Source organism: Oreochromis niloticus, linkage group LG4 (assembly GCF_001858045.2).
Source record: "Oreochromis niloticus isolate F11D_XX linkage group LG4, O_niloticus_UMD_NMBU, whole genome shotgun sequence".
Classification (NCBI taxonomy): domain Eukaryota; kingdom Metazoa; phylum Chordata; class Actinopteri; order Cichliformes; family Cichlidae; genus Oreochromis; species Oreochromis niloticus.
In genome coordinates, this window is record NC_031969.2 from 10,471,112 (window position 1) to 10,614,603 (window position 143,492).

General features: G+C 44.1%; 4 protein-coding genes and 1 long non-coding RNA gene across 8 annotated transcripts; 2 read left to right on the forward strand and 3 right to left on the reverse strand.

The window, feature by feature from the left end:
* Positions 1–13,870: 13,870 nt before the first annotated feature.
* tnrc18 (trinucleotide repeat containing 18) lies at positions 13,871–60,795 on the reverse strand. 3 transcript variants are annotated; one of them, XM_005468366.4, is made up of 30 exons: positions 60,631–60,795; positions 58,531–58,880; positions 43,452–43,592; positions 40,325–40,432; positions 38,094–39,893; positions 35,901–35,988; positions 34,844–35,073; positions 33,592–33,738; positions 32,819–33,003; positions 32,063–32,474; positions 30,885–31,862; positions 30,655–30,800; positions 30,439–30,572; positions 30,186–30,299; positions 29,898–30,078; positions 29,493–29,808; positions 28,625–28,837; positions 25,835–26,005; positions 24,919–25,397; positions 24,361–24,495; positions 23,616–23,757; positions 23,407–23,524; positions 22,679–22,754; positions 22,435–22,543; positions 22,046–22,162; positions 21,356–21,508; positions 19,070–20,823; positions 18,743–18,979; positions 18,518–18,592; positions 13,871–17,942 (listed from the first exon to the last, which is right to left on the reverse strand). In XM_005468366.4, exons 2-30 carry the CDS (start codon positions 58,742–58,744, stop codon positions 17,736–17,738), a joined length of 9,180 nt encoding a protein of 3,059 aa, XP_005468423.1. In that variant the 5' UTR covers positions 58,745–58,880; positions 60,631–60,795; the 3' UTR covers positions 13,871–17,735. The 3 variants fall into 3 exon arrangements, with proteins under 3 accessions (XP_005468423.1, XP_005468422.1, XP_019211033.1); XM_005468365.4 differs by having other exon boundaries at positions 22,387–22,543; XM_019355488.2 differs by lacking the exon at positions 60,631–60,795 and adding an exon at positions 60,503–60,619 and having other exon boundaries at positions 22,387–22,543.
* An 8,268-nt stretch (positions 60,796–69,063) lies between these two features.
* actb2 (actin, beta 2) lies at positions 69,064–73,233 on the reverse strand. The gene is made up of 6 exons (XM_003443127.5): positions 73,085–73,233; positions 71,549–71,678; positions 71,107–71,346; positions 70,277–70,715; positions 69,988–70,169; positions 69,064–69,882 (listed from the first exon to the last, which is right to left on the reverse strand). The coding sequence occupies exons 2-6, from the start codon at positions 71,669–71,671 to the stop codon at positions 69,739–69,741; spliced, it is 1,128 nt and encodes a 375-aa protein (XP_003443175.1). The 5' UTR covers positions 71,672–71,678; positions 73,085–73,233; the 3' UTR covers positions 69,064–69,738.
* An 80-nt stretch (positions 73,234–73,313) lies between these two features.
* LOC112846763 (uncharacterized) lies at positions 73,314–76,449 on the forward strand. Its single transcript, XR_003219908.1, has 3 exons — positions 73,314–73,411; positions 73,664–73,889; positions 76,338–76,449. It is a non-coding gene; the product is annotated as an uncharacterized LOC112846763 (long non-coding RNA).
* A 20,518-nt stretch (positions 76,450–96,967) lies between these two features.
* fscn1a (fascin actin-bundling protein 1a) lies at positions 96,968–114,840 on the forward strand. Its single transcript, XM_003443221.5, has 5 exons — positions 96,968–98,030; positions 108,603–108,759; positions 109,853–109,974; positions 111,904–112,071; positions 112,375–114,840. The coding sequence occupies exons 1-5, from the start codon at positions 97,190–97,192 to the stop codon at positions 112,581–112,583; spliced, it is 1,497 nt and encodes a 498-aa protein (XP_003443269.3). The 5' UTR covers positions 96,968–97,189; the 3' UTR covers positions 112,584–114,840.
* A 6,512-nt stretch (positions 114,841–121,352) lies between these two features.
* rnf216 (ring finger protein 216) lies at positions 121,353–142,249 on the reverse strand. 2 transcript variants are annotated; one of them, XM_005468364.4, is made up of 17 exons: positions 142,097–142,249; positions 140,929–141,062; positions 140,035–140,165; positions 138,577–139,926; positions 138,346–138,422; positions 137,154–137,262; positions 136,021–136,182; positions 135,823–135,931; positions 135,565–135,698; positions 134,198–134,248; positions 132,338–132,475; positions 131,773–131,921; positions 130,103–130,181; positions 124,133–124,230; positions 122,961–123,183; positions 122,483–122,552; positions 121,353–122,063 (listed from the first exon to the last, which is right to left on the reverse strand). In XM_005468364.4, the coding sequence occupies exons 2-17, from the start codon at positions 140,993–140,995 to the stop codon at positions 121,867–121,869; spliced, it is 3,144 nt and encodes a 1,047-aa protein (XP_005468421.2). In that variant the 5' UTR covers positions 140,996–141,062; positions 142,097–142,249; the 3' UTR covers positions 121,353–121,866. The 2 variants fall into 2 exon arrangements, with proteins under 2 accessions (XP_005468421.2, XP_025762580.1); XM_025906795.1 differs by lacking the exon at positions 142,097–142,249 and adding an exon at positions 141,667–142,053.
* Positions 142,250–143,492: the final 1,243 nt, after the last annotated feature.

The window sequence follows — 143,492 nt, forward strand, 5'->3', positions numbered from 1 at the left end:
AACTCCCCACTTTTACGAGCTTTAATGATGGGGTGGTTTTTAAATTATTTTTTTCTAAATGTTGATTTCTCTCTTTTTTGTCTCACCACTGCAAAATCTGGTCCTCAAGACGCCCATTGTGGAAGAAACGACCTCAAAGGACGTCATACTTGTACATATTTAAATCTCAGGAAGAGTGAATACTTAGAGACCATGTGGTATACGATCACATCCCACACCTAAACTCTTAATAATGATTTCATTTGCACCAGCGAAGTAAGACCACAAAAGATGACTAAAGAGAGCGAATTAATTCCATGGTTAGGAAAAACTACTTTAAGAAAGCATCTAAAGGAGCCTGCACAGTTCTGGAAAAATATTTTTGACTGATGAAACCAAGATAAACTTGATGAAACCGCTCGTGATCTAAAGCGTACTCCATCATCTGTCAAACATGGTGAAGGATGTTATGGACATGTGTGGCTGATAATGGTTCACCAGTGTTTGCTGATGATGTGACTGCAAAGAAGCAGCAGGATGACAGGGTTATAGTCTCTGCTCAGATTCAGATTGTCCAAAACTCTTTGGACAATGATTCAAAGTGCAAATGGACAATAAACCAAAGCAAACTGCAAAACTTTTAGAAATTTGAGGATTTTGTGTAAAAATGTCTGATATTCCTAAACAGTTCATGCAATACCTGTCTGAATGAATCCATGGAGGGAGTATGAAGAGGCAACACTATAAAAATTATGAAATATTCTGTCTTGTCCGGCATTTAGGGACCTAACTGTAACCACGTGGCAAAAAATGAAAAATAAAAGTTGTCTCCAGGATCAGAACAGGATGAAGACAGCCATGCTGTCACAGCTGGTGGGAGCAGCTGAGAAAATGAATCCAGCAAATTAATATTAATAATCTACTACAAGAAGAACTGCATGTACACTCCGGGAATTTTTCCACTGGTGATGTTGGACTTTCATCATGTCGTAGACTTTTCTCGGATTAGCCGACACCTTTATCCAAAGTGACACATGATGGGTTTCACAGAAGAATGAGCTTCATGAAAAAATGAATCTCTGAAAATTTCAGACAGCTCTGACAAAACCACACATGACAGCAGAAAGATCCTCAAAGAGAAAGAGTGTCAAGAAATCACATAAAAAGGGGGAAAAGAGGCAGAAGGAATAGTTGGATGACAATTAGAGTGAGCCTAGGAGCAGTGGGCAAAAGATCCCCAAGGGGGAGGTTTGTGCCTGTGATGGAAAGTGAAGGAGTTTGAAGGTTACTCCACAGTTTTGCAACGACTTTCACTTTCAGCCTCATGAAAAAAAAGAGGGACCTGGTTAAAACAGAAACCGAAGCACGGGAACTCTTTTCATTCTACATTTTATCTCACCTATCAGGGCCAATATCTTCCACCCAGCATGTGACTTCCTGTTTCTGTTTATAAATTCAGCTACACTGTTCCATAACACTTTTTTTTAACAATGATACAAATATATATATATTTTAGAGATACGTCATACTGACTATCTTAGGCTTTAACATGTGACTGCACGCTGTGAAACACTGAGATGGTGTAAAAGGATGGAGCATCCACAGATATGCATGCACACACTGTAACGTGATGATATTTCACAGTTGATTTGTGAAACAGAAGAAACAAAGAAGAGTTTAAGGGCTTTGCACGTCCTCTGTAAAGACCTGTCCTGCAAAGAGGTGCTGCGAGCTACTTTTGGCTAAATTATTGTGTGAGCTTTGGGTCTCTCATCAGCTTTTTGATGCAAAATCCTTTTGTATTAGCGAAGGATTCAACAGAGATGATTCTCCTGAATACAATTTACAGATAGTAGAAGTAAATCAGGACTGGATACCCTTTAAAAATGATATCTAGTACTTCACCTGTCAAAACATGACTGACATTATTGTAGGAACTGAGCAGATTGGTGAGCAAATGTGCAAAAATTAAAAATAAAATAAAATGGCTCAAACTAAAAGTGCTTTTATATGAACTGTTCTCATTTTGGTTTAGGATCCATCTGCCCGTACCCTCAGCAAACATCTGCTGTTTGTGTGTTGTTGCTATTTTTGCAGTCATGGAAAAGGAGATAAGACTCTTTCGCATGTTATGGTTTAGATCAGAGATAATTTGTGTCTGTGAAAACAAGAAGAACATTGCAACCACATTCAGTCACTAGGATTTGGCTCTTTTCCCCCCTTTTTTCTCATGTTTAAACAGCTGTGAGCAGCACCGATCTGCACCACAAAAGCTCGAATCTCACAAAATCTTTTTTTTTTCCTTTCGTTTGAGCTCGTACAAATCCAGCCACGATTACAAGTGTTTGAACACTGAATTATCTGGGCTTGTGCACAACACAAAACACTAGAGGGAGGTTTGCTGCCGGAGCTGCTCTGTTCTTCAGGTGTGGGTTGGCTGCTGTGTGATCTGGGGTCAGTTAGCAGCCTGCTGCAGGAAAGAAACTGAGGAGACAAGAAACAGATTGTGGTTTTCTTCATTCCAGCAAGTGCAATACTCTTAAAGTGCTCCTGAAAAGAAAACAGCGTTTGAAAGCTGATTTGTATTTGCTGCTTGCATCCAGCAGAGAGAGCTGCAGATCAGAGCACAGCATTTAGTCCCGTCCAGTAGCAGGACTTCCCAGGACTTCACTCTCTACAGCAGATCAGGGGCTGCAAACAATCAATCTCATTCTCTGCAAGGAAAGAAAAAGATCTCCTTTTGGCACAGAAATGTTTCACTGAGACAAATGACACCTCCGTCTGTGTGCTGTGTTACAGAGGTCAGAGCGCTCTGGTGGAGCTGCTCATCTGCAAGTGCGTGCATGCACCTTGCTGGTTTTGGGTTGTAAATGTCTGCACGCAAACTTGTGTGCGCCTGTGTTCTCATAGGTGTCTGTGTGTGCTAATTTTGGATGTGGCTGCAGGGAAAGAAAGTCTCCTGTGTGTGACAGAGCTGCTGATCATTAGTCACTCTGCTCCACATACCGTAGCGAGGAAGAGTGGAAGAGAGGGAGGAAGATGGAGGAGATACAGAAAGGTGGAAAGAGAGTGAAAGTGTTGTTGTGTGGATGCTGCAATTTAAAGTTTGAAGTTAAACACATAATGAGAAGCCTTGCATCAGCTCATTTGTTTCTCTAAACATGTGCATCATCAGCCCACTGCTTCCTTTGAAACGTTATCTATCACATCTGTCACATGTTGCAGGAAACTTGCAAGAAAGTGTGTGATTCTGTGCCACGGGGTGCTTATTTTTGCATCCTTTATTTTTACTGATGTGAAATTGCAACAAGCGCTGTTTTCGCATCGTTAAAAATTGTTCTTCTTTACTCTCTCTGTGGTGCGAATCAAACCCCAAACAGAGAAGGAGGAAGCAGCACTAGACATGCAAAACTGCTGAGCTGACCACTCACTTTTGTGCAACTTACATCTATTCCCTGTAACCAGAATCAGAATCACTTTTATTGCCAGGGTTGTACATAAATGAGGAATAGGAGAATAATGTTTTTTAATTACAATAAAATCTGATTGTAAATGACCACGGCAGACCCAGTGACATCAACATGCTTTGCATCCTTTTATTGACACACACAGTTGCTGTTCACAATGCACACAGAGCTGCAGCTGCCCGCTCAGCATTACCACAACAACCCCAACCACAGGACCCAGTACAATATTTAAGTCGGCGGGGCGTGATTGCAGATGCCGTGCAGGTGCGTCCGCCTGCCCTGCACGGCACCGCAGGCCACTCCCCGCCACACTGATATGATACAAAACAAAACTGTTCTGGGAGTTGGTTTCTGTGTGAGTCCACAGAAACTAAGCCCTACCCCAGTATTTCAGTAACATATGGTGCAATTTATCACCTTTGTCAACTACAAATTAGGTCCTCAAACTTAAACTTTGTCAGCATCTGTTTTATCCAATAAGATGAAGTCATGCCACGTTGGGTATTTATTAGCTTAAAAATGAGACTGTCAAGAAAACCAACAGGTCAGAGAAGACTATCATAAATGTTGCCATAAGTTGGAGTCAGTCTGTCTGTTTCTGGTAACACAGCAAATAAATGTGGAAAATTGTAAAATATCAGTGCAGTCAAGTTCAGTGATGGATTTTATTTGTGGTGTTGTAATTTCAGATTTTTCAGAGACACAGTTGAAAGTCTAAATAATGACCCTTGTATCACGGTTTTTCCCCACGTCCCACAAACCTGGTCAGGTGACTGTTCTTGGTTAGGTAAGCCAACAGGCTGTTGTGGAATCTGGATTTCCATTAAGCTTTCAAAGTGCTTTCGTATTCAAGAGACAGAAACAGCTGATTTGTGAAGATGTTGAACTCTGAAGCAGCCTCGGCGACTCAAACAGGCTGCTCGCTGAACTCCAGGAGTAAATGTCCCGGTGGCTCCCCTGTCCACTGGGTGGAAGTCTACACTCCATATGTTCAAGCAAGAAAAGGTTAATCACTGCAGTGAGGACACAGATGGATTTAAGGGGTTCATTAGTAAGCTAGCAGTAGTGCACAGTGGAGGCCGGAGTACAGACTGTGCAGTCTGTGGGGCTCATTTATTTCTGTTTATGTGTGTGCAGGTTCTCAAAGCTTTACTGTTGGACACCTTTAGGTCAAATAAAGTAGTAGAAACATGTGTTCACAGTAGCTGTCCATATGTGGTCAAAATATCTGACCAGTCCTTGATGGTACCCAAGTCACTTCTCAGGGACCTGAAAATGGATGTTTTGTTTTTTCCTGACTCGACCGAGCCGTCTGGAGAACCTGCTGCTTCCAGGAATCTGTGTAAACCTAACTCGCACGCACACTGAGATGTTGTTCTTTTTTTTCTGATCTCATCTTTATTGCCATTTGAACAAATATTGTCACACATTCAGTAAAACCACAGAGAAAGATTAAACAAATGACAAACCCGCAGGAACCAGAAATAGAGGAATGGAGCGAGAAAGAAGGAGATACATAGACGAGGAGAGTGATAAGCAACATCGATAAAAGTCAGCAGCCACTGATGATGATTAAGCAAACCATCTTTGAAGCAGCTGTCACGTCGCATACCTCTGGGTTTTGTGCAATGGCAGCTGATGCAAATAATTTAAAGCCAGGATAGACGGAGACAGCGGATAAGTAATACCTCAAACCACTCTCCAAAAAGTAGAGACTCCAGTGCATTCACATAGTACACCATATAAGGTGCCAGTGGTGTCTATAGGGCATGATCGCATACATCCTGTGTATGAAAGTTAAGTGTATTTGCTGATAAGCAGAGGACTGTTTGACCTCGTCCCAAACACCAGTCCAATTAAACTAGGGCTGAAGTCAGGGACACAAATAGCTGACCTGCCTTGTACCAAACATATCATCAGACACTATTTGTCACAGCAGGATGTGTTTGTCACAGCAGCTGGGTTTCACCGAATACAACTTGGGGAAGTTTGGAGTAACTGCTGATGTTTTAGCACACGTCTCGTGTGCTTTTTCAGTTTCGTCATTAAAATGAGATTAAAGTTCAAGAAAAAAGAAAAATAGACCAAAACAGTACCTGATTTTCATTTTGAATGACAAACTAAACACTTGATTCTTAAGGCTTCTCTATTTCAACTAACCAACCAGTGTGGCATGAAGCACTGTGCATGTGTGCAAAACAGAATCCTTCACTTTATAAAGCAATGAAAATAACACAGTCACATCTTCTTTTTGTCTTTCTATAACTTTCCATTAACTCCACGCAGTTTCCTGAAAAACCCTTTGATTCCATTATGCTGGACATATGATCTTTGCGATGTACGAATCTTGTATTCTAACTGATGAATTGCAGTAATCACATCAGGACAATATAACACAACCATCTGTGGAAGATCAGAACTCCCTGCAGGGTCTCAGTAAACATCATGGACTCCTGACAGATCCATGAACTTGTGTACTTTTGGATCTTTCACACATCCTTTCTCTACAAAACATCCATAAAAGTATCTCTGATAGATCAGAAAATCCAGTATTTCCTCCATAAACCTCTTGGATACTTGACACATACGTTTTTTCACCTTTGGCTTGAAGGGTGTGGTGGTTGTGGGGTTCAGGCAGTTTTTAAAACTTTGGTTTTAAAAAAACATGAGACGGAGAGATATGAAATATTAAATACAGTAACTGATACAGTACTACAGACATTTCATCATTACTGGATGCTGGTATATAAAGTACAACAATTGCATTCCAGAAAACATTATATGAAGACATAAAAGATCAACCTCTTCCAGTCGTCTGTTCTCGTTTTTCTGGCTGAACAGATACACAGAGAGATAATGATGTCTCTGTATGCACCTCTAGTAACGAGCTATTTGCATGTGACTGTTGATGTCCTACTTTTAGTCTTTCTGTTGTTGTTCGGCATTTCATGGTCACAGCTAAATTTAAAATGTTGCAAGAACATTATCAGAAGCTATGAGAGGAATGTAGAAAATAAGCACTCTGATCGCGCTGTATGCAATTATCTGTAACAATCTGCAGCATCCTATCTGAGCATCAGAACATGTAAACTATGCTCGTTCATACGCCTGCTTGCTCCTTGCACATCTGCTGTATCTCCATGCCTCCCTGAGGAGGGATCACTCGTCTTTTTCTCTATGCTGCAGTTCATCCTTCATTTCCATTCTAGGGTTGCTTATTAATGGACCACAGATTTGACTGAACAAACTCAATGCTTAAAGCAAGGAAGACAAACACAAACTAATATGTGCTATCTATGCTGATAAAGAGACAGCAGGGGTTCGAAATAATTGCCATACAGCAAATGTCCAACACCAGGCTGCTATTTGCTATCAAGTCTTTTTTTAAATTGTTGTTCAGCCAAAGGAAAAATGGCAGAAAAAGTAACATCATGACTTCTGACTTAATGAAGATGAAAGAACTAGAAGAGAGCAAAAGAGAAAAACAAGATAAAGAACAATGGCTACAGCGTGAAGGTATGGAGGAATGAGGAGGAGGAGGAAGGAGAGGCGATGGCTGAGTGGTGGTGGACTGGTTACAGGGACAGATGGCGGCCTCCTGGTAAGAGACACAGTGCTCTGAATTGTCTCATATGCGAGATGGATAGAAGACAATAATACAAATCTGTCATATAAAAGATGAAATATGACAGTAAAGTTTTCAGGATATGAATGTTAGCTCTGGCCTACAGGTGGCAGCATTGAGCTGGCGAACGCTTCAGCCCTCTGCTACTTTAAATAATAAAATTCAAATTTAATGTCATGACTATGAAGTTTAATTAATCCAAACAGGTTGTAAGACTTAAAAAGCAAGTTATTTATAACAAACAAGCGTGAGATTGTAATCCCAAAGGGACTTTAAGATATTTAAGCATTATTTTCTGACATTCTCCTGTAGATTTTTTATTCAGATACCAACCTCTAGGATATCGATAATCAACTCTGAATTAATATAATAAATGTAATAATCTCACCACAGACTGTAAATAAAAGACAGAAGCACCCAATGTCTCTCCATCCATTGGTTTGCCTTTTTTGTGGCTATATTTGTAGGGCTGAGCGGAGCTGGGAGTTGTCAGTCAGCAAGGGCTGGCTAGTTCAGTAGCATGGTCCATAGCTAATTTACTGTGATATTCACCGGGATGCTAATTTTAGTTTGCGAAAAAAAAACAAAAAACCAAGCTTTAAATATAAGGTACTTTCCACAAAAGCTGAAAAGATATCTTTTTAAAGCATCTTTTAGTGCAATTCAACACTGAGCCATAAATACAGCTTAAGTAGGTGAGTCATGCCCACAGTTATCCTGAAAACAAATTCAGCTCTTGAGACCACAACATGTTTTTTTTCATTACATGTTGCAGCCAAAGCTAGCTTGGGCTTCTCAAACTTCTGGAACCTTCTAGATTTTGTTTAGCTGTGTATAAAATTATTTTTCTTTAAATATATTTAAAGATATTTAATTGTCAGAACAGAGAAGACAAATGTTGGATATACTGAAAATCCATCTGGGTTTCTTTCTGACTAATCTTTGCGTCTTGTTTCATTTTCCTCTGATTTTTAACACCGTGTCCTTAAACAGTCAACAGAGCAAACAAAAATCAAGTCAGAGAAATTGGTTTTCACTCTCAGTCCTCCCTTCCTGTGATCCTGCTTTTCATTATGCCACAGTTATACCAGAGCTGTTTCAACATGAAATCTAAATAAAAGAGAAATTAAAATCCTTCAGAACATCAGATTTTTTTGTACATATTCATTTCATTTATTTTAAAACTACATATAATGTTATTGAACTTGATGAGATAGACCTTATAAACATTAAAATAATAGTAGTATTAAATACCCTAACACGCTTCAGTGAATCTATAGGACCACTGTGGTTCCTCAGTTATTTTATTAAAAATAATATAATAAATAGTAAAAAAAATGACTAATTTCTGGCTCTCTTCCACACCGTGTCTTTGTCCTGTCCTGAGCCTGGTTCTGCTGGAGGTTTCTTCCTATTTAAAGGGAGTTCTTCCTTCCCACTGTCGCCAAGTGCTTGCTTAATATAAAGCCTCAATATATGATTCCTGTTATGATTTGGTGGAATATAAACAAAACTAATTTGAACTTGAAATTAAATTGGCCATAGGTGTGAGTGTGAGTTGTTGTGTACTCTCTGTGTGAGCTCTCCAACAGATTGGAGATTTGTCCAGGGTGTACCCCACCTCTCGCCCTATGGCAGCTGGGACAGGCACTAGCCATCCTGCAACCCTGAACAGGGTAAATGGAAAAAAATCGATTCAGTTAATTATTTCTATTTGCTTTATTTTAATTAAACCTTTATTTAAAAAGGAAATCCGTTGAGATTAAAATGATTTTTTCAAGGGAAACATGGCGAAGAAGGCACGTCATTACATAAATAAATATAATAATGAACACACATAATACAAAACACGCTCTCTTCACTAGAAAAATACACTTCTTTATTTAGAAATAAGTAATTACAGTGTACTTATTTGTGTTGCCTGGTAATAAAAACAAACAAAGAAAAGGAAGAGCTTGACACCAAGTAAACATACATTATTAATGTCACTCAAAACCACACGTAAATTTTTTGTTAGGCAACTTCTGGTCTTGCCAAGAATGTGTCATGCCTCTTTGTTTTTAAATCATCCTCGTGGCTTCCTACGTAAAAACAAACTGCACGTTGAGTTTTTTCCCCCTTTAAAACTGACATTTCTGTGTCTCTACGACCTCTCACGTGGGTCCTAACAACCTCCACCAATCATGAGGGTGAGGGCAGCCTGAACAGAATGTCGCCTCAGAGGCAAAACCCGGGGGGGGAAACGCCCAGAGAGCAGATACTTTGAGCCCACGATAACAAATGAGGGCAGACCAGCACATGGACATTTTTATGAACTCAACTCTTCTCTGGATTTTGGCACCTGGACCAGTTTGAGGACGCTGCTGAGTGAAATTCTGCAAACTAAATCATCCCTCCCTCATTCTCAGTCCAAATTATGTCCTTCCCTCTTAATTACGAGGAGCTGGTTGTCTTTGGCTGGATTCAGCTGTCACATCATCAGCGGGCGCCACCTCGCCCTCGCGGCTACAATGGGGCTGAGCTCACACTGCTTCTCCTGTCTAAATACGCACAACGGCAGCTGCGTGTGTGTGCGGGAGAGTGAGAGACAAGTAAACATGCCTGAAATACAAAGCCTGTGATGTTTCATTCATTACACTGTCAGCATGAATAATAGATAGCTAATTGATATGCAGTAGACCACGCACGTGCACGCACGGCGCGCACACAGGCACTCTGCTACGTGGCTTCGCGCTCTGAACTAATATTTGTCTTTTCAAATTCAGATTTATCACAAGAGGGAGAAGAACGAGAGACGCAGTGAGAGGAGATCAAACGCCAGAGAAAGCAAAGAATGCGCACTCACAGGCAAGTCAGGTAAATCTGCACCATCCTGCATCTGCAGCTCAGCAGGACTTCCACGCTGTTGGATCTCTGCAGCTTTGCAAAAGGGTGAAACACGGAGTCACCTGGAGCAGGATGAATCTGATCGGGAGTAATATATACATGTTTAATCAAGTCGTTACATATTTGGTGAACACGACGAGCTGATATGAGGGAAACATTGTGATTCAGGAGGGTTTGGGACCACCTGATGACTGCACAGAAGTCAGAGATTTTCTCTGCTTTCATCTGTTTTTAGTCTCCACAAACTCCTGAGATTAATACCAGATTTATTTATTTATTTAAGTGGCTAAAACCAGCTGGCTGACTGTATCTGTCAGCTGTGCAGAGCTGAAATTATACGTAGTGGATCTTGGGAGATTTTCTGCAGCTAGAAGCGGTGAGAGCGAGGCTGACGAACCAAAGCAGGCACGTGATAGCGCTCTACAGGTCCATCCCTACAGGTGGCGTTTACGTGTGTGGCTATTTCATGCGCTGCCTTGATGAAAATGATTATTGAAGCCACTTTAATACAAATGTAAGAAACTCAGTGGCAGGTGTTAAAAAAAAGTGAAGCTGTTCCTTTTAGGTTTGTGGCCATGAAGCAGAGCGACGATGGCACACAGACGCAGGACATTTTGAGATGGAAGGGGGAAAAGCACAACTAAGAGAGGGATGGAGGTAAGGAGGGGAAGCGCTTTGTTAGAGCTGGAACTGAATGCAGAAAAGTCCTTTTCTCTTTCACTAAAGAGAGCTGAAGGACAAATACAGAGTTCTGAAAGTCTGTGGGCAGACTCCAGTCTGAATAACAAGCCTTTCAAACTGTTGTGCTCAGCGTGCATTTGAACGCCCCCTCACTCAGATACCTGTCTCCTGGGAAACTGTGCGACACACGCGCGCGCGCGCACACACGTATACATGCAAGGCTGCCTGGAGAAGCTGAGGGAGGTGGGTGAGAGGGGGCAGGTTCAGAAGTAATGAGTTCAAAACGCTCACATATACAGATACACGCACACGCTTCTGCCCCCTGCACAAGCTGCAATGAAGCCTCGGCCAATAGAATGTTTCCATTTGTATGCTGTTGTCCAATCAGAGCGCTACATGCTGACACACCCACAGGAAGGTGTGTATGGCAATGCAGTGTGTGTTTAAGGATGCCTGGTACCTCTCTGTCTTGCTGTGTGTGTGTGTGTGTGTGTGTGTGTGTGTGTGTTATGCTGATGCTGATGGCGGTCCTTAAGGGAAAGCAGAGAGGCGTCTGAACCCGTCTGACTGCTGCTCTCACCATGAAGCAGGGACACACACTCGCTTCATGTCAGCAAAGATTTAATTACACGCTGACACACAGGAATTCAAAACACACACACACCTTTACCAGCGCTTTAAAAGCACAGTCATGAACGGTCAGCGGTGGAAAATGTGTCTCCTGTGGTCGGCTCTGCAGCTCAGCAGAGGAAGCTGGACTTTTCCTCCATTTTATCACAACCAACAGCTTCATTACTGAGCTGCCAAAATGGAGCCCTGATTGAGTCCACTATTGACTAAAGGAGCAGCGTGCACAGTCACACACACTAAACAGGCACAGGAAAAAAGAACAACAAAAAGAGAAAAGAAGAAAAAAGAAAACACAGCATGTATAAAGATCCTTGCTGATTGAGATACAACTGGAGATAGGGTGAAGGCAGAGTAGGACTTAAGCATACATGCAGACCTTCAGCCATCTCTATCTTAACCTACAGTCTGAAAAACCAGAAAAGAACTCATATATACTGTCACCAGCCACTTACTAGCTACACCTGTTCACCTGCTTGTTAACACAAATATCTAATCAGCCAGTCACATGGCAGCAAATTGGTGCAAAGCAGAATGGGGAAGAAAGGTGATTTTGTTGACTTTGAATGTGGCATGGTTGTTGGTGCCAGAGAAGTTGGTCTGAGTATCTCAGAAACTGCTGATCTACTGAGATCTACAGATAATGGTCTAAAAAACAGGAAATATCCCCTGAGGGGCAATTCTCTGGTTGAGGTCAGAGATCAGAGGAGACCAGCCAGACTGCTTTGAGCTCATAGGAAAGAACAGTAACTCAAATAACTATTTGTCACAACCACGGTTTGCAGAAGAGCATCTCTGAACACACAACACATCAAACGTTGAAGCTGATTAACTACAACCGCAGAAAACCAACAATGGATGATGCTCCTGCAAGCCAAGAACAGCAGACTGAGGCTATAGTTCATAAAGGCTCATAAAGTTGGAGAGTAGAAGATTGGCTGGTCTGCTGAGACTCCATTTCTACTGCGACATTCAGATGGCCGGGCCAGAATTTAGAGTAAAGGACATGAAAGCATGGATCTCTCCTGGTATCAACAGTTCAGCCAACACATGCTGACTTCATTTTTAAGCTGCCACTGTCTGCTACAAACCACAGAATCTTATATCCGTACCTCGATGGGTCAGAGCGTTTTTGTCAGCATGAGGGCAACCAAAGTGAGCTCTACATGCATCCATTCTCTGACAGTTCTTCTTCTTCCATTTTTCAAATTGAACAAAAGAGAATGGTTTCCACAGAACTCCACAGAGCAATCGAATTGCACCAGCACAAGTATAAATGCTGTCAGCACCATCAGACTCTTGCATGGATTCGTTGCAGAAGTATAAATCATGCATTACTCAGTGTCAAGGTGTGTGCAAGAGATTAAAAGCAACAAGAGGGAGGTTTTGTGACTTGCAGCAGTGATATGCAAACTAACCACTGGTAACATGTGGGCAAGTACTGAGCTAACTCGATCTCATCTTCTTCGAGGCAGACAATACAAACAATGGCCAATGGAAGTGAAGAATATAGGTGGGAAACCCATATAAGGTACCTTGGCAACTAACCACCCTGCCAGCATGTGATGGGCAGCAAGTGGATCATGAATGAGTTTATTTTGTTTTTAATGCGGTTTCCAAATATGTGCAATCAAAAAGCAGCAGAATTAGAGGAAGAAAATGTTAAAGGTACAATGTAATAAATCTCACCACTAGATGTCAGTAGATTGCAGACTGCTATCAACTAAGTTGCTTTCTTACCCGTCTATTTTAAGAGCATAATCCTAGCTAAGGTGGCCACTGTAGGACAAACATGGTTTAGTCAGTTAACAGAAATCAAAATACTACATTTAGATTGTCTCCCATAATTGCCTCGGGTTCCCGTCGTGTTTCTATTACTGTTTGTGTAAAAAAAATATTTTTTGTACACACAGTATTTCAATAATATCAGCACTCAGCAGAAAACCAGGAATAAAAAAACAAAACTCTGATATGTAAATTAAATATTTTGCAGTATTTTTGTTAAAAACTCTGGCCACTGTTTATCTGTAAGGAGTGTACTCTGGAGAAACGTGACTCTGGACAGATCTGTCCTGGATTCTTTTGCTATCTGGGTAGGCCATCAGTCCACTGTTTAAAAAGCATTCATGTCTATTTACCATGGAGAAGGCTGTAAAACTATGTGAAAGGACTCCAATACTGATACTCAACTGGTATCGATGACGGCGATACAGAGGTGAGTTGTTGAGGAAATCCTGAACGTTTCCTTGAGTAAGTGCTGCTGTTAGTAAAACTTTCTTTAAAGTGGATGTTAGCAAAAAAAATACTGGATGTGAGAATATAATCAAATCATTTATCAGAAGGAAAGTCTGATTTTTAGGACACTTGAGCCTAACGTGAACTGTGATGTCCCTTTTGGCCACTGTATTCAAGATAGCGGGACAACATGGCAGCTTCCACAAACCAGTGCCCGTTGCTATGCATTGTAAATGAATTAATTATACGTTTCTAAGAATGAATCAATTTGTTGGAAAACATCATTAAACAGCTCCAGCACACGTGTGTCTGCACCTTTAGTAAAATGAAAAACATTGTTTTCAAATCAGAGACTCCGAGACGAGAGACATACAGTTCCATCTGTTTATTGATTACCTATAAAATATTGAGTTACTAAAACAATTTCAAAGAAACACTGATAAACGTGGTTGCTGTCTGTAAAAAAAGAGAAAAAAAAGAACAGTTCCTTACACATACAGTATAGGGTGACAGAATATATCAGGTTTCAGATTTCTCTCTAAAATGTATTCTTTTTGCATTTTTTACAAGATTAGACATGTGTACAAAGTATATTCTGATAGCTTTTTCTCCCCCCGACAGTGAAGGATCATTTACAAAACTTAGATGATTTTTCTATTTATTTTCAAAATAATCTTTTTTCTGTAACAGGACGATAACGATACTGAAGGAACAGCAGACGAAGAACCAGCCTCCAGTCCACCTCTCTCTCTCTCTCTCATTCTCTCTTTTGCTCTCTCTCCCATTCCTCTCTCTCTCTAGCAGCTAGCTCCCAGTGCCTGTCAGCAGTATTGCTTGAGAGGCGTGGACGATTGTTCAGAGAGGGGAAGCAGGGGGGACAGAAACATGCAAAAAAAAAAAAAGGGTGGGGTAGGGAGGGGGATGCAAAAAAGCAATCACAGCAAATAATCGAATACAAAGCCGAAATAAGACACAAACAATGATTAACAGAACATATAGAAAGTCAGACCCTTAAAATGTATGACCAAAAAAAATAAAAACAAAACACATTGAAGGCGAAATGGGGAATAAGTGTGTGTCTGTGTTTGTGTTGGACCCTGTATGAAGGCCTAAGGCTGGGCTTTGGATGGAGATGGGGGGGCAAATAGAGATTGGAAGGCAATAAAACACACCTTTAAGGGTTACAAGGGTGTGTAAGAGTGTGTGTGTGTGTGTGTGTGTGTGGTGACAGCAGGAGATAAGAGCTTGATGTCTTATCAGTCTCCTTACCTCTGTCCTTCACACACACATACACACACACAGACAGAAAAAAAGTGCTTGAGCAGCTCCAGGGGTAAACAAACATTCATAACGGGCACTTTAATACGGAGCTTGTTCACTCTGCAAACACCGGTGCGACCTGTGTATCCACGATGCTCCCACACATCCAAACACCAACGAGCCGAGACACTTTCGGCCTGCCTGTCATTTAAAAACGTTTATCTGCAGAAATGCATCGAGTTTTAGTCTGAAATGAACCGACAGGAGCAGGTGGGGCTTTAGCAGATAAGATTTGAGCAATCTCAGAAAGTGGCACATGGACTCACTCTGTACCTGATTCAGTTTTTTTTAAATACTAATAAACTAGCAGCACATTATCAAACTTTCTCTTTTACTCTGTGGCTATCACATCTGGATTATATATAAATGCATATGCAATTGTTACTGTGCTGGCAGACGTCTTGTTGCTGCTGCCACATTAACAACAGGGACGTGTGGTTGTCCTCCAGAGTGACTTTAAAAACATGATATATAGGGTATGATACAAATCAGACAAATCTAGACATAAGAGCTCAACAAGAGTAGAAAATATTAAACCTATTGAATATCAACAAGACAATTTTTAAACTCTGCAGCAAAGCAGAGAGGGCAACATGTTTAAAACCTACATGTTTATACAGCATACAGCTACCATACACTGCATGTATACATACACTGATATACTGTATGCAGAAGATACGGTTATATCCAATACAAACTATACACAACAAAGTAAGTAAAGTTGGTTAAGAGCTCCGGGTCGGTTGGATAGGTTGCAAAACCAAAACATTATCATAAAGAAGGCGTTTTCCCAGCAGACTGGGAGCATATCTGATTATTCCTCCTGAAGGTGCGGGACTTAGGGCGGGCAGGAGTGGTGTAAAAGATTTGGCGAATCATCATAATCATCATCATAAGGCCTGGGAGAGTAAGGCCTCTCAAAATGCTCACAATCCTGAGCACGACATTCAACAGTCTCCCACTAAAAAACGGTGAAACGAGGCACACAGAATTAACAACAACAACAAAAAAACCAACAACGTCAAAACGAGACGAATGTGTCGCTGCTTGTTTCTGACGGAGGAACGGTGGCGTGCAGAGAAGAGACGGTCACAGCAGCGGGAGTTTTTTTTTTTTTTTTGGAGGCGGCGGGGTTAGTAAATACTTTAGGAAGACATACAAGAGCCCCGGTCACAGAGTCTCCTCTGCAGCGGAGCTCATTCAAAGTGCACTCTTGTTACAGATGATTGCTTGGAGGGCAAAATGTGATTAAAGAGGCTAAAACGATGAACATCCATAAAACAGCAGAAGCAAAAGAAAAAAATAAAATAAAATGCATCCAAGCGCAGGACATTTGGAGGTTGCAAACGCTGCAGACTGCGGAAGAGGAGTGTTAAAACTGAATTATGTTGATCTAACGAGTGCTGGCAGCTTCGTGGCGAATATCAGAGCCACGACCTTGATGCTTCTCAGACCGGCTGCAGCGTTCACAACCCTAAATAAAAAAGCAAAAACAAAAACAAAAAAACAAAGGAGGAGGAGGAGGAGGGAAAAAAATCCACCCATTGGGAATCCTGCACTGCTGATACATTAGCTTATATCATTCAGTGCATTCACAGATCTCATTTTTCATCAAGTGTTGTGGTTTATTTTTTTCTTGGTTACCCATTTTGTTTGTAAAGTAAAAAGAGAGATGGCCTACATTTCCCAGGATGCTTTTATTTTAAAAAAAATATCCAGACAGGCCTTTAAGGCACCACATCTCGTGTCTGCGCCTCCTGTGGGATCCACTTCTCCAAGCGTTGAAACAAAATGGGCAAACAACAAAATGCAGCACACTTCCACAGCAGCCGCTTTTGTTTTCTAGTGTTTGCGTGTTTTCGGGGTGGATTTTTCATCTACCCCCCTCTTTAAAAACAAGGAGCTCAAAGATGAAAATGAGAAGTGCTTTTAATAGTACAAGATCCTCCCTCTCTCTTTAGCCTGAGTCTCTGAGGGAGCAGGAAGTTTTAAGAAGCGCACGGGCAGTTTTGTCTGCCCAAGTTAGGATTGTCAAGGGGGATTGTGTGGGAGGAGGAGGGGCGTTTAAATTAAAGACGGATAGATTTTTAAGTGTTTTTTTCAAGTGCTCTCTGGTAAGGAGGAGTCTACCTCTCTCTTTCTGTGCATCTCCTTCTCTCTTTGTCTGTCGCTCCTGCTGTTCTGTAGATACATTTATATAACTGTAACATGACTGTAACATCACCACGGCAACATATTCACAACATCACACCAGCGGGGTCCGTCTGTCCGTTTAGCCGCGTGTGTGGGTGGGGGGCAGGTTTGGGGGTGGACAGACTGACACAGGCCTCTCTCTCCTGCATCTCCATTCACAGTTCATTAAAGCTTCTTGACTGTTTACCTCTTTAGAAAAAAGTACTCGGACATAAATCTATTAGATGAAAATAAAAACACTCATTATTGTCCTCTATATAACTGTGTGTCACATGGCGTCTGTATTTACATTGTGTTTGTGCACGTGTGAGCGTACGTGTGTCTCTTTAGACAGGGTGCATTTACTTGTAAAAGGAGACTGAAGTGTTCATGCGTGTTCGAAAAGCTTTCCCATGAACACAGCAAGCAAAACAGAAGCGTGTTCATGACGTTCGTGTGTGCAAATGTTTCAAGAGACGCGTTTCTTCTAATACTGTCTATATAGCGTCTCCCGTTTCTGTAGTAGTAGCTGTTCATGACTGTCGTCTTCTTAATTTTTTGCTTTTTTTGTTTTACTTAAAGTGTTTCAGAGCAGTTCTGTTCATAGTCTGTGAAAAGATCCACCGCCAGTGAAAATCAGTGATTCGACAGGTTGGGTACTGACTCCTTCCCAGTGAGGTCCAAAGTAAGCCGGGTCACAATTTGGTTTTACCAACTCGTAGTGAGTTTCTCTTTTCTTTGTTTTAGCAGATGACTGGAACTCCATCGGTGTTGAAGATCATCCCCGTGGTGGGTTCGTAGGTGCCGGCCAAGTAGTAGAGGTCCTCGCTGTCGGCGTAGCGGCGAGTGTGGGTCATCTGCTCGTACTCCTCCACGCTCACCACCAGGCACTTGTGGCTGACCGTCTGCACGTCGTTCTCGTCGCTGTGAGACGACTGGTAGAGGGCGCGCTGCGACACAGACACAGGCTTTTTACTGCTTTTGTAGCCCACATCCATTAGACAAGTCAACACTAACACATAGATGGTAAATAACAACAAATGCTAATCACCCTAACTGAAGAAAACAAGCCACTACCTCTACAGCTAAGAGCCCAAGAATCAAATACTTGTCTGTTATTGAGTTCGGCAGTGGCTCATGCTAGACTTGAGGGTTAAGACTCTACAATAATAGAGAGAAAACCCTAACAAGCAGACCGTTTGAGCAAGTATTTTGTGACAGCTGATGTTCAACATTATGTTCTGGCTAATAGAGATCGGCAGTGGCTCAAGACAAGCATGCAAAACATGTAGCAAGACCAAATAGTAGTGAAATTTTTTTTTATAGAAAGCTATTTTATTACAAATAAGAAAGAACCCTGTATGAAGTTTTCCTTTTCCAACCAACAGAATTATTTGTGGCTGTATTCAGTTGTATTTTTCCTGGTTGTGAATCCATTTAAGTGCACTTTGTCAGTTTTTCTATACTAGAATAAGCAGCAGTAGAATATGAAGTCTGAAGTTCAGAGATAAAAATTTTTCCTCACCTCCATAAAGTCTTTCCTCTGGATGGAAGAGTGCAGAGCTGCTGGTAAAGACTGACCGCATATCTGATCCCAGTTCTGCAGAGGAAGCAATCTTACATTTAGGACACAAAGCTGGAAGCTCCTCAAACACTTACACATTTTTATAAACCTCTGTAAAAAAAGTGTAATACATTAATGCTGTCTTTCTTTATAAACCTTTGATCAGTGTTAAGCACAAACTTCTACCTTCTTGTCTGTGAGTTTCTTGCCGGGGTTCGTCTCCTCTGGATGATAGAACCAGTTGACCCTGACCACCATGTTGCTGCCCCAGGACTCCCACATGCTCTGGATGCGACCGATGAAGGGCAGGTTGGGGCGGCCGGCGGACAGGAACACTGCACAGTCCCCGATGCGGATCATTTCTCTGCCACGCACAATGGCTTTGTAGAAGAGCTTCTTAGCCTTGCCTTTCATACCGCGTCTCTGGAGGGGCCACAAAGGACACGTTGGTCACAGACTGAAAAGCACGATTGATTTTTTTTCCTAATGATAGAAAAAGATTTTTCTCCTCACCTGAGTGGGTTTCCCAAACCACTTCCAGAGCTGTCGTGCAGGAAGGAAAGCTGAAATTTTGGGCCTGTTCTCCACACTTGGAAGCCTCTGACGTTTAGCCAGCTCCTTAGTCGTGGGAAGGTGGACCCCCTCTCTCCTCTTTGGCCTCCCCGCTTTCCCCTCTCCTCCACTGGGCTTTGGTTTTGGAGGGCGACCCCTTTGTCCAGAGCCCTTTCCGGTGGCTGGCTTAGCCGGTTTAGAGGGAGCAGGAGCAGCAGCTGTTGGAGAGGTTGAGGGGGAGGGAGACTGTGGTGGTGGAGACAGTTCTTCCTCCTCCATTTTCACCTCAACCTCCTTCTTCACCTCCTCTTCCTCCTCTTCTTCTTTTGCTTCTTCTTTAGGTTTATCTTGTTCTGGAGGCTTCTGGACCGGGGCTGGTGGAGGTGTAGGAGTCCTCTCTTCATCTGAGCTGCAGGAGGAGTCGTCAGTTGACGAAGATGATGATGAAGATGATGACGAGGAAGAAGATGAGGAAGAACCAGAGCAGGATGAAGACGATGAAGAGCAGCTTGAGGTGCATTTCTTCTTCTTCTTGATTTTCCCTTTCTCTCCTTCTTCCTCCGAGTCTGAGCTGCTGCTGCTCTGCGATTCCTCTTTCATCTTTCTCCCCTCCCTCTTCTCCACCTCCTTTTTCTCCTCCTTTTTACCTTTCTCCTCTCTTGTGTCCACCTCCTGTCCTCTACCTCCACGACTGTCTGGCTTCTCTTTAGCCATCATTGGGGCTTTGTAGGTTGAGTCCTTGTCTGGCACACCAGTCTCACTACCCGGAGCTCTCACTTTAGGCTTTAGTAGCTTTTGATTGGCTGTGGCTGTGCTAATGGGGGTGTGGTCTCGCCTAACTTCACGACCTTCTAGCAACATCAGAGCCTTCGTCTTCTTAGTTTTAGGGGAAGTGACTCCTTCGTGGTCGAGCTTCACGAGGGGCTCTGCGGAGAGAGACTTCCGCCTCACGTCACCCTGCCCGGAGGTGGTCTTAGGCCTGGAGACGGAGCTCGGCCTGGACGACAGCTGGTCGGACGGCATCTTGATTTTAGGTCTGGGAGCCGAGGATGACGATATTGAAGATGATGATGAAGGTCTTGGAGTCAGAGAAGAGCTGGTTTTGCATGCTGAGAGCCTAGAAATGGGGCTGGGCATGAGTCCCGAGCTTAGGCTGGGTCTAGAGCTGCTGTGATGGTCTGAGGAGGGTTTGGTTTTAGGCGAGGAACTAGAAGTAGGTCTGGGTGTGGATGATGCAGCAGGCTTGGATGCAGTAGATGAAGCAGTTATACTGGGCCTAGACATTGGCCTGTTGGCAGTAGGACTGACATTGCTGTTATTCTCCCTCTCTCTGCGCTGGCTGTTGTACGAGCTGAGGTTTGGCTCGCTGTACAGATCCACAGTCAGGACCTTACCGTAGGTGGAGGGGTAGAGCGAGGGAGGGAGAGAACGAGCTGCTTTAGAAGCTGGAGGCTGCGCCGGACTGCTCTTCCTGGGCACTGGACTGGAAAGCGTAGGGCTGCTTGTTGGGGATGTAGCGGAGCTCTTTCGGCCTGGTTTTGTTTGGGTTCCCAGTGTTGGCCGGGATGCAGGGCGGGGTTTCTCCTGAGCTGGTTTCTGCACAGAGGAGGGTCGCTCCTGGGCGGGCTTGGCTGGAGCCTGGGGTCTTTCAACAGGCTGGGTGGAGGAAGGTGGAGGATCAGCTTTCTCCCGACCGTCTGAGTTCATGGAGCTCTCTGTGGGGAAAAGAGGAAAAACAATACAAATGTAATTTTATTTCCTGCTTTACTCCGCATTTGCTGACATTTCCATTGTGTGGCTTCATGACTTTTGTGGTCTGCAGCTCGTCATGCTGAGCAGGGTAGACAGATCAGCAAGCAAACGCTTCTAAAATGAAAATATTACATCTAAGAACTGCTTACCCAGTTAAAACGCAGGCAGCGTCAGCAAATCGGACAAGCGGTGTGCTTTTTATTACAGTTAAAGCTACAGGCTGCGAGCTTCACAGAACAGCACAGCAGCAGTTTGAGTAAATTCATTAAACTGACATCAGAGATGACACACATGGTCAAACTAGAGATGTCTGACACTTCTGAACCTCAAGCTATTTTTGCTGGTTCTGTTGTTTTAAAAATGTGACTCATCGAAACTGGTCTCTCTCATAAGTGCAGAAGGAAACCACACAGAAGTGTTTCTGTTATTATCCCTGATAAACAGTGTTCGTGAGTTCATGACAATGTGATGGTATTAGTACTTTGTTTGGCTCACCTGGTTTGGGTTTTGGTTTGCGACCAGGTTTTCCCTTGATCTTGGGTGTGGTCTCCTCTGGCTTTGCTCCCGCCTCTTTACCCTCTTTGCTGCATTTGCGGACCCTCCTCCTGGAACAGCTGGCCACGAGCAGAGCCGGGGACGGTTCGGCACCTTTACAGAAGAAGACAAGGGTTTAAAGTTTACGTTTTCCACACTTTTAATAATGAATGCAAGAGATTTCAGGGGGGTGGGGGCTCATGTTGGTTGTCTGCAATGTGCAAACTGGGCTAAGATGTTTAGGGTACTGTTATGTAAGAGCATACACTCTACTGTCTTCATCCCCTCAGGAAGTGTTGGAAGCACCTTGTTTATTACAAGTTCCCACAGAGAAACACGGGGATTAGGACTCAGTGATCATTAAATATGTTCAGTTTTTTAAGGAAGCAATGTGCTTCATGGTCCCTGTTTTTCTCACTGCTTTTGACGCCTGAATCTGGCTTCACACACGGCAGTTTAAAAAGGCCAGCGTAGCGTATGAGAGCACTTTATGGGAAAAAAAAACAAAAAAAACAGACAAAATTCAAATGTAAAAGTGCAATGAGAGCCAGAGAGAGCGTGCAGACTCCCCCTTCTCTTTCTCCAAGAGTAATCTGAGTGTCTCTGGTGCTAAACCTTTCACACTGTGTTGTGTGCATATTTCGTGCTCACAGTGGATCTTGTAGTCTGGCGGCAGCAGTCTGATGTGTGAGAGAGGGATGCGGCCCGTGTCGCCATCGTCAAACTCCACCGTGATGAGATCATCATTCTCGTCGATGTCTGAACTTCCTGTTTGGAAGAAACGAAAATGCGCAGGTCAGCAGGAACGATTGGATCTGGTTAGATTAGATTAAAAGGGCTGATGCAGCATGTTTCCATCTGAAGTCAAGAACAGAATCCAGACCAGTTACGTTTCCTTTACAATCTCCAAGACAGTAAAATCTCTACAATGAAAGTGCGCTCTGCTAAGATCGTTTGCATTTGTTTGTGCTGCTGGCAACAATGTAACTTGCTTATGAATCCTATCATTGAAGTGGTGGCTGTTTGTGCTCTTGTCGCACCGTTGACAACAGTGCCGGGGTAAAGACAGCGGTACTGCTGGCTCCAGTAGGCAGCGATGCGGGTGCCCTCAGGGAGATAGCGCACGGATGGAGGCTTCACATCAATGATCTGTACACACAGAAGTAGGAAGTCTTATATGGCAAGCTAAAGCATCAAACTATTTCATATTTCCCTTTGCACATGAACACAATACTTTCATTTTTGCTACTCTTTACACCTCACATATTTCACATAGATACTCACAGCCTCCTGGAGGAGTTGTTCCAAGCAGTAGATGTGCGGTCGGTTTCCTCGCTCCCCCTCCACGACCACGCTGTATCTGTGGGAAAAGGGGAGGGGTCAAAAGCTTGGGGTCATCAAGCAAAGGTCATTGCTTTTAACAACACTGTCAGACAGTCTCCTGAGCCACAGCAGCGTTCTTGGAAGTGTAAGTGGTCTCTTTGTCAGAGCCAGAGCGTAGTCCATATCTTGATAGAGCTTGAAGTGTAGCAGATTGAGGAACGCACTCCCTTTACTATTGTTTTCACTTTGTGTGAGTGTCATCATGGCAAAATGTGGTTTTGGTGGTACTTCCTTGTAGCAAGAACAACCACAGGGTCAAAAATATCTGTCTAACATAACCACACGAGATCCAAATTAACACAGAGATATGAAATTTCATGGTGACAGTGGGAGTCGGTCAAAAACTCAGAAGTGAAATGTCATGTTTAATGTTTTCATTTTTCCATGTTTGTGTGAATGAATGTGTGTGCTTAAAGGAGGGGCTGTCAAACATAAGACCCGAGGGCAAAAATTGGCCTGGTAAAGATCCCAATTCGGGCCACGGGACGGCTTTGGAAAATATGAAGGACAGCATAAACCTTTGGACTTTTGTGTTTACAACTTCTACTACTTTTATGCTAAGCTAAGAAGCTGCTCAAACGCCTCACATGTTTTTCCCTCTACTTACAAGTCTGCTAATGTGTACTCACATGTCAGGGGAGTGTACAGTGTTCACATGTCCTGCGTACAGTAGCTGGTCATCCATCGGGATCAATACTCTGAGTCCGTCCACCAGAGAGTCCTTATCCAGCACACACTGAACTGGAGCTGAACACAACACCACCCCAAACAGCAATAAATATGCATGTTATCATTTTAGCATGTGTGACAATCTGAGGTCGAGTCTGCGGGCACTGACCGGGAGTCGAGGCTCTCTCTGACACGCTGCTGCTTCGTGCTGGGAGGAGTTCGTCCTCGCTGAAGCTGCTGTCTTGGTTGTGTTCGAAGTCTTCGTCTGCCGCCATGCTCTCCATCAGCCTGCTCACCGCACCCCTGGAAGGCTGCAACACAAACAAGCAGATTTGATTATATTCCAAAAAAATGTGATGATGTTATTTTTCTTACAATCAAATTATTCTGGAACATGAGTGATTCCCCTCGCGACACAGTGGCTTTTCTACTTAATGTTGATTTGTGCCACTCCACCAAATCACCAGGCTGACACACCACAAATGAACTTTTCACACACAAACAGTAGCATATTACAACGCTTATGCTGTCGAATAAACCATCTCCACCAGCACGAAGAGCCCTGCACACACTTCTGCTTCCTTTTCCAAAACAAACTCAAGTTTTGTCTGGCGGCAGATGGTGAGAAATACAACACTTTGGCAGAAATCACACAATTAGGTTTACTTTTTTCCCCTCAGTAACGAAACAAAAGTGTTAAATCCAACACAAGCTATTAGTTTGTTTCTGAAGACCTTTTCATACTGTGTATAAACACACACACACACACACACACGCACACACACACACACAAAGCCTCAAAGTAGTTTTTGCACTATTAGGTCCAATAACTTTAAAGCTTTGGCTTTGTCCTCGTCAGCATAATTAAGTTCGAATCCACAATGATTTTGCAGCAAATTCATCATCATACTGACCTCTCTGGCTTTGGTCTTGGGTTTTGGTTGGCTCTTGCGTGCCAGGCTGAGGCTCAGCGGTGCAGGACTGTCTGTGATTGGACTGCACAGAGTGGACGGGCTCACGGGCAGAGGAGAGTCCTTCAGCTTCTTTTTCTGTTTTTACAACACAGTTAAAAACATGCATATGAATAAATTATGTCACTGAGGCTCTGTTGGGCAGAATCACATTGTGTACACACACACACACACACACACACACACGCACACACACACACACACACGGGGGGGATGCTTCCAAGCCGCCTGCAGTTGTCCTTTCTTGTCAGCAACACGCCGCAGACAGCAGGGGAGTGCTGCACTGACTGAAGTAACGGAAACCCTGCTGGCACTCTGACATACACTCCTAAACACACACACTTGCAAACATTTCAAAAGAGAAAAGGATGCGAGGGAGCAGGAGTCTGAACAAGGAGGCGAAAAGGTAGTAGAAAAGATGTGGAGCGAGAGGAGAGGGGAAAAGGTGTGATTTTGTTGTTCAGTCTGAGCCGGTAACAGCTCAGTGACTTCTTGACATACTTTCATCACGTCTTTCCCGTCTCTGCTGGGCTGAGTGGGCTTCGGTCTGGAGACGGCCTTCGGTGTGAGCGGTGGGGCCGAGCTGGTGGAGGAGGAAGAGGAGGAGCTCTGACTGGTGGAAGGGGTGGAGGCTGACACCGACATCTGATTTGCTGAAACGGTGGCATCGTGGAGAAAAATCCTCTCGCTGCGTCGGCGGTTCCAGCCCTCATCCTCGCTGAAACCTCCGAACCCAGAGCTGCTGGTGAGGTCGAAGCTAAATCTCCGGGGTGAGCGAGGCATGGGGCGCGATTTGGGCAGAGGCTTGCATTTGACTGGCAGCGCCTCGTCTCGCTTGGTGGGGCTACTCTGGTCAACGCGGCGGGTCGCCGGCGGCAAAAGGGGGAGCTCGGGGGCGGAGCGTTTTCCGTGCAGCAGAGAAGGGAACTTCCTTAACCGCACGTCCGAGCCGGAGTCTGACCACTCGCACTCTGGTGAACCTGTAGGAGGTGAGGAGAGGGTCATATGATGGTAAAAACTCTTCCTATGTATCTCTCACACATGCATAAAACTATACTCCTCCCATAAATATCCAGTCATTAATGAACTGAAGTGGTAGATTGCCTGAAATCAATAACTCTGTGAAAAGGACTATTGATCAGTTTGAAACTAATACATAATTCAAGGGTGAATCATTACACACACCCTTGCTGTGACAATTAGAATGAATTAAAATTTAACCATCAATCAATAAGAAAATCCTGAACGAATGCTCAGGTGGTGAATCTGCTCAACCACAAAAAAACACAATGGAGTTAAAGGCCATCGGGGGAATGTGTGAAATCAGAAGCAGAGTGAACTGGGTCTGTCTGCATTAAAACAAAAGGAGAGAGAAGCCAGATCAGTTCACAGCTCATTTGTGTGTAAGATCTTTTACCCAGAGTGCTTTGCCTGCTGCAGTGTTTGCTGTCGTGGTGGAGGCTCAAAGAGGCCGAGCTGACAGGGAGCGCACTCGCCGCAAACCTGGCCAGCAGACCCAGCCCGCTCTCCTCACAACCGGGGTCGTCGTCTGAATCCGACTCTTCCTCCTCCTCGTCCTCGGAGGTTTCTGCGTCAGAGAAAAAAATTTCCAGCTCAGAGACAAATGTGTTCACGGCAGGAGGTCTGGACCAAAGGTCAGATCACTTCCTACTGTTGCAGAGAGAGTGCACCACAGAGAGGGCTAATTAACAAAAGAAATAACACCGCTATTGCAGCAGCCCGGATCTTTAACTATGTGTCTACACAGGTACACATAAACAGACATTAACATGTAGGCGGGCGAGAAACAACAGTGGAGAGAGAGGAGATCCACTGTCTGAACCGCCGCAGCCCGCCTTTACAATGTAAAGCTGCACGAGAAAGCGACAGCAAGAAAAATCAACCATAAACATGCATCTGAGCCACACACACACCCACCACAGCTGATTTCTGAGGACATTATATTGACTTACACTGGAAGTTTCATATAACCTTAGCTGTAGCTTGCCTGACCCTAATCCCAACCTAAACCTAGCCTGGAAACATCACTTTACCTTCAAATGTATTGATTTGCATCATGGGGACCCATAAAGTAGTTATGACCCCATAATGTCAGTGGTGAAACAGATTAAGGTCCCCACAAGGTCAGTAAAACCCGAGTGAGCTGACTGGGATATTATTTATTATTGGAAAAATAAAAACGCTTAAAAACATCATGAAAATAAAATAAAAGCTGCTCCTCCTCCTCTGACAAGCCAGAAGAGCACACAAAGAGACACACACACTCAGAGTGTAGCATAGCGGCGGTTAGCTGCATGTAGCTGGCAGTTAGCAGTTCATGAACAGAGGGGGTTAGTGTTAACATGGAGGGTGGATACACAGTACATTTAAGAGCTGTAAAATTATTAAAAGGCTATAACTTTGGGATTTAAGTGATACTAAAGCACAGAACTATAAAAAAAAAAATTGGGGGGGAAAGGAAACTCATCACTAGGCTGAAAATCAAGTGGTTCTGGATTTTTGTTTTCAAAGCCTCAGTTCTAAGAAGAATCAGAGGCGACTGATGTCAGGTTGCCCTGGAGTATAGCTGCGGGTCACTGCAGGGTTTTTAGGAAGCTTTAACCCTAATTAACAGTTTACTTTCACTGCAGCTCGAGACAAGAACGAAAACATTTAAAGACTTGTTTCGAGGTTCTAACAGTTACTTTTAGGAACTAAATCTGGTGCACATGTTGTACTGTGAATCCACTGTGTGTTAACAGTAAGCAGACAGACGTTAGGACAAGCAGGCACTGAGAGGACAGCCCTGTGAGGCCCCTTATGTGGTTTAATTATCCATGGTTACATCCTCTGTTCCCACCCAACACCAAATGTGTCTCTTTAAACTTTTACAAGCCATCAGTAGACATTAACTTGGTAGGTGAGGGTAACCATGGCTACCGTCAGAGCTCCAAATTGTGTGAACAATAAAAAAAACAAAACAAACCCCTCCCCCCCAAAAAAGTTAATATTCTCTGTAGGCATTTCAATTTCAGCATAGTCCATGTTAGTCAATAATAAAATTGAGGGAGGGGCACATCCTACTTACAGAGCAGGTGACAGGGGTGTGGCCTCAGACAGGGTGGGGCGGGGCAGCGCAGCGGCGAGAGCCTAGCCGTAACGTAGCCTGGCCTTAGCCCAGTCTAGCTTAAGCAAAGCCACAGCGCAGAATGGCCGTGGCGCGGTAGTGTAGGCTCAAGGCTGCGCTAGTCCTCGCCAAGCTTCTGTAATGTCGCAGTAGCAGCAGCACAAGCACATGGAACAGGCTGAGACACTTAAAAGCATCATGAGTAGGGCAGGAAGGGGATGGGGGTGGGGGTCAAAGGTGAGAGGACAGAGCAAGGTGTCGGAGACAGCAACGTAAAGGGAAAAGGGTTATTTGAAGGTTTAGTAGACACACAGGAGGAGCTCTATTGTCCAAATATCCCAAAATCACTCTTGGGTCATTTTCCCCCCCAAAAACGTCAAACACCAGGCCACATGCTCAAGAAGCGTTGGGTCTAAAAACAAAAGTGAAGCACGACGACTAACACTAGCATTACACATCTATTTTATGACCGTTTAAAAGCGCAGCAAGGAAATTATCTGTCCAAACAGATTGGGCTCTGTGTGCTCTGAATTCATCTTCTAGCTTTCCAAGTGTGAACCCTTAAGCAGAACAGCCATTTTCCAGCTATCCACAGGGATATTTGACGAACAGAGCACTTCAAAGGATGTGTGAGGTGCACTTGGGCAGCTGGACGTACTGACAGAGACGGACAGACAGATGAAGCAGACACAAGGACCACGGCGCTTTGCCTTCTGTAGCAATCAAATCAACACCTTTAATAAAGCTTATAGATGTCAAACTGCAATACAATTTTATGAGGGGGCGAAAAATTCACAATTCACAAAATGTTCAATGTACAAATGCTACAAAACAGTTTGCAATCCAGGCATTAAAAAACACCGTAGAAATAGGTAAACATTTTTTTAAAAAAATATGGCAACTCTGCAGAGAGGCCAGCAGCGAGAGAGGTAGAGATCGTCAAGCAAAAGCACAGTCTTAAACAAACAAAAAAACAAAAAAGCTGCCTTAGTGAAGACCAAACTAAGACACAAGCTCTAAGACACAGTGATGTCTGACTCGACAGCAAGCGGCGAATAGCTCTAAGATTTGGTCAGTAACCTTGGTCGAAGGAGTCGTCAGAGGAGCTGAGGCCCGCTTCCTCCAGCAGTAGGGATAAGTGCTTGTGTTTCTTCTTCTGAGATTTCTCACTGGATAGCAGGGATGTTGGCGATGAAGTGGACCGCCTCTTCCTGGGCAGGCTGCCGTGGGAGCGCGTCCCTGAGAGAGGGGGCCAGCCCCCTCGAGCAGAAGTGTGCTCCTCTGAATCGGAGTCTGGTGTGGAGAGAGTGCGGTTAATCATTCATGAGGTCATGAGGATGGAAACAAAGACTCAGACACAAAGAGTTTCCGCTTGGTTTCAATATCACAGCCTCGCAGAGATTAATGTTTTATTTTCTAAACTAATGCAGCAAAAGCCCAGCATATCTGGAACCAGTCAGCCGCAGATAATCTAACTTTCTACACCATCTAACCAACAAGCATGTGTCAAGAAAATGGGGAAAAATGCAAGAAAGCAAATCATTGCCAGACAAGAAAAAGACGAGATTGGTGAGTGATCAAGCAGGTCACCCAGAAACTGATCCACCTGTGCAGCTTTAAATTGCTCTCAGTGGTTCTGATGCACTTTATCTGTGGAAGTCTTGCACATGCAAATCTAATTCCCACCACTTCAGACCCAACTCCCACCTCTACAGCACTCTTCTGTGTGCTGAAGCCAGTGACTGACAAATGTAAAATGACATAAGTGGCATAAAACATGAGTATGTGCTGCACTTTTAATTTTTCAAGTCTAACCATGAATTATATTTTTTTTTAAAAAGTGACACTGTATCAGCATTAGCTAAAAGCAGGCCACTCTATACCTCAGGCTGTGTTGACAGTTGGGGAAAAGACACATGAAGCTACTTTTTTGTCTCCAGGTACTCACTGTTAGAGCAGCTGCTGAGCTCTGATCTCATGGGAGAGAACAAAGCGGTCTTCTTCTGACCTTTCACTTTCCGGGCAGCGTCTGAAGCAGAAGCCTTGGTAGCCATCTTGTGTTTTCCTGCTTTGACCGAGGAGTGGATTCCTCTCTCCTTGAGTCGACTTTCCACAGACTTGCTCTTCGACTTCTCCGATTTCGTGCTGGAGGTGAATTTGCGTGATGCGCCGAGAGAGCCGAGCTGCGAGAGAGAGAGCGCTCTGTCGAGGTCTGACGCCAGCTGCTCCTGCTCACATACGAGGCCACGCTTTGCCTTTAGCACCTAAGACCATCACCATAGACTCATCATTAATTATACGAGAACAGTCGCATTACCCTGCTGCCAAAAAAATGCACTTCCAGGTAGCCTACCTCCAGCGGATGACTAGTAGATGGCTCCGTGTCATTCCAGCTCTTCTTCTTTTTCTTCTTTTTCACTTTCAAGCCTCCACTTCCTGCCTCCGTCTCCTCTTCTTCTCTGGACACCCGGAACTTCTTCCTTTGTCCCTCCCCTGCTTCAGAATCCTCCGAGTATTGCACCGCCCTACCCACCCTGGGACAGAAATATCCACCTTTGCTGAATATGCATACAGAAAAGCATGCATAAAGGAGAACAAACGGCAAAAGTAAACCGCAGATTACATTCGTGGGGTCACTCACTTTCCAGGCCTGCTGTCCAGTTTGGTAGGTGTGGCCAAGTGTTTCCTCTTTCTAGGTCGCCCTCTACCCCGTCTGGTCAGACTGCGCCTCTCATCTTCCTGCAGCTGGCGCTCACTGACCCAACAGAAAACAATTTTAAGTGTGTGTTCGTCCTGGAGCGGAGGAATGGGAGCATTTTTTGCAGCTTTGTGATTATTTTGCGTAGTAGTGGCTCTTACAGCAAGTGTGCAAGCAGTGTTAAAAAAAAACTTACCGCTTGTCTCTGCGTCTCTGGAGCTTGCTGAGCTCTCTCTGCTTCTCTTTATACGTCTTCTGCAGCTCAGCCAAGCGGACACGGAGTTCCACTTCCATTGTGTCCAACACATCCAGAGGCAGTTTACTGTACAGCTGCAAAGAGCGGCAACGAGGTGAGAAACACTTCCTAAACAGACTCATTTTCAATTGTGGGCCACACGTTTCTTGATCTTACCGGCTCCTCCTTCCTCTGCCGCCAGCTGTACTTCTTGTTGGGGTCCAGCGTTCTGGGCAGATCAATGTGGGATTGTTTCTCTATGGCCTCCAGAAGGACTTGTTTGCTTGCTTCAAGAAGACAGTCTAGATCCTCTAATGTCACATCTGGATGGGATGCAGAAAAAACTAAAATTAGAGGAGTTGATAAATATAAATAGCTGTTTATTACATCTGTTAGAAACTGCTTACCTTGCTCCTTGTGGCTGTTTTCTAACTCTTGCTGAGCCATTTGGCTAAGCAGGGCCATCCCCTCCAGCGCCACCATCTCCATGGGTCCTGCAGTGCTGCAGCTTTCTATCTGTGGTATGAGTGTTGGGGCAGGTGGGGTGATGGATAGAGGATGGACCATCTCACTAGCTGTCAGCAAGGCGAGCATCCCTGCCATGGGATCTTCTGAACTGATGACAAGTGGAAGTGGAGAGGTAGGGGCAGGAAGTGGATAGAGAGGAGGCTCAACAAGACTTTCTTTTGGACTGGGAGCATCTAATATGACTGGACTGTCTGGCTGTTCCTGTTCACATGAAGCGCTGGTGGTTTGATCTAGTGACGCACATGTCTGAGACAGTTCCTGTCTGTCTGAATCTGTGCTGATGCACTCTGCATAATGTGTTTGGTCTGGATCCTTTATGACCTTGGATTTAGGTTCAGCTTCTGTGAGTGTAGGAGGCTCAGAATATGCTGTCTGACATGAGTAAGCTGAAACTTCTATTTTGATTTGACCTTCTTCCTTCTCTTCCTCCCTGACTTCCAGCCCTCTGGCTCGTTGTGGTGGAGGACTAGGGACATGCAGAGGTAACGGTTGAGGCTGTGGCTTTGAGGGTTCCCTGTCTTCTTCATTGTCCTGGGTGACTTGGGCAGGACTACAGCTTTGCCGAAGAGGTCCGAGTGGCTCTGGTGTTATGTCAAGCTTTCCCTGCTCCACATCAGGTTCCTGTTTGAGGAAAGATCCCGTCTTTGACTGCTCTAGCTTTTGAGGCTTGATATCTGTGTCCAAAAGCCTTGAATGGAGATGTGCTGAGGGCAAAGGGGCAGCTAAAGCAGGAGAGCAAACACGACGGGGTGGGACAGCTTCTGCATTTTCCCCTGTGGGTGTTGGGATGTGATAAGGAGGAAAAGGTGAGCCAAACGGGGCCGTGATGGACTGGTAAGGATAACCTGGAGGGAGATCTGTCACAAAGGCAAACAAAAACATCAGTTAGAAAGCAAATTTGTCCGAAATCAGGAGGTAGGTCAGATTAATTCATTGCTTAAGACACTTTGTTTTCATGGTAGTGCAAACATAAAGTCTTATGTATCCACTCTAGCTGACATGATGATGAAAAGCAAAGATGGCTGCATTTTCACTTGTGAGGTTGCTGCAGACTCACCGGAGTACATGCTTTGAAAGGGTGCAGAGGTCGGCTTCTGACCCTCTCTCCGTTCCCTCTGTCCCATCTCCCCCTCCTCAGTAATCTCTCGTTTAGGCCGCCGTGGCGAGGAAGGGGGCGGAGACGCTGAACGGGGTGAAGGCGGGTGAGGCAGGGGCTTTGGCGGAGACAGTATTCTCTGCCCACCTTCCTCAGACTTCAGTGTGGTCACTGGAGAGGGGAGCCGAGGCAGTGGGGTTAGGGACGATGTCGATGGGGTTGGAGATCGAGAGGAAGGAGGAGGTTTGCGGGGATGCAGCACTGGTGAGGGAGACGGGGATGAAATTGAGGAGGGTCTGGGCTTTGAGTCAGTGTTACGCTTGTCTGCTTTGTCTTCCATCTCTGGCCGGTGCTCACTGGCCTTTAGGCGCTCCTACAACACAGAAGAGGAGATATTTTTGACAGATGCACGCACCGTGTGTGTATGATGTGACAGACTCAGGATATGAATTGTGGGATGTGCTTTGTTTAGACTTCCCTGGCTGTATTCTTTTGCAGCTGCAGGATATGGCTGTTTACTGATCTTCACTTTTTGGAAGCGCAATCAAAGCAGGGAACTAAAATCCTACTGCAAGCCAATCTAACACATTGTTTTGCTGTGTTTATGCCTTTATGTCTACATGCAGCTGGATTGGACAATGTCTAATATTCATGGAAATGTCTTTAAATATGTTGTTTGTTGACATGAAGGTGCTTAACAGCACAAAGTGCACTCACAGCTATCTGTGCATTCCTCTGTAGCTCCAGGACCTGCGCCGTGTGCTGCTGAATCATGAGTAGCTCGTGTTGTCGGAGGATTTGCTGCTGAGAGAGGAGCTGCAGCTGGGCCGCATGCTGCAAAGTGCTGGTTGTACCGTACACACCCGACCACACTGGGGCTCCACGCTCCAGTACATCACCACCTGCAGAACAGCAGCCAGAGCCATGAGAAGAAAGTAAAATTAAATGTCCATTTAAAGTGGCTGCTTTTTACAAAGCAGTTTTTTCCCCACTTACAAAAAGATTTTGGGGTTATTTTGAATTTGATAGAGAAATATTGGAACATGTTTACTACTGTGATACTTCACATCCTTTTTGTAGCTTTTGGGCACTTAGGAAACCAGCTGATCTAGTTTTAATATAAAAATGTTTGTACACTGTTGCCTTGTTGCATTGCTATAACTACCCCATGCACATTAGGTGGTACTCAACTGTAAAGGAAAACGACTGAAACCGAGTTGGGTATGTACAAGGGGAAAGGAAGTACAATGCACTGCTACAGGATCACAGATACAGGGTTTAGGATGGCTTATGGTCACAGAATAGAGTCAGCTGATGGCAAATTATAAAATGAAGCCAGAGAAACATGAGTGGTTTTCCATTTTCATTTGTTTACAGAAAGTACAAACAGTAACATCTGTCTGTATAAAAGTGGTACTCCTTTGTTTTTGCTTGAGCAAAACAGAAGCCAACTTGCACTGATACTTTTACAAAGACAACAGCTTTCCTACCATAGTGTGGCAGGTGTTCGGATGGGATGACGATTAGCTGTCCAGACTGCGGATCTCTGGCAAACTGGTAGGGAGGGGGCATCGAGCCTGGCAGAGAGGGTGGGTAGCCTGGGGGGAGGGTCTGGTGGAGTGAAGAGGGACCCAGGCCTGAATAGGAGGGAAGGAGAATAAAAGGGTGAAAAATTGAGGCAGAAGTGTGAAAAACGTCGGATGAAAAGAAGAGAAAGTCAACAGAAGCCAAACCGAATCCAACATTTACCCAGTGCTATTCTTCATTCAGTATTTATACTCACAGTGAAAGCATAATGGAATCACATGTGGGAGCGTGCACTGAATTTAGCTGCTTGAGAGAGGATTTTGTTTTTGGGGTTTTTTTTGTCCTCCGTGTCTAGACAGAGAAGGCCCTTGGGGAGCTCTGCATGACCATGTGTCTCAGTGTTGCATGTTTTCAAACCTTACGTGTACGCTTGCATAAGCATGCGAGTGAGTGAGTTTGCGTCTCCGTGCTGTTATTTCTGGACAGTGTGCGTTGGAAGAAGCAGGTCTGGAATGTCCTGCAGAGACCAGGAATGTCTGCGGCACTTGACTCAACGGGGCTGCTGCTGGTTGAACCGCTCGACGGACGGACAACACCAATCAGGAAAAGCCACGTGTGTGAAGCTAGACAAAGCATGTTGTGTGTTGCTCTGCATTTAGCACCAGGTGTTATAACGCTGACAGACAGTAAGATAGAAATGCTTCTGAAAGTGCAAAAGCATACAGAGTTAAAACCGCTAATTCCTTTAGTGGCGTGCTGTGCTATCTGTCCCACATCTGGGCGTCTCCTTCAGTGCTCAAGGAGCTTATTTAAACTCCAACATGTAAAGTTTCCATCAAACAAACCAACTGTAACACACGTAATATGTGTTTACCACTTTGTTTTAATGCAAACAGTAAGTAAACTAGGGCTGTCTGTATGATTACTTCTAAATAATCCATTAAATAATTGTTTACTCTAAAAAAAAAATAAAATAAAATAAAAAAAAATGTTGAAACAACAGTCAAAATAAAAGCAGCACAATCAACAATGTGTCTTTATTAATTTTCTGCTGCTTGAATAAAAGATTCATTATTTCAGCTTCTGTTGACTTTTCTCTTCACATAAAGCACAAAATTATTAAAATCACCAGTTACACAACTGAGTTCCTCAACAATGTTATGAGAAGTTTGGGGAAAAATCTAAAGTGTCTGAGACAAAAGCACATCTACATACTGTATGGAGAGCCAGAGAGCCAGACTGGGGGAGCTCCAGGCCGGGGCATCCATGGGTGAGAGGTCAAAGTTGAGGGGTCGGGAGGCCATCGTCCAGCCCCTGCCAGAGCGGGACCTCCTGTGACCACAAGGTTTGGGGTCATGAGGCTGGACGTCATCATACCGGGTGTCAAGCCGCTAGATAGTGGGGCAGGGTGCATCTGAGTAAACTCTGCCAGTTCCTTGGACTCTCTAAAAGGAAACAAGACCCGTTTAATAAAGGGACAACCCCTGGGGCTGAGAAATGAAGGCAGAGTGGAAGTGCCAAAAACTGCAGTTTAAAGGACGGCTCCAAAAGCGAGTCAATCCCAGTGGACTCCCACGTTAAAATGCATTCAACTTTACAGCAGAAATAAACCAGTTTACAGTGTGCTACATAAACATTTTTGACCACGTTCATAACAACTGTACACAGGATGTTTTGTAAGATTTAGATTTTGCTCAGGCTTAAAATTTTGCATTAACAGGAACATGACTGCTTTGACAGACAGGTGGATGGAAACTAGCTACCTGCTCTGTGCCGTACCAGCAAATCTGAGTGGCTGAACTGGACCTCTTTACTAGCATTTTTAGTGGAATTAACACAGCAACAAAGAAATCTGTGCTCCAGTTTTGGTGAGTAAAAATTCTAGTACCTCATTTGTTTCTTCACAGGAATTAGCAGGACTCTGTGTCGACTGCACCCGCACAGTTTCGGGATACAGCTCGTTAGCTGAGCTTGCTAAGAAGTTTGAACTCTGCACTGCAAATATGGTCACATGTAGCACCAAACTCACAAAGTGGTGAAAACCCCAGAGTTTAAGTCACAAAGCAACAGGTGACACAGTTGCTTCTTCCATCCTTTATATACAGGCTATGATTTTAATTTAATATTGTTTAAAGAAGAGGTGATAAAAGAGACCTGCAGTTTTCCCAATACTAGACTTGTTTAACCACGATTCATGACTAAGAAGTAACTGAGTTACTAACAATAAAAAAATTTTTTTTAAAAAAAATCAATAGATGATTTACTTCCTCACCTGAGCACTTTCTCCTGCTCACGTTCCAGCCGGCCAGCCAGCAGTCTGTCATCGTGGTGGCGAGCACGGTCCTCTCCACGTTCTTCATCTACACATTCAGGAAGACGGGAAGAGAGAAAAGGATTCATTATCACATTTTCTTCTATTATACACCATAGAAGAAAATATGATGGGCTATAACAGCCATATTATGCTACCTACTACAGTGCACTCTACTCTTGGACATCTCTCTGGTCTATAGTAGGGATGAAAAAAGGAAACTTTGGCAGAAGTTCATAAAGTCGAGCACGATGGGTGACAACAGAGAACAGAAGGGGGAAAATACAAGGTGACAGCGACTAAAGGTGGCACAGCATGTCATAATGAGCAGAGAGGCTAAAAAGAAATTAGCTTCATTCTCCAAACAGAGTGTGTGTGCACACAAACTGTACAAATACACACAGAAATGGAGTGACGGCTCTCACTCCAGCTGCCAGCTCGCATCAATTATTAGTCTAGTGCCACAGGAGACACGTGAACCTGCCATCGCTGCCTTACTACTGCATACACAGGGCCTTAAACCCATCCTGCTTACTATGAGAGCCAACGGCAAAAGACTGAGGAGGAAGAAAAGAGGAGGAAGGGGAGCAGCACTCAAGCGGGGAACCCAGAATAAACATGAGGGTCTCCTCCTCTCTCCCATTAACCCTTTTCCATCTCATCAACGCTGACTGAGGGTCCCCGAGCAGCAGAAGGTTTTATACATGTGTGCCAAACCCTTCAGTCATGAGTCCGTCAGTGTGTGTGTGTGTGTGTGTAGCCTATAAAAGGACAAGAGACTTTAACAATCCCTGACATGCTCCACAGGAAAGGGTTCTAGACTGTTACCAAGGTTACAAGGAGCCTGTCCCACATGCTATCCTTTCTGTATCAGGGATAAACACTGCGTGCCCCCTCTTCTTCCCCCACATTCCTCATTGCTGTGCTTCCATCTGTCTCATACTCTTCTTACTTTCCTGACACACTTTTCTCCTCCGGTCCATCAACCTATTGATAGATGGTCTCTCCTATCATTAGACCACTTCGCGCTTCCTTCCATTTACACATCCATCTATTTCCAGTGTAATTCTTCTGCTGTTTATTTAGAGCTCCTCCTAGCATGAGGGACTGAGGCTATTAGCAAATCAATCTGCTCAAGGAAGGAAATGACTAACCCCCCACCCCTCCAATCGCAAACAGGGATGCACTGCATGTGCATCTACAGTAGCTCATAAATACACACAATTCCTAATATACACACAGTCACTCAAGACTGATCCATTGCTTAGCAACGCAGCCATGGTCTTATTGTAATTCAAGGCTTGTTTGTAGCTTTTAGCTGCGCTCTGTAATGACATGTTTAATGCAGAGAGGGGGGGGAGTGGAGAAAGAGTAGAGGGCCCAGAGGTGGGACAAGGAGGGAGTGCCTCTACAAAACCCTTTTCTGAAAGGAAAGAAGGGTGGAGAGGCAGAGAGATATTCAACTCAATGAAAAGAGCAAGAGAGAGAGAGAGGCCGAGCTGTGGGAAGACAGAAAGAGCTCAATGACACACGGTGCTGAGAAAGAAACAGAAACAAGGAGATGGAGCAGGAGCACTGGAGCTGAATGACCTTGACGTCCAAGAATGGAGTGTAGTGTGGCAGGAATTGCTATGCAGCCAGCAGAGAGCCATTCAACAAAATACACCCTATGACATAATTAGTCAAATTGTGGGGGGGGGGAAAGTTGTTTTTAACCATTCAAATCACGTTACACGCATGAACACCTCAGTGTCAAACAGGGGGCTGAGGAAATATGACTTTGAGGCGCGAGAAAATGAATCGTCTATTATTCATAGAAACCAAAATGAGGAATCATTTGCTCTTGGTTCATTTAACTGAAGGGATCTATGTTCCCTGCAGAACAATTCGGAGAGAAGCCACAGTGGAGAGTTGAAAGCAGAAGCACGAGCAAATACATTTGAACAATGTTCTAAGTACACTTGATTTAACTTGCCAGTAACTTTAAAATATTGTGCAATCAGTTCAGTGAATGTGACTCCTGGAAGTATTTTAAAACCTACACTGAGTGCAAATAGAAAATTTGCACTCAGATTTGTACATCTATCAGTCACCAGGAAAAAAATTTTTTATAAAAAGGAGTTTTTAGCAGAAGAAGACCAAAGAAGTACTGACCTTTAATAGCGGTTTGCAGCAGGGGTCTCTGTGTGTCTGAGCTTCCACTCGTCTGTTTACTGGTGGTCCCGCTGTCCCTCTGCCGAGCCACAGCAACAGCGATCCCAACCGGAGGGTGGCGCACCTCGCCCTCACCCTCCCGACCAAAGGAGCGGGCGCTGTCGGGTCGCTCCTGTTCTCTCTTCAGCTGAGGCATCCTTAACGTTCCTGAACCACCGGAGCCAACTGCTATCCTATCCCTATCCCTCTCTCTTTCTCGCTCTCTCTCTTTCTCCCTCTCCTTTTCCCTCTCGACGTCCATCCCAATGTTCCCCAATCCACCAAAGGGCCCTCTGCCGTCCGTGATGTGCCTGGAGGAACCAGGACCTTCAGCAGCAAAGTTTCCACTGTATTTGATCAGGCTCTGCATGGCCGAAACCTCTTTAGAATCCGAACCCAATCCCCCACCACGCTCTCCACCGCTGGAACCCCCTGGTCGGTAGAGCGCTGATGGGTCCAGGTAGCGTCTCTGACTGCCCTCCTCGCTTGCACGCCCGTGTCCGTGCTGGGAGGAGTGTGTTTGGGGAGAATGGCTGTGGGTCGATTGTGTGTTGCTGTTGTGTCGATGGGATGTGTGAGGCGACTGTGACATTCGTGTGTGTGTCTGCTGGCTGTGGGGAGAAGAAAGCGTGTGTTGGGCTGCCAGAGCAGCCATGTGACTTGTAGCGTAGTTGGTCAACGGACTGATAGTATTCCACTTGGGCTCTGCCGCAGATCGCTCTATGCCTAATCTGTTTGAGTGTTTAGAGATGTCCCTGGTTTCTGGGCTGAACCTTGATTGAATGGAGGAGAGGGATGCGTCCTGGCTTCGTTTACCAACGGAACCATTGGAACAAATCACAGAACCTTCCTCTCTTTGATTGCTTAAATCGCCTGAGTGGGAGAGCCGAGGATGCTCCATGAGGATCTTCTCATGAAACCTGTAGCTCTCCCTCTCTCTGTCTCTGTCCCGCTCATGCTCCACGTCTCTGTCTCTGTCACGCTCCCGTTCTCTGTCTCTGTGTTTGTTGTCGCGCGCTTGTGATGCTATCTGGATCGGCCCCGTCTGCTCATCATAAACCTCCACAGAAGGCACATACGTAGGTGCGCTTATTCGTTGCTCCCTGACAGACTCTCTGGCTGTGGAAAGGTGGGGCGCACCAGCTGTTGAGGACTGGAGAGCAGGAGGGAGGACATAGGATATGTGGAGGGTTCCAGCTGACGTGGCTACAGAGTCATTCCTCCTATGTCTCTCTGAATGAGGGTTTGAGTTATTCGAATTAGCATTAGAGTTATGGTGGAGTCGAGAGCTGCTCTCCTCGTCCCGACTCCCTCTGTCCGGTTCTGGTCCATGAAACCTCCCGGTTCCTCCACCCCCACCAGGAGGGAAGGAGGTCTGTGGAGATGACAGCCTGGATCTGGGCTCCACTGTGGAAGGCTGGGAGTGTGACTTTTGCTGGTGTAGATGGAAGGACCAACCATCTCTGTCTCTTTCTGTGTCCCGGTCCTTTTCCTTCTCTCGTTCCCGTTCCCTGCCCACCCTGCGGTCCTCCTCACCTCTCCCGTCCTGTGTCAGGTCCACCACGCTCTGCGGCCGCTGCTCCTCTCTTGAACGCTCCCTCTCCCTCTCTCTGTCTCTATCCCTCTCTCCCCGATAAGACCTTTCCCTCACCCCTTCCCGGGATGTCCTCTGTGGGGGTGTGGAGCTGGACGGGGTATTGGAGGCAGCAGACGGGGGGTGGAGAGGTGACTGCCTCAGGGAGGATGGCAGGTAATATCCCTCTAGAAACACAACATAACACACAAGTCAGACAACACAAACAACCACACTGCATGCAGACAGATGATGAAACAGATGATGAAGGCAGAGCACAGCAGCATCCTGCAGCACTCAAGCAGAGGTGAAAAATAATAATAAATATTTATGTGTCAACTTGCCAAGAAAACGTAACAATGCAACAGGCTTATAGTAGATCGGCAACAGCAGAATGACAGAAGAGACATACATTATGGTGTGAAAATGACAAAGGAATCAGGGCTAAATCTGGTGTTGTATTTCTGGCCAGGGCCCACAACTAAATAGGCTTTCACACTATAATAAAGAGGCTTAGCACAAAACCTACTGCTGCTGATGTATCACAGGATAAGACAGAATATGTACAATAAATTCAGGCAACTGGTCTTTGTGAATGTTGTCGGTGACAGATACTGACCTTTATGAGAATCATAGAGAGGGTGCTGGGAGAGCGAGGGAGGCTCAAGGTGCCCCAGGTGCCCCAGGTAAGGGCTGGAGTACAAGCTGCTTGGAAGAGGGGGGTAGCCTGAAGAGACAGAATGCAGGTTATAGAAATGACACTGAAAACACCAGAAAAGTTCAGTAAATTAGTCGTATAGATATAAAAGGTAATTTTGTTAGCTTATCCTCTGAACGTCAGTCCTGTTGACTCATGGCAGAGGCTGATATTTATCTGTTGTGTCACTTCCACTTTGCACTGGCTAAATGTTCAGTAATGGCATGCATCTTCTTTACAATGAAGATTTTTAGGGTCACTGATTGGCCAAATTCTCATCCTAACCCATCAAGTAGAAATTTCTCACCACTTGCATGCTGACTGCTCTGATTAGTCAACTTTGAATCTGTTAGTTGACCTGCAGATAATCAGTCTTTGACTGTTTGATAATTCGTTAACAGTTACAGTCATTTTATTGTAAAATCTGAGACCTTTGGGTTTTGGACTGTCACCCTGGACTCTGAGACGTTACAGTCAGCTGGTCTGAAGCAATGCCATGTATGAGGAAATCAAAAGGAGGCATTTCAGATCATTACATCATTCTTTCTTCCTCTTAGTCATGCATTCAATGACTCTTGCTTTGATGTTTAAACATTTCAGACCGTTTAAACTGGTGTTTGTTTAACTCGTAATGATGGAGTTACTGTATAATGAGAGCAGTTTCTAATATTTTATCCACTTAACTTATAATCAGTAATCAGCTGACATCAGGACTGTAGCTACCTTCATTTTCTAATGCTCCAACTTTTCAAAGTGATTCCTTTAATATCTGTCTACTTTTAGAGAAAATGAAATCAGAACGTACATATGAGAGGGTGAAATTAAACTACACATACGTGTATTTATTTGGACACTCAGTTAAGTGGCTGATCCGTTTTCTTTTTGTCCACTGAATTAAATAATCAACTTCAGCTCCAAGAGATTTAACCACACTATCAATTGTGACTCTGTTTCTTTTTTTTTCTTGATAAAACATTTACAGCTGACCTCATGTCACAAATCACTCTGTTTGTGGGTCAGCCTGGGTTGCTGGGCAAGAGTCTCCCGACAGCCAACTGCTGCTCTCAGAGACCAGCTCTTAATATAGACGAAGGTTTGTGTTTGGATTTCTGTGTTAGGACTGAGCTGGCTGGTGTCACCACGTTAGGCCACAAGCGGAGGAGAAAGAAGAAGAAAAAAAAAGGAGGGTGAGACATTCCTTGTTCCCACACTCCAGCCATTCCAAGAAGTATTAAAGACGCAGTTGCCATTCCAGCACAAAAGCACCGGCAGCAGCGCCGAGGTATAAATGGGTCTCCCCTCGTTCTGAGATGCAGAAATGGAGAAGCTAAGGAAGTGGGTGTTAAGGGGTGTCAGCATTAGAAGAAGGCACTGGGAGACAGAAATATAAGAGGCGTGATGGAATGAGGGTAACAGCATGCAGGATGGGTTTCTTGCAAAGCTCCCTTTAACCACAGTTAACAGCTAGCCTTGATCTTTAACAGCTTTGATTTGGGGTTCGGGTGCAGCAGTACGGTGCATCCCAGGCATATCCAAAGTCTGCCTCTTAGCTGCTGCCCAGAGACGTCTCCAGCTTAGAGTAGCGTTAGCTGCTATCAAAGCCAGCCACCAGGTATTAGGAATCTCTCTTAGCCCGTGAAGGATTCTGTTCATGAGGCTTCTTTACCAAGCAGGGGGTTTAGCTTTTTTAGCTTTAGAGACTTCAACCTTAAATCCAGTCAAACCTAAGTCAAATGTCAAAGTTTATCCACCCTTTATATTTGCTTCTCTGGCTGAATATAAAATGAAACAGGTTACATCTTTTAAATTTAGATTTAGAATTAGAATTTTACAATGAGCAATTAGTGGCACCATTCCCACACAGGAGATCTAATCACAACCCTAAAGGAACAGTTTCACATACAGCCAGCAGCCAGTTAGCTCCATATTACCTCACATTTCCACACTGAGCACCTCTAAGACTACCCATATTAGTGCTCTCATATCCACTCTCACTGACATCATACAGTGTTTAGTCTAAAGCCTGAGTTTTTGACCCACAAGGATTACTTGCACATACACTAACCTCATTATTTGAAACTGTGGCCATGTTTAATGTGAGCATCCTCTACTGTAATAGCATATGGAAAAAGGAAAAGCACAAGAGGTCTACTGTAAAAACAGCTTTTTTCCATTTGTTTTTTAAGGAAATGATTATTACACTTGGCCATTAACAGGAAACAAGCAGAGTCTCCAAAAAGCTAAGGGTCAGATTATGAGCTACAATCATGTCAGTGCCTGACCGACAGTCCCCGAACTGAGAAACAAAGACAAAAATCTTAAAATAAATAAACTAACCACATAATTTGATTTACGATGTTTGAAAAGCACTGAGCAAGCCGTGCGTCACACAGGCAACGCAATCACTTTTAAAAGGCATCTTAAATGAAATCCATTTGTCCTTCTCCCTTACCTTGCTGAAATGCACTGTGGGATTTGTTTTCTACCCTATCTGACCTACTCCAGTGAGATTTGATAAGGAGTTGCAAAAGGACACAAGGGAATGAGGAGGGGACCGAGATTCAATCACTTAATGAACAAGCCTTGAGGAAAGGCACAGGCAAGTTAAGGAAATGAGGAGTCCAAGGAGACAATCCTCCGTGTGTCTAAAAGTGTGTTCGGGCAGGAGAGAGATGGTGTATGAAAAGTAGGGCAGGAGAACTAGAGAGACGCCGACAGAGACAAAGTGTGTACTGGACAGAAGGCTCAAAAAAGAACAAGAGAGAGGAAGACAGATTACAGAAACAGATGACAGGTGAAAGTAAAGGACTGGTCGAGGACAGAGGAACCAAGGCACATTCAGGACAGAGCCAGGAGCAGAGCTACCAGTCGTGAGACAGAAATGGAACAGGATCCCAGTGGAGTAAGCAATGAGGAACAGGCCTCCTGGGCATTGGTCAGGACAGGATTGTGAAAAATGCCATGAAAATATGATGCCACTCTGCCTTTGAATTATGTACTGGGACAGAAAAGGAGGATAGAAACAGAAATGCAAATGTAGGTGATTTACCATCATGAGCATGCGATGCCCACAGCTGAGCCATCTGCAGACTGCTGGGATTTGCGGATCTGTATGCAGGGTCAGAGGTCAGAGAGGAGTGGCCTGGATAGCCTGACAGGAAGGGGCTGGAGCCTGCCGGGAAGGCATCGCCTATAGGAAAAAGAATGAAGACTGTCAGTCACCCTCGTAACCGCGAGGCCAAACAACACAAACAGTCAATCTTTTTTTATTCTGTACGTGATGTCATTCCTTCCTGTGTGCGTTTTTGGGTGAGGGGAGCTAAATCAATATGTGCTGATGTTACTGTTCCCGAGCAGTCTGCTGTAATCACATTATTACTGAGCAGCCATGCACTCCATTTCAACAAGACAGACCACAGACAGACTTCACTCAGAAAGGAGGAAAGTTAATGTAACCACCAACCAAAAGCCACAATCGTCACAAGAGGAATGCAGCCGTGTGGGGCACGAGGAGGAGTGCGTCTCTGTTCAGGATGGGACCGGGATTTACCTCAAACTCAACTGTCTGTCTCTGTCAGATAGAGCTCTGGATTACATGTTGACAGCTTTTATAAGACAAATCTGACCAAGTAAAAATGTACTCAACCTTATAAATAACTCACTGACAAAATCTTCTTCCATTATTTAAAAAATATAATCAAAAACAAATGTATTTCAGCGTTAGGCCAAAGATGTATATGTAATATAAATTACACACACACAAAAAAAACCAAAAAACAAAACAAAAACAAAAATCACAGTGTACAAAAATACCCGACACCTTAACAAATGTTTGTTACAGCTTGAGCTCAACCTGTTAATCACAATAACGATTCATGGAAATTAACAGTTAACTTAATTATACGATGCTATAAATATAAAAAAAAACAAGGTTTGCAACACATAACAACAGTGAAATATTTTTAGAAATATTCTGATTATTACTGGAACCTGAAACATGTTTTCAGAAACAAATATAGAAGAAAAAAAAAAGCACACATATTCAGTTTTTCTTGCCGTATTTTCTTTTAAATTTGCTGTAGCTTTGCACCCGACACACCGTTCCTGGTAACAAGTCACATTTTGCGTCATCACAAAACTGAAAGCGCTTCAATTTACAAAGAGAAGGCAGCAAAATCTGATGTTGGAAAGAATCAAACTGATAATGTCTACCTTTTTTTTTTTTTTTTTAAATCTTTGCTTCACTATGAGACATAACATAATAAAAATAGCTGAAGATGACTTTTTAGCTGACCAGATTATTCCTGCACTGGCCACTGTGCATTAGACTTTTTGACATAAATCAAGAGGTCAGAGGAGCGTTTATCAGAGAAATGCCTGCTGCATAATATAATATATAACAGTTTATGTTTAGAGTTTCCCATACATTTATAAATGTGTTATTAATAAAACCACAATTTAAGTAATATACAGAGTGTTTGGGTCGTACAAGGAGTCAGAGGGAACACTCTTGACTACACACCACTGAATTCAGTTCCATGGAGCGCGTGAATCCCCTCTAAATCACTTCATATCTTAATACGATACGGTTATCGATCGTTTTTATTAGACTCCACCCTCATCACATGTGCAATCTGACCACCGGCAAACTTTGAACCATTACAGCTTCTTCCAAGTGCAACCTTCTGAAGAGCTGGAAAAGGTTTCATGTTTAGCCGAGGACCCCCAGACTCTGCCCCTCCCCGAACCATTACTGAACACACTGCACGGCCATTACCCTGATAAAACTAACCATGTGTGTAGGGGAAAGGGTGCTGCCTGTATATGGGCAGGAGGGGGGAGGGAATGAATGCGTGTGTTTCTGTATTAGTCCTGTGGGAATCCAAGAGACATGCTGTGCTTGCTGAGTTTCCCCTGCATCTAAATCAGTACATTAAAACTGCAGTCCGTCAGCAGCCACACACACACACCATTTTAAATCAATACCAAATGCAGCTTTCCAATCTATCGCAAAGGCGTGCATGCAAACACATACAGAAGTAATGCACTGTGCCTTTATTCTCTCACTGTGATAACACTGTGTAGGTGGATTCTTCCACACTGTGCCTTATTAGACACAGTTTTTATTAACGCTCGCACGTAAACGTGTGTGTGTGCACGTGTGCTTAGAGTCCCTGCACTTCTTTGCCGTATGATCACCGACATGTGCAAACAGTTCTGTGTGGGTTTGCAGTGAATGCGCTTTTGAGTCAAAAACACTGCGCAAGCCGTACACACACGCACACACAAAAAGACTGCCGTAAACCTGCATTTACAAATTCACACATGCACACCACACCCACCCACGCATACACACACGTTAACTCTGAAAAGCAGCAATGAGGTTTTACCCAGAAAATGGCACAATTTTCCATCTGTGCAGTTTTGCAGTCTCATCTATGCACTGATGTCAATATTAATATTAAACAACAACACAAGCCTCACTTTCCTTCTGCTTTCAACTGTGTTTATAATTCACAATATTTTAGGTGTGTGCTTTCATTCCTTGAAGTTGTGATGTTCACAATTAAAGCCCTGCTTTCCCTGTGGTAACTGGTGGCAAAGGCAACTGCAGTTTAACACTACAGCAAACATGCCACCAACTTTTTTATGAAATACTATAGAGGAGAAACTGCTGCATGTTTGTAAAGTGGTGCCAAGCCTTCCTTAAATAACACGGCCTTTATTCAGCAAGTCATGAACAGAAGGGACCTGAAATGCTGTAAATAATGCGAGTACTTTTATAATCTTTACCCACGACATTGATTTGATTTGGGTTTACTCACTTATGACCAAATGCATAAATCAAATTTTTGGGGTCAACACTGACATTAATAGTATTAAAACATGATTATTCATCGACTTTGGAAACAGCACAAATTATATACTCATACTCGTTTTGTTTTTGGACTGGTCCAGTGGAGCTTTACATGATTTACAATTTAAAATAATTCTTAATAATCTTAAACCGGGGATTAAGAAAGGGATGAGTGCTAGCTTTTAAGGAGGGGAAGTCACTGCTTTCTTGGAAAGGTGTGGCTTGGATTTATAACAAAACAAGAGCATCCCTGGAATGGAAACCAGCACCAGCATCATTTTATCTTGATTATGTTGTTTTCAAAGACTGCTGAAAGACAAAATCGCACCACTGACTGATTCAGTGGTGCTCCATTCATTCTCTACAAACTTCAAAACTGATCTGCTGGAATAAAACAAAACAAAAACAACAAAAATAAAAAGGACCGCATCTTGCTTTGTAAACTCAAATTGGATGAGTCGTCACAGTCCGTGCTCTGCGACTGGTTTATATATAAAGAACGCTTCAGTACGTACTGTGAGCACGTCTACATTAGCAGTAACACAATGAAGGTGCGATACAGTATTTTTTTAAAAACAACTGTTAGCTGCAATGTTTCCTGTGAATCATATTACACAAAAGGTGAGCTGAAATGCTGTTGCTAAATTCACCACTGTAAATCAAAAACGGCAAAGTCGTTCATCTATGAACCATAAAGCATATTTTGCAACATTTCCTGACGTGGCCATTTTACAGTTCCTACTTTTTAGGAACGACCGCACTGTTTCGATGAAATTATCTGCCATTAGTTCAACTCTTGACACAAAGCCCGAATTGTTTCTAGAAAATGTCACTTTCACTATTTTTTTTTTTTTTTAAATTACTGCCATTTTCGAACACATCACATCGGCCAGTGTCCATGTGTGTCGCACTAGGTGCCAGCAGTGTTGTTTTAACAAATTATCCTCACCTTTAAGCCACTTTCTAATCATTACCTCATGTGTGTAAGACGTGCAAAACATAGATGTACCCTCGATGAACACACACACACACACACACACACACACACAATACATTTCCAACCACCACCACCACCACCACCACCTGTCAAGGTTGTTGAAGTCCTGGTAGGATGTCAGCAGTTTCCATTTCTTCAGGCCAAACACCAGGGTCTCTCTAATGCACATACACAGACACGTCAAGAGGCACAGATGCCTCACTGGAGTATGGATCAATCTCGGCATTGTAGCCGCCTACAGGCCATTTATTCCATGTGTCTGAGTACACACGCACACACGCACACACACAGTCTACAGTTTTGCTTTGTGCCAGTGAGCAGGGAAAAAGAATACAATCCCAAAGTCCCTTTGCCCCTCCTGAACAGTCAAAAGCAGGAAAAAATGGGAGGGGTAGAAAGAGGAAAAACATTTGCACTCCTTGTTCCAGAAACAACATCCAAATGGTAGCTGAGAGGGAAATGTTTCTTTAAATGTTTTGGAATTACTCTTTCATTAGCTCACCCCCTCTCCCTCTCTCTTTTAACCTTTTCCTTCCTCTCTCCCTCTCTCTCCCTTCACAACTCCACCCCCCACCACACACACAGCATTTGGCTCTCAGTTCACAAGACAGTTAGTTTGCCATATTGGGAGAAACGAGTTGCCAAGAAACGCGCTCTCTGACTCCCAACGCGTTCTGAGCCTCCATTTTCAGATCAGTATAAGAAATATATCTTGATATCAGAGATAGGAAGGAGATCAATTCTGTCAGACTCCACTGCAAATCCGACACAAAGGCGCACACATCCAAAGAAAAAAAATAAAATAAAAAAATCAGAGAAACTAGCAAGTCAGTGTTGATCGCAAATTGATCCAAATTCACTGAAACACACACACACACACACACACACACACACACACACACACAAAATTCAACAATACTGGAAAATGTGCAAAAGAAAAAAAAAGAAGAAATGAAAGAAAATCTCTGGTATAAAAGCCTGAGACACAGACACACACAGACACACACACACACACACACACACACACACACAGAGAACCCATCTGTTATCCATCAGTGGTACTCAGAGCAGGGTTAGCTGGGGGAGATCTCTATTGATCTCTGGTTTTTATTCCCTGCAAGAAAAACACTGAAACAGTAAAACTCTGCAGTGCTATACATCCCACAGCTAACTGGCACACTGACACACTGGTAACCATTAACCCCAACTGTAAAGAAACCCTCATTCACACTCACACTCACACACAGGCAAGGGATGTGCGGGAATTTGCATGTGCGTCCGTGAATTCATTCAGCCATGCGGTTTAAAGTGTGTTAATTATTTCAAAATGGAGATGTCTGGTTCTCCTCTGCTGGGAGTCGTTTACAGGAAACAGGTTTTGTTTGTGTTGTTTGCGCAGCCGAGCTGAATACAAACCGTTTCTCAACTTTAATTAAAAATGTCAAGTTCGAGTTCTGACACGTCAGCTCTCGGTGTGGCAGACCGCGCTGCAACAAGGTGGCATCTGACTGGTTCCTCTCTTTGTCGTTTGATTGAATAAAGAAAAATGAAATAAGTTTGCAAAAAGAAATTCATTTTTAAACAAACAGAATTACTTGCACAGCTGCTTCCTCTGCTCAACTCCAAAAAGATCTCCTTCCATCTGATGATACTCTGAATACACATGCGGGGAAGGGTTGGAGTAGTTTGTTTACCACACAGCAGAAGAAGAAGAAAAATGAAAGACAGAATGTTAATTATTTATCTTAGATCATGCATTTATTCTGGGCTAAAATTTCACATCTGAAAATAACTGTTGTGCTACAACAAATTTTAGGAAACAAGGAGATGAGCTGCACAGTATTAGTGAGATTACGGGTGTTTATCACTATACGTTTTGTTTTGGGGGCCTTTTGTCTTTATCAAATACTGAAACTTTAAAGAAACAGGCAGTGTGCAGTGAGGACTAATGTGTCTCTGGTGTACTAGACGCGAGTACCAGATGAGCCACCCCAAAGAGACAGACATCTGATTAAAAAAATAATATTATTTATTAAGTTAAAAAGCAAGTGAGAGGAAATGGTGGGAGGTGGAACGCACAACAAAAGAATGCAGACTCGTAATTTTTTTTTTCTTTTTAAAGGAAAATCTCTAAGCGGAAGAAAAATGAAGGGAAAATTACATTACATGAGCTCTGAAATGTCAAATCAGATGGAGACCCAAACTGAGCTGCCATCTGGACTCTGTGAACAATAGATAATAGATTGATAAACGGATTTGTTGCGGTTCTTGGTTGTAAAACACATCAATCACTGACCAAGTCTTCCATTATTTATTTAATAGGTTGGAATTAAATTTTAGTTTATAATGACTTTAACTAAAACCACATTATACAAAAAAATTAGCATAGTTGTATTTGGAGAATTGTAGATTGTAGTTCATATTTTCTTTATTTACTGAGGTTTAAACCCCAGTTTATGGCTTTTAATCAGACATTAAAGGCAGATTACTTTTGCATTATTTAGCACTAAAAAGTACATTAAATACAGTATGAATAATAAGAATTTAGATTTTAGTGCTCATTTATTAAGAAAAGGTTGGGAACAATATGGATGTATTAAAACATACAGAAATTTGCTGAATAAAAATGAAGATATTGGATATATAGTTGTACATAGTGTATATATAGTAGTAGTAGAAAGTAGTTAAAGTACATCACAATGGTGTGAAAGGTCACCAGTATGCACAACACCAGAGGGAGATCAGTGGGACTGAGAAATCTCAATTGAAACCACATACAGGATAATTAAGTCTCCCTGATTAAACAATTTATTTTAAAAAAGTTGATGTTTTACTCCATGTTACTCAAATTTAAAAAGAAAACAACAAAAAAAAGCAAACATTAATCGAGTACACCAACATCCACACCGTCCCACGCAGTTGCACTCAACACGATGGCAGGTGTTACTTTGACGCACACCTCAAAAATCGGCAAATGTGAGTCCAACATGTGTCACAGACAGGCAGACGAAATGGCAAGGATGGTAGTGTGTGCACAGAAACACACACACGTGTTTAAGATCATGCAACACCACAAGGCTGTATTCACAGCTGCAGACCAGAGAGTCAGAAACTACAAAGTGGTGTAATCACAAAACCACATATGTAGTGACAGGAAACAACCCGATTTTCAAAAACACTCTCTCGTTTAATGCAAATTAAAGTACCTTTAAGTCAATCTAAGGATGACTGCAAACTCGAGAGCTGATTTCCAGCTCCATATTTTTATCCTTGCAGTCTAGTAGAGTGGCTTGGCATGAGTCACATTTCAAAAACGATCCTTATTTATGTTACACTGGGCCCATAAATTAAGAACTCCTCTATAGATTAAGCCAGTTTAGCCCCTTTCATATTAAGATAGTTGTGTGTGTGTGTCTGGCTGCCCCTTACAAACAGGATTCAAACGGTATTCAGGTGCCCGAGATGACCATAAAGATCTCTCACTGACATCACAGAAATCCAAGGGTAGAAAAACAGTCAGAAATTGAGCTCACGGGGATTACGTGTACATATACTGACTGTTTAATAGGAACAACTACTAGTAACACTAAATAATAAAATAATAAAAGGTTTGGCTCAGCTTTAATAGCATTTCTAAGCCAAACCTTGAAACATGCTGCAGGTATAGGCGTCTCCACTGGTTAAAACATATTCCACATAACTAACAAGCAGCTAGAACTGACTATTCTCATGTCAAACTTGCTGTGTGCATCTCCTTCGTGTTGTTACACATTTTGAGCTTTTACCTAAGTGCCTTGGGAAGAATATTATCAGGCTTATGTAATGGGACACGTAGAGACTCAACACGCAGCCAAACAGACAGACACAGCGCAGTGTGTGACCTTTGTGTGCTGGAGGCTGTTGTTTGTGTTAAAGGGAGGGATCTGGCACAGAGAACGACTTAGCTAATGCTTTGGGTATTTCAACATGCCACAGCATGCTTATGCACACACACACACGCACACACACACACAGGCCTATCACTCTCATGTTTGACAGCTGTGTGTGAGTGTTGTATATGTGTGTGTGTGTGTGTGTGTGTGTGTCTCTCTCGTTTTTTTCTGCCACTGACAGGTTTATTGTAGCAGGGCAGCAGAGCCTTGTGCTTTCTCTTAAGGAGCCCGTTTTCTCTCCTGAAGGATTCAATTAATCTGAGAGGGGGATGTGTCCGAGCCACATCTTCTCACACATACTTAGGTGTCTGTGTCTTGAATATATATTTATACACACACACACACACACACACACACACTCACCACATTAATTTAAGTGCAAACAGACACACTAGCCAAGCGGCACGGAAGACAAATTGGTATCAGCCAAGACATCCCTGGCCTGCCCCTGCAAGCTGCATGAATTATTAGCCTTCCACTCGTGTGCCCTGTGAGTGTGTGCGAGACTGAAAGAGACAGAACAACTGAAGGGCGAGCACATTTATCTAACCGTGTATGAATGTGTTGTGGTCAGTATAAATCTCTTCTCTGTGCAGAGTCTCGGGGGGGAAGCCCCAGCCCTAACTGTACTAAGCACAATCACATGCTCCCATTCTTATACACCAGACTTCAATCCTCTCATCTACACAGACACTCTCACATACACACACAACCAGCAAAACCTCAGCTCTTATCCTCTGAAAATAAAATACTGATTTCCACTCATTTAGTTCTCCTTTTCCATTCATCTCAGGCTGTTTGTGTCAACAGCTATTGGCCTTTCTTCGAATGGGGGAGGCTGAAATGTGTGTACCGAGACAGTTAAAAGTAATGCTGTTTTACCTCAAGTCTCACAAAATGAGCAATACCACCGCGAGCAGCAGTTTCATCTCATTAAACAAGCATTTGTGACATTTGCTAGCAAATATCACAACACAGCAAATTAACCTACATCTGGTTTTGGTAAAAATGTGGGAAAGGACGGGGGATGAGCTGCTGTGACTTTTGTTCTATTTGTTAGGAGGAAAACAGAAGTTAAATGCTCAAAATCCAGTGAAATCCAGTCTGTCACAGTGTGTTAGACCACCATGTGATCTCTGAGAAATACGGTGGGAACAGAAGAACTGAAGAACTTGGGACCAAAAGTGACACTAAAAAAGAAGAAGAAGAAAGAAAAAGAAAATAGTTTACATTTCACCTCAACCACTAACTGCATAACTGAGTTCCTGATACACACCACTGAATGTGCAGCCTGGGTTTTTGCTCACGTGCAGAGGTGATCCACATTAAGCTTAATGAATGAAAAAAGGCATGACAGGTGACACAATAGAAAGAATATGAACAATGACAAGAAAAAAAGGAGAGCTGCTTGATCACAGCCATCAGCAGGAACGAGCTGCCAATCTTGTAAACGGTGTTTGTGTTTGAGGTGTGACAGGAGCTTCAAATTCTGCAGGGCAACAGATTTCTGAGTCTACCTCTGCAGCCCTGCAGTGGACGGAGACCTCTGCTGCTAAGCACAGCATCTTTACAGGTAGCTGGTAATTAACCTTTGCTGTGCAGAGTGAAGAGTAAAGAGGAGACTGCTGTATCACTGTACGAACTGTTAAACTCAAGGTTTGGTCTTTCTGGAAACATTGCGGTGCATTATATTAACCCGATCAGTCCCAGAAATAAATAAGCACAACACAGCAGGCATGAGTACACCAAATAAGGCAAAAACCACTAATTACATTTTTATTCATTGGATAATAGTCTCTCTGTCTCTGAGCATTATCCCCCTTTAATCTTAATAATGTGTCCGTGTAATCATTAACTGTCTAATTTGCCTTTTCTTCCCTGTATGTCATTTCCCCTTGCAGTTTCTTCTTCTGCAAGTTCTGCAAGTTCTACAAGTTCTACTTCTGCAAATGAGTGAACTTCTGTTTAGCCTCGATGATTTCATAAGCAACAGCACAAAAGTCATGAAGAAGTGACTCTGGCAAGTAAAACTAGCACCAGGCTCCATTAGAGCTGGGCGATAGAACGATAACGATATGTATTGCGAAATAACTTTTTCTCGATAGAAAAATGAAACTATTGCGATAGACCTCATCTCTCTCTCTTCCTGTCTTAAAAGAAAAAAAAAGAACAGCCAATCCAAATTAAGTAGCGCATAGCCGAACCAATCACAGCCGCAGCGTCACGTCACGTGACTTGTTACGTACAGCACAAGTGCCCAGCCGCACATGTGTATTTGTTTGGGAAGCAGCCAGCCGCCGTGCCGGTCGGTTAATGGAGAAAATGAGTTTGCCCGCTAGAGAAAAATCAACCGAGAGCTTGGGTGACCAGGTTACCGAAGAGAACACAGATGACAGTTCCAATGCTGGAGAGATTGTCGAAAGGAAGGGCCAGAGAAGTTCCGTAGACTAAAAGCGCTAATTCGTCATCGAAAACAACCAGGAGAATCCCTGCGAAGCAACAACAGTCAATTGAGTCGGCTTTCTTCAGCGTCTTACCATATGACAAAAAAGCTAAGAGACATAGCGACATAACGAATGCCATAGCCTACCGTCTTGCTAAAGACATGCTACCAATAAACACGGTCGAAAATGAAGGATTCAAGCAGCTAATTGAGGTAATAGCTAAGCTATACAACAAGGAGAGATTGAGAATTTCCTTTTAGTTCTCAGTTTATTTGATACTGACAAAAGTTAGTTTGTTTTACAGAAGAACAGACAAAATTGACTAAGATTTATTTTTAGAATTAATATTTGGTTTCTAAGTGGAACTGACAATTTAGTAGTTTGTTTTGTTTGTTCTATTTTGAAACTTAAACGCTTTAGCGGCTGCCTTTTGTGTAGTTTGCAATATTTGCCTTTATTTATCTGAAACTGAAGTCTCATGTTCTTTAAGTACATCTGTCCTGTTGAACTTATTATGGAAAATAAATATTTAAATCAAAACAAGCTGCTGATTATTTCACATTTTACTTGTGAGCAACAGCACATTTAAATCTTACAAATATAGTTATTTGGCTTATATCGTGATATATATATCGTTATCGCCTGAAATGAAAAAAACATATCGTGATATGAAAAAATCTTATATCGCCCAGCTCTAGGCTCCATGTAGAGTGCATACAAGTTGCAATAAAAACAACACTGAATGACAACAATAAAGATCAAGTGATATAGTATGCCATATTCTACCATTTCTTGGCACGTACTTAACATGAGCTGTGGCTACGTGTCAGCAATGTTACTTCTTTCTCTCTCACACACCTGAGAGTCACTCACTGCCCACAACAAAAGCCCGTTGGCCCCATCTAACACACAGGTTACCCACAAGGCCAAAGGTGGAAGGCTTGGCCACATAACTTGGGTAACAAGCTGGATTTACTGTCTAGTGAAATAAAGACAAAACTACAGCAGATAAAGGAAGTTTTACTTTTACTGGTGATACAAGTTCATTCTTTCAAGTGTGCTAAATATATTTCAAACATGTAAGATGTAATTAGTTAAAAGCAAAGTGAAATTACCTTTAAACCCCTCCTATGACATCCACTTATGCCACTCCAACCTTTTTACAGTTTGCAGATATAAAAAGCATTGGTGTGCTTGTCTCCTCAGTGCAGTTACATTTCAGCAGGTCCTACCTCTGCAGCACTCAGGCACAAAAGTGAGGGACGTAGAAGGAGAGGACAGATGGCCTCAATCATGTGATGGAGGCACCGGCAGACCTCCAGCAGACTGCGGACCTTTTACAGCCATTTTACATCTATAAACAGTGACTGAACCTGATCTTGTTTAGATACAACCTGGGTGAATAGTGGGCCGACAGAGGAGCTGCTGCATAGAAAGGATTTGCTGATGGAAAACGATGTCTTTACAGATGCCCTTTTTGCTGCACCAACAGCACAAATGTCAACAAACTATTTGCAGTTTCACAACGCATTGCAAACTAAGTGTTAAGCTGCTTTCCACATTTGGCAGCCCAGAATTGTTAAAATAAGGGAGGACACTCTACTCTATTAAGTCAGGTGGAAACCCTATTAAAGCTGAACTTAAAAAAAAAAAAAAACTAATAAGGCAGACTCCTGGGAAATAAGGCTGCACTGGCAGCTATAAACAGTCAACCCTGCTATCAAGAGCTCAGCCAAAAACAACTGTGCAAAAAAAACAAAAAAACAAAACGCTTTGAATTCCTTGAAACATGTGTAAACAGAAACGGTAGCAGGGCGACCCTGGCTCCTCTGACTGCACAGCAGGTCCTTGAGAACTGGATTCATGCTGTTTATTGCAATTAAAGAGGAACATTATGAACATTAACAATTACTGGGTAATTATTATGTAATAGGGTTGTATAGTGTTATTACAAGCACAGGACTGCAATCTCATTCGGGGTTGGTTAAATGTAATGTGTGGGGATTTGATATGGAGGAGTGCCATAAAGCTAAATGACCTGTGTCGCACTGTGGTGGGCTTTGGTGGGCAGAGGCTGTGAGAGTGTTCAACAGGGGAGATGAGTCACACAGAGTTTTGGAAGGTCAGGGTAAAATGTATCCTGTTTTAAAAGGAGCCTTTCAACTGCCAATCTGGGCTGGGACAGCAGCTGGGTCAATTCTGCTTCACAACAACACAACCACACCCGTCCCACCACCCCTCTGGCTAAACGTCAAGTTTGCGCCGCACAAACCCGTCTGCACACAAGCAGTTTTCGGCTCGTTTCTGAGCCACGGAGGGGAGATGCAGCGGCGTCACGTCATCCTAACCAAAGTTATTACTGTTAAACAATTTTCCCCTCTCAGTTGAGCTGGGTTTCACTTAGTTTCCTGGGAAAGTTTGCTCATTTCAGTTCAGTTTCTATAGAGCAGAAATGTCTTGTTTTAGTTTAGCTATTATTAGTTTCTGTTATGATATGAGTGGCATTCTTTAAGAAGCTCAAAGCAAAACAACAGAGCAAGAACTTCACACACAGTCGCCTGACACAAACACAGGCTCCTTGTGTTGACAAATCTGACCAAACTGAAACTAAAACCAAAGAAAATTGCTTTAATTTGTCTACTCTCCCGCTTTTATTTCACTTAACTTGAATGTTTTGTCACACTTAGTTTTAGTTAACCGTCATAAACGGGAACGAATGAGCCAGAATGGTATTTTGGAAGAGTAAAAACTAGTAAAAACCACACGTCCATTAACTCCAAAGGGAAAATATTCCATGGTATTTGGGACACTGGTTTTGTCAACAAGAATATTTTGCAATACCACCATGACCGAGAAAAACGTGTGGCTTTAGCATATACACGAGGTATATAAAGTTCAGCTCAAGGGCACTTTGATACGTGGGCTTTACAGTCAGAGATCAAACCACCAGTGCACAAACCGCTCCACTTCCAGAGAATTTAACAACACACGATAACCCACCTCATTCCCACGGGCTAACTACAGGCTACTTTCAGTGAAGTAAAAGAAACATGATTTAGAAATACTCTTAGATGTCCTGGGAATTTCCCAGGCTGGCTGGTAGATTTGTGATGTGGCCGATCTTAATTAATGTGGCGACTTTGTTTCAAAACATATGAAAAAACAGCACACTTTCCTCCAAATCCTCATATAGTATTTATGTCTTTAAGAAATGCAGTTTACTAACAGAGTTTACATGAATCCCATCACAGCCTACGTACATACAACTCTTTCCCTAAACACACGGAAAGCATCCTTTTAATTATTATTAATCTGCAAGATATATTAATTGACATCGCCAGTAGTGTGAAGAGAGGTGGGATCAAGTTGTGAGTGGGTTGTGCTTTTAATTTTGTAAGCTGGTAATAAAAATATTGTCCTCATATATCTATCTATCTATCTATATATATATAAATTTTAGGTCGGAACGCCCACAGCTGTCAGGAGGCGCAAAATTGGTTCAATAAACTGTGCCCTAGTACATTTCTTTGCCACAATGCACCCATCAATCATCCCAACACTCCCTGCTGTGCACTGATTTCATCTCTGACACCTTTTCATGTTTGTGTGTGAGAGTTGAATGTGCGGGTTCTGCCAGGGTGTCAAATTAACGCTTCATCGGAGCCCCTGACTTCACTTTACTGGACCCCTAAGTACTGCAATGAACTCGCGCTCACAGATAAGGAAGAAGGGAATATTTTAACCTTTTGGGTTAAAAGAAACCAGAAAACCTGTAATTGTATCTCTGTCCACAGCTACATGACTTCAGAGTAACTCAGTGAGAGCATTTGTCAGACTTTCCATTTTCCCGAAAGAATCAGCAGACAACCCTTTTCACACACACACACACACACACACACACAGAACATATGGTTTGAACATAGATGACTCCAACTTCCTCTGTGACCGACCACAAAACCATATGCAAACATGCAATGTTATCTCCTTTTCTTGTTATTTCAAGGCTCTCTATGCCAATAATAAGCGCAAGACATTACTGTGCAGGCACTGAATGTAAATGGAAAAAAATCATCATCTCAACAGGGAATAACATATACTGCATATTTGATTCTGCTTATAATGCACAAACACACACGATGTAAACAAACACATGGGCGTTCACTTGTAGGAGAATGGTTGTGTAATACCCCAGCAGTTTGCCCCCAATACACAGTTTCTCTCCATTATACAGATCCTCCAGTGTACTTGCAGCAGAACAAGGGCTGTTTAACAGAACTGCTACAAATTCATGAAAAAAAAAGAAAAGAAAAAAGAAAACGAAACATCAGCCATTTGCCAAATGCTACAGCGGAGTGACTTTTACTCCAAATACACAACCACTCTATTTCTCTCAACGCGGCGAGAACGGGTCTGTAATACCTTTAAGGTGAAAACTTTGCCACCCCCGCCGTGTCAAACACAGATAAACACACTGCATCGGCCTCGAGCAGCAATGACAGTGTAATGGTCCGCATGCAATCCTAGACCGCTGCACCCTGACCTGCAAGCTGCTGCATGAACATCTACACCGCAGCCCTGTTTGTCCCTTCAATCCGAAGAAATGCGTGTGTCGGAAACTGCCAAGTAATTTTCCGCTAATGCGCTGCACATTACAGGGGCCGAGGATCCTGAAAACGATCTGTTACATCTGAAACTTGTCATAGCCTTATAACAGCCGCCTTTCTTTACCCACATCACACCGCACATCCAGGCGGTGACCGCGCAGGCTGCCACGGATAGCCACAAACCGTGCGCAGTTTTTATTTCAAGTTAATATTTAATCATCTTCTTCTTGTTTTTGGGTGGGGGGACACTCATATTACAGAATCAAGCAGAGCAGTGAAGCGTGGCTCACTTACTGTGGTGTGGATGTAGGTTAATGGCCGATGGCAAGAATTTTCCGGAGTGGAGAGGCTGCGGCTGACTCCCCAGCAAGTGACCGGAGGAGGGAGGGATCCTCCCGGCTGCAGCAGCTGCTCCGATCCGGATGGAGTGAGACTCCATCGCGAGCCCCGCCAACAACGAAGGTGGTACGTGGACGGATCGGGGAGGACCAAAATCTCTGCCATCCATTATCCACAGCGGGGAAAGTTGTTAAAGGAAATAGTCCGTTCGGATAGGCCCTCTATTCCGAAAAAGCCAGTTCTGGCTATAATAATGTCTTTAGTTTTCCAGGCGATTCGAGCTCCTTTTCAGCCATTCTTCTAACCTATAAAATACATGAAAAATTAAAATAAATGAAAACAAAAAAAGAATAAAATAACAGCTTGGCATATAATCTACTGCAGACTGCAATGTCGGAGCAAACTGTTGGGAACTGGTAGTTTTAGGATTTCTCTTCTTTCCAGCGAACAGGCGGCCCATATGTGCAATGACGCAGTTTGGAAAAGCACTTCAAAAACTAAACCTCGAATAGCAGCTAATCGCCGATGAGACCGTGTGAGGCACTGCCGTCGTACCCTAAATGAAGATCTTAATGCGATTTTAACTTATCTACAATATTATGATGTGACATCTGACCGGTACTACACCCACACTGCACAGCGAGCAGGCAGCGGCTCCGCTTCCCAGGGAAACGAGCAGGAGGAGCGGCCAGCGGCTGCTGCTCTTCCCCCGACCATGAAAGCATCTCGCGATCCCGCTCTGGAAACCCAGAACCCGTCGGATTTTAGAAACCTATCCCACCTTTTTCTTTTCCTCCTCTCGATTAACAGAATTTTTTCTCCCCCAATCCGTAAACCTTGCACTCTTGGCTACGGGCCGAATCGCAATGTAAACCAATACACCATAAATACTAGAGGCGCATCAAATATAAATTTCAAACGGGTTAAAAATAAATAAGCTCGCAAAAGCCTGCATCATTAATCAGCGGGGTGAGCGGTGTTTTGTTGCCTGCACATGCAGATTTAGTCCGGGTTACTTCGCAACTGGACGTGGGTGCTGCCCAAGGAGCGAAATCTGAACCCAAGCCGCAAACACTGTGTAAAAACTTAGAATGATATCCACTTTATCGACGCTTTGCTGCAAGTTTGAACTCGTTTAAACACATAATAGTGGGTTTTACAGCACAGACTATAAACCAACGGACAGCCAGCAAAGTATGCGTCTTGATTCTGGACAAGAAAAGAAGAGAGGGGAAAAAAAGGTCGATTCAAATGAATTTGGAGCACCTCTTTATTAAAACCTCGCAGGTATCTGTGTGATGTTTAAATTCCAAAGAAATACAGAACAAAGTTTAGGGGAAAATAACAAGCAAATGCGACTTTTACAAACGGCATCCAAGACGGTAAAAACACGGTAGCTTGTAGCTTCAATATCCTATTTTTTATTTATTTACAGATTGCCCCCCAAATTAAACACGACTTACAGTATTAGTTATGAATTTAAGCTTAAAAAGAAAAAGGCTAAAGCCGAGTTAACCTTCAAAGGCTGCAAACAAACACATCACAGCAATGACTCGTGATATCCAAGCGGGCGGGCTCTGAAAAGAAGGGCTCGCTTAGAAATCACAATAACGCCTTTTTACCCTTTAGAGAAACACGGGAGCCAACGAGAAAGTGCCTGTATTTTTTTCTTTTTTAATAAAAAAGACTCCAGGACAGTTAAATTAGAAGATAAGCTAGACCGAAAGCTTTTTCCCCTCTCGGTGTGACCCATGCGGCACGGCAGCGCAGGAGGCTCGGCATTTCAGCCACGTTTCAAACTTTTTCACGGTTCCACTAAAAGCCACGCAAAACTCTGTCGGAAGAAACGTCTCGAAAGTTGCTTTTTAACACCGACGACAACCCGATAAAAAAAAAAAAACAACAACAACATGTCGCGTGCACTAACCTCCGCGCCCTTTTCAAATCGCAGTCGCGTACCAAAATAGCTTTTAAAACAACGAAAAACACGACTATTTTATTTAGAAAAAGCCATGGTACGCAGAGAAGACGGGGGAAAACATGCCCAGCGCTTACTTGAAAGGGTAAAATGTCGTGAAGGGGGCTTAAAAAATGCCAGCGCTTCTTAAAATCCGTCCAGGTTGCTGGGAGAACTGGAGTAGTCCATTGCAGGCTGGTCCGAAGGTAAACTGGGGAATAACTGGGGGGGGCGAGAGAAAGCCCGTGACGCGTCTAGCAATGAAACACGGCATTGTTTTGCAAGCCCCACCCACCTCCTTTACCACCACCCAACCCAGGACTTTGCACACTGCTCCTCTCTGATTGGCTGTAAGGAATGTCGATCAAAGCTCCCGAGTGTATTAAAAAAACACACACCGTGGCCTCTCGCCAGCACTATAAAACCAATTATGGAGCGAGGAAAGGTTGAGCAGTTTCAAGGTCCCCTCTTCCATCAAGACCGAGTGATCAAAACAAGCAGTGGGTTTTCTCTTTTTTTTCTCCAGCGTGTGTGCTCGAGAAAGAGAGAGAGAGGGGAAGGGGGTCAAAGCGATGCCCCCCCACTTATTCACCCACCCACCAGTTTCCACACTGATTATAATAGACGCTAAAAAGAATCACTGGAGATTGAGGAGTGGAAAGTATCCCAGGCGTTTGGGGGCGTAGTGAAGTTTTTTTTTTTTTTAGGTAGTGTGGCACTCAAGTTTACTTTTTTCTCACCAGGAAGCAGTGAATAAGCCTCAATTAAGTCACAGAATTATCCCACTCTCCACTATTTGCTACAAAGGGGAGCAAAACCGAGAATTCGAGCATAAAAACTCGCGATAGCGATTAATTACTTCATTTCATTTGGGCTAGGGCTTTACAAACAGTAGATCAGGTATATGGTTTCATGAAAAGACATGAGTGGAAATGGGAAACGTGTCACAAGCCAGAAACACAGACTATTTTATGTTTTAGGCCTGACAACTGACGATATGGGAGCCATCAAAAGCCTTGTTTAAGACCGCATCGTTGGGCCACGATAGGCCATATCTCTGGTCTACCATCGGCTTGGCGCTGTGATCTACAGCACTATTTCACTGGTCAGAGACCTCCTGAAGACCCACTGAGGACTTGTCGTTGTTGGCATCGTGAGGGCTGTGGCTCGAATGCACCGCTTTCGGTATGCAAATCGGGCTGTAAGTGAAAACAAGGCTGGGGTGTCCGCTTGTGCATAATCTCTACAGACTGAACAGGAGGAGGGACACACATATGCATTAAAAGGGGGAGAAAAAGTGGCGTACTCATTTAGTACCATTGTGTTAAGACTCATAAAGGGGGGGCGGGGGGGTCGACCTTTGGTGTCATCTGTGGCTGTAGAAGTCCCTCCCCACACACAGACACACACACGCCTCCCCTTCCTCCTCCCCGATGTGACCCCCCTGTTCTTCCTTGCTGACAGCACTGTCGGACCCTCGCGGATTTTTATTATCCATAAGTTTCCTTTGAAGTACACCGCCCCGCGTTACACAGTTGCAAAAATGTTGATTAAAAAAATTAGAGGCGGTTTCAAGCTGCCCGTTCCCCCCTCCTTCCTCCTCCCTCCATTCCTCCAGCCCCTCCCTCCTTAGTGCGCCGGTTTCAAGGCGACCCTTCGGTGTAGGGGCACAGCGAGCGCTTCAACAGACCGAATCGCCAAAGGAGAAGGAGGAGAGCAGCGAGGGCTCATCCGAACAGCAGACGTGGACGTTATGTACCCGCTTGTGGGGACATTCGGTCCCCGACTTTCCCGGTGGTCACGGCTCGGTGGCTTCTTTGTTTTTGTCCAATCGGACCACCACACCGTCAGCGAACTGAGCAAAAACACCAGGCAGCTCAGCGGCGGATTTCACCCCGCTGACCTGTCTGCTACGATGCGCCTGACATCCTTGACGGGACTCGGGGAGGGAATTACCAGGCGGAGATCAGAGTCATGTCCCGGACTGTCCGAGGGGACCGAGTCGGCCCTTTGTTCTCCAAATCGCTCCCGACTGGGAATTCAGACAATGCTTTCTAATTAGTGTCCTATTGTTGACCTCTTTTCAAACTGCGAGCGAGAGGCAGGTTTCACCTTCACTGTGTTGGTTTTGTCTTGTCAAAAACACCGCGGCTTCCGTGGGAGTTATCCCCACTTTGAGGTGGGTATGGATGATTCGTGGCAATTTTACCAAACAGCTTAGTCATGATTCCCGCGCATAATCAAGAGCACAGCTTATTACTTGCAGCATTTTAAGCCTGTTTGTTTGTTTGTTTTTGAGTTTTTTACGCACGGGTTTAATCCACATCCACAACATAATGTGTGTTTATTCACTGTAATAAAATGATAATAATAAGGTGACTTCTTTTTATACAAACATCACACTGAATTTCTATGTAATGAAACCCTCCAGTTCAGCCAAATAACCCAATAAAGGCTAATTCAGCATTCCTCATTGCACTCTCCACCTACAGCACAACAAGCAGCTAATGTGCAGAATAATGTGTCCAGGTTCAGAGACATATCTGTTTATTTCTAGGTTAGGCTTGTCACATGGACAGGAACAGATGGGACCATTTGGTAGATTATGGTTTTTTTTGTTTTTTTATAGCATATACACCAACTGTGTTCTTTGAGGATGATCCAACTGCATGTTCCAGGCTTTTGGAGCTGCTGTGGAAAAAGTACAGGAAAATATGATTTATAACCTAAAACGGCTGCTGAGTCAATAACAATACCACAGCAGTTTTTTTTTTTATCTTACTAACACTGTTTTTTTTGTTGTTGTTGTTTTTTTTATTCCACCCAGCAGATATTATAGATGTAGAACATTTGTTATCCTTGACTCTCATCCAGGCTGCTAGTGTTTTTCTTCTTGTTGTTGGCCCCTTATCTTCCCCCCTCAGCACCGTATCTCACATCAACCTCTAGCTGTGTGACTGTCCAAATACTATCTTTTCTAAGGCTTGGGTTAATTCTGTCCTATCAGCTGAAGGATCAGGTAAATGATTTGATTTGCTGGACAGACTATCTGATTTTCTCCAAGGCCTGTGGCTGCATTAACCCACGGGGGACAGAGTGAGGAGGCGGCATTGATTCATTCAGCTAGGGGTTCACACATCTGTGGAGAGGAGACGCATAAACCTACATAAATACAGAAGGATGTCCTCCTGCATAACCATAAAAACACACAGTAATGGGCTAATAAAACCATGAAGCATGGTTGTATTCTCAGTTAAGTATATTTTCTACTGTTTTCCATAAAACAAAACAATAAGTCCAAATACTAACCCCCACTCTCAAAATCCTCCCTCACACACAGAGCAGTGAGCCTGCATGCCCAGAGGGCTAAATCATTCATCAAACCACATCTCATGCTCGACAGAAGCTCTGTATTGTTACTGAAGCTGGTGCTACTGCACTGCAGCAAGATACATGCAGAAATATGTTTATGAAGAAACCTAATAGCAGTGTCATGTTTCCTGCTGGAGCGAAACAAATGTACATGCACAGACAACGCACACACGCGTGCAATAAAAATGCCACCGAGGCTTAGATGACTGACATCACCCCCCCCCACACACACACACACCAACCCCCCTCCACTTCAGAGCTGCAGGCCCATACAGACCCAAAGCTCTCATGGGGTGACTGCCAATCATCAGACAGAGCCTTGAAGGGTTTTGTTTTTTTTGTTTTGTTTTTGATTTTTTTTTTTTTTATGATGGACCACTTGAGAATACACAGCTGGCCACTTACTTCACATCAGAAGACATGTGTGCACAAGAGAGAGTAGAAAGTAGGTCCACCAATTTCCAGGATGTCGCAGTGAAGTGATTTCTGGTTTGTCTCTTTTTGCATTTTTCTTTCTTTTATTTTTTGGGGCGGTGTGTTCAGGGTTAGGAAATAGCCAAATGCACACAGCAAAAACAACACACACATACAACAAACCAGCTGGAAGAAGTACATGAGATGGTGCGAGGAGATACTTTTACATACAACACATCTCAATACAGAAAGAAAGAAAGGAAATAGTAAATATCAAAACAAGCATTAGCATTTGTTCCAGTGCTCCCAGAAAGATGAGGAATATTTTGCGTCACTTAGAGCACGATCATTTGCGATCAGCATAACTCCATTTTTACACTCACAGCGTGAAAGGTGGGAACATTACTAGCTGCAAACATTTGGCTTGAGCTTGTGTAAGTTGGAAGCTTGAGCAAAATCCTGAATGTGTTATCATGTGCCACCTGAAGCTTTTTTTTTCTATGTGCGTGTTTGTTTTTCCTCTACAAATGTGCCGCATGCATTGGAGTACAGTAGCTTGTGAAAGGTACTGTTTTGACATCGTCTGTGCACATTGCGCAGTTTGCATTCCGGTTTATTTGCCTGGGCGACCACAGTGATCATTCCTGATGATGTGACCCAGATATGCTATGGGATACAGCACATTTGCTTGTCGGTCTGCTGCGTGCAATGAGGGACAAATTTGCTTTTGATTGTCCATAGTTGTAGGTAAAAGTAATGTCAGGGTGTACACCGTGACATGAGCCAGCAGGCAAATTAGTCAGCTTAAGCATACATCAGATGACTAATAAGGCACCAAAGAGCCAGTGTTATTTGGATTTTTAAAAAAGAAAGAAAGCAGGTGACAGTCTTCTACCAAGAAGAAAACCCTGACTGACTTATAGTCTGAGCTTGTAATCAGATGTGAAGGTGCTAAAAAAAGTCAGTCTACCATAACTGAGATGGCCAAAAGCTTGTGGTGTTGCTTTCTTGTCTTAATCTTTCAGGTTCTTTCTTTTCTCTCCTGGAAATAGAACCATGACAAAGACACGGAGCGGTCACAGCAGAGAAATTTCCATCTGCCTCTCCTGCTTTAAACCAATGTGGGGGATGGCAAATGAGGAGGCAGTGGTTGTGTCTGTCAGCTGTGCTCTGTACAGTGCTCGAGCAAGCTTGCAGCTTGCAGGGTTGTATATTTTTGGTACTTGTTCCTCTTCCTGACTTGTGTGGTCAGATCTCTGAGAAATCATGTTTTTTTTTTCTTTCTCTAGAAATAAAAAAAAAACAAAAAACATCCACAGGCTTGCCACAAATGTAAGGAAACAGTGATGCAACAGACTCATATATCCTGCTGAGTAAATGCTCAGTGGTGATGTGTCAGGGTCACTGAGTCCTCCGAAGGCTTGCTGCTCCTGCTGCTGCACACACTGCTACCGATCATGCATCCTTATTCGGTTACTGTAGAACAGAGGGATGGTCTGCACTGCAGAGTATGTGAAACAGACACAAAACATCACTTTACAGCTGCTGTCAGTCAATCTGACAAGATACTGTAATGTCCTTTGAGGGATGGGGGGCACCCATGCAGAGATGAATTAACCCGCATGTCATCCACTGTAGCATTGAAATCACTCCAAACCCTGCAAATGGAGGATCTAGTGTATTTGAGTTGATTATTCCCCTCTGGCCTCCTCCTGTCAGCAGCTGTAGCCCTCTGTTTCTCCTGTTTGCCTTTCACCCAGTTCACAGACTGAAGAAGACTCATGTAGTACAGCAGCCCCACCTCTTGGACAGAGGTGAGAACTGCAGGTGAAAGAGGTCCCTGACCAGTGGATTTGCTTGCTCTTAGAGCCTCACGCCTGTAACAGAAAAAGAAAGAAGAAAAAAAAAAGAGGAAGGACACACTAAGCCTCTTTTTTTATGACAAATGCCCCCCCACCCTCCGCCCCACTGTGTCGTTTCTCACGGACACTTTTGATCTAGGAGTGCTTCATTCACAAACACCTGCAGTGCACAAACACACACACACACAACCCCGACAAAGACCGGGAAAATAAAGTGTAGTACACTACAAACACACACACTAAGCGCTGTTTCTCTGGCAGTGCGTGTTTTGCTGGCGTGGCAGTAAAAGGATATCAGAGGGAAGCAGTCTCAGCAGAATCACAGGGGTGCGCTGGGGCGGGAGCTGCAGTGAGATGGAATACATTTTCAATACCAAACACACTCGATCCTCGACGTGTGTGTGTGTGTGCGAAGCCTTTCTAGAAGCGTGCGTATATGAATTTCTATCAGCGCAAGTGCACACGTCTTTATGCATATGCACGGACCTGCATGTCCTCTCTAACAGGCCTGCATTCAGCTCAGGATACAGCATGAATCTAGGGCAGCCTGATTAATGGGAGCAGCATGACTTTGGGCCGCACTAGATCTGTGCTCTCTCTCCCTCTCTCTCTCTCTCTCTCTCTCTCTCACACACACACACACACACACACACACACACACACACACACACACACACACACACACGTAGAAACAGGATATGATGCATTGAACATGAGGGTGGGGCTGGTCTATCCATCTTATCCTCTTTCATCTCTCTGATATACAAATGTGGAAGATCCGCTTTTAGAAGTGAACAGGAAATGGGCCTGTATCAGCACGGGATCTTGTTTTCCCACCATTCTAGGAAAGTTGGCATGAAACCTCAGCTTGAATGGCATCTTTTAACCGCCGTCTCACAGTTTCTACCCAAACCCTTTGGCTGCTAATATATATACAATACTGTGCAAAAGTTTTACACAGGTGTGAAAAAAATGCTGTAAACAAAGAATGCTTTCAGAAACATAAATGATTGTTTATTGGCCCCAAATGTATTCTGCAGCAGGACAACGACCCCAAACATACAGCCAAAGTCATTGAGAACTATATTCAGCGTAAAGAAGATCAAGAAGTACTGGAAGTGATGGTATGGCCCCCTCGGAGCCCTGATCTCAACATCATCGAATGTGTCTGGGATTGCATGACATCCACAGAAGATCTGTGGTTAGTTCTCCAAGATGTTTGGAACAGCCTATCAGCTGAGTTCCTTCAAAAACTGTGTGCAAGTGTACCTTGAAGAATTGATGTTGTTTTGAAGGCAAAGGGTCACACCAAATATTGATTTGATTTAAATTTCTCTTTTGTTCATTCATTGCATTTTGTTGATTGATGAAAATAAATGATTAATACTTCCATTTTTGAAAGTATTCTTTATTTATAGCATTTTTTCCTCACCTGCCTAAAACTTTTGCACAGTATGATATATATATATATATATATATATATACATCTTACACATGCAGTGACACAAAGCACCGGGTCAATCGTGCATTTGTGCAGAGAGAAACGAGGATGTGAGAACAGGCAGGAGAGTCACGCCTTAGTTTGTGATATGAAGATAAATCAGCCTCTGTCGCCACCTGCTGTCTAAACAGCGCAACTGCCTGAAAGTCAATCCTTCTTTTTTCCTTTATGGAGAGATTTAACCTCTTGTCACTCACATCGTAAAACCGAAGTCTAAAAACAGAAAGATTACTGTCAGAGCTTATTATAGCCAATAAACAGCTCATCATGAGGAAAGCAGTGAAGTCATTAAGAGACACACAAAGGCAGTGAAAAGTCATGTGACATTTAGAGACTGTCCTTACTGTGAGACTGACTGACCTTTATAGTCACATTACTTTACACACAGTCAGCTCAAGCAAGTAATACTAAAAAAAAAACAACAAAAAACAGGTCAGCGTAAACCCCCGAAGCACCAAACAGCAGAGATACTGATGCATTTAAACAGATCATACTCCGATGCAAAAGCATCCTGTTACAGTCTGCAAGTACTGTGCATTAAGTTTAACTCAGGCACTATTTTCAGAATCTTCTAACATTAAATGAGATCGAGGTTTCATTGGTTCTCAGCAACACTGAGTCAAATGGATGGGAATTACTGGCAAGGCGCTTTTAATGGGAGAAGCCACAGTGCACCCACCCTCTAACCTAATATACACAACAAATAGCACTTATGGCACTTTAGTGCTTCCTCATGCTAATGAATCACTCACTGACAATAAAAAGCTAAGTGGTAATCTGATTTCTCCACCATCTAGCAACTTGGCTTTAACAGCAGCACTTCATAAAAATACAGACCAAAAACTGCTTAGAGGTGCATTTCTGTTATTATAGCAGTTATGAGGGAGTCAGCCTACAGTTGCAAGCGCAGCTTGTTAATGGGGAGTTAACTGGAAAACAGATTGTGATTAGATTTCTAGTTTTAACTCTGGCAATAAAGTACTTCACTGCTGTAACAGCTTGTAAAGGCTCAAGGGCTGCGCACAGCTGAGAGAACGCTGGAAACCGCTTACATTTAGACAGGATGTTTCAGCTTTGCCTTTTTAAGTGTATCAAAATGTAGAGCTACAGGTTCTCATTCAGTTTGTTGCCATTTTAGCTTTAAGCTTTTACAGATACCAGCTCATAAAGGCCAAAAACTATGAGCTATAGATCTGAACACTAGCATTACTTTGCTCCATGAATAAAGCATTGGTCTGGTTTTAACTGCTGTATAACTGGCATTTTAAGTCCACTTTAACACTCACATTGTAACAATTTTAGCATTATTAAGTGAAGACTAATCTGTGTTCAAATGTCATAAAAATGTTCAAGTCATAAAAGGAAGACAAGTCAGACATCACTTCGGAACACATGTGCACTTTATTGGGATTGTTTAGTCAGTGTACAGGTTGGCCCCACCGGTCTGGCACCCCATGTTTACCCCATCATTCCGAGACACCCCCTTGCCCCACCGCCCCAGGGATGAAGCCTCCCAACGTGGGGGGAGAAGTGGGGTCAGGATGAGGGTTTGCATAACAAAAACAAAAATTAAACAGGACCAAGATTCTTTTAAGGCTGAAAGTACAAAAAACCCAGACATAACTTACATACAAGCGATACTACAACCATGTTAAGTATGCGCCAACCACTGGGCAGCCTTCACAGAGGCAAATACGTATCTGAACAATGCAAGTTAACATTTGGAATCATGTGTCTGAACAATGCAGTTAACAAACATTTGGAATGACTTAAAGAAAAACAAAATGTACATTTTTTTTTAAGCCCCAGATGAGACTGCAGAACCCTGGGGTGTCTTTTTTAAAACCTAGCCAAAAACATTACTGTCTCCTTCATCGTTCCAGTTTTTTTTTTTAATCCTGAGTCAAGCGCCAAAAATAACTGAAGCCATGCCAATGAGTTGGTCATCTATTCTCTGCGCCTGAGTTGTGTATGAGAAATGTGTGGTGTGTGGTTGTTTTGCACAGAGCTGAAGTTGTTGGGCGTTTGGTTGGGGAAGGGGAGAAGGAACAGTCTGTTTAGAAGCATTTGCGGTGGACGATGGAGGGGCCGGACTCATCGTACTCCTGCTTGCTGATCCACATCTGCTGGAAGGTGGACAGGGAGGCCAGGATGGAGCCTCCGATCCAGACGGAGTATTTACGCTCAGGTGGGGCGATGATCTGCAGGACAATGAGGCAGAGTGTCATTGGGATACTTAATTAAATTAAAAAAAAAGTGCATTAACTGAACCCTTATGAATGCCACTAGAAGGCAAGTCAGCTCACCTTGATCTTCATGGTGGATGGGGCCAGGGCTGTGATCTCCTTCTGCATCCTGTCAGCGATGCCAGGGTACATGGTGGTACCTCCAGACAGCACGGTGTTGGCGTACAGGTCCTTACGGATGTCGACGTCGCACTTCATGATGCTGTTGTAGGTGGTTTCGTGGATTCCGCAGGATTCCATACCTGAGAAGATACAAGACACCAGTTAGCAAGTGGAACTGCAGGATGCCATAAGGGCCCAGTTTGCATGTGAGGATTTAATAAGTGGTGGATTTCTGTTGGGAACATACCAAGGAAGGAAGGCTGGAAGAGGGCCTCAGGGCAACGGAACCTCTCATTGCCAATGGTGATGACCTGTCCGTCAGGCAGCTCGTAACTCTTCTCCAGGGAGGAGGAGGAGGCAGCGGTGCCCATCTCCTGCTCGAAGTCCAGGGCGACGTAGCACAGCTTCTCCTTGATGTCACGCACGATTTCCCTCTCGGCTGTGGTGGTGAAGGAGTAGCCACGCTCTGTCAGGATCTTCATGAGGTAGTCTGTGAGGTCACGGCCAGCCAGGTCCAGACGCAGGATGGCGTGGGGCAGGGCATAACCCTCGTAGATGGGCACTGTGTGGGTCACACCATCACCGGAGTCCATGACGATACCAGTGGTACGACCAGAGGCGTACAGGGACAGCACAGCCTGGATGGCAACGTACATGGCGGGGGTGTTGAAGGTCTCGAACATGATCTGTAAGGAGAGGGAGAACACATTTTAGCTTTACAAAATTAAAAAGACAAGTCTAGCCTTTGTGACCACTGCACTCACTACATGCATTAGAGTGAGGCTGATTGAAGTTAGTAGAATAAAAGTGCAGAAAGTAAACATTCCTTCACACTTGTGCAAGTAAGTCAATGTCTAATAAAGTGCAGAGCTACTGCTCTCCTAAATAGACACAAGTGCAGGTAAGGCACACAGTCAAGAGACCTGTTGATGATAGATCATCTTATAGAGGAGAGGTCCTGGAGGAGAGGAGGGAGGGGAAGGAAGGAGCAAATGAGAATGGAACAGAAGGAAACCGGGGAGGAGATAAACACTTTGAGGTCTAACCAAACATTACAAGTGGAAAAAAGGTGTGTACCTGGGTCATCTTCTCCCTGTTGGCTTTGGGGTTCAGGGGAGCCTCTGTGAGCAGGACGGGATGCTCCTCAGGGGCAACTCTCAGCTCGTTGTAGAAGGTGTGATGCCAGATCTTCTCCATGTCATCCCAGTTGGTCACAATACCGTGCTCAATGGGGTACTTCAGGGTCAGGATACCTCTCTTGCTCTGGGCCTCATCACCAACGTAGCTGTCTTTCTGACCCATACCCACCATCACACCCTGAACAAGGAGATCAGTTTTAGTTAAAAAGTCAAAAATAACAAAATTTAAAGAAATCATTAAGTGTTTGCCAAGTGATAGCTGAACTAAAATCTTAATGTTAATATCATTAAGTTGAACAATTTTCTTGATTTAGGGCCTGATTTATGACATAAGTCACAATTTAAGGTAACATTAAAAGTAGACATGCGCAGTCGCTAACCTGATGCCTGGGGCGACCGACGATGGAGGGGAAGACAGCACGAGGGGCGTCGTCTCCGGCGAATCCGGCCTTGCACATACCGGATCCGTTGTCAACAACCAGTGCGGCGATTTCATCTTCCATGGCTGAACTGTTAAAGATAAAGAAAAAAAAGATTAGCACTCAAGCCTGCGGCCATTCCGCTTCTACTTCCTGTTAACTAGCGGAAGTTCACGAGCTCGGCCGCTAGGAGGAGCTCGTGCCGCACATTCCGAGTAAGCCAGACAAAAGGAAGTGGCGCTGCGTTCTGTTATTACCATATAAGGACATGGTTCGGTTTTGAGCAGCTTTGCGGCTACCGGCGCGTGGCGCGACGCCAGAGCGGCAACGCACGGCGAGAAAAAAAAGGAACAGTCCACATTACAGACTAGCCGACAGACCACTCCCTTCGTTTTACTATCGTTACAACCAGCGCCCTCCCACTGTTGCTTAATCACGCTCGCTTTTATGAACCTTCCAAGTCCTTTGAGCGAATATCACTGCGTCATGCAGCAGCACACTCATTCATTGCACACCACGAGACGTTTAAAAAAGATGAAGTCTGCGATTACTTAATATTGAAGCTAGTTTATGAGAAGGGAAGTTGCATAATGAACTTATGCCGACTCATGAACGGTCACAAGCGCTTGACTGGTGATCCATTTCCTGAAAGCCACGCCTTTTCTCGGAGTGGACGATCAGGCGATTGATTTGCAATTTCCTCATTTCTTTGTCACATATAAGAAAAGACTAAACAGATCAGGACATTCATTCACTTGAGCTATTAATCAGTTTATCACCTTTAAGAAAAGAAAAGCTAGTCCTTCTATCTTTTTACTGCAAGCCTTATAAACTGACACCAGATTAGGTTAAATAAAAGAAAGTAATTCATCTTTTAAAAGCGTGTGTGGGAGTATCCAGGATAAACGAGAGAGACTTAAAACTGCAACTGCTGCAAATCTAAAGGGCGTGCTAGCATGATGTGGCTAGGCTAATATGCTAAAGTAGGTCACACCCCGCCGCATCGGGCGCACAAAGGGAGCAGCCGGGATCCAGACAGCCTCAACTCGGAAACCCGCTTCAAAGTATCCTGCCTGGGATCAAATCCCAAGTGTCACCACAATCCTACAAAAAAAAAAAAAAAAAAAAAAAAGCCGTGCACGACTACACGGTGACAAACACCGGTTTTAGCGCAACCATTAACTCATAGGACGCCATTTACTAGAAGCCGGCTCCATCCAAAAGCACCTGTGAATCGCAGCAGCAGCGCTAATGAACTTGTCTGCAGTCATAACCGTTCCTCGTTTTAAAAAAGCCAAGCACAAGATACAGATACTGCTGTTTAACAATCAATACAATTCTTGCGAAGACAAAGAACCGCGTGGTCCCCGACGACAGTTTGCATTAAAGTGAATAAATTCATCCATGTTTACATAAAATAAACAAATCAGCTCGTTGTTTACTTAATAAACATCCTAAAATAAGAATCTATAAATAAGGATTTCTCCGTCTCCTTACCTTTGGGTGGGGGGCTTTTCGCTTTAAGGGAAACGGTTTCAGGCAAATGATATCCCGCACAAGCTGTGAGTGTGACGGCGCTCAGAGTGAATCCGTTAGCTGTGGGCGCTTGTTTTTTATACTCAGCCGGTTGCCTGGCTCTAGCCATAAAAGGTAAACTTTCGGAATTGCGCCTCCTGATTGGTCCGGCGTCACTCACTGGGCACGTCGCGTGCACGCTGTGGTGCACCGAGCGCTCGCGATTCGAGAGAGAAAGAGAGAGAGGGAGGCGATAATAGCAAAGGATTGGAGAAAATAAAAGGGAAGGGATTGCTGTGGCGAGGCCTAGTAAGTCTTAATGTGTAGATATACCGCTGTATGTTCAGGTTAAATGACGTTTATTGTTTATTAAAAGTGAAATATGTCCCTCCTGCACCTGCTCAGAGCAGTTTGTTATAAACATATATGAACGTTAGCAGAGCTCAGCACCCAGGACTCCTCCCTGTGAAGGCTGCAGAGGCCTCAGGCTTTTTTATCAAAAGGCTGTCCTCCCTCCCGGTTATTCAGCCTGGAATAACCTGGCATTATTTGATATTTCAGACATCGAAGTAGGGTCGGGGTGATGCTGAGGTTGCCTCCACTTTGAAAGGCAGATGTGAGCCCAGTGGGAGTCACGACCACTGCATCACCAGGTCAAAAGCTTAATGCACACAGAGCTGTGGAGCTGCCCCTCCACAGGCCGGGGAATGACCAGTTTGCTGTGTGTAAGGCCACCCCCTTCTCCAATGATGCCAGCTGTTTCTTATAAAGTTCATTTATATATCAGGTATGTGTCCTTCATGGCTGTCAGGTGTCCTGTAAATAGCTACCTCTTCCTCTCTGTTTGAGATACAGCGGCATGATAAAGGTGTGTCATTTCAGGGCATAATGGAGGGGGGAATCTCATGCTTGTCTCAGATTTTTATGCTGTGCTTGGTTATTATGGGTGTGATTCCTGCTGATTACTATGAAGCAGGAAGTATTAAAACTCCCTGCTCTATCAGACAGACGACCAGCACTCCCTGCTCTATCAGACAGACGACCAGCACTCCCATGCCTCTAACTTAATCACTCAGTAGATCTCCTTTGATTGACCTTTATTTAAATAAAAAAAAAAATCCAGGTTTTATTTACCAGTTTCAGATAAAACGCAGAGCCACACACACTGCGCCCATTTCCACTTCCTGTTCTTGTGTGAGTAGACTTTAAAACGTGTGATTTTCAGCCTTACTCACTCCCTGAGCAATGGGCCCAATCTAACCCCTGTCACAGACTTATGCTGCAGGGTTGACCTTGGGCCTGCAGGCAGGCAACTTTCCATCCCCAATTCACCCTGTATAAAGGTTTAACATTCAATCATACCACAGTGTGAAGGTTTGAAGGTTTTTCTTTAACCCCACTCTTCCTCTGTGGTCCCCCATTCCTCTCTCATCTATCTCTCATTAAATTCAAACAGCCTGCGCACCAATCCAGCCATCCTTCCATTCATTCATTCATTCATTCATTGCACAAGCATGCAGGTTATAAAAATGGCGAGGTGGCCTCAGCACCATTTAAAGCCACACTCACAGCAGCTCCTTCTCTTCTCCCCCACACCACTTCCCTTTCCTCTCTCAGTTGCATCAACTTTTGTGTATCTCGTTGTTCCTGCTCTCTGTTCTTTGTCATGTTGACTTTAAATGGCCATTTAAATGGACCCTTATAAGCCTCTTTTAAATGAGCTACAGCTTCCTGTAGTGTGAAACGGCGCGGAGTGAGACCTGCACATTTTAACCCTTCTTCCGGCTGAACTTTAATACTTGGTGGTGAAAAAACATGTTAAAAGCGATCAAATCAAGTGTTGGTTTGTGCACAGACTCATGGAGATGCAGTAAGAGGGCTTGCACATGCAGGGAAGAGCGTTTGCAGCAATCAAAATGTCTTCTGGCTACAATTTCTAATTAAATCTCACCTAGACTTCAGCGATGTTGCCTTGAACGCCTAAAGTTTTATTCATGTTTGTTTTATCAGTATTAAAGTTGTATTTCTAATGATTAAAACAATAAAAAATAAAACAAAAACATGAATCCTGTTAATGGAGGTTTGAACAGAAACCAGAGGGTTGTGTCTCTGTAGTGGCGTAAACAGGGATTGGCTGGGAAATGTTTAATCTGGCCTCAGGGTGTGCCTGTGGGATTTTGAATTCACAGTGTGTGTCTATGCAACGCACATACGTGCATAGGTGAGTCATTGTTCCAACCCACAGCTCCAGCCCCTACTTTGATTCAGGGCAAAAGCATTTAAAGGAGGATCTATTGTTTTTTTGTTTAGTTTTGAACTCTACTCAAAAGAAGCTTTCCATCATTTACAGTTCAGAATAATCACTGCTGATGTGAGGCTGGACCTCAGTGCATGCACCCAATGCATTCTCAGTCTTTTAAGCCAACTTTTTTTCTGATTGGTTGCCATCACAAACAGAAGGTATGGGCAGCGGGTGGGCGTGGCTTGTGTGTACCTGACGTGGCCATATTAGGTCATGTCAGGTACACATGATATCCGTTCTGTGACATCATGCAGGGCCAAAAGGATAAAAAAGTGTTAAGCTTGAGCTTTTGCCTCAATATTTGAACCTGTGGCTACTTTTAATATGACATCCACCATCGTAGCGGCGACATTGGCGTCAGAGCTTCTTCGCTCACTCCTGTATAAAGAATCAAAGCGGAGCTCAGGTTGTCAGTCAGCTTGGGCGAGCATGTATTTATGTATGTTTGTGTACAGCTCTCTGGTTGGAAGTGAGAGGTCTCTGGTTAAGTGCTATGTTGTCAACACTCTTCAGTGGGGAATGTGTACTCGCCAAGTGCTTGGAATACTGTCCTGGAAAGCCTCCTCCTCCTCCTCCACCTCCTCTCGTGTATCATAACAGCATGTGTGTGTATGTTGTGTAAGTGCGTATTTGTGCTTACACCCAGTGTACCAGCCAAAAACAAGCTTTGACCCTGGGCCCCTGCTGCCAAGATCCTTACTGCTATAAAGCCACCTAATGAATTTTTCCAGGGATTTTTCCCCCCCAGACGGGAGTTTACACACAGTCACTTGAGGTGTTGTGTATAATAACTATTACTGTGATCACTGGTTTTCTAAATAGACCACTTGTCTAGCTAAGTGACGCTTTAATGTGAGAAGCGAGTGAAGAGTCAGGGAGGGTTAGCTACTAGACATGGAACTACGCCTAAAAAGGTCCGTCTTTTCTTTACAGTGTGGATCCGCCACATGACCCAATCAATCTACTGCCAGCAGCACCGCGCGAGGTCCTGTGTACATGCCAAGTCCGAGCAGTTTTGATGACACAAGGAGGACTCGCACAATATCAGGCAGGTGTTTTTTAAGTTATGGCAGATCCGTGTGTATTATGTAAGCACGCCCACAGGTGATCTCGTTGGCTGTTTTTTTGGCTGAAGCCAGGTATTACCCCGGCCACGTGACGAGTCAATCAGTAACCCAGTGACCGCAGCACCATTTGTGTTTATGTGTTCTTTAAGGGACAGGAGCTAACCATGACCTCGTACTATCTTTGCTGACTCTGCTTTTATGTGTCTGAGTAATTTAGAGCTCACCAGCGAGCTTTACATAGATCTGACAGAGTGTGTCTGTGTGACTAGTGAGAAACAAACAGTGCTCTTTTGCATGAAAACACACACAACCTTGCAAAGTGCACACCAGTCACGTGTGTCTGTGTACACTCACTGTTGGCCAGTGATTTGAAAAAAAACCTGCTGTGACATCAGCACCTCGGGTTTTGCTCTTCAAATAAGGTAAGCAAGTAGTCGTCCGGGAGCGACAACACAGAGCGACGCCACTCCCTGAGTTGCTAAACCCGTCCCACCGTGGCTTCCTGTTCCTCTTATGAGTAAAGATGCCACAAGTTTCCCTTTGCTATCAACTCGGCAAGGCCATTATTGGCTAACTCGCTCGCACTGTAACCTGTTTTGGCTCTGTGTCTACACTCATGTGTCTCTTCTTCCTCTTTCTGTCCCCTTCATCATCAGGAGTAATAAGACAGTCCACACCATGTTTGTGGACATGGCCCTGAGGCTGAAATCAAGGCTTTTTTCTTTGTTTTTTTATTGGTCTGTGTAGGAAAGTTAGAGGAACCACAAAAGGCCTTTAGTTGCTGATGACTAAAGCCGGCTATAGAGGCTGGACAAGAATCATACACAGTTACACATCAGCTGCCTTGAGTCTTACTGTTACTAGACTGCAGCTCAATACAAAAAACATTAGTTGCAATTAGCTTTGCCAGAGGCTGAAAGCACAATGCTGATGTCAGATGAAGGATGGGAAGCAGTGATGGCAAGAGCGAGCGATAAAAGCGATAAAACCATCAAATGGGATCTTGGTTGAAGCTAAGATGGAAATGGAAGCAGAAGAAGTTGTCCAGAGGCGTCTTAATGTCATCTTGGAAATGCATCCTGTTTGTCGCCCGCAGGAGTTTCATTCTTGGTGCCCTGCAAGTGTTTTGTGTGACAGAGCAGCAGGAAAAGAGGAGGCCAGATTAGCTTCCCGGTTACAAGCTTAAGGTGAATGCAGCTATCCGGGGATTTTCTCCTTTAGATTAATGGCAAAGTAGTTTAAACAAATACTTTGAGTACACTTTCGGTTTCTAAGGACTGATGCCAGCAACAAGTGAGCACAAATATGAGAAATAAGGGAAACCGCAACTGTGGCTCTCTGCAGGAGAAAAGGAACAACAACAGCACCTCTACAGCTGAGTTTAGCTTCAGGGGACTAACTAGTTGCTGTTTTCCATGGTGATCTGTCGTGAATCCCTACACTATGTCCTGTCCACACATGGGCTATTTCCTCAACTGCCAGCTGCTCAGAACTGAGCCGAAAGGACAAGCTGGCTGTTTTCCAGTTTACACTTTTCCTGCTAAGCTAAACTAACTGGCCGGCTGCGTTGTATCAAAATATTATTGCCCTTATTTAAAATGTTGCAAATGACTTGTTGGTATATAACCTGTGAAACATATGTCAAACCTACTGTATCTCTCATGAATGCCGTCAAGTTATTTTGAGCCACAAACAAGGTTGCTGTCACAAGGCAGAAGCTACAGTCCGTTTTTTGACAAAGTGACTTTTACATAGCCTTTATTTATCTGGCTAAGAAGTCTCACTGACATTAAAGTGTTCTTTTTTTTAATAGAGGTTAGGTCAAGAGCACAGCAGAAATTACAACAAATATAACATCACAGTTGTATAAGGATATTTTTAGTAGCCAAAAGGGACTGAATTGGTTACTGTGTAGCTACAATTACGCAAAGTTATGAAGATACTTAAAACTGGTAATTCCTTGAGTTATATATGTCAGTATAACTCACTGATGAATCCAGTTGACTTCAGTGTATTTACCAAAATAAGCAAAGACAGTACACATAAAAAACAACACAAACATTGGAAATCACTTTTTAGCACAACACCAGCTCTGGTCTTATATTTCACAGACATCAATGAGGTCTCGTCTATCCAAGTAAACTTCTGGTGTTTGTCTTTCTTTTTTTTAGAGTCATCTATCCGCCCATTTTGCTAAGCAGACATTTCTCTCCTTTTCCCCTCTCAACACACACACACCCTTTTGTTTCCCTCTTGTCTTTGCAGCCTGATTAAAAGTGACTGGCTGACCGATTGTTTGCCATCTGTGACTGGTCATAGTTTCAGAGAGGGAAGCCCTATTCACCGTTCTTCCCTAGCCTCGCTCCCTTCCACTCTGCCTCCCTCCCCTTTGCGATGCAGCCAATGGATTGGTCGTCTGCAGCGTCATTGATCCACAGGTCACCGTGGTGACAGTCTGACTCCAAGGCACGGGCCAGTTACCAGCTGTGTGTGTATGTGTGTGTGTGTTGTGCCTGCCAGCTGGCCAGTTCGTGCTTCAATTGGATTAGCTTCCCATTTACGGCCTAAATGGATTCTTAACGCCGTCCCTCCCCACCCCCCTACCTCACGACTTCTTAAATGCACTAGCTATAGACACACAAATAATGTACTGACCACGCCCCATGCTGCCACCCTGACAGTATCTTATGTCATTTATCCTAATGCATATATGGTATATATAAATAATGGATGAAACTCTTAAGTGTCTTTTGTGATTCCTGGCATTTTGTGATCCTCAGACGAGTTCATGCCCAGCAGTGAGGCTGGTAGCTCAAATGAATGTGAGGATATTTTTAACATTGCAGTTGATTTGACTGTTTGGCACTTCCTGTGTGTTGGACTCTTCAACGAATGTGATTTATATCTGTCAGTTGCAGGCCAGTGCAAGAGTGTCACCCTGGTGTTTGAAAGTCATGTGACTATGACCACTTTTCACACTTTTTTTGGTAAACAAACGGAGTCTCTTTGTAACGGTTGAACAGTTATAATAAGGAGCAGTGTTTTTCTTTCCCCTCTCTCTTTCCTCTCTGCCTCTTCCTGTGCACCCACCTCACTTCCTCCTGTAGCTCTGGGCCCTCATTGGCCCAAATTTCAGGCCGAGGTGCCTTTTAAGGGTGCAATATGTTACTCAGGTAAACTGATGACAAAGCAGTCTCAACCATGAATGGAGAAATGTCAGATGTCAACGCAAAAGCAGCACAGGTAGATGACCTCAAGCATTTGCTATGCTAGAGGTGCAGTTTTTTTTTTACACAAAAGTGTAGAAATGCATGCAGGATTGCACACTTTTAGATGTAAAAGCTCATTTGCAGGATATCATTACTGCTGCACAAGCTCAGAAGACTGACAGCTTTAGCTATCTCTGTATCTAATTCTATCTCCTACTCATGCACACACACAATCCTTAGTCAACCCCTGCATGGTGGTGGACCCAGGGAGGCTTAAGTCTCCTCTACCATCTGTCTCTGTCTAGTAGGAGGGAGCCTCCTCTCACATTGGCTCATTTCACCACTTACCAGCCCTCTGATTGGCTTGTGTGGGAATTATGAGCTTCTGACAGGCTGCAGCCATGCTCCCACTTCCTGATCTACCTTACTTCATTGCTGCCCCCACTAAAGCATGGCGAGAGAGGTCAGCCACCTACTCACGCCCATGCATGCTCTTTGGTCTGCAGTCCTTGGTGATCGGTTGTTTGCGCACTCCTTGCATAACATCACAGCCTGTCCTCTTATTTCTGCATTTCCCAATTCCCTTTAAATCTTCTCCTCTGTTTCATTCTCTGTCATTTACTTCCCCCTCTGTGTCTCCACCTAAATCAAAAGTCAGCTGCTGACCATTCCCTCAAAATAAACGCGTCCGGGGGAATTGTGGCATCGTGCCGAGTCATATCTCGGTCCACACCCTCTTTTCAGCTCTGGAAATCTATCTCCTCTCCTCTGCATAGTAACCAAGCCCACCCTTTCCCATTTGCCACCAAAAAACAAGTTCAGTGCAGCGCTGCAGCATGCACCCAGTGGCCCCCGAATTTGCTGCTGAGTAAAGTTTACGTGTGTCGCTTGGCTTTGTCGTCGTATTGTGACACCTCGCTTTTGTTTTAAGCCGGCAGGGGAGGCTTATGCATGTGTGCCGGTGGGGTATATTGTTTTTGCACGGGGCGATTTCTGTTCATTTCTGTTTGCAGTTCCCACCCTTCTCTTCTCTCACACTGGCAGTTTGAATGAGCTGCCTGTTCTGTCCTGATTGGCTGCCAGCAGTTGCCATATAAGGGCATAGGCCTGCAGCAGAGGCAGGAAGTGGGGTAAGGAGGAAGTGGAGAGCCGGCTCTCAGAGACCGGCAGCAGAACGTGTGGCTTATGGAGGATTCATAAGAAAATTGCCACACCTTTTCTTTAATCCCTTTTTCTCCAGATTCTCTTTTCAGTTTCTAATCCCTTTAATTTATGACCCAATCATCTCCTCTCCTCCTCTTCGTCTGACATAACGATTCCCATCAATCATCTCTCTTTTCGTCTTTTGTTTTCCTCCGCTTCTCCTCCCTTCTGTCTTAGCATCCCTTTTCCCAGACAAGCACATGTGTGGAGCCGGTCATCCATGGGTACCACCCGCAGTACCTGTGCTTGAAATGTGTGCCCGGAAGCCTCTTAATCACTCACACCAGCGTTTTTTCAGCTTAGTGCAGCATATTAGCTTTACTTTACAAGTGCAGAGCAGAGTCCAGTTGGAACTGGGCAGCAACACATGGCAACAAAGATTTACACGAGTGAAGCGTGACATAACGCGCCGGCGGGAGGCATCAAAGGAGAGCTCTCCGTTTCTTCTGTCCACATCTGAACATCCAGCAGAGATTACAGGGGGAAGGCGAGCGTGGAGGTTCCTGTGCAGACTGAGGGATGTAAGATGGAGGCCGCAGTTTTATTTATAAAGTCTGAATAGTCTCCTGCCACTGCTGTGGTAATCCAGTCTGGATTTATAAAGATAAACTCAAAATCTGCACTTACCCGCCCCCACTCCCAGGACTATGGCAGCCAAGTCAACCTATGAGCTTTGGCAGCCTCCAGGAAGTTTTGAAACTTGAGCTCTAGTGAGTAGCCTTTGTTAAATTTCAGATTTTTGAAGCTTGTCAGGGGACTCGTGTTTGAAAACGTTACCTACTAGGTAGGTGTATGTAAGAAAAATCCCTGTGAGCCCAAAAGCTCAGGCCTCAGAGCGTTTGAAATGCTCAGTTTTACACAGTTATTTCTACTAAAGCTCTGTGTGATATTACAAATGTGGGCACAGCAGCCCCACCTACCCGCTGTTCAAATCTTCTGTTTTACGAGGGGCAGCCAGTCAGAAGACAGCCAGCTTTAAAGGTTCTGGGAAGAGAGGGGCTTATTTCAGACAGATGATCAACTGAGGGCCTGCTTTAAATGAGGATCAATTTGAATGGCGACTCATGCAAAGCTACCCTTACAGAGTCCAAAGGAATGAATGAGTTCTTGAGAAGGAGCACTTCTTGGATTTATCCCACTTCTTTACAGGCTTAAATAACAAAAACAAAACTCCAAATCACTCCCTTATTAAATGAATGAGCTGAAAAGCAACATAACAGGGCGCCTTTCGTATAATTTAAGTTCATTGTCTGATTTATAGCGGGATTAATGATCAATAAATAAAATGGGCTTAATTAATGTTTTCATTTGTTACATAAAGTTAAACGTTTTTTCAGTTACAATGGGTACACTATTATGATCCAGGTGTCACGCAATGAAGCAGTTGGCCTGAAACCCTGGGGCGGTTGGAGTCTGGTAATACCTGCAAAGTGACTGTGACAGAGAGGATGACAGTGCTGCCAGTCTGATGTCACAACTCCTGCAGCACTTTCGTCCGTCTCTGCGGGGTTTGTTTGTGTTCGGGTTGGAGCGTGAGGTATTTTAGAGTACATTTTGAGTGCATTCTTCATCGGTTTCAGTGCCAGAGTGCGTATTCCGTGTGACCTGGGTGTGCATTAGTGAGGCCACACCCTCTTGTTAAGACTGACGTCCATAAAAGGAGATCTTTAAGTTTGTCACATGACAACAATCTGAGGAATGCAAGTCACATGGGATGCCATCTCAAGGAAATCAGCTTCACCCCCTAAGGACTGTGTTGTGTGCGTGTGCGTGTGTGTCTGCGTTTGTCTTATTAGTTATGTGCTCTGTGTAGACACATGATGTATCAGTGTGTTACTGATGAACAGTGCTACTCTGTGTATTTTAGTAACTTTCCCCTTTCTTTGACTTCATGTGTTTGTGCGTGCGTGCGTGTGTGTTGTTGCATGTGTGCGTGCTTGCTACATTACAGGGGAATTCACAGCTCGAGAGATTTCACTTCTCGTTCAGTTGTGTTTCAGTAACTGGAAACTGCAGAGGAGGACGTTCCAATTTCCTTCTCTGTCAAGAGAACAAGCACTTCTATGTGTGTGTGTGTGTGTGTGTTCGTGTGTGATTGATTGTGTACTTCATGTGCGGCCTGTACGCCTGTCAGTTAAGTACAAAGATGGGTGGGTTCAAACCCATTGATGTTACACAGATCGGCACACTGATGTGTCTACGAGCTGCTGGAAAACAGTAATAAAACCATTAGATCCTGATGATGAGCCCTGCATACATGAAGAGTGGACCTGTAACACACATCTGTGGTCATGTAGAAATGAAAATCAGCACTCACACCACTTCCTAAAGCTGACCGTGTGGGCTACATGCTGATGCTGCTCTGTAGTGCCTCCTACAGCTGCTGATCCTCCACTGAAACCACACGGTTGTCACTTTTTTTATTGCTACACACACAAAGGGACTTCCTCTTTTTTCACTACAAGGCACCATATAAGGTCAACGTTTTGACAGGTAGACACCACTACTTCGCACTCAAAGTTCAACCACTAGCACTTATGGCAAATGCGTTAGTCATATCTGGGTAAAAAACCAGGCTGTATAAACCACCTTTTCTTTCATCACTGTGAATCTGCAAGCATGCGTGTTAGTCATCGTGGGGACAGGAAATTTGAGGCAACAACCCGATGCCTGCCTTAGCTGTCCTCAGCGTACCCGTTTACATGTACGCTCCAGTTTTTTTCTAAACTGGACCAACAGCATTAGATAGGTTTCTGTTTTAGCTTCATTTAAATATTCCTGAGTTGAGGATTTTCATTTCAGGACTGCATAACTGGTCGGCCCTGCTTGACGCCATTTACTTGTTTTTGCAAGAGAATTTTTTTTTTTTTGCCAGCAAACAAAACACCAGGCTTTCTTTTCAGCTAGTGTGTCTAGTGTGGTTAACTTAAACAGCCTGTAGTTTAACCAGAATGTATCTGTGAGGCCGCACATAACTACAGTAAGGTTCTGTAGCTAACATGAAAGGTAAACACTTCATTACAACGCAGAATGTAAATTGAGGGAGAGAGTCTGAAGTCCGGGGTATGTAGAAAATCAGATGGTTATGAAATACTTCACCCTGGACTGACCAGCTTACGGCACATCACCTGCATGTGATGCATTCAGAATAATTCCTTTGAGATGAAGTAGGGATAAAATGAATGAACTCAGTGTAATTCTTATCATCTGAGGAATGTGCTGTGTGGTGTTATGCTACGGGAAATCCATAAACAGATTCTGATTCAGGCTTCTGTCGGACCCTCTGCGCTGACTCAGCTCTGTGCTCAGGCCGCCACCTCGCTGCCTAACCCGGGCTTTTACAGCATGAGAAAACTTGGATACATTATCGATACTCATCTGAATTCGGTCATACCTCTTTCCCATCACCACCTCTCCCCCTGCTCCTCCTCCTTTCCCATCCCAGAGCTATTCCCGCCCAGGCCACACAGCTGAGATCCCACCTCAACCCTCCGTCTGGACACACACATGCCAAAGGGGAAACGGGACCTCAAACAGGATCTCCAAGACTTTGGCACTTTTCTCTGGGATGCCAAATAACTTCACCATCTCTCTCTTTGTTTGACAGTCTGTCCAAATAAAACACCCCTTCTTTCCTCTTCTCCCTCGCTCCAAGTCTTCTCTCCCCCCTCTGCATTGTTGTATTAAGCAAGAAATTCGCACAAACCTATGACCCAGTTGCACTCCCGTTTCCCTTTTCAGTGTGGGCACATATTCACTTCCTGTCAAGCGGTTACAGTGGAAAACACTTTACTGCTTCAGCGTGTCTTTTATTGGAAGCGCAGGCAAAGAGGGAAGAAGTTAGCAGAGAAACTGGCTAAGGAGACACAGGGAAAAGAGCCTTGTGTGTGCGTTTGTGTGCGTATACTGTTACACGTATGTAAAAACATCTGTGTGTGAGCGTGCATTACAGCCAAACATATGGGATTCCCTAAGCAGTGGGGAGCTACATTTTACCAAACACCCCAAAAATGTAGGTCAAGAGGCGCAGCATTTTTCCTAGCAATGTTGCATAACCCTGAACACACACACTCACACACAAGCATTAGCTGTGACTGTGCTGATGTGCAGGGAAGGAATCCAGTGTAAGCAACTGTAAAAACACTTTGTGAGGCCTTCACTTGCAGCTGCGTCCGCTGGTGTCATTGTTCTACACATGCTGATATGAAAATATCCAATGTGGGTGTTTAGCTTTGTATGTGTGGGTGTGCCCTGTGTTAAGATATGGCCACAGTGGACAGGAGAAAATGGAGATTGGGCTTTTACAGGTAGATGACTCCCTGCACTGTCATTGGCTGAGGAATGCAGGTAATCACCTGGACTGGATTGCCTTTTAAGGAAACAGACCAGCTGTAAATCTCTCTCACTCTCTCTCGCTCTCTCTCTTTATCTTTATCTCTCTGTCACACATGCACACGGACATGCACACATGTGACCATTCGTTTTGCTACACCTCTGCGTCCCTTTCTTTTGCCTATTTTAGCTTTTAGCTCTCCAAATTCTTTGTGACTTCTCTCGTCGGCTTTCCTGTCACTCCTACGCTTGAACGCACCCCTCCGTGTTATGAAAGGCTTGAAGGGGAAAGTGGAGAAACTGGACAAAGACGGAGGATGAGAAGAGGGATTGAGAGAGGTAGTTACGCCTTTCTTGGCTCATCTGATTGTAAGCTGATAACCTGGAACATACTACCAAGCTGTTACATAAGGGATAGGGGACACCCTGAGAGAGAGTGTGTGTGTGAGACACAGTAAGCAGCAGTCTCATTTCTGTCTTGACCCCCAGCCCCCTCCCCCATTTTCTTTCCTACAGCACAGACAACTGGGTTAGTCACACTGCTATTTACTTCATGTGAAAGAATCTGCTTGGATGTGTGATCCAGTGTGCGCTTTCAGAGCGACCACACTATAGCTGAGAGGAAATGGAACATGCTGTACGTCTGGCTCTAATTCATCTTCCTTATTCTGACCCGATTTTAACAAACATCACCATGTGCTCGTGTGCCTGATATTGAATAGCTGACATACGTTAGAGGTCGCTGAATGTCCCACAGAGTTATTTAATGGAAAGTCCTGTATCATTTCAGAAGCGAAAATGGGCGTGGAGGGGCAGTTTAATGGGGAATTGTGGTCTTGGTTGCATAATTATTAAAAGCAAAACTTGAATAGAAATTCCCTGCACTCTGTCATCCCCCTGAATGCATCATTCACTATATGAGTGGGATAATATGCAGATTTTTTATTCTGCCTCTTAAATATTTAGAGATTAAAAAAAAGATTCCAGTCTGTAAAAATAGAGCGATGATGTGTGAAATGTTGTAAAATGACTTTAGAGTATATACTAAAATATGATATGAATGTTAGGTCTACCTCCCTAGTGTCTATTTGGACCCCTTTTACCTTCAGACCTGCTTTAATTCTTAATTCTTCATGGCACAGATTCAACAAGGTGCTGAAAACATTCCTCAGAGATTTTGGTCGTATTGATGTGACAGCATCACACAGTTGCTGCACATCCATGATGTAAGTGTCCCGTTCCACCACATACCAAAGGTACCCTACTGGATTTAGATGTGGTGACTGTGGAGGTCATTTGAGTGCAGCGAACTGAGATGATTTTAGCTTTGTGGCATGTTATCCTGTTAGAACAGGGGTGTCGAACTCCAGGCCTCGAGGGCCCGTGTCCTGCAGGTTTTAGATAACACCCTGGGTCACCACACCTGAATCAAATGATTAGTTCATTACCAGGCCTCTGGAGAACTTCAAGACATGTTGAGGAGGTAATTTGGCCTTTAAATCAGCTGTGTTGGACACATCCAAAACCTGCAGGACAGCGGCCCTCGAGGCCTGGAGTTTGACACCTGTGTGTTAGAAGCAGCCATCTAAAGATGGATAAACTCATAAAGGGTCAGTAGTATTTAAAAAAATCCTCGGTTGTTGCTAAGTGATCCAAAGAGTCCCAAGAAAATATCCCCCACATTATTGCACAATCACCACAAGCTTCAGTTTCCTTTTCTTAGCTGACAGGAGAGGCACCTGGTGTGGTCTTCTGCTGCTGTAGCCCAACTCATTGTGCATTCAGAGATGCTCTTCTGCGTACTTTTGTTGACACCAGTGGTTATTTGGGGTACCGTTGCCTTCCTGTGAGCTTGAGCGTGTGGGTAAATCTCAATAGATGATCATTTTCTGAAAATACTCAAACCAGTATGGCACCAACAACCACGGCATGTTCAGAGTCACTGAAATCACCTTTTTTCCCTCATTATGATGCTCACTGGCTTGACTGTGTGTACATGAATAAATGCTGCTGCATTTATAAATAAATCCCGTTGCAACTTATTAACTTTTTGCACCATAAATACCTGACTGTAAGAAAAGCTTGTTGGTGTAACAGATGAGAGTACTTTTCTTAAGGATAAGGTGATATGTGACTAATCCCAGCTGGAAACTTAGACTGAAACTTGTTAGGTTGAGCAATGAAACAGTTAGCCTGGTCTAGTAGGAAACACTGAGTTGTGCATTATGTAACTCATATTTAAATTAAGCTGAAGTTGTTTTGTTTTTCTCAGCTTTGCATGTAGGTTTGGTTCCTTTTGAGCTGTACCAGGAACTGAAAGCTGCAAGATGTTCCATAAAAACAGTGTTTCTAAAAGCGGTATTCCAGAGAATCTCATTGGGGTCATGTTACAGTTGCCTTTTAGTAGGAAATGTAACTTCCTGTAATTAATAAAGTGATAAATTTTATGATAGAGAGGTTAATGATTTCTTTGTAGATGTGTACCTACTGTATGCGACCTTACGCTGGGCTGAAACCAGTGTACCCTGAAGTCTGGCTCACGAGGGTGGCAGCTCAGTGTGCCAGATGTTAACGATCCCTGCCCCTGTGTGTACAGTGGCCGTGTGCAAGTGTAGTGCATGTGTGTGTCAGCAGATGGTGTGTGTCCATCACACAGACACACACACATTTTCTTCCATTATCAGTTCCCAGTCATCAATTATTCACACCAGGAGACTGAAAGCAATGAAGAAAAAAAACGTGTTTCCTGTAGAATCTGCCAGCTCGATTTCATTTTACCTGAAATTTGATAGAACTGCATAAATATTATGAGCATGGAAAATTTAGGGTGGTGTTTTATTCATGTGTGCTGGTGTATTTGTCTGTGTGTCCCAAAAAAGAAGAAAACAAAGCGAGAACAGCTAAATCTTTCAGGGGGTCTGTGTAATAAGAGGCCAGCAGAGAACAGCTGGTGTTTGGTGTGTGTGTGTGTGTCCAAAGAGGCTCTCTGAGGGGGCCTCCAACCCTTTGTTGAGAGAGGGCATATCATTAGCATCTAAAACTCCTCATTGCCCGTGAAGAAAAAGAGAGATGAAAAGCTGAGGCGAGACGAAGGGAGCAGGTCAGAGACAGAGAAGAAGACAGAGAGAGAGAGAGAGAGAAAGAAGAGAGGTAAAGGGATGGAGAAGAAGGAGGGAGGGGACTCCGATGGTGGGGGTACAGCAGGAAAGTGGTGGCAATAACCGGCAACACCTGTCACTTCAGACAAATGGACTGTCTGTGTGTACGTGTGTGTGTGTCCAGCCGTCCACTGGGGATACACATGTGTTGCTGTGTGTCTGTGCAGAGCTGTGGGCGTGGAACCATGAAATTGGTGGATGATCTAACTTGTGTAGTATGCTGCTGTCGCCAGTTGGTGGAGCAACAGAGCTCCTTTAGACTGACCTGAGTGCTGTACAGGCAGGCAGCAGATCTTAGGGTGATTTGGTGTAATAAAAAAGACCAGACTTTTTGTTATTGCACTGTCCCTTAAAATTTTGTATCTACTTAATGACATAGGACATGTCACAGTTTGGTAAAATGGAGAATAGAAGAAGAATCGACCTTTGACCTGTGGGTTAAGCTATCCTTTCAGGGATCACATCCACGTGGGACGCAGCAATATGATGTTTATATAAAACTATGTGAACTTACATGATTATCTGAAGAAGTATATTTGGTTGTTTAAAGACAGATTTAGATTTATTTTATTTACTGAAATATTTTTGGGGTGTTAAATATATACCTGATCATTTGAATCAGGTGCGCAGGAGCAGGGATTTGGCTCACATGATAACACTGAGTGGTGGGATTTGTCAGTAGGTGCTAACATAAATTTGTACCAACGTACAGGAAATGTTGACAAGAACTTTTTATGGAAAAGAAAAGAGCAATTCATGTGATTGGACAGTGAGGCTCACTCCCTCAGTGAGTACAGTCTAAATCAGGCCTAAGAGTGGACCCCAGAATCAAGTTTGAGAAACAGTTGGGAGGTCAGGGGTCAGTTAAGGGCAATGTGTGTGTATAAATGATTGTGACTTGTCTGTCTGTGTTGGGAGCTTGGAGAGGAGTTTATGTAAGGTAACAGGATGTTTTGGTACTCCAAAAGTCAAATGATAGAAATGTGATATCCGCCTCTGCTTCATCGAGTTCTGCAGAGTACTTATCAATGTCAGACACACGAGGCACAAAGGCCTCCAGTCACACATACAGACAAACCCTTGCATGCATGAGCACGCACACACAATTTGGTTGTTAGATTAAATGGTTATGTGAAAATTAACTTTATTTGTTAAAATGAAATGAAAGTAGTGAACCAACTGCTTGTTTTCTACTACAACTACAACATGAGTATATACAGAAAACTGTGATGTTCTTGTACCCTTATAGCACATTATTACCCTGAGGCAACAAAGCAATTTCAGGTGCAGGGCACATTTAGTGATTGATATATCATCAGGGATGCCCAAGCTCTCGAAAAGTCGGGGGAAATATTTTTTTCTCCCAGAAATAATATTCATGCCACAGAGGTCTAGTCCTGCAAAAGCCTTTTCCCCATGAATTTAGATTTGTCCAAGAGCCCACTTCTCATCAGTGGGCCCTGGTTCTTTAACAGGAGCCAGTATTTCTTTAGTTCATGTTTACTGTCATGTCCTGAGGTAAGCTTGGGTGGCCTTGGGGGCTTTATTGGATGCATGTTTCAATAGGGGTAATATTACCACTACATTCATACACATATGCACCTGTGCCATTCCCACCAATGCTGTACACAGTGTTTTAATGTCTTTCGGCTCATTGTTTTGGTTTTACGTACCTCTGCTTTACTGCTTTGTCCCCGCTCTCCTGTCCAACACCAAACCGCTCAAAGACACAACTAGCAATCATCTGGTGGTCACCAGCTCCAAGTTAGATAAGGACAGAGACAGAAACTGGCCAGCTTTGTTATCAGGTACCTGCTTACTCAAGCTGATAATACGCTAATGCTACGTTTACACTTAGTCTTTCAGTAAATGTTTAGCTCTAAATAAGTTGACTAAACCTTAACAGGGCAGGCTTTGTAAGGGTAATGACATGATGCCGTCTGAAGGAAAAGAAAAGCTGAGTCACTGTTTGTTAAGACAGAGAGAGATTTAAAATGTGCAGCTGTTTACTGCATCAGAGATGAAAGAATTAAGGCTGGAAGAAAAGGAAGGAAATTAGTCAGGAGAAAGATCTATCAGGGCTACAGTGTTCATTCATAAGGACAGGATATGATGTCACAGGCTCTCACAGTGAGGCAGGAAGAGGTATTTTTAGTGGTCCCGATCAGGTTTCCCTTAAGGCGCCAATCATGCCACAATCAATTCAAACACACACAAAAGACAGAGCTCTCTGGCTTCTCCTGAGTTGTGGGGAGAGCAGCGTGTGTGTCTGAGTGTGGGGGGAGGGGCCTGAAAACGAGAAGATGTGACAGTTGCACCCGCAGTTGACCGTCACGCTAGCATAAAAACACACAGAAAAACAGATAATACGTGATGCCAGCAACACAAACGCATGCACCTGCGCTGGCCTGCTTGTGCCTCATTGCTCCGTCTCTCCTCGAGCGGCCTGCATCTTTCTGTCGGCTTCAGGCGTCGCCGTCACACAGAATCTCACACACACACTTAGTAATGTGTTAAACGAAGAGAGAGGCTGTGAAGTAGCTCTGCTGATCTCAGTTCAGCTGCTTTTCTGTAGCCATGACAATGTGAGGGCACAGAGAGCTGGAGGACACCCCCAGAGCACACACACACATCGACACACACACACACACACATGCTGAACTTTGACCTGACCTCCGTGTGAAGAATGGAGGTGAAGGCAAGTTGGGGGGGGGTTGCCCAGTGGCTTCAGCTTCCAGTTCTTTGTTGGTGGAGAGGAGGCCCTTAGTAGGGCAGCAGCTGTGTGCACACACTCACAAGAAAACACACACACACACATTCCTTACTGATTGCAAGAGTCACTAGCACACACACACACACACACACACACACACACACACACACACACAGGACCCTCTCAGACATCCACCTTCAGGATTGTTTCAGTCCATCTTTCAAAAAGTTTTTTTTATGCAGTTTTCTTCATATAACAGTACTTATGGAAACATTTAAAAGGCTTTAATTATGACTGACTGGACATTTAGCAAACCTGAAGCATGAAATCTGGAGAACGGTTTCTCAAGAATTTAAGAATATCAAGTATTTAATTTGTCAATGGCTGCTTGAAATCAAAGCCAACATAAAGCATAAGAACAAAAAAACCCTCTTACATTTCTAACTTTATTCACCTTTGATAATGAGACAGATTTGGTTTGAGGTTTTAAGTTAAAGTATTTCCACTATCTGTTATTTAGATTCAGTTATTGCTTAAGAAATGTGACTCTCAGACATTAGAGCTAACTATAGAAGCCCTTATTGGGGGCTTTAACGTGTCGTTAGCATTTTTTAGGGTGAACTTCACCAATTTCCAAGCTCTTCTTTGTGAGGAAGACTCATGAGGGCAGGAAAACAAAGAGAGGGAAAACAGGCATTTGTTGGTTTCATGACACAAGACTGTAATGACCAGGAAAGTGATCAATATAATCAATGGAAGGACCCTGTTGTAGAACAAATTCAGGTCATTATGTCTCCCACACTAGACTGGAGCACATTAGGGATCGAGCAGTGATGGGAGGCTAAGAAATCATTCGCTCGGTGTTGAAATGCTGGCATGTTTGCTACAGCCTTCTGTCACAGTTCATATGATTTACTGCAGCAGGAAAAGTGGGACAGTTCATTCATGTCTTCACTGAGTTGGTCAATGCTCACTGTAAAATATAGGTTAATGCTTGAGAGGTGACGCAGATTCTGATCCAGCCGGTTTCTCATTATTGCTCTGCCGTCCCTGGCGAGCTAAAGCTGCTCTGCGCTCAGTTGTGCATGTCTGCTCAGACCTGATACAACCCCAGCTGACCTAATATAAGATCTGTAGAGCGAGGACACTCCATACAGTTTGGTTTGCGCTTGCCTGCTCGCACACACTCACCATCAAACAATGGTTTCCGCTAGTTGGGGTTTGTAAATATAGGTCAGAGGAGAGGGAGAGTCCCCCTGCTCTCCCCATCGTTCTCCCTTTCTTTCTCACCCTGTTCATATCCGTCCCTTTCCTGCTCCCCACATTATTTTCTTTGTTCGGTTTCAATCAGGTTAGTGAGTCACGACTAAAAACGCTGCAACAACTTCTCCACAGCTGCAGACAAAAACAACGACGGGGGAAAATTTTACCATTACTTTAATTAGACTCAGGCGTCTTATGTAAAAAAAAAAATCTCTGTTTTAATAAAAATGTCTCCCAGGCTTCCCTTTGATTGGCTGTTTTATCCAAAGATGTTTCCTGATTGGTTGATGTCATAATGCAGCTGTGGAAAAGGAGGTGCCATTGGCTCCAGTCCAGAGGTGTGTGTCAAAGACTGAAGCTTATTGGTCAGCTTAGCGTCCTCTGATGCAGTGCTGCAGCGCTGCGCCGTCTGCAGGTACTGAATGCAGCGCGTGCGTGTGTTTGTGTGTGTGTGCAATCTACAGCAGAGTGCCTGCCCTTCATCAACTGACGGATTTGAGGCTGATCACTATAGCAACCATCCTCAAAGCTGCTTTGAGAACAAAGATGGCGTCCCCCTCTCTTTCCCTCCCTACCTCCCCCACTGAGTCTCCACAGAGGCTTGTGCTGATGGGTGATTGACTGGGGTATAAGATAACACTGCAAATATTACCACTCTCATCAGGTCCACAGCATCTGTAAGAGATGCATAATCAGACTGTGTGTGTGTGTTTGTGTGTGTGATACTACCTCTCTCCCAAACATAATTTTAAGCTGCATCAATGGAGGCAACCATGCAGAGGGTGAGAGAGGTGTAAAATGTTCACTCACACACTCTACAGTAATGAAATGCCATTCCCATAGGCTGTATATAAAAGATGGCATAGCTGTTGCAATGTAGCTGATTGGTTAATGAAGTCGTGTTTTGAAGGCTTGATTTAGAGGCGTTATTATTTTGTTTGTATTTGTTTTTTTAAAGAAGTGTTTCTTCCTCTGTCTGTGTGAAGCCACATTTTCACTGTAGTTTACAGACCCTGATTTTAGTCCCCGACTTATAAAAGTGAAACGTCTCACCTGTGTGTTTCAGGCTCCCGGAGGACTGTCATGCAAAGCTGACCCACAGTCATCAGAATGAATTTGCTACTTGGATGAAAGTCACTCAACGTCTGATTGTGTTACACGTTTATGTTGCTGTGAAATGAATTACTGTGAAATACCTCAGATTTACTGCCCTCGTGTCATTATTGTTGCTTCATCTCAATAAGCACGGCACAAGTAACGACGTCTGAATGTTGTATGAATGTTCATCCACTGGTTTCTGAAGTCTTGTTTAAAATGAGCATTTCCAACTTGGTCATTTTAGTTTAAAAAAACTGAATGTGATCAGAATGAGTGAGTGTTGCTCATTGGCTAATGACTTGTCAGCCATAAGTCATTAGCCAATGGGAATAATAATAATAATATTCTTTCTGAAACATAGAATGACCAAAACGTACAAAATCGATTTCATTTCCTATTCAGCATGATCCAAAATGAATGACTGAGTCCACAAACACATCAGGAAAGTGTTGACAGAGGTCAAGTGAGAAAGCCATTTTCTCATAGACTTCTATAGGACTGGAAGTCTTTTATCAGCCACAGCTATCGCCATCTGGTGGCCTTCAGATAGATTGCAGGTTTAAGGATCTTCAGCACTGGCTTCACTTCCCCCACCTGAAAACTCCATCCATCATGTTTTATTCTGTCTATGAGCTCGATTTACTTTTGGTGTGAGCCTCCAGTGGCCATTAGAGGAACTGCACTTTTCATTCCTTGGTTATTCCTTTGTGAATGTTGTTGTCATGTGAGTGATTCATCAACTATTATGTTTCTGATTTTTTTGCTGGGTACACCGATTTGTTGTCAGTGACTTCATCGTTTCCATGCACTTAGCCGTAAGTAAAAACATCACTAAAAAACATCCCCAATATGTGGCATGACGACAAAAATCACAAAGTAGTTTAAGATGATTTTCCTCAATGGGCATGGCCGCAAACTAAAGCTGTAATTAGGATTTTGGTAAAGGGGATGAAATTCTCTGAGCAGCAAACAACCTCAGAGAGGAGGGGAGCATGTGTGATTGTTGACATCTCTGCTAATCCCACATCAAGCCCGAATCAATTATTCATCTGAATCCTCTTAGTTAATTTGAGCTGTGTTTGGCAGCACATAATGAGAGGGATTCTGCACTTAGGAGAAAAAGCTCACTGATGATGCTGCAGGCAGGCAACCCCCTACCAAAAAAAACAGCCGATTCTTTCCAGTTCAGCAACACAAGTTGTCCTACTGATAAGACTATCTCTAAGATGGATGGGTGCCTGAAACACGAGCTTTAAAGGATTGGCTAGCTCAGCTCAACCTACAGACTGGAAACAGCTACCTTGAGTGTGTCCACAGTAACAGAAAGAATCTACCAAGATCTGAAAAACCTCACAAACTGAACTCCTGAATGATGTTGAGCTTTTATGGGAAGCTTGATTATTGCACTTTTTCTTTCCTTGGAGCTGTATTTAAAATGAGTCCAGCTTAGTACCTGTTGTACTTCATGTTGTGCATGCGTGACCCAGTAAATAGAAAATAGTTGAGGCTGCTGTACTGACACATTTTTTGCATGCTGTTAATCTTTCCATGGAAGCTCCACTGAGATCGCCACAGCTGCTGTACAAAAGTACAGATGCAAATGGTTTCTGTGTGAACGGCAAAGACTCAAAAGATGATGTTTCAGCTGCTGAGCTGGGGTTTAAAGTCACAGCTTCACCACACACACACATATGGATACCTCACAGACCCTTACACGCACATTTTAAAATTAAGTTTTGCAAAATAAGGCTGTTAGAAATGAAAACAACACAAGCCCCAAAATGGAAAAAAATACATGAGAACGAGTGTGGTGATTTTATTAGAGTGGAGCTGAAATTACACAGAGATTTGATTTGTTTGAAGATGTTCTGTCTGAAGATTGGATTTATTCAGACTGCAGGAGAGAAAGGCAGAGGTTACTAGTGATTAGATTACTGGTTAGGGGTCAGATTACTTTACGTTTGCAAACCCAGCAGAGAGGGAAGTAACAAAGACCTCGGAGCCTCATGAACAGCTTACCGGATGTGACAGTTATTAGTTTTTTTATTTAATAAAAAAGGAAAATCCTGTGTGTTTCTAACTATTAAAGTTGGTATTATATTGGTTAAGATGTATAGGACTAGAGTGTGATGTACATCTCGGCCAGCTGCACTGTATGAATGATCCAACAACACAAACAGCCATTCATTCATGAAAGTGAGTGGGAGTACATCACTCTTTACTCCTCAGCTCCAGACACAGCAGATGACAAACCGAGCCACTGTCTGTTATAAATATAACTCAAGCACTCATTAAATAAAAATATGATTATACAAGAAAAAATCACAGTGCTGGGAGGTTTTAGTGCTTGGCTGGAGGGGGGGCTTTTGGCACTCTGAACCTCTGCTCCTGTAGGCAAAGTTAAAAAGAACCAAAACTTTATTAGTAATAACATTCAAACATTAGAATAACAGAATATATAATGCATATTTAGAAGTTGGTTTTAACACATCTTCTCTACCAGTGTAAATAAACAGATTTAAAAGTACATGTGTAACACTTTTTACACTGTGATGCTAATTTTATATTTCTGAAATAGTTTTTGTTGTTCTCCTGTTTTTTGGGGGGGGGGGGGGTTGTTGTTTTTTGTTTTGTTTTTTAGCTCAATAACAGATCTCTGATCATGACTGACGCCAACTGGAAAGGTAGCAAAGCTAGCTAGTGATTGATCTTACTTTGCATAGTTATACAGGTGGAAAGAATATTTGTGTTTTTTTTCTTTAATGTACCCAGATTGGAAACTCCAGCGCTGTCGCTCTCATGGCGCTGTGCCATGGACGCGCACGGGTCATGTTTGGAACAACTGCTCTTGAAATTTCACTGAGCCATGAGCTACTTCTGCTTTGGCCTTTATCTGTTTGTATGTGTTGTTTTGTTTTAAAGTGTGCAGATGATAGTGCTGATATGACCTCCGCACTTTGTGTACTTTTGTGTGTGCGTGTGTGTGTGCGTGTGTGTGTGAGAGAGAGAGAGAGAGAGAGAGAGAGAGAGAGAGAGTGCTCGCTCATGCACATGCTCTGAAAAGATGCCAGTGTGATCTGTTTGGCCTCTTTGTTTCCAGCCCTCTGATGTGCGTGCTCGGCCCATGAATAGAGCTGTTTTGTGAGCGCACACACGCACACGGGCCTCATGATTTGAATGCTGAGCCGGTCTCATGTGTGTCTGAAAGCGAGAGAAAGTGATATTATTTTAATGTTTGGGTGGAAAACGAGTTGCTAGATATTAAAATAGAGGGGAATTTTTTAAGCATTTTGAGTTGGAGTTTGCACCAACACACACTGTTCGCAATTAGACTTCTATGGAGTTCTGATGGGAAGCGGAAAACAGGGGAAAATACCTAAACTAGACGGATAAAAGCAACAGGGTTCGAGCAGAGGAGACAACCGAGCTCTGCTTCCAGATTGCTGGTCATCCTGAAGGGCGTGGCTTGATGTGCGACGTCACTGATGGTTATATAGGCTGCAGCTGTGGCGGCGGTCTCGCGCTGCTGAGACAGGCAGAGCACCGAGGACCGGCGGCGCGCGCTCACAGACTCCCCCCAAACAAAGAGAAGCACGCGAGGCTGCACAGCATCCCACCCTTTCAGCCGCGAGCTCACTTGCAGAACCGCTCCTCCTCCCCTCTCCTCCTCCTCCTCGTTCTTCTCTCATCCCTCTCAGGACAGAACCGGTCCGTTCCGAGGCTCGAGCCCACAGAAGCGACAATGACAACTAACGGAGCGACGAACGGAACCAGCGACATGCTGCAGATCCAGTTCGGTCTCATCAACTGCGGGAACAAATACCTGACGGCGGAGACCTTCGGCTTCAAAATCAATGCGTCCGCCACGACCATGAAGAAGAAGCAGATCTGGACCCTGGAGCAGAGCGGCGATGACTCCAGCGGGAACGTGTTCTTCCTCAAGTCACATCTGGGCCGGTACATCGCCGCCGACAAGGACGGGAACGTCACTGGAGACAGCGAGACCCCGGGTCCGGAATGCCGGTTCGTCATCACCGCTCACGACGACGGCCGCTGGTCCCTGCAGTCCGAGCAGCACGGCCGCTACCTGGGCGGCACCGAGGACCGGATCATCTGCTTCGCCCAGACCGCCTCGGTGGCGGAGAAATGGAGCGTGCACATCGCCATGCACCCGCAGGTGAACATCTTCAGCGTGACGCGCAAGCGGTACGCGCACCTGAGCGACAAGGCGGACGAGATCGCCATCGACCGGGATGTCCCGTGGGGAGTGGACTCCATGATCACGCTCGTGTTCCGAGATCAGCGGTACCACCTCCAGACGTCCGACAACCGCTTCCTGAGGAACGACGGCGCGCTGGTCGCCACGACGGACAAGAGCACCGGCTACACGCTGGAGTTCCGCTCCGGTAAGGTGGCCTTCAGGGACTGCAGCGGCAGGTACCTCGCGCCCTCCGGGCCCTCCGGTACCATGAAGTCCGGCAAGAGCGCGCGCGTGGGCAAGGACGAGATGTTCGTGCTGGAGCAGAGCCACCCGCAGGTCGTGCTCACCGCAGCCAACGAGAGGAACGTCTCCACCCGGCAAGGTGGGTGAGGTAGTAGTGGTGGTGGTCCGGTCCAGATCCTCTGAGTGTGTGTGTCTGTGTGTGTGGAAAGAGTATCTGGTAGAGGAAGGGTTAACGTGATGGAATTTTGAGACTGCATCTCCCTCCTGCAGCGCGCGCGCGCACACACGCACATACACACACTGAATGATGGACACAGCGTGGCCTAGACTTTAAGTCCCACACCAGAGGCCTGTGCGCACTTACACATGTTTAAACAATGCTTTTTGGGCCAAATCACCCTCCTTGTATAAAAAAAAAAAATACTCCTGTTGTGCGATACCAAGCAAATCCAGGGCCAGTGTTGTTGATACCAGTACCAATACTTTTAACCTATAATGGCAGCTTATGTAGGGGAGAGCAGTGTGTCATGATTTATGAGAGGAATCTCTAATTTGCAAATTCTGAGCACATTTTAATGACCACCAAATCACTGATTTTTACATTCCACAATAATTGGCTAACGCTAATGCAACAAAACCCACCTTTCAGCTTTTCATGTGCTCTGAAACTTGGTTTTTGTTTGTTTTTTTACATTTTTCATAGTGCATGTTTTTTCCAAAAATTAATTTAACAGTTTACTGGGCTACAAACTGAAGCACTGATCCTATCACACTAGTATCTGATACCAATACCAGTGTTGGTATCGAGACTATCGATTTGGATCGATCAGCCCACTTCTACAAAATACTGCAAGCCATCCACGCCATCATGAGCTTTGGGACTTAATACAGTGGACTTCTCCCTCCCCTGCTATTCCCAACCCCCTCAGGCTGTAGCGGATTAAAAGCACTGTTGTATCATCTATGCTCAGTAAACTTTACAAACCACCACCATGTACACAGAGATCTCAGCCTCTTACACACAGAGCACCGTGTGCACGCGTGCCTTCATTCAAATGTAAAACAGTCTTAAACTGGAAGGCTGACCGTGCCACCAAAGCAGAATGGCTCCACAGTTAGAGAAAGGGGAGAAGATGACTGAAAACTTGGTAGGCAACTGCTACTTTTGTCTTTATACCAAAACAGCTTGCTTAATTTAGGTCGGGTGAGGTTCTGACAGATATGACCAGGAGCATTTAAAAATGCAACACTAGAGTCCTCACCATCTGTGCAGCAGAAAAGGCTCCACAGTCTCAGCTGTCCAGTGAATGTGGATGGAAAAGCTGAAACTGGAGCCTTTGTGTCTCATTAAGAGAGATGCACAGCAGCACCCACTGCTGATGTGATTATTAGCTTCGATAAGGCGGAATAGTTTTTGTTTTTCTTCAATCTACTCCCCCTTTCCTCCATTACTGTTTGAGTGAGAACTCATGCTCTTCATGCATGTCTGATTTTCAGCTGCATGACTGGGCAAGGACACAAGCTTCTCCCTCCACCTTCTTCCTTCCTTCCTTTTTTCCTCACCCCTCCTTATTTTTTCCCAATCTCTGTCTCCTTTATTGTTCTAACCTTTGTTTTTAACACCTCTTCTTTATTTCCCCTCCTCCTGCCTTGTCACCCCCTCCCCCACTCACACCAAGCCTTGAGGCTTGGCTGCTGTGTGTCTGCAGTCGTCATCGATGGCATGCCTCGTGCTGAACAGTTGTCAGCCTTGATGTGTGCCTGAATATCCTTTTTCCCATCATTAATCCCAAACAAAAAAGTATGATGAACTCAGCAGAAATTTGAGATCAGAGTCAGAGTGTGTGAATCATTCTCTAAATATCACTGTGAGCCAGCGCAGTAATCTCTGAGTATTTGCATGAGGCTGCGAGGCTCTGAAAGTAATGAACGACTTATAACTGATGCTCTCTGAATCGCTCTGAATATTTGGCGTCTGCTGAGAAGACTGGTGGTTTAGTGGCGCTTTTTGTTTTGTTTTTTTAACTACAGCTTCTTCTATTTTCACAAAGTGTGATCTGTCTATCCTTTCATTTTCCTCCCTCATCTCTGTCACACCCCAGGCATGTTTGCTCTGTCTCCCTGCTTTGTTTACTTGTCACATAGATATTCATCCTCGACTCACAAAGTAGGAGTTGCTACTTTTTTTTTTTTTTCCCACCTTCAAGCTCAGTCCCAGCCCACAAAATGGTGGTCCGTTTTGAAGGTGGAGGTTGCGGTATTAAAATGATGGGCCCCTGCAACGAGAGCACGAACTTTAATAATGCACCACAAAAACAATCACACTGTGGTCTGAATGGCTGGCTGCTACACCACAGTTTATTATGGAAGGTGCAGTATCCTGTTTACATGGCGTGTGTTTAAGCAAATTTTGGTACTAAAACTACTACTAAATTTTAGATACTAAGTGACTTTTAATCGAGGAAAGTGCAGTTTGTCATATCCATCTCTTTATGATTCGAGTGACACATCGGGTATTGGATGCAGCGTGGTGGATCTGCATTGATGGTTACCTTGTAAGCAAACACAAATTTACTTGCACTCGATGTTTCTCAGTGAGAACAAGGTCAAACAGAGGTGTTGGATTCAGAATGTCTTGACCTTTATTACACCCACGCTAGCTAGCGTGCACTCTCCCCCGTCATGAACTCTGTGGATCCACCTCTTGCCAGCGATGGCTGGTTTTAAACAACCGAGGTGGCGACAGCCAGAACTCGTCTACAAACCAGCGAGTGATGTCACAGGTGGTGTGAGTCACTTTTAAGTGCTACCCAGTGTTGCTTTAACTTAAAGGTGCAGGGAAAGGAGCACTGCTATCAGACTGCTTCTCATGTCCTTAGATGCTTTATGCTGAAATATTGGAAATCATATCAGACGTGTACCCATGATGCCTTGCTCATGGGGGACTCTACCCAAGTCGTCCCTTCTGACTGCCAGAACTTGTAATGAGCAGGAGATCCGAATCTTGAGAGGGGGAAAACCACGTTCAGCCCGCCAACAACAGGATCATTGTGATGCAGATTAAATGCCGAGTGGAATTAAACTGCCTCCAGATGTTTTTTCAAACCAACAGCTGCTTATAGTCCCCCCCCCAACTCCATTCTAAAGCAGCTATTCGGCTGACAGACCTAAGCCGTGATGATGGTTAAAATCGGCTGGCTTTCATTAGGTGTTTTTGGGGGGGTTGGCCCGGGCCAGCTCAGTCGGGTCACTCTGAAAGCTGCTTTTGTCCAGTCAAAACTGTTGATTTGGTGACTCGCACTTAATTGCTGTTTGTCAAGTTCTCACGCTCAAAAGCGGTAAATCCAGTTTAGACATCCTTTCATTAGTTGGCCATGATTGTTGAGTCATGAAATTCTCCCTTTTTTTTTATCTTTCTCATGCAACCCTTCTTTAAGATAAAATTATGGTCTGTATTGTGTGTGTTTTCAGTTTTGGCTACTGCAGGTTAGTTTGCACAGACACCGTGTTACAGTGGAGCTCACTGGAGGAAAAAGATTCAGCTGCTCATTTCAGGTTTAGCATGTTTGATTTGTTGTGGTTACGTCATGGGAATCTGCATCCGGACACCTCAACGGTGCAGATGGTTAATATATTATGAATGCAGCTTCAGCTGATGGTATTAAGTTAGCTCATCCAAAAACACCTACCAAAGACTCTGAGCTGAATGGGATTAGAAACGTTATCAGCGCTTTTGTTTGCACTTCATCGTGAGACTGCCGTTAATCTAAAATGTTGCAAATAACTCTGTTTTTCCAAGAGAGGAGCTGACTCTTAGCTCCCTTCTGTGATTTTATTATATTGTTACAGCCCAGCAGTTTTAATAAATCCAATATTTCATATTGCTTCACTTTAAGTTTGATGTCCATCATCGTGTGACTTTAAACAAAACCCAAACTTCATTCAATTCAAAGTTGCTGAAATCAGTCTTGTGTGGAAAGAGTAGAGTAGTCATTTATGTCACAGTTTCTGCTGTTCACGAATCTGAACTCACAGCATTTGTAATTGCTTTTTAAACTGACTCGGTGCTGCTGCTGCTTGTTTCCGGCTCATAACATCCACTCTTCTCGTCTCTGGTCACAAATTCTCAGAGAGGCTGTTTAACGACCCTCATATGGACTCAGACGCAATTATCAGACAGTTAGCCTGCAGCTCGGTGGCTCTTAAGTGGCCTTTTCTTCTTCTAAACTGTAGGGCAAGTGTGAGTGAAGACTGAGTGCTGATTTGTCAGCTAAACCAATAAGAATCCGTCACATCCTGTTGGCGACCGGTGGTTGCTTTGTGACCACCGAGTGCTGGCTGCTCTTTGTAAGGAACAATTGGCCCCTGAGGGGCAAAGGTGAGGTGACTAGGGGGGTCTTTGGTTTTTGGTGACAAAGCTCCTGCTGTCTCCATAAAACCCAAAGGACTATGAAAACAACTGGATTCAACCCCACCTCCAACCCCCATTGTGAAACCGTTAGCTTACAGTACTGTGTACCATCTTAAGTCTCCCTTTATATCTTTATAATTTGCTAGGAAAATGGGAAAGAAGTGCAGCAGCTTGTTGAAACATGCAAACATACATGGAAATACTGTATATGTACACACAATATTTTATACTGTATGTGTATAGCTGTATATAAGTATATAATACTTATACTACAAAATACTAGTCTTCAGGAATAGTTCTCAGGGCTTCTTTAAGGACATTTAAAGTTCTTCTTTGGGTTTCGGCTGCTGTGTCTTCTGTTCTCTGTCAAGATGATCCCAATGATGTTCAATAAGGTTGAGGTCTGAGGTTTGGGGAGGCCAATCCATGCCTCTCAGGTCCTGTGTCAGGTCTTTGGATTTTTTTTTTTTCACCCCTATTTCTTAATGACGTAACTTTTATCTTTGGCATTTTTCAGAGATTCAAGTAAACAAAATGTGAGTAAATGTTTTTGTTTTTTTGTCTTTCTGTTTTTCGACGGGCTACTAGCAAAAATGTAAAACCTGTTCTATACGAAGTTGTCCAGTATGTGCAGACACTATGCTGGTTTATCTCTAGAGCCGGGAGTCCTTTTTTTTAATCTCTTGAACGATTCAGTTAGAAGTAACAAAAAAAACAACCCCATTTCTCTAAAAATGATCAGTTGCAACTGATGCAACGAAAAACTCTGAAGAAGCGTCAGACAGCCTGAAGATGACATATTTTAAGAAAACTCTGCTCCTTGGAAGCAAAATATCAGAAAATGAGGTGTGACTAAAGACACTTGCACAGTCCTGTGGATCGAACAAACTGAGCTTTAAATGTAGCCAGCCTAAAGATCTCTGTAGCCTCACAAAGCTCACTCTTGTTAAATGGTTGCTTCTCCCTATAAAGTCATCTATAAGTATTACAGATTCATCTGTGGTTGCTTTGCATTAATTTGACAGAATCCTCATCTCCTAATTCATAAATAATTTTTAAGTCTGCGCATTAATCAGGCTGAAACCAACCGTGTAATGTGTGGTAAACTCAGGAAACAGAAACACTGGCTCCATGTTGTGTCTGGCCACGAGTCAGCCCTGACACCCTCTCTGTCTCCTTCATCCTCCCCCTGCGAGCAGGAAATGAGACGTGAGAGGCGCAGCTCTGACCTTGGCTGGTGTGCGATAATCCCCGCGGGGTGAAGGGCGACTATTTGCCTTCTCTGACTGCAACACGGTCAGCCAGTAGGATAAAAAAGATGGGAAGCATTTAATTTATGCGTCCTCGGTAATGCTCGCTGGCTGTGACTGAGTGGGCACGCTGGCGTTTTAATGTTTGCACGCCCTCTGCGTGTTTGTGTGCTGGGAGCGCGCCAGAGGATCGGCCTCGCGTCAGCTGCATACCCACGAGGGGGGGAACCTCTCCTCCTCGATGTCTGCGCTTTATTATAGGTTAGGGTTCAGCTGGTCTCCAGCGTGTCATCCTGCCGTGCTCTGGGTGTGTCTCCACATCCCTGTCCTCGAGTTTACAGCTCAAGTGTACTTCAGTAGAGACACAGTTTGAATCAATTTGCCAAAAGCTTTGGCGCATCCCCGGGCACGATACTCTCTCACATGCCTGACCTCCTTTTCTCTGCATGCATGTGTATTGTTTTTGTTTTTTTGAGTTGAAGCAGCAGTGTTTCAGTCAGTGTGGGCCGGCTGGTTACACTCTGTGTGTTTGGATCAGAACAAAAGCTGATGATCTGGCTCCCTGTTTGTGCCCCAGCTGGTCGCCTCCTCAGTCAGGGCCTGGTGAACAATAGGAGCCACACAAACGCAAACACACAAAGTAGGCTTGATAGAATCGCGTGCGTTCACAGCAGGCCTCTGGTGCTGGCTCACTGAGGACAATCTGTGCCTGCCGCCATTAGGCTGAGTGCGACGGGTGGAGTGGACAGAAAGATGGAGGGGTAGTTTAAGTAGAGTGTGTGCATGAGGTTTGGGAGGATTCGGCATGTGTGGTTTGCTGGTGTGTGTACATGATTGCAGACCCTCTCTGTCCTCCTTTATAACCCTGCGAGCTTCAAGACTGATCAGTGTGGACAGATCTGGCTGTGTAGCAGCCTCGGCCTCTCTCTGGGTCACGGCTGAGGCTGCACGGCCTTCAGGGTGACTGTTTTGTCTGTCAGTCTTGTTTTTATTGTAGTTCTTTTAATGTCCTTGTGATAACTCAAGACAAGGCTGCTGAATGTGTGAAAGTGTCTGACACCATCTGCAAGGCTGACTGAAGTTTATTCAAATCAGATATTCGGAGAATCATTTACTCAAATCAGCTCAGCATGCAAAACGGCGTCTTAGTTTCCGGGTTGATTTCCATATAGTGAAATTCATGTTTGTTTTTCCGCTGAAACTAACAGTTCCAAACTCATGCCAGACGTTAGCCGGTGCCGGTTTTCAGTGTTTGTGTGAAAATGCACATAAAAATCAGACGTGTTAGATTTGGTAAAAAAAATGAAGTAAATGAAAAACATTGAACTGAGAATGAAAAACAGAAGCTACAGTAAACGCTGCTGAACTTTTATTCAATATCTTTAGACTGATTTTAAAAATGTGTGATGCTTTCTCAGAAGTTTCGATATTACCCCAAGTCATCGATCACTGAAATGAACGTATTCGAGCCTCGTAATGAGTTGGTGTCAGCAGTTGTTTTATTTTAGACTGAAGTTGTTGTTTTGCTTGGGCAGAGCGCAACTGAATAGACTGATTGTTTGAAAAATTCCCCATTTTGGGAAGTATGCTTATCCTCTTGACTGATGACAGTCAGATAAGATGCGTGGTAACACAGTTATACGTTTTGAAGCTGTAATCTAATTTCACCGGTCGCGCCACAAACCAAAAGAAAAAATCTCCCAAAACATTACCCCGCCAGCAGCAGCCTGAACTGCTGGTACAAGGCAGCATGGATCCATGCTTTCATGTTATTTATGCTAAATTCTACCTCTGACATGTGAATGTCGCAGGAGAAACTGAGACTCCTCAGACCAGGCAGCAGTTTCCAAGTCTCCTGTTGTCCAATTTTAATGATCTTGTGTGAGTTTTAGCATCAGTATGCTGGGTCTTCTTCTACTGTGGTCTTCTGCTGCTGTAGCTGATCTGCTCAAAGGTTTGATGTTGTACATTCAGAGATGCTCTTCTGCATGGCTTGGTTGCAACGAGTGATTGTTGGAGTTGCCTTCTCCTCAGCGTAAAACGGTTTGTCCGTTCTTGTCTGGCATCATCAAGGTATTTTATCCAGAGACATCTCATCCTCTGGAAACCGTAGAGATGGTTCTGTGGGAAAATCCCAGCAGATTAGCAGTTTCCGAAATACTCGGACCAACAACCGTGCCATGTATAAAAAGTCACTTGCATCATCTTTCTTCCACATTCTGATCCTCGCTTTGAACTTCGACAGGTCGCCTTGACCACATCTACCTGCCTGGGTGTGTTGAGTTGCTCCCATGTGGCTGACTGTTGGGACATTTGCAATAACAAGGAGTTGAACAAGTGGCCAGTGAGTGTGCAGTCTTCTTAAAACAGTTAAAGGTTTAAAGGGTTCTCAAGCAAGTTATTTTTCACCACATGAACATATCTGGCTCTTCTCACCAGAGCACTGATTTAAAAAGCCATGCCAGTTCATAATATGGACACAGCCGGCAAAGAAAACGATAGGAGGAAGTGCATAATAATGAATAGATATGGCCACCACCACACCTGTGCTCCATGTGTCATTGATGAGTGGCTCAGGTTTCCAGGTTTGGCTCTTGATTGGTTCTTTTGGAGGACGGAGTGAGAAAACCACCAACTTTGCCTTTGAATAGATTTTTATTCAGTGACTCTGAGTGCTGAGTCTCATATGTAATCTATCACATTTGTATGAAGCTGAGGTTAGCACCAGGTTAGCTTGAACTGAACAGATGTAAGCAGCTAGCTTGGCTCTGTCCACAAGTCGAACCTGCCAGCCTCTTTAAAGCTCAGTAATTACCACACTGATTTGTTCGCCTTGCCCTGGTTGTCTGGTTTGACCCCTAACCTCCTGAGCTGGTTATCAAACTGCTTGTTTTTCATAGAGCCGCCTTGACACCGTATTAAAACGGAGCCTGTGCTACTGCTTTGAATGAACAGGTCAGGTTAACACAGCCCAGATGACATAACTCACTCTTGACAGGCTTTTTTTTGCTGTTATCATTTACAAGTCAAAATTTCCAAAGTAAAGACCTCATATTAACATGAAGTTTTGAATGACTTTTATAAGAGTTTTTTGTAGTGTTTTAAAATGAGCACATTTGCTATTTGCGTTGTAAAGTCGTCTCTAATACCAGCCGAAAGCTGGTCGTGGGTCAAAACCTCCAGCAGATGGTTTCATCCACGCATAGCCGCAGTCTCGGTAATAAATGGGCTCTGCTTTGCTACTGCAGAGTTGCGTTGGCTGAGCAGGAAGCAGCGAGCATTAGAGGAGAGTTCAGTGACGTGTCCCATCCTGGAGGAGACAGATCTTTTTTGCCATTTTTCTTTCTCCTTGTCCTCCTCAAACCCTTCTAAATGAACATTCTTATTTCCTCCGTACCCCCTCCTCTCCACCATGTGGTTCCCATTATGGTTATATTTTCCTTCTTAATCATCTGTGTGTGTGCACATGTGTGCATCTCTGCATTTTTCTGCAGAAACTCAATCCCGAGTTGACTTTTAGTGAGCGCCAGATGCAGTCGGTGAGCAGTAACTGTTGCACACCTTCATGTAACGCCGGCTCTGTGTGAATACTGTTACAACAGAGTGCTGCTGGCAGAATAGTTACTGTTGGGGTAAAGGTTCCCCTCTTAATGTGTTCACAAACACGTGTTGTGCCACTTGTGAGGCTGTTTTCTCAAACATCTTTTTTTTTGTTGTTGTTGTTCTTCTCCTGATTCGCTCTGCACACATTTACATAGCACACAGGCTCTCTCTCTCTTTTTTTAGAGCCCTCTGGCTATAGGTCAGTGCACAGTATGATTTCATCATATACAATAGCAGGCTTTGTGCTGCTTAGATTGTATTTATGCGTCTGGGTTTTCTCTCTTATAGTTGACTCATGTGTTTACCTCTTTGTTGCTCTTGAGTGCCTGACTAAGGTTGATTTGATTTTAATGAGGTCTGCTGTCCTGTACAAACACACATGCACTCACAGATTTTTGTAGTTTTTTTGGACTACAGATATACAGCAGGGGAAGAAGGATGTGTGATGCATTTTAAATGTTCACAGAGCTTGAGCTTTTTTTTTTTTTTTTGGGGGGGGGAGCCTACAAATTTTGTCAGGGCTAGCTGCCATTGATTAAATAGCCAATCAAATTATTCAGATAGTTCCCATTGCCTTTGATACACCATCACTCACGTTTCTTATTCTTGGAATCTGCTATAGTAGCTTTGCGTGATTCACAGTTCAAAATAATCCTTTTATCTTACACTGGGCCTTGTTGCACTTTTCTACTGATATCTGATTGGCTGCCCCACATGAACAGAAGGTTTGGACAGCAGGTGGGTGGAGCTTCTGTGTGCCAGAAATGACCATATTAGGGATATGTTCTCACTGACATCATGCAGAGTGGGGGGGAAAAAAAATCTCTGAAATACTGAATCCCCACAAAACCAACAACGTATACTTTAGTTGAGTAATGTTTTCATGCTAAAAATGGAAGCATGTTAATATTTTATCATTATTTTGGGATGCAGATGTAAGTATTTAGCTTTAGTGCTGCTGTGCTTTCTCAGATTCCCGTGGAGACTGTTGTCACCGCTGGCTAGCAAACTGTATCAGATGTTAAGCTCTTGTGGCCTTCTCTGTGTGCTGTGACCGTCCACCGTGACGCCTGATCCTTTGAAGTGTAGCGGGGTCTGTCTAGACCAGGACAGATGTGAGTGGGCGGGTGTGGGTTTGTGTGCAGCTGTGTGAAATCCTTCACTAATCTAAGCTGACTGATGTTGTTCATTTAGTACGTCTGATCCTGACCAGCGGATGTGTATATGTGGGCTGCGCATACCTCGGTGGGTGGGTTGGTGTGCCAGTGTGTTTGCAAGGGTGCATGCAGCTATTGGAGAGTGTTTGTATAGAAGTTTCAGAAGACTATACGGTTACCTGCTCTGTGTGTGTGTGTGTGATGTTAATGATGAATCTTCTGTGGTTATTCACATCCCTCTCATATTCATCAGCCTAACAAGGTCTCCCCAACATTTTAACCCCGCACAGGTATGGACCTGTCAGCCAATCAGGATGAAGAAAGTGACCAGGAGGTATTCCAGATGGAGATCTGCCGCGAAAACAGGAAGTGCGCATTCCGGACTGCCGCTGGGAAATACTGGACCCTGACGGCTAACGGCGGCCTGCAGTGCACAGCCTCCACTAAGTAAGAATCGCACACATCATCACAGCTACACCTGCTCCAGTCTGTCCGTTCATTGTCTGTGTGTGTCTCTGTGTGTGTGTGTCTGCTGACTGTGGAAAACTCAAACTGGTCCATCATAGCTTCTGGTGTTTAATCCTCACTTGTAATTTGACCTGTGTGTGTGGGAGGGATTGATGGCATGTTCATAGCTGTGGCATGCTGTGGGAGTTGAAGTGCATTTGTGTGCAACCCTAACCTGTGGAGTCATTTGCTTTAATGTACAGTAGTTCAGTCCAACCAGAGAGCTAGCTATTAACCCCTGACCTTTGACCCTATGCTCTTGAGTCACTTCCCTGTGAGGCCCCAGACAGATCCAGGACTGGGAGTCTGGTCTCTTTTACATGTCATGCTTCAGTATTAAGAGAGAGCTTTATTTTTAAATCCTCTTTCTTGAGGAAACGATGTGCGGTGATCAGCAGGAGCTGCAGATGTTTAGCGTTAGCATGTTTGGAGTGGAGTGGAGAAAACAGCAGGAATGATGCAGAGGACAGCAGTAAACTGATCCGGTATCAGCTCGGTCACAAGCATGCGCTATGAGGGAGCTCAGAAGCAGACCATTCTGTTTTTTAAGATAAGACCGAGCAGATCCTCGACACTGAGGGGGGCCTGCAGGAACTTCACCAGATTACTCAATCACATTCTTGAGATTTCCCTGTGTTTACTTCTCGCAGATTAGACCACCAAAGTGCTTTTTTTTTTTTTTTTTTTAACCAGCTGTGGTCTGCTGAAAACATTTTGAGAATGTTTCTGAGCTTCAGAGAATCAAACCCAACTTAAAAAATCCTCTGTCAAGTGAAAGGATTTAGTAAGCTACTTGATTCCACTTAACCAAAGACTACAAGCTTCTCCCTCTGCCCAGATCCTACCTATTCTATTACCCAAGAGTTACTTACACTGTGATAAAGCTGCTGAGTGTCTCAGCCTGTGAAGATGTGTTTGTTTGTTTTTTTAGCTGACTATCCTGCGAGTGCATTACTGCATACTTGACTGCAGTGTAAGGTTTTTTGGGTACTCCTTTAACTCTTGCATTTTACTTTTCTCTCCGTCTCTGCAGATCAGCTAATTGCTACTTTGACATTGAGTGGCGCGGCAAGAGGCTGACGTTCCGGGCTGCTAATGGGAAATACGTCGCCGCCAAGAAAAACGGCCAGTTGGCGGCCACCATCGACAGTGCAGGTCAGTGCGACGTGTTGATACGGCCGTGCAAACAGACGCACGGGGGCTAACCAATTTACACCTCTGCAGTGACGGGCGGAATTTCAGTGCAGTGGAAGTAATTCAATTGTGGCTCCAGTTGTGCACTTGAGAGCGAAGTGGTTCTGTTTTGTAAGCTGTTTAATGCTTTTTAACTCTGTTGCAGTCTTTTCGTTTTTGCCAAGTTCTTACTCGATGTATTGAATTAATGGTGCTGATTGGAAACATCATGAGAAAATTCCTGAGCAAGCAAGAGTGTGTGTGACACTAAAAATAAATAAGGGCTGGCTTTTGTTACCAGTGTTGTGCAATGAGTGAAAAGCTTCCTGCTGACCAAAAACAAACACCTCTTTATATCTCTCACAGCCATGAATGTGCTCTTTATCAGCCACAACATGGAAAGTGAAACATCGCCCAACTTGTTATATTGGCATTTTAGAAAATACAGGTTATGCTGACATTATGCAGTTTTTTTTTTTTTTTTATGTTACCTTCAAACAATGAATATTTCAAGCTCTTCTAGTACTGCAAAAACTGAGTTTATACAATACTGAAAGTATTTGGTATGATCCCCTTTATTCTTCAACACAGTCTGAACTCTCTTGGGCAGGTATAGGAATAGTTCTCCAGGCTTCTTGAAGGACATTCAAAGCGCCTCTTTGGATGTTGACTGCCTTTTGCTCTGTTCTTTGTCAAGATGATCCCACACTGTTTCAATGGTGTTGAGGTTTGGGTTCTGGGGAGGCCAATCCATGACTGGCAGTGTAACATTGGCTTGAACCCAAAATGTTAAATGTGGATTAATTCCTCCATAAGGGCATTGACACGGATTTTCAGTCCAGTTCTTGTGTAGTTTGGTATACCTGTTACAGCCTTTTCTCCCCGTTTGTCAGTAAGAATGACGTCTTGACAGTCACCTTTCCACTGAGACCATTTCTCGTGAGGCATCAGTGAACAGTAGATGGGTCAGGTGAAGTTCTGGATGCATCTCTCAGGTCGTGTGTCAGGCCTTTTGTTGTTCACCTATGAGCTCTGCAAAAAGAAATGGAAACAAGTGTGTTCTTTGGGGGGTTTTTGCAATAGACTGCTAGCAACAAAGTGCCTAAAGATGCAATTTAAAATGGGTTCTGTTGGGAGCCTTTTCTTCATGCTTGAATGATTCATAGTTTTAAATAAAAAAATCTTCCCTGTGAAAATGGTCAGATATAAAAAGCCAATGTTGAAATAACAACTTTTGTAGGTGTAGACAGATTTGATGTCAGTGCTAACCAGCTAGCTAACAGCTGCACATTTTCCTCAGACACTGATGCCACATGTTGTCGAGTAGTTCGGTTGATTTGTGTTACATTGATGTCCTTACATTGACATTACATGTATAAAAATTCAGTGTAATGCTTGGCCAGATAAGATTTTATTAATAAGTGTTTATTACTTTGGCTGCAAGTACACGATGAAAGTCTTTGTGCTAACTGGCTGCCTGTAACATTAGCATTTAATAGGCAGATCAACCCCTCTGCAAACACCTTTTTCCTCACATTATTTGGTGGCACAGAGGTTCTAAAAAAGGAAATGCCAAGCTTTTGCACAGAATTTAGGCTGACAGAAACTACAAGTCAGCAAGCGGATCACAAGATGCTCTGCTTATAGATTGGGCGTTGGTCTCCAGCATTGGCGGATCAAAGCTGAAGCGTTTTTGCTTTGTGCTGCAGTTTCTCTTTCGGGAGGCGTTGGCAGCTTGAGCACTCGCTGACACAGATTTCTGACACGAGTTGCATCACATGCGTTATTTTTTTTTTAATGAGAACAAAGAGTCAGCGTTTTTAATAAGCAGCATTCCAGCAAAACAAAGAAGCACAGTGTGCTGATGTGAAGACGCACACATTGCTCTGACACATCTGTTGTCTCTTTCAGGCGAGTCTGAGGAGTTCATCATGAAGCTGATCAACCGCCCGATCATCGTGCTGCGCGGGGAGCACGGCTTCATCGGCTGCAGGAAGGTGACCGGGACGCTGGACTCCAACCGCTCCTCCTATGACTACTTTACCCTGGAGTTCAGAGATGGGGCGTACAGCCTGCAAGGTCCGTTTTTGACACAACTGGGTTCTGCTGTGGAGGACTCGCATTATTGGAAACTTTGTAGTAGCCTTAAAGAGTCAGCAGGCTGATGCTATACGTCAGTATGTGGAGAGACACAGACACAGGGGGTTCAATCATTTATTCTCCAACAGATTTAGATTTTCATTATGGACTCCCACTCGCAAGCACTCACAAGGCGTCTGTGCCAAAAACGGATTTGAATCTTTTGTTTCTTCCCCATGATTATCATTTTTAATCCTCCCTTTTCCTCCTCCCCTGTGCCTCCCCTCCACTCTCTTCCTGCAGACTCCACAGGTAAATACTGGATGGTGGGGAACGAGCAGTCGGTGGTGAGCAGCAGCGACACGCCCGTCGACTTCCTCTTTGAGTTCTGCGACTACAACAAGCTGGCCATCTGCCACGCCGCCGACGGGAAATACCTGCGCGGTGACCACGCCGGCGTGCTGAAGGCCAACGCCGACGACCTTGAGACCGCCACGCTGTGGGAGTACTGAGGGGGAAGCGGAGGGGGAAACCCGCGGCGAACGGGGATGTGGTCGCCTGCCGCCGTGATGCCGGAGGAGGGAAACGAGAGCACGGCGGCGGCTCGACGACACCACCCGTCCACACATCTAGGTGTCCTCACCCCCCTCCCCTCCCCTCCTCCCTCCCCTCTTGCTCCTCATTATATCCTGTACTTATAACTTTATATGTTGATGAACTGCACAGAGAGAACAGGAAGGCTAGAAGGAGGAAAGAAGGAGACGCTCCTTTTTCCTTTCCTTTTTATCCTTCCTCTCTTTTTTCCAGCTCTGCTCTGCAGTGCCGACCTTTATCTGTTGCCATAGTTACCACGGGGCTGTGCACTTTTCTTCTGCTCCAATCTGGTTTGCTGCTCGACCCATCCCCACCCCCCCATCCTCCGCCACTCACTCCGTCCTCGCCTTACGATTGGGCTGTTTCTCCCCCCCAGAGCAGAGCAGAGCCACGTTTAAAGAGCCCCCTCCTCTCTGAGTGAACCCCCTCGTCTTTCCACTCGTCTCTATTGTCTGTGTGAGCGGCACTGGTGGCAGTATTTATGGTGTCTGAGCTGATCTGGTAGAGTCCTTTTTCTACTTGATCTGATCTCTGAAAACAGACTCAAACCTCATTGCTGTGTCCTGTCAGGTGGTTGTAAGATAGGAAGGAGGGGGTCTGTTTTTCTGGTGGTTGGCTCTTGTAGAAACTGGTTTTCTCACCAGGCTGTTTTCTTTTTTCTTAATTTTCTTTTCTCTCTCATGAGCGGGCCTCGTGCGCCTGTGATGACTGTGAAGCAACTGGAGTGGATCTGATTGGATGAAGATGTTCTGATCGAAGGGTTCAGTCTCGCCCGTTTTTCATCTCAAGTGTAGGAAATGTCCAAACAGTTTCCCGTGTAGTTCCTCTAGCTGTTTCCTCATTGTTTTGGCAGGAAGTCTGATTTCCTAGACCAAACGGTGGGAAGTAGGAAGTTGATCGTTAACGCTATTGTCACAAGAATAGTGTAAAGGAATTAAGTGAAGCATTAAAAATGGTGGGGCCACATGCGGTATGTTTAATGGAGGAGGAAAAAAGTCTGTGAAACACAGTTGGATTCATTTCTTTTTCCATGTCCGAGGCACAGACATTATCATGGGTAAGTGTACAGTAGGTAGTCCTAAAAAATAAAAACTGGAGTAAAATGATTTATAAATGCTTTGAAAGCTGCTTTTTCGATTCCCTCGACCTGGCGCACTCCTCAGCCTTTATGTGTAGACCAAACCTTTGATACTGGAACCGACAAAAACTGGAACCTGGTGCTACTAACAAACATCCCGTCGAGCATCTCGCACACCGTCCGGGGACGGTTTTCCTGCTGCCTGTCCACCTCTACACCCGTCCCCCATTCCCTAAATTTGTTGCTTCTTTTCGGTCCGAGCAGCGCCGTGGCTGCATTTACAGCGACGTCTTCATTTCTGTTTGCGTTGGATTTTTTTTTCTTATGTCTGAACTGTTGGTGAAAGTTCAGAAGAGACTTGTTTTAAAAGGAGGAGTTTGGTTTCGTGTTTGATTTGAAGTGGTCTGTAATGCAGTCATGTTAGCACGCTGCACCCACGGGTCCTCCCCCACCTCCTCTTCGATTCTCCACCCTTCAGCAGTCTGCATTCATACTAACAGAAGCAGAAAGTTTCTATCTGCTGCTCTTTTTTTTTTTCTTTTTTTTTCTTTTTCTTTTTTTTTTAACGATCCAGCAAAGATGATCTTGGCACGTGCACCCCCGCCCCCACCTGAATTATTGGGCTCTTCCACCCATCATCATGCAGCATTCCTCTGATCTGGAGGTCAGTATGGAAAACCAATCACTGCTTAGCCCACGTCCAACTTTCTGAAGGGTTTTTTTTGTTGTTGTTGTTTTGGTTTTTTAAAATTTTTTGGCATGAATGGTTGAGAATCTCGAGTGAATAAAAGGAGCAGTTGTCCTCAGAGAAACCAGCTTCTCCAAGGTAACCAAGACATGGGCTTAGACAAACGGATGTGGAAGGGTAAACATGTGGTAATGACTGTGCCTTACTCTTGAGTTTTCGGGCAGTAGACAAATTAGAAAAAAAAAAAAGTCCACATCTTTGCTTTATATAACTGGAACTTCCTTTTGTATTATTTTGTATAATTTTTTTGATATTTGTGGATTAATCTCTCTTTCTCTCTCTCTCTCTCTCTCGTGCCATTGGTTCACCTAAAATCCAACGACCAATAAAACTGGGATTTGGAACGCTACGTGGCTCAATGGTATTTTTTTCTCATTTCCTGGCAAGTTTCAGACAAAACCCTGGTGTCCTCAGTGACCTCCTCTCCAGAACTTTTTTTTGAACTGCATATATTTTAATAAAAATTGTGCACATCTGCTGCAGTAGTAGTGCTCACAGCTCTGATTACATTGATCATGCAGCTCACCTGCTGCTTCCAGATGACTCTTTAAAGGGAGATCTCTGAAAGGTGAATAGATACTGGGTCAGTTGTGGTTTCTGTGTAAAACAAGCAGTCAAATATGATTGAATGCAGGCTTTAAACTTTAGTCTGAGGGGTTTAATGTAAATATTGCATTAATGCTGGGGAATTGCAGACATATTTAATAAATTTTCTATATTTTCAAAAAGACAATCTGCTTATGGAGGAAAGTAAGCCTATTAAAATCAAAAACTCCAAAAGGCCTGAAAGACTACAAAAGAGTGCATGATGACAGAATTATTTCCATGGTTAAGAAAAACAATGTCAAAACTTCAAACTAGGAGAATGCTATTTGACAAACCAGTGGTATCGCATCACAAAAAGGTAGGGGCAAGATTTAAACAGTCGGATCAATGCAGGAAAGACATTCATGGACTGACATATGGACAAAATAAAATTCAGATTAACTTCAAGAATGATTGGAAGAGAAAAGCTTGGACAAGTACTCCTGATCTGAAGCGTGGTGGAGGTGTGGGCAATCCAAAATAACTGGATCACTTGTGTTTTTTGATATTGTGGCTGCTGATTGGATCCGGATCTGAGAGCTATACTTCATAACAGATTCAGTGAGACGCCGCAAACTGATAGGACACTGCTTCAGAGACATGCAGGCTGCTTCTAACACAATCCAAGTGCTTCTTTAGGAAAATTGGGGAGTTTAAAACTGCTAAGCTCACAATGCAATAGAGCATTTGTCTCACTTGCTGAAGCTGCAAAGACCTACAAACAGCAGCAAAAAATGGTTCCAGTAAAGACATGTCAAAGGGGGATCTTCACAGGTCTTCATCTCAATTCAGTGTCATTTATATAGCATCAAATCACACCAACAGTTGCCTCGAAAAGTTTTATATTGTAACATAAAGACTACAGTAATACAGAGAAAACCCCAACAGTCAGATGATCAGCTATTAACAAACACTTTGACTGTGGGAAGGAAAAACGGTGAAATCTCCAGCAGAACCAGACTCGGGGAGGGGTGGCTGTTCTTGCCATCTTAGTTTGCCCTTTACATTCTACATTTTTTTTTTATTTTTCAACATGTGAAATGTGAGGAAATAAGACGATGTTCGTGTCCATCTTGCACTTTGATGGTCTCATTTCAAATGCTTTATTGTGAAGGTACACAGGTTTTGGAGATAAAAAGGAGAAAACTATCCAAAAGCTTCACACTTTTTGTCTCTTTCTTCACTTTTTCTTCAACCGCAAAGGACAGATCAGGACGATGAATGTGTCAGACTGGTGGGCAGGCATATAAGGAGAAAGTCTGTGCACATTTTACTTGACATTTAAAGCTTGTTTTGAAGCCCGAGACTTTCTCAGGCTAAATTCTTCTTTTGTTCTTGCAAACCGATTTATGTATTTATTGTATCCTCAAGAAGACGACATTTTCCAAGTTCAACCTGGATAATTTTGGAAACCCTAGTCTTTTCTTTCCCTGCTCGTTTCTCATGTAATCATAGCTTCATTTTTAGTCTCTTGCCAGTTTGACCACAGCAGCTCCATGTGTTGCACACACACAGACACACACACTTTTTCCTGTCTCCTGAATGGAGCCGTTGTGTTGAAACATTTATTCTAGCACAGAGAAAGGGCAACTGCTCACACACACAAATGCACATTTCGGGTGGTAATGTAATGTTGGAGCCTCCAGAGCAGCCCTCTAATCCATCCACCCATCCCCCCGCCCACCCCTGTCAGGTTTGCAGATCCCAGAGGAACACCCAACATGGCAAAACAAACATACACCACCCTGTCTAATCCGCCCCCCAACCTCCCCTCCTCTCCTCCTCCTCCAGCTGCTGAATGATTTTGCTGAAAAAAATGAGTCACTCAGAATATGACCCAGATCCCAGGAATGGATGCAGCGGTTTGTGGGTGAAGTGTGAGGCTGCAGGCGGAGCTGGGTTGGCTCTCTCTCTCTGCCAGGAGGGGGAGAGAAAGGGAGGAGAGGCTGTGTGCGAAATGGCCGCTGTCTCCACCCACATCTGAATCCTCTTGTGCACCCCAGCAGTGTTACCATGGAAACACCAGCTGCTAAAGCTTGGATAGTGTGTGTGTGTGGCACTGTGAGGACGTGAAGTGTCAAAAACCTTCATTGCATTACTGATGCTCGGGCCTGGTTAGGCTTAATTTGAGGGGGTGGGGTTGCACTGAGGGGTAAGGGGTGAGGAGCCTTTAGGGAACAGCACCAGGAGGAGGAGGAGGAGCAGGAGGTCCCCCTTTGATCAGAGAACAGCTCATCATTGAGCCACGCTCTGTGTGGCCTCCTCTTGCATCCATCCTGTGTGAACGTACACTCTCCTCCACCTTTGCTATCAGCTCTCTCCGCTCTGATCAAATCTACCTCCCACCCCCACCCACCATCACCATGTTTTTCCGCTCTCAGGCAGTGGGTCAGTGGGTCAGCGTGTAATCTCTTTAGGGGATGTGAGCAATATGGGTCTGTGCAGGATGAATAGCAGGTTGACTCATTTTTACAAATCAGCCATCAAAGGCTCGAATGGCGCTTTCTGCATAGTTTCACATCTACAGCGGCTCTTACGAGTACAGCAGTGGGTTGACGGTAACGGTAGCTGTACTGAGGGGATACAGCTGCATAAGCACATGCTCATTAAAAACATACAGAGCCATTAAAGAGACACACAGACGATAACACACACAAACAAAGCCAGCGGAGGTGGAGCAGCAAAAACCATCAGGGGACCAAATGCTGCCAGACACCAGCGCTCCCTGAGGAGGAGCTCCAATATGCATGCACACACACACACACATGCACACACACGTTTGCAGTTCTATTTTTGTGAGGACCTCTGTTTATATGATGCATTTCCTTATCCTGACTCGGAGCGAGAAGAAATCCCAGATTGCTCTCACTCTGCTCCACAGAGTGTGCAGAGGTTGTGCTGGTCACCATGTAACATGCAAACAATATGTATACAGCAGTGTGAGCACAGGAACGTGGATGCAAAATAACAGGAAGCAGCAGGAAGCTGAGGCACTATTTGTCCATCGCAGGTGTCCCAGAAGATATGTAGGTCACGTCTGTGGTTTGTGTTTTCAGGCCTGCCAGAATGCGACGCATTTAAAATCCGTTCCATCGTTCAATCCCATTCAGAGGCTCGGATCCACAACCACTATTCAGGGAAAAGGCTCGGTGTTTGTCTTTTAGAGGCTTGAATAGTTAATGGCGATACTGTTATTGTTCACATTTATGCATCGCTGCAGATAAGGACAGTCTGTGCATATTTACATGACCTTTTCTGCACACAATGACCATTCAAGGTACTCCACCTACCACGCACAGGACTCCAAACTAAAAGTACAGTCGGTGTTGCTGATATAAATGAAATCCTCTAATCATAGCTGCTTACTGGATTTGCGTCTCCCACCTGAAATTAAACCAGGATCTTTTGTTTGTTAGCCAAGCATTAGTCTATGGATGAAACCCTCTATCAGCTGCTGCTAACTAATTCATATTGAAATATCCTTTTATACTGTTATTCCAGAACAACTTGAATGGTCGGCAACTGTATTGGAAAGTCTGGTTTTGACATATTAGTAAAGATATGCAGCAAAATACAGTAACACAGCTGGAGATAATAAAAGCATCGCTACCTTAGGATAAATAGTGAAAACGCTGATGTATTTGAGGTTTAAATAGATGATGGCGATGCTGTTATTGTACTGACTGAACTCCTGATTTACCCTTTTATGCATCAGTGCAGTTAAGGACAGACCCATGTATATTTATATGACCTTTTCTGCACACAATGAGCATTCAAGGTACTCCACCTATCACATACAATAACATAAGGGACATCTGTGTTGCTGCTGTGAAAGAAATCCTCTATTATTGCTACTTTTGTCTGCTTCCTTATTCACACAGCTCCACATGTTGGATGTAGCAGAGCGTTTGCACCAGATGCAAACACCCCCAGTCAAAGGGATTTGTGTCTCCTACCTGAAGCAGGATCTTTTGCTTGTTAGCCAAATATGTAAAGCACTACTCTGTGGATGAAGCCCTCTGTCAGCTGCTGCTATGTAATTAGCACTAGAACTATATAGTGATCTAAACAGACTGGGCCAAATGCAGCGGCCCACAGTGGACGACCTGTTTATTTTTCTTGTAGGCTCTGGTCTGGATGCATTAGCATGCTGTTATCTAAGCAGAAAGCACGGCTGAGGCTGACTTGGTGGTTCAAGCCAACCTTACTGAAGCAGTGGGACAGGAAGTACAGGGGGTCCTCCACCAATCGGAAGCTTTGATCCCTGGCTCTGCATGGCGACACTGAATCCTGAATTACCCTCAATGCATCCATCAGAGTCTGAGAGTGTGTGAATGTTAGATAAAGTGCTTAGAGGCACAGAATAAAAGCACACTGTGAGTGACGCTCATAGCAGAAGGTGCTCAGTAAGCTCTACAAGTCCGAGTCCATTTACTGCACGGGCAGCACATTAACACACACACCCTTCTCTTCAGATGTACTTTTCAGTATGTTTGCTATACTTGTGTACTTACACCTCTAATACTGTGAATAGCTGTGCCTCCATCCATGACAGTGTTTTAATCATAATACTAGGGTAACTATTGAGAGCTTGAATTGTGTAAGTGACAGCACTGACTGCGTTGCCAGAAATCTCCTTTATTCAATCTAATCATGTCAGCTAAGCCCGCCCTTTGTTGTTTGAATTAAATGAGTCATTAGCAGATAATTCCCTTTAATGCTATCCAACTGTAATCCATGACCCACACGCTCGTCTGGCAGGCCCTGGGGTGTCTTTGGGGACTAGAAAAGAATAAAAGAGTAGAACGGGATTTCTAATGAAAAGGAAAGATTGTTTCTCAGGGATTCAGACTCATGATGTCGGCAGCAGTGACAGTCGGGATGAATTCTTACAGGCTCTGAGGTCAGGGCTAACAGAGGGTGGCCACAGCAGTCATGGGGTTACCAGCTGTAGCTGGAAACAATGAATCTTTGAAGGTACAGTCCAATGAGTTTACACATTAGAGTCAGTCATCGTGAGAGCATCACTCAGCTTGTAAAAACAGCACCCCCCCATGTCTTTGGAAAGGCTTTTTAATCACATCTGGAAAATAAAGTGATGATGTCACAGTGATGTCAGTAGAGCTTTTTTTGAGTTCATTAGTATAATAAAAGTGCTCAGTTATTTTAGCTGTCATGGAGGCCTAACTGGAAGGATACCAGAACTTACAGAAGGCAGTTTCCACTTTGCATTTGTGGTTGTCATTGAAAATTCCCCAAAATTAGGAGCTGAACTGCCTTGAAGGAAACATGCAAGATGTATCGTCTGTGCTATCACATGTATGTTTGCTAACTAACTTATTGCTCCACCCCCTCAGCAACATATGGTCAAGATTAAGAGTGAAAATGCTAAACTCTAATATAATGTATCACTCAAATCTCTTAAAGTTAAGTCGAAACCTCAGCTAGAGTAAAAAAAAACGGTTTCACATAACTTTAGCTACATCATCGCATTGAGGGGAAAAAATGAATAAAATGATGCATTCATGCTTTTAATTTGAACGTCCCAAAAACAACACAAATGGCTGTGAGCCTCATTTACACGATTCAATTCATGTTGGCTTGGCTGGTTTAAGATGCTGAGTCTGATTAAAGTCTAATTCCAGCCCTCGAAGTCTGTCTCCTACCACCCATGACTAAAACCATTAGGACCCCCAGGCTAAAATGGAGCTTTGCTGTTTGCTTCTCTTAGAGTGTGCATGCAGAAATAAGAAGACAGCAAAGTGTGTGTGAGTGTGTGTGTAGCAAAGTGATTTGTCACACTTGCAGCACGCTTGGCTGAACAAAGAAGTCCCCTCTGTGTGTAAAATCACAAAGCCCGGCTGTCGCGACACGGCGATTGGTGGAAAACACTCCGTCTGTAATGTGATTGGCGCATAGCCCTGGGCCGGGGGGGGGGTCTGTTATCATGAGTCAGCCCCTTTTTCTACATGAGCTGAAGGAGGAAGGAGGGGGTGAAAGAGAGGCTAAGACAGAGAGAGAAATGTCTCCCAACATCGGCTTTTGTACGAAGCAGCAGGTCTTAAAAATGTGAACAGAGGACTTTATTAGAAAAGTTTGCAGTCTCACATGTTACACAAAAGATACAGAGGAAATGCTAACAATATTTTTTTAATTTTATGCTTTTATTACTCAAAAATATCTGTATAAACGGGAAATAAATTGTCTCAAGGTTCTCAACTGTCCGTGAACATTTAAATGAAAACAAAAAAAGGGTGGAAAAGAGTAACAAGAGGATCTCTCCATTATTGAAGCCCAAAAGCAACACGAGAAGGCAAAAGTATCTGAAAGTGTGTGTGTGATTCTCTAAAAATGCACTTTCAGTGTGTTTTTCTTTATTTGAATTGATAAGGAGAGGCTGGCTCGCAGATGTGAGCTATCAAAACGGATGAAAACACTATAATGAAAAACAATAATGCACAATAAAAGGAACGAAAAATAATAACCAGACAGGGAAAAACTTTACTGAAATACTGTAGTGAGGGTACATGAGTGTGTGCAGGGGCACACCGGGTCACAGCGGGATTCATGCCACCGCGTTAGAAGCGTCTGTAGTAGCGGTGCGGCGGCCCGTAGTGCATTGGCATGTCCATCACGTCCATGTTGTGCTGATGAAGGTTGAAGGGACCGGGGTTGTGGTTGTGGTGGTGATGGTGGTGGTTGTGGGGGTGGTTGTTGTTGTTGTTATTGTTCAGAGGGGGCAGGTGCTGCAGCGGGGGCACGTAGGGGGCCGGGCGCAGCCGTGGCATGATCACCTGGGGGTAGTGCGGCGGTGGCGCCGGTGGGTAGCGGGGACGCGGAGGGACGAAAAGGGGAGCTTGCACTGCCTGGGGGAGAGGAGCGGGCGGGGGTTGGGAATGGGTGGGTTTTCTGCGGGTGGACCGACACGGGGCCGCTTGGTGTCTGCGATGGGCTCCGGTGGAGGACCGACTCTCTTCCCTGAATTATCTGAGAGGAGAATGAAAATAAATAAAAGGATCGGTGAGGTGCACAATGTTTCCCTCACGCCTGTCCTTCACATAAACCACACACAGGATACAGTCATGCAACTGCTGCCAGCACGCCTGAATAAATAATAGTCAAAGAGATGAAGAGGAAGCAGCAGAAAGGAAGAGTGTTGTCGTGGCAGTGCCACAGTTTCCTGCCAAAGAACATAATTCAGTGCAAACTGAGCAATTAATAACAGTTTTATGAGTGCCAGCATTATTTAATATTGTTATTATTATTAGGGGCTTTTTGCTGTTATTATATAGTGCAGGGAAGAAGAGAGCGGTGCGGAGAGAGACACAGCAAAAGGGCCGCTGCACTCAGCCTGACGCCGTATGAGCTAAAGCTCATCGTTTTCAGAGCCCGTTTTTATTACTGACCTGTGCACTTCTTATTCAGCTCCGCCTCCCCTTCCTTCTGGATCTCCTGAATGATTCGCTCGTCATCTTGCTGTAAAAACACAATACACAGAGAAGTTGACGCATTTCCAAAAACGCTGTTGCCATTATTACTTGACCTTAAATGGCTGAGCTGGTTCGTGTGTTAAATGGTCGTTAACTTGCCAGACTACAAAGTCTGCATTATGTAGCTCCCTAAACCAAACTATTTCCAGTAGCTAGAGCACGCTTTACCTCCTGCTCTGTGCTACATGTGACTGAGGACAGTAGAGGATGAGCTGGAGAAGCTCCAGCTCATTAACTGACTGGAAACTAATGGCTGCCTTTTGGTTGCCAGTGATTCTGTAGCCAGGCCGCTGTGGGCAGCCACGGCCTCAGATGGTCAAGGTCAAAGTGCAGTGGGAAACAGAACAAGAATTAAGATCTGTGATTATGTGAGTGGTTTGAGTTTGGGGCGCACCGTGGGGTCGGTCCAGAGGGAGCACTTGCGGCAGTGGCGGCAGGGAGCGCCGGGAGACCGGGCGTGCTGGCAGAAGTGGTTGTAGCCGGTGATGGGCTCTCGGCAGAGGTAGCACATGAAGCTGCCGCAGCGGCACGACATCCGGTTGCAGCCCTCCGATTTGACCAGGCCCGTCCCGCACTTGACGCACTTCCTCACCCGAGCTGCCGTCATGCGCTCCTCACTGCACCACAGAGACAGAGTTTAGGAAAATGTGATAGGAGAGGATCGGTTTTGGGATTTTCATACAGACATTAACACACACACAGTGTTTAACAGAGACATTTTCTGTAAATTAACAGCAGGACTAGCATGTGATATCAAAGATAACTTTAGAAGTGTATTAGGATTAAAAAATACATGCTGGATACAAAATGAAATGTGATGAAAGGCTTAAGTATGTGGTGTTTATTAGAGGATGCCTGTGTGACACCAGTCCTGATGATATGCAGTCCTTAATTTTCTTGTTATTTATCTGATAAAGGGCAGAGAAGAAGAGCTTCTGTTCTGGAAGCAGACAAAAAACAAAAAAAGACAAAAACAAAAACATGACAAGCGATCCTGCCCTAATGAGCCCTGAATGTGGGGTTTGTTCCTCTGGATGGAGCAGAACAAACTCCTGCTACTATGATTCCCTTTTAGTTTTGTCCTGTTAGAATCATCAGACCCTGATCCTCTGATCTGTCTACCAGGCCGCTTCCCGTCTCCTTCAGCGCCCGGAAGTAAGACGATCTGCGACCGGCTCAAAACAGGAAGCACTGCCTCAGAGCCCGCTGGGCCTGCAGGAAGCAGCCAGCCTCTCAGTTTCCTCAAATGTTGTCCGGGAAACTAAAGTGTTTACCCAGCATCCTCTCTGGTAAGAGGGGAGCTAGATGTTACAGATGTTACACCCCCCCCCCCCAAAAAAATGTGCCTGAACGATCACAGGCAGAAGATGAAATGAAGATGAAATGTGGAAAAGTCCTACTGACTGTCTGTGGTGGCAGAGGAGAAATGAGCATCTTATCCTTAAAGTGGCTGGTTTGAGTCAAGAAAGAAAAAAATGGTATAAAATCCCATCAAATGCATGAAAAATCTGAGCCATCCTGAGCACTCTGTACATTACTGATGAAGGCTTCCTGTGACCCACTTACAAGAGCACCCTCATGCGGATCTCGTCTCTCTCCAGGACCTCCTCGCAGGTCTTCCCCACATGCTGCTTCCACTGGACGTGGCACTTTCGACAGCTCTCCTAAAGAGAAGAAGAAGAAAGAAGACAGGAAGGGGATGTTGAGAAATAGGGTAGTGCTTCTGTGCTTTTCTGGAATTGTACCTTTCTTAGCATCTCATCAAAAGTGAGGAGATGCATCCACCCATAGTTTTCCCATTAATGCTGAGCAGGTGGTGTAGGGGGATATTACACTGCAGTCAGAGCGTCTCCCACACACACACACACACACACACACACACACACACACACACACACACACACACACCGCTGCCTCTGCTCAGCATGCTGCTGGTGCTGCCACTGCAGGGACTCGGGGCTTGCACGGTTAGGTGTGGCTCTCTCTCTGCGTGACTGCAGCGAGAGCGCTCGCCGCTGACTGCTCGGTTGCCTAGAAACAACAACTCCAGGCTCCAACCTTTCTTCGTCTCCTCAGCCAAAAGCGCCAAGTTAAAGGGATGTTGGGGAGTGGCGGGGTGCAGGCGGCTTGAGGCTCCCACTCTTGCTAACCCTTAGCTAAGTGGTGTCACCATAAATATTTGAGCCTCTCATCTAATATTAAACAGTGTGACTGCTGATGCAGCAAAGCATGATCCACATCTCCACCGCTGCTGCTGCTGCTGCTGCTGCTGCTGCTGCTGCTGAACCTTCCCTCTGTGTCCTGTGACCTCCTCACACATCCTTCTTTCACTGGGGGGATTTTTTTTTGTTATCATGCATGTAAGTCAGAGCTGATCTCACAATATTCAGTGAGACAGCTCTGCGTGAGCAAGGTCAGCCAGAGGCTGGTGGGGGAGAATCTATGGTTTTGGCTGGTGTTTGAGTGATGACTGCTCCCTAAAAAAGGCACAAGATCTGGATCCAGTTTAGTAGTTTCTTCAAAAAGAGAAAAAAAACATTCTGAATAAAACTGATATAGAGATGAAAAGCAGGGATTCAAACCATATGGAGGTTTGGGGTTCATGATGACAATTATTATAAAGACCCAGTGACCTAATGGATAAGCCAACAGCATCCAGGGCTCAGGATTGTGGATTCAAATCCCATCTGGGCTGCATTTTGTCAATTTCCCAACTGTGGGAGTAATAAAAGTGATCTTAACTTATCTAACCAAGGAGCCACGACATTAGAAACACTGTGTGACACTGATCTTGTAACTTGTGTTCTGCTAATAAGCTAATAAGTTGCCAAAAAGTCTCCCCGATGGCAGTGGTCTCCCAACAAGATAACTGCAAAACTGGAACATCTCCGGGACCCCGAGGAAGTGTTTAAGGTGCTGACTCAACCTGACACAACCAAGTCAAGAAAGTCATCCACACACACACAAAATATGATGTCCCAGATGTCACAAAAACATGTTAATCTGCAGGCTGGCTGATGTAATCATGGGGATGAGTGAAAGCTAAAGAGGAAAATACCCCTTTAGTCTGTGGTTAGAGAATAACTGTTAGAGATTACAAGAGAGGAATAAGCAGGAAAAGCTCAGGTGGAAGAAATATTCTGCTTAAACCTCAAAAAAAAGAGCCAGAGTGAACATTCCTGGACTCAAGTGTCACAAAAAAAAACCCAAATCAAAACAAGAAAACGCCAGCTCAGACAAAGCCAGACAAGGGCGAGAACGACAGAACGATGAGAGATCGCCCCCTAGTGGTGACATCGAGGCCAAGGAACGAGGAGAGCAGAGCAAGCGCGCCTGTCCAAGACCTGTTTGACAAGACACTGAAAACCAGGAACACACCTGAGTTCTTATAGCGCAGCTAAAAATACAGCTGCTGATGTCACAGCCAAACCTCGTAGGGGGTGTGTCGTCCCCGCCTTCATTTACACACAGACACAGGAAAAGAAAAAGAAACGAAAAAAAATTGGAGCATAGCTGAAATGTGACAGAGGTCACAGAGATAAACACACAGCAGCAGCACCACCACAAGTTTGTCTTTCCCCCCTCTCTCCATTCATTAATTCACACTCACTGCTCCTACTATTTTTTTCCCCCAGCATGTTCCAGCTCGTCTTACTCCTTCATTCACTGCTCTCCTTTTCTGCGTGCCACTCCCTAACTGCACCTCCTTCCTACTTTCATTCATATTTTGCGTCCCCTCTAAATCTTTTTCTTCTTCTCTTGCGGTGGACACTACAGCAGCCCTTATAAGGACGTGCACAGCTTCTGATGGGGTTGTTAGGGGATGTGTATGTCTGTCTGTGCGTGTGGCTTTTGCTGCAATCAAACTCGAGTGGCAGGAAGGAAGGGGTTAAACCTGACATGACAAGCCATAAGCTTGTTGCTTGCAAACCCGTCACAGGACTTGCTCCTTTGAGAAAATTCATCTGATCTGCAGGAACAGCAACACTGAGACTGCAGTGCACAGATTTGCACAGTGCTTCCACTTCCATTGTCTTACATATCACATTCCTCAGCGAGTAATCATGCACAGGCCGGGGACAAACCTGTGCAAATGTCCTCACAACCACATGTGGAATATATTAAACGACTCGTGGCATGCACACAGCATTGTGTGTTTGTGTAGGTCAGACAGAGCCAGGGCAGAAGGGGAGAAAGAAAAAAAACAAGAAGGAGAGGACAGAATCTGGGTCAAATTTGATGTGAACCACATTTGAAATGGACGAGGAAGTGTGACCAACCAGTCAGAAACCAGTATGAGGGGAGTGGACAGCGTGGCTAGCCAATGAGACGGCAGTGTGGAAGAAGGCGGGTGGGCTTACGGAAGTGTGTCAGTTACATAATGAGGCCCCTCCCTGCTTGAGATTGAGCGGGCTGTGGGGTAGACTGTACAGTGTGTATGGAAATAAAAAACACACATGTGAAAGCAAGAGAGGAATTAACACCTCAATATCACCCGTCTCTTATTAAACACTGGTGATAATACCAGCGTGTGTGTGTGATGGGGGTTTCCAGGTAACAACACACATCCCAATTCTAAGTGGAAGTGGAAGCAGCTTTTTTTGTGCCATACATAAGCAAACATATCTGTGAAGCATGGACTCTGAGCTTCAACGTGCTGGCTTTAAAAGCTGACTGAATTCGTTTTGCACTGCAGATGAATCACTGAGCAAGGATCAGACCCAAAGTTATCTGGAGCATGTCTAACTTTTAAGTCTCTGGGTGTGTGAGCTTGTAATGAGGTGCAGCTGTGCAGTGATACTGCATGGCCAGCCACTGTAAGCCTATGGCTCCACCTACAGGCTGCTGGCAGGAATTGCATTGCATTTCTATTCTTCACTGCCTGAGGGGAAAATCTGCAATAAATGCAAGCATAAAGCTGAGCCAAAAGGAGCCATCTGAGAGCCACGTGCTAATAGAGAAGCTACGGCAAAGACAAAACGCTACTGTGGAGCCACAAGTAAGAAGAACTAGTCCAGCTTGGGCCAAGTCAGCAGATGTAGGATTACAGAAGAGGTTTGCTATGGAGGAAAAACCCAGCTGGCAGATGGAAAACCTCAGGTGTAATTAAGAATCTGGTTAAAACCTCAGTTTTAGTTTCTTCCAGAGTTCCTTAAAAAAAAAAAAAAAAAAAAAAAAAAGGCCTCTGGGAAAGTTGATGCTGGAAACACCCTAAAATACCAAGGCAGCAAAAATGCTGAGGAGGATACCTCACATGACTCATTTCTTACTGTTTCAATGTGGTGTCTGCACTGCTTTCAGAGCTGTTTAAAGGGCAAACAAGTCTCACATTGATGTCTCACAGGCCTCCGACTGAAACTAAAACACAGTTTGCTCAAACACAAAGACAAAGTGCTGCTCTTGTATGAAAACAAGTTAAAAAGATAAGTATATCCCATTTTCAAAACAGAAAACGACAAAAAGGAAACTTTTTTTACACTTTGGAAGAGACTTTTTAAATATGGGCTCACACCACAGAGACATGCTACACGGAGGGCACCATACAGCCAATTCACAACAACCTCTCCAGGTCCAGGTTCAGGTTCTGTCGAGAGCACTCTCAGCAGAGACACCCAGAGCACCCTCCTCTCCCAGTCCACCTATTTCAGCTCATCTAGGGGACACCGAGGTTTTTGCAAGCCAGCTGAGAGATTCAGTCTGTCCACTGTCCCTACTACAGGGACTCCGCTCTTTAGGAGGTACCCAGAACACTTCAGTTGTGAGGGGGTCCGGCATCCTAGTCAGATTTCCAAACCACCTCAACCTGCTACTTTTGCTGCGAGTGACAGCTCTACTCTGAGCCCTCCCCAAACGCCTGCACTCATCCCACTGGCCCTGATGGAGAGCTCAGACTCTCTTCAGATGAAGCTAATTCCTGCTGCTTGTATTTGCGAACTCATTCGTTCATTCATTCGTTCATCCACTGTCACCAGAGCTTGTGACCACAGATCTGCTCAGTCACACAACAGTGGCTGTACAGATTGCGAGCTTTACAGTTTTACTAATGTTTATGTACAATGCCGCCATCTTGGATTGTTAAATTGGGGCTGGTGGGGTTGCTTCAACTTTCCGAGTGGGAAGTCTGACTTGAAGGGCTGTTCGAATCGAAAATTTCAATTGGGACCTTGGAAATTCCGACTTCAAACAGAACACACCAGAAGAACCATGTCCTCAGTCTTGGAGGTGCTAATCCGCCCCTAACCACTTCACACTTGGCTGCAAACTGCCCCAGCACAAGCTGGAGGGGCTCGCCCGATAAAGCCAGAAGAAAAACCTGATCTGCAAAAAGCAGAGAGGTGATTCTGAGACCACCGAACTCGATACCATCGGCTGCACCTAGAAAAGAAACCTTGTCTTCTTTTCTTCTTGACCGTGTCTCTACAAGTCTCACAGACCTGATCTGTGTGGGCAAGATCATGCAGTTTGCCTGCACTGTACAGACTGGCCTTCTGCCATGAAACTGGTTGAGCTCACCAGCTTTATACCCATGTTCTCTGTCCATGGCTACAAATTGGTTTGAAAGCGATTGCACTACTCCTGCTTCTCTTTCTTCTGCTTGTTTTTTTTAGCCTTTTTCTGTCAATTACTTTGTTAGCTTGCAGGTTTGGTGAAGGTGCTCCTGATCTGTGTTCTTCATCATGTGCATATGCAATGTTTTGTTGGCCAGATTAAAATCCTCAAATGGCCCAAATCTGGCCCACGGGCCTTCAGTTTGACATGAGAATTGAAAGAATGAGCCCATCAGTTAATGAAGGGTTTGACCTTATACCACTGTGCGAGGAGTCACACGTGCACATTTTTCTTGTATGGGTACTGACATAACCCCCTCCCCCAACTTCTCTCCTACCTTTGAGGGAATGCAAAGATAGCAGAGGTGTGTGTGTGTTTGCTTCTCTTACGGTTGTGAGCAGGTGTGAGTGCGAGATGTTTACAGAAGCAGAGCTCACAGAAACACAGAGGAAAACGGGAGGGCTGTATTTATGTAGGGAAAGGAGTGTGAATGAGCCTGTGTGTGTTTCTGCCAAATAATGAAGTTTTTTTTTTTTGGGCTTGGAATTTGTGTGACAACTCCGGCAGACAAAGAGCATCGCCTCCCCCTGCATTCCTCAGACAGAGGGAGGAGGCCCAGAGATAAACAGAGAGGGAGCCAGAGGTGGCGACCTCGCCACATGGAACGGTTCATCATTTCCAAAAGCTGCTCATCAATCTCTCCTCTGCCTCTCTCTCTTATGCTTGTCCGGCTTCGTGTCCAGGCTGCACGGAGATGATTTATAGGTAGACACCATTTTGCTGTCACGACGCTCTGAATTATTCACGATCCAGTCGTCCACTCTTGGCTTGAAAATTTAGATTAGATCTTCTGTGCTGTAAGTACTCTTACCCAGGGTCACATCAGAAGATGTGCAGATGAGTGTCGACCTACTTTGGTGTACACGTCTTTGAGAGAGTGTTTAATTTACTTTATAAACAGAGAGAGAGCAGAAGAGCAGGACTCACCTTGCGGCACCGAGGGTTGGGACAGCTAAACAGAGACATGCCTTTGTCCAGCAACGCTGGGAAGTTGCAAAACGGACACCTGGAAGAGATCAGAGGGGAAAGGAAGATGAGAGGAAACGTACAAGGCAGCTGTATATGATAAGATGATGGCACGCTGACAGCCGATTAGAGACAGTCACACATTAAATGACTCCCGTCATAATTCAGCAACTCTGTGACTAAAAATGAGCTCGACAAAGCAGCCAGATCTTCAACATCCCACAGTAGGAGAGGCAAAGTGCTAATCATAAATAAGTTAGGCTGCAGCTAGCGATTATCAATCTGCCGACCATTTTCTCGCGGCAATTTCTCTAAGCCCCCTCCCTTTCGTTCTGTAAAAGTGAAGATGAACCATACTGAACACAAATCCACAGTCTGTGGGAAAATCTCAGCTGACTGGCTTTTGCATTACAGCTGAAATATTTTCTACTGTTTCTGTTTGCATCACCTGATTTGAATTTCCACCAACTCATGTCGTCGTGTAGACTTTGAATCTAATCCTGATGCTTTGTGTTTGCTTTGAACACATGATTAGCCCATTAGCCTAAGTTCTAGCCAATATTTAAAAAGTTTGATTTTTTTAAATGACATAATGCACGGAGCTAATCACTGCATAAAGGCTGGAGGCCACTTCTGCAAAATGACAGGGGGCTCAGGAGGCAGTTATTAAAAAAATAACTGATTATCATTTATCATGATTTAATTTAATTCAGTTATATTTTTATAGCACTAAATCACAACAGTCGCCTCAAGGCGCTTGGTAAGACCCTGCAATAGGACAGAGAAAACCCCAACGAAACAAATCAAACGACCCCCTCAAAGCAAACACTTGGCGACAGTGAGAAGGAAAAACTCCCTTTTAACAGGAAGAAACCTCCAGCAGGACGAGGCTCAGAGATGGGTGGCTGTCTGCCAGTTGGGGTGAGGAGAGGGAGACAGGACAAAAGACAGACAGAGAGCCAGAGATTAGTAATAACTGATGACTGCATACAGAGGTGTGTTTAAACAGAGAGAGAGTGAAAAAAGCTGAGTGAAGAAGAAACACTTGCAGTGCATCATGGGAAGCAGCCTAGGCTTATTGCAGCATGGTCACCAGGGTCACCTGAAGTCCTAACTACAAGCTTTATCTGAAAGGAAAGTCTAAAGCCTAATCTTAAAAGTAGAGAGGATGTCTGTCTCCTGTCTCCTCAAACTGGGAGCTGGTTTCACAGAAGAGGGGCCTGAAAGCTGAAGGCTCTGCCTCCCGTTTTATTTTCAAATATCCTAGAAACCACAAGTAAACCAGCAGTCTGAGAGCGCTCTGTTGAGGTGGAATGGTACTGTGAGGTCTTTAAGATAAGACAGGGTCTACTTACTCAAGGCCTTGAATGAAGGACTTTAAATATTGAACAAACATTAAAAGGCCCACTATTCATTTTTAAAATGGTGCATTTTCAAATTAACTGACTTTTTAATGTTAACTTAGTAGAAAGATTGGACACCAGGCTAAAAGATGAGCCTTATGTCCCTATGCATCTGTAAACATTGCTGGAATCTCAATTAAAAATCTGTTTGTGGACAAATTGGCACCTCGAGTTATCAGTTACTTTATTATACCTATAAATCTGGGAGCTACCCCCACACACACTTACCTCACTAACTCATCTGCACAGGTGGCAGCAACCGCCTCCTCCGCCTGCCTCTCGTAATATTTACACAGTATATTCTCTGGTAGGACCTTCTCCAGCTCACACACAGGGTAGGAGCACGGGCAGCCCCCCTCCATGCAGCTCAGGTCCGACTACAAGAAGAGGACGGAGCGCGACTTCATTACAGAGCAGAGACGCTGCACGTTCACAGCCACCTCCAGTTTAACTGACCATTATTATGACACATTATTAGGTACAACAGTGCGGTCAGATGAGGCGGATGAAAAACACACGACAACCTTTTAATCCAAAACAATGCAATACAATAAATACCAGTACCAGCAACAAGGCACCTAATAAATAGGAAAGCCTTTATTTCACAATGCTACGTGGACAACAAACATTGATGATATTGCGAAATCTGCGCCCCAGCTCATTTTCAATCTTGACATTTATTTGACAGCTCATCACTCAAAGAGGTGTGTATTATTATAGCATTAGTCATTTATAGTTGCCAAGCAACATTACCAGTTAAGTCATATTGAAAACAGAAAATGTCTGCGCGTACCTTCCCAGAGCCGAACACCGCCTCCTGAGCGTATTTGACCAGGCAGTCTTTACAGAACAGGTGACCGTCCGAACACTGCGTCATCTTCTCAAAAGCAAACTCCCCAAAACAGCAGCCACACTCAATCAGCTGACCATCCTGGAAAAACAATCGTAACACATCATAAGTCAAAAACCTCACATTAATCAGAAAAGGGTAAATTCTGACAATATCTAAAATGAACCTCAAATGAAACCAGCACATTCTGCAAGCTAACAAGTTTTATACTGGATTTATTACAAAAACTTTTGAAATACAGAATATGAGGCAAAAACAGACATTGTAGAACAGGGGTCCCCAACTCCAGGCCTCGAGGGCTGGTGTCCTGCAGGTTTTAGATCTCATCCTGGGTCAACACAACTGAATCAAATGATTAGTTCATTACCAGGCCTCTGGAGAACTGCAAGACATGTTGAGGAGGTAATTTAGCCATTTGAATCAGCTGTGTTGGATCACGGACACATCTAAAAACTGCAGGACACCGGCCCTCGAGTCCTGGAGTTGGGGACCCCTGTTGTAGAATTCTAAAAAGCTTAAATTTCTGTATTCTGTACGACCACATTTATTCTTCAACACAGTCTGATCTCTCTTAGGCAGCTTTCTTGTCATTTCTTTAAATCGTCTTCAGGAATAGTTCTTCAGGTTTCTTGAAGGACATTCAAAGCTCTTCTTTGGACGCTGACTGCCTTTTGTTCCAATCCATGACTGATACTTTCCATTGTGTGTTTTATATCTAGGTTTGTTTTAACTGCATTGCTGGTGTGTTTGGGATCACTGTCATGCTCAAAGGTTAATTGTTTCAGGTTAGATACTGACTAAGATGCTCAACTCCACTGGCTGTAATGCAGCCCCAAACTATCACAGACCTCCAGCGTGTACTGCAGATCTCTCTCCACAACTTTACTGAAATAATTAACCAAAAAAAAATTACTTTTGGATTTGTCACTCCATCAGACCTGTTGCCACTGATTTTCAGTCTAGTTTTTGTGTAATCTGGCATACCTCAGTCTTTTTTTTTTTTTTTTAACACATTTTCCTTCCTGAAGAACAGCTTCTCAACAGCCACCCTTCCACTAACACCATTTCTGATGATCCTTCAGTGAACAGTAGATGGATTAGACAGATTAATTAAAGGGCTAAATGAATCTCTCAGGTCGTGTGTTAGATCCTTGCTTATTTCTTCAGCACACAACTTTCGGATACTGAAATCTGCTATAGATACTTCTTTAGACCTACCACTTCTTGTTTCATTCTCAACTTCTCCAGTTTCTGCACTGCTGACTAAGCCAAGCTGGACAGGTTTTCAGGTAATACTTTGGGAATCACTTTATTAGAGCAAAAATACCAAAGTATTATCACCTGTCAAACTGTGTTGTATTTGATATTTTTTAGTAGATTCAGTGAAAGAAATGGGAACAAATACGTTTTTTGTGACAGACTGCTGGCAACAAAGTAGCTAAAGATACAATATAAAACTGGTTCTAAGCTAAGTTTTCTGTTATGTGTAGACACAACACTGGTGTCACAGAAGCTGCCTTATCATTATTATTATCTTTAATACTATTATTATTATTTAAAAGCTTGATTGAAATGAGTGAAAAGGGAGCCAAATGTCCAAAGAAAAGCATTGAAAGAGCTTTTGAAAGTCTCAAAACCACGTTAATTAAAAAACAAAAAAAACATCTGGCTCTTTGGCAACACCATAAAAAGAAATGCGGGGTGTCTCAAGACTTATTCACAGCACAGTGTTATCTGGAAACATCACTGAAAAGCCACTTTAGACTGAATCAACAGATAGAGATGCAATGTGATGAATCCTACCTTCTTATACTCATCTTCATTGACCTGAAGAGCAAGGAGGAAGTCCTCATGCTGGACACAAAGACAGAAGAGGGAGGGAGGGAGGGAGGGAGGGGGAGAGAGAGAGAGAGAGAGAGAGAGGCAGTTGGTTAATTGGTGAAGATCAGGTGCACGAGGTAAGCTGTAAGCCAACATGATGTAACACTTTTCTACCTCTGCAGAGAGTGACCTGAAAACAGAGTCCCTGGGACTGAACTGGCTCCGCTGCTGGGCGTTTGGTGTATGCTAATTTACCTACTGACTGTGCCCAAGTTTGACTGACATATTCACCCGCTAAGTGCTTGAAATCTAAATGACTGAACATTAGCCTCAGAAATCTCTGTATTCCATGTTATGCAGCACGTCACAAGGTTATCAACATTTGTGAAGCAGCTCTATGCAACATATCCAACCATTATAATTATTCTATTCGCTGATGCAAGACGCCTTTAATATACTAACTGAGCAGCACCACATTATTCCCTGGTCTTCGAACAAATGCGGCTTCTAACAGTGGAGCTGTCCAATTAGTAACTTAAATCCTCAAGTGGCAGATAAATACAACCGCCTGTGCAAGGCAAGAAATAATCATCATGAAGCTGACTGCACAATATGAAGTTCGAGACTAGTTCCTATGAGCTTCAGCTTCACTATGCGGTTCTATCACCTGCTAAATGGTTGATGGCACAAACAAAATAGGGAGAGGATAGCTACTGGTAATGTACCACAGACAAGGGAAATAGTGGACAGTGGAAACTCTACTCAGCAAAAAAAAAGGTCTGGTAAACAGAAGCAAAGAAGGTGAAGAGGGAGAGTGAAAGAGACCAAATAAAAAAAAGAACGAGCTTTGGATAGTGGATGAAGAGAGCTCCAGGACATGAGAGGGATTTAAAGCAACATAATTAGCCCCATATACCCGAGGGCTTTAAAAGCCAAAGCTATCCAGTCTTTGAGAGAGTGGTGCAGGGTGGGGAAGGGTACAGTGGGAAAAGCTAGAAAGAGTGCTTGCTATACAAATGAGTTAATGCATTAGGAAGCTACTGTTTAGATAAGTGAAATATATCATTATCTGTTAAAAAAATGAAGGCTTGTAGAGTTCAGGGTTTTCTTGCACAGAGGAATTCTTGGTGCAGACAACAAAGAGGTTTTTACACAGCCATAAACACCCTCGCAAGGAATGTAAGGTAACACAGACTTGCTGCCTTTATACTCCATGAGCCAATTATGGTTGTTGTGCTCAATTCACCCCCCACACCCCCCACATAGAGCCATTCTGGGCTATAAAAATTACGATAAATGCAACAATGAAGGAAAACAGAGCTCCCGAGTGAGTGTATTTGTGTGAGTACCTCTGCCCATTCCTTGGCCTTCTGCTGATAGAATGCAAGCTCCTTCTGCACAGATGCCTCCAGACTGCTGTATGTCCTGCAGTACCGACGGTCATTCTCCAAGAAGTACATCCTCTTGTCAAACTTAACCGAACCTGGAGGACAAGGAAGAAACCAGTTACTGAGAGTTTCCACTGTCTTGTGAAAGCAATTTCTGAATGTGCAAAACAGAAATAAGTAAAAGATGCAAAAACAGGTGCATGCTAAAAGTTTTCTCACCGTGCTCAAAGTGGAAATCGACGTAGCAGCGTTCCGAGGTCCTGCTCCGTCGTTTCTTTCCCGACGGGTCCCCTGACTCTTGCCACTTCTTCAGAGCTTCACATAAGGCCTGGGAGGAAGAGCCAGGGAGAGTTGAAAGGTACGACAGCAAAGAAGACACAGGAAGCATGGTGCACTCTCAGATGGGACTTTAGGTACCTTGCGTGTGATTGCATAGTGTCCCTTCAGGGCGTTGAGAGCCCATTTAATGTCCTGACAGCTGAGCATCCTGAAATCTGCCATGAGCAAGTCAGCGGCCTGCATCACAACTTCAGGTCCCACCGCGCCCAGCTTGCCATAATCAAACAAGTCCTCGGTCACCTGAAAGACCGCAAACATGAAAACAGACACTTAAATATAGGATTCACAGATAATATGAAGCTGTAGTGAGTGATCGGCTTGAGTGGAAAGATAAAATAAATAAATATCATTAAGCCTCCAGCACTTAAAAGTCAATTCAACAATGAAAAATTGCAGTGTTTACTTGCACTAACAGCTACACCCTGACACAGGCAGTCATAGCTAATAGCTGTCTGCTAGGCCTCACCTCCATCAATTTGTACACCGAAGTGAACCTCTTCCCTACATTTACATCGGAGGAGCCATCTGGGACATTTTTTTTTTTTTTGAATAAGCTCAAAAATAAAATGACCTGCTCTGAGATACAGCCCATCCAAAAGGATTGTCCCTCAGTTTTGCTGACTGAAATTCTGTTACTTCAGAAGTCCACCAGATATTAGGGTCTGATTGTTGCAGTTAGCTAATAACTTAGCACTCAACCCTTTGGTCTTAATATAATCACTTCTGACATCAAAATCCCCCAAAGAACCCAAAAAACAACTGAGGCTTCAAAATGCAGAGTCTAAAGCCAACTGGTGATGTCACAATGGCTACATCCATCTTTTATATACAGTCTATATTTACATACAGCATCGTTTATTTGATTTAATTTTGTTTCTAGACGGAGCCTCAGCACATCCATTTCATTCTACAACAAATGTGTCAACACTCTTTAACCACATTATAGACATAATCTGATACCAGAAATAGTTCCATTAGAAAATATAATGGTCTACTCAGCTTGAATTCATGTAACGAGGAACAACCTCTCTGTTATTAATTTGTATCTACACTTTACATAACTGTCCTAAAAGGGCTTTTAAACCCTGACCCACAGTGCGAGAGCCTAGCTTACGTTGCACTTTTTCCTGATTGAAATTCTACTGTTTGCACATTAACACCATTTACACACATTTTCTGTGCATCTAACACACACACACAAAGACACCTGCCTCATTTTGGGTGCCTCCAGACTCTAGTAGGATGCTGGTGGGAGCTGATGTGGCCGCTGCCGTGTCTTTCCTCGGATAATCTTGAGTCTCCAACAGCAGGTTACAGATACTGGGAACAGAGCAGAGGGGGGGGGCTGCATGTGTACAAGCTCTCACAAACATTCACGCAGTTACAACTGTGCACAACAGCAATCATCTCATATGTGACCACCTACACCCTCTTTATGACGCTGTGTAACATACACGTAAAACAGAATGCAATAATTTGCAAATCCTTTCAAAGCATAAAGGTACTACCAGAGAGTTTCAAACTGTACTGCTGACAAATATCAAGAAAATCGAGAAAAATCGTTATACTATCAGTCCAGAGCCCCAAAACAATAATATTAAAGGGGCACAATCTTCACAATTCTGCAGTAAAACAAACAAACAAAAAAACCCAATCACTGCATGGCCTAAGTGATGGACAGAGTTTGAATCAAAGTTAAAACTCGACTGTGCCAGAGATGCTGCCGACTACTCTGGACTCTGGGCTCTGAGGAAAAGGGGAAAAGTGCCCTGTGATCAGACCAATCAGTAACTATCTTTACCGTGTACTCTGCACTAAAGCAAAAAGTTTTAAATCAGCTATTTTGATCAGTGTACAGATCAAGACCCAAGATCCGTGACGATACAGACGTACATATATGAAGGCATCACTAATACTAGAGAAGGTTCTGCTTATTTCAGCTAGACAATGGGAAACCACATGTTGCACAAAAATGATATCAATAAAGTATACATTATTATTATTATTATTATTGTTACATTATTATATATTATACATGTAACCACTTGAAACTGCAGCTTAGTGTCCAAAAACTTGCAAAGTGCTGATAAAAGAAGAAGTGACACAAAAGAGAGGTAGATGTGACCTTGTCCCAACTTTTTCTGAATGCGTTCTTGGCATAAATTCCAAATGAACATGTGTATTTAAAGAAAATACGATTTCTCAGTTTCATCATTTCTCATTATTTCCTTTTTGTATTAAACTATTCTGAATTAATCACAGACTTTATATGACTTGCAAATCACTGCATTCTGTTTTAAAATTCATATGTGTCACATTGTTTGGAACATGGTTACCCAACAAGATATATGTATCTATTTTTAAAGCTCTACATTAAGGTAAATGAGATAAGATGATTCTTACACATTCAAGTCTTTCACATTATTCTTTTGGATCAGTTCTGCTACATAGGTTTCTTGGACGTCTGGGAGTAGATCCAGCTGTAGAGGATATTCAAAAAGTTGAGTTGAGCATGGCCGAAAAGAAGAATGGGGTTGGAACGGATGAAATGAGAGACAACACAGCACAATTACACTCATTTAACTTTATAACAGATAATAGAGATGCAAACAATTTTCGTAATGAGATACTCACAACACCACTGATAAGGGCCCTAACGTGAGGCTGGTGCTCTGGTCTCTCCTGTTGTGCGGAGGGTCCAGGCCTTGCATCCTCTATCTGGGGAATTTCCTCTGGTGCTGGAGGCACTGCGACCAGATTAACTCTTTCTGGGTTCTGACCCAGAATAAGACGTGCTTCTTCTCTGTTGTGGGGGACTGAAGCTGCGGGAGCAGGAGGAGCTGGGGGAGCAGGAGGAGGGTTAGAGTTCACATTATGTACCCTAATGTTAAGTCTGTTGGCTGGCTGAAGCACACCCGAGGGACCAGCCTGAGCTGGAGGGTTTGGAAGGGCATTTTTGGGTGCCTGGCTCCCCAGGATGATCCGGTGACCTGCTTCTGGAGGACCCAGTCTCTCTGGGGCTGCAGCTATTAGAACAGCAGGGGGCATCCCTGGTATAACCTGAGGAGGTTGAGGAGGCTGGGCTGCAGCCTGGGCAGGGGCCTGAGCCAGGGGCTGCGGCTCAATCTGAATGAGATTGCCCTGCATTTGTCTGACTGGCACAGGCTGCAGCAGACCCTGGGGCTGGGTTATTAGAGCCGAAGCTTGATTTGGCTGTGGTGGAAGAACAACTAGCTTCACCTCCTTCAACTGGATGAGGTGGGGCTGCACTGACACTGTTCCACCAGACTGGAACAGTGAAGTACTAGGCTGAGGGTGTGTCCGTATACGAGATGGAGGATGTGCAGACGAAGTACTGGCCTGAGGATTGTCTTGCGTAAGGCTACTGGTGCCAGCCTTTGCTTGAGTCTTTGTAGAAGAACTTGAAGCAGTCACTGCAGCAGCACAAATATAGTGTGTGGCACTGGCAGAGGAGTTTGCGTGATGCTCCAACCGTAACTGTGCTGAGGAGCCAGGTTGTTGATGCGATAGTCCAGATGTGCTAGGCTGAGGCTGGACAAGCACTTGTTCAGGTACTTGTGCAGGTATTCTGGATGAGATGGTGTTGGCCTTGGCATTTGTGGAGGTAGATGGGGTGTGGACAGAAGAAAATGCATGGAGCTCCCCGCTTGTGTCTGCTGATGTACCGTCATGCTGCTGTGAGTTTGTGGTCAGTTTTGGCTGGGAGAGTGATGAAGGGCCGGGATCCAGCAGTGTGTTTCCAGATGTGCTCGAGTGCGCCAGAAACTGTACTTTTATGGCTGCTTGGGGAGACGTGGTTCCCTTGGCATCTCTGGAGGTAGAGGGGGCACAGGCAGGGACTGGGTCCCCTGTGGAAACCCCAGAAGATGCGCTACTTTGACCTACAACTTTAATTGGGTTGTGTGAGGCCCCGCTCCATTTCGCTGCTGGGCGGATCACATGTCTGCGCGCAGGCGTTAACGGCTGAAGAGAGAGCAGAATAAACCCCCCCCAAAATTTATTTGAACATATATGAATAAGTCACAAGTGACATACACAAAGAAAGGTTTAAGAATAATCTGCATCAGTTACCTCCAATATGCTGACATCGTCGTCATCTGCATCGTCGGGGACTAAAACGGGACTGCTGGGTACAAGAGTCACAGGCTCTTCATCCGAGTCATCAGAAATAGTGATGAGCTCTCTCAGATGGGAGCGTGAGCCTGCACAGACACACGCACAGCGGAGTTATTAAACGATGCATTTACAGTGGATGTAAAAAGGGACATTCACTGCATCGTGTGGAAATTTAAGACAAAAGAGATGAGCGATTGCAACATGAGCTAATGCTGTATTTCTTTGCAGAAACTGTTAGTTCATCAAACAACTAGCAGAGGTGCTGCACTTCCTCCTAAAAAGCACAAACATGAGGTGTATATGCGTGTGTGCAACAGGTCAAATACAAGAAAGTTGTTGGACCTCTCAAAGCATAGGCAGAACATTTACATCTTTAAATAAGAAGCTCTGCAAGTCAAGCTATTCAAGCACATTTTGATAATTGTTTTTAGCTTTTTATTAACATACTGTTACTAACCTGAACTTTATAAAGGTGCTGGCGAGTTTATTAGATCAGCAAATTATTTTTTTTATGTAGTTTATGCAAAAACATGCATGCTGTAAGGCTGACTTGAAATTCTAAATTGACCATAAAGCTTGATTTAGACTTCTGATTGAGATTTACGGAAGGAGTAGAATTCGAGTGTTAGTGTGAATGGTTGTCTGCCTCTATGTGTTGGCTCTGCAACAGACTTTTGACCCTTCCAGGGTGTACCTTGCCACAGATGGGAAAGGCTCTAGCCCTTTCCATGACCCTAACTTGGATAAGCAGAAGCAAGCAAATGGATAGATCGATATAAACTATAATCATGTATCGTGGAGACAGACAATTGTGTCTACATGCATGCCAGTGTGGATGTGAAGTCTCACCTTGGCTGCGGTGGACGTTGAAGCTTGCCAGGTGAATGACGTCATCATCGCTGCCTCCATCTGCCATTGTGAAACTACACTTAGCAGCTCCCTGAATCAGCCCACATACACAATCACTGCTCAATCAGTAACATCTACGCCCACACACACAGACAGACACACACACATACAGAGAGTTATGTTTCCATCAGAGGACATTACATACACTCACATTACTTTCCTGCAGATTTACCATAACCATAATCACTGCCTTTTAAACCCTTACCACAAACAAACTCTTCAAACGAAAATAGATTCGTGTTATGGGAACTTGTTTTATTATTTTTTTCTCGTAAAAAGGAGGCAAGTCCCTTCAATGTGACTTTATATAACCATTAATTTCTATCGTTAGCGTGTGTATGTATGACACGCGCACAACAACACTATCACCCTGCTGGTATTCCCCTGGAATCCAGCAAATGGTTTCAGTTTAACATTTGTCACATTTACAGAAAACGAGGAGAGCTGGACTCCACCCTAAGAACACAACTAATCTAATCGCACAGGCTACTAACGACTCAGGAGCACACCAGTGACTCCCCCAAACACGTTACTAAAGAGAACTCAACAAAGACGGAAGCTCCACGGGGGAACAGAATGCTGAGTTGGGCTCATTTAAATCACCGCCGAGGAATAACATTAGCGTTACTACTGATGTGTTCGCCAGCACAGTCGTGTAAACAAATATGTGCTAACGACCTGTATCGGCTTTACTTGCGGGCGCAGCTCTGATCGTCCTCGATCTGATCAAAGGTGGCACAAATCTTCTGTGTTGTTAAAACAGGACACGCTAACCCAGCGACAAGCTGCCTGTACTCGTCCCCCGCACTCGTCCCCCGCACTTGCACCGCTTTCCCCGCCGTGACATTAGGTTTAACACGGCCTTTTTAGCATCAAGTTTAAGGCGGTGTTTGAAAACAAGCATCCCATCACGGCTATCGATCATTTCCGCTGACACAAACAGAACAAACTGCTCTTAGCCAAGCTAGCATTCGTTAGCTTGGCATGCTAGCTAGCCAGACTAGTTAGCTGACTTGTGCGAGGCTTCCTGTCCACAGAACCGCTTCAAACAGTCCCCACACGGCTCCAAGTCACAACACGAGAATATACATGTAGAAAAGTACTATACCGCAGCTCCGTCTTGGTTCACGAGTACAATACGCCTTCTTGGTCAAGTGACAAACCGTGAATAACGAAACAAACTGCCAAAACAAGAACAGCAGAAACGTCACGACGTTAAAAACACCCAGTCACCACGTTCAGACGGCCTGTGGGAAATGTAGTCCCACCCACACTGATTCTTCAGCAAGCGTTAAGCCCAAGATACAAACGTACCCATTCTGTCGTGAAATACAAGTTATCTTCTGCCTGGGGTATTGTATTTATATGTAGGGCTCCCTAAACAAGAAGCAGAAAAACTTTAAACTATTAGCTCTCTCTCTCTCTCTCTCTCTCCCTCCATAGTTAGGATGAAGGAAAAGAATACTCAAACAACAGATCAAAATAATATATTTAAAATGACTTTGAATATGAAAATCATATGTAACTATCAAATCTGTATTTTTAAATGATCTGTAACTCTATACGCTATCTTAAAGGAAACCAGCTATGCTTTTCATGTTTTCCTAACATTTATAGGATTCTATTGCAATGGTGAATTAAATAAATGAATTAAATAATCATAAATAAACAGTTCAGTGTCTGTCCAAGTCATCCCACAGACTGCACTAAATACTCTGTTTCAGATGACTGACTCAGCCACTGAAGAATCTCCAATTCCTTTGTCTCTTGGGTTGTTTTTACAGTTTGCTTTGGGTCATTATCCATTTGCAATGCGAAGCTCCATCTTGCAGGATTTAGCTGAATCTGAGCAGACAGCATAGCCCTGTACACTTCACAATTCATCCTGCTTATTCTATCAGCTGTCACATCTTCAATAAACACTGTATGGCAGCCATACATGCACCACGTTTGACAGATGATGTGGTATGTTTCACATCATGAACTGTTTCTTTTCATGTCCAGACTTTTTGCATCGTTCCGGTAAAAGTTCATCTGGGTTTCATCTGTCCATAGAACTTATTTATTTTGTTATTTTCCAGAGAAGGCTCTTTTAGATGTTTTCTTGCAAAGTCTAATCTGGTCTTATTCATGGGTGTAACCAACAGTTTGCACCTTGTTTTAAACTTTAATTCATGAAGGTGTTTCTTGATTGTAGACTTTGATAAAGATATGCCTACCTCTTACAGGGTGTTCTCGACTTTGTTAGATTTCAAGAACACCCTGGAAGAGGTAAGTTGCTTTTCTTAACCTTGGGAGTTACCTTCGGTGTTGTTGAGCAGGACAGTACGTTCCGTCTTTTACAAATGAACCAGATGGTTGATTTGGGCACTCCTACAGGTTTCGTGCTCTCTCTCTCTCTCCCTGCTGTTTGTTTTATTTTTGCAGTCTAATGAAGGTCTCCCTCATTTACATCAACATTTGTTTGGCTCTCATTTTGACAAATCCAGTAAACAGCTACAAAA

Bases quoted from the DNA above. Each gene is read 5' to 3' on its own strand.
- tnrc18 (XM_005468365.4), bottom strand. From the start codon at position 58,744: ATGGATGGCAGAGATTTTGGTCCTCCCCGATCCGTCCACGTACCACCT. The intron at 43,593-58,530 runs GTAAGTGAGCCA...TTTTTCCTATAG, and splicing joins TAACCTACATCCACACCACA to GCGATGCCTTCCCGGCAGGC. The intron at 20,824-21,355 runs GTGAGCCAAACA...TTTTCCCCACAG, and splicing joins CAAACCAAAACCCAAACCAG to AGAGCTCCATGAACTCAGAC.
- actb2 (XM_003443127.5), bottom strand. From the start codon at position 71,671: ATGGAAGATGAAATCGCCGCACTGGTTGTTGACAACGGATCCGGTATG. The intron at 71,347-71,548 runs GTTAGCGACTGC...CTCCTTGTTCAG, and splicing joins TCGGTCGCCCCAGGCATCAG to GGTGTGATGGTGGGTATGGG. The intron at 70,170-70,276 runs GTATGTTCCCAA...GTATCTTCTCAG, and splicing joins CTTCCAGCCTTCCTTCCTTG to GTATGGAATCCTGCGGAATC.
- fscn1a (XM_003443221.5), top strand. From the start codon at position 97,190: ATGACAACTAACGGAGCGACGAACGGAACCAGCGACATGCTGCAGATC. The intron at 98,031-108,602 runs GTGGGTGAGGTA...AACCCCGCACAG, and splicing joins GAACGTCTCCACCCGGCAAG to GTATGGACCTGTCAGCCAAT. The intron at 112,072-112,374 runs GTCCGTTTTTGA...CTCTTCCTGCAG, and splicing joins TGGGGCGTACAGCCTGCAAG to ACTCCACAGGTAAATACTGG.
- rnf216 (XM_005468364.4), bottom strand. From the start codon at position 140,995: ATGGCAGATGGAGGCAGCGATGATGACGTCATTCACCTGGCAAGCTTC. The intron at 137,263-138,345 runs GTAAGAATCATC...CTCTGTTCCCAG, and splicing joins AATGTGAAAGACTTGAATGT to TATCTGTAACCTGCTGTTGG. The intron at 135,932-136,020 runs GTACCTAAAGTC...TCTTCCTCCCAG, and splicing joins ACTATGCAATCACACGCAAG to GCCTTATGTGAAGCTCTGAA.